Here is a 112,076-nt window from a genome sequence, read left to right as displayed (position 1 = left end):
ACAGTCTGAGCATTTCTAGGTGCACTGGAGAACCCTGGAGGGATCAAGAAACACAGCTCGCATCCCAGCCGGCCATGGAAAGGCTGATTGCTGGAGCAACTTGGTGCGGGCTGGCAGGAGGCTTCAGAGAGATGCACCCCAGCAACTCCACCTGCCTCAGTGGGCATTTACACTGAAAGAAATAAAAGGAGGAACTCAGTTACACAGCTGGAGCTGATTGACTCAGAAACCAGGGAAAAACAGTGAGTATGCCTGATTGCATTGCAGCTGTTTCCAATGAGAACCAGCACCCTGCATGTGGCTTTCCAGTCACAGAAATCGCCTCAGTGGCTGAATCTGTCCCAGCTTTGCTGAGATTCCGAGTCTGTTCCTGCTTTATATTTGTATTTATGTATTTCTGTAGGTGTATGGTCATAGAATCATAGAATAGCCTGGGCTGAAAAGGACCACAATGGTCATCTAGGTTCAACCCACCTGCTATGTACAAGGTCACTAACCAGCCTGGCCTTGAATGCCTCCAGGGACAAGGCATCCACAACCTCCTTGGGCAACCTGTTCAGGGTACAAGTAAGGATATTTATATTTGCTATATATTTTTTTGTTGTTGTTTCATTTTTATTCTTTTTTACACAGCAAGTTTTAGCCATGCATCTAAACCTTGCAACCCTGTGGAGAAACATGTAGCGTGGACCTGGTGTTTGGCTTAGGAAGACCTCCACAGCACACAAAACCCTGCAGTCTGACTTGGCATTAGCTCTGTCTGCAGATAAAATGATGGCAAAGTGACCCTGACAGCTTACTCTTACAGTTCATTATGGTATCTTGACAAATTAGGGCCAGAAGCCTTTGGCTCCAGTAGCAAAAATGTTGAGTCACAACCCAAAGCAGTGATTAAGCACCTGGTGAGAAGGCAGGGCCAACCCAGGGGAGCTCTGGTATATGCAGTGCACCTGGGTGACCATGAGGAGTGGAGCTAGGATCTATCCCTTCTCAGACTTCATTAAGGGTTGGTAGTGGAGGTGAAGGTCTTTGGAGTTGCCTACCCATTGGAGACCTTCCACAGGTAAGCTGTTTGTATTCCTTTGTGACTGCAGCTACTGTATTTGGGCTTGTTTTTGTTTTCTAGTGTTGAGTCATCCTGCTTCTATCACTATTTTCCATTACGTCATGTTACAGATCTGTTCTCTGGTGTTTCACATTCAGCTTGTCCTGCAGAAGGCCTGGGTAGACCCTGTGTCTGTTTGCAGCCTGTGATGTCTTCTCCTCTCACGCTCAAATGGATCTGGGGATTTCTAAGCTGAACCAGTAAACAGTACATTTGGACCCCTGAGGTTGCTGGAAAGTATAATTTTCAGTGAGATATGAGGTGCTAGGGAAGGCCAACAATCTCCTGGAGGCAGCCAATGGCATGGAACATGTAGAGAGCACAGACCTGCAAGTTTGTGACCACATGAAACAAATGTGAATGTTTTATGGCTCTGAAAGAAATCCATTTAGCTACAAATTACATTTTCAGAATAATCTCTCTCCTAGGCTGAGTTTCAGGTGTTGCCAAAGGTGGTTTGGTATCTTAGATCAAAGCGACTTCACCCTGACTTGACACCAAATGTGTTGCTTCCTTTACCCTGGTCAGACCAGGCCTTCTGCCCTCTCCTTTTTCTCTTGCTGGTGTCAGGAGTTACCTGCAAGTAACTGTGATAAGCCTCTCCTTATAAAAGCAGTCTCAGATCATGAAGGATGCCTGGCTTGGCACTAGCCATGAGCAGGAAGTTGGTGGCAATGGATGAAGGAATTACATGGGGAGTGGAGGGTAGCTGTGAGGATAGCCAGCGCTGGTCTCTCCAGCTGCAACAGCTGTTTCCCTGCAGCAGACAATGATAGCACTGTCATGTATTTCTCAGGAGTGATTATAGCTCCTTCAGTCAGTTAATGATGAAGATTGTTTTAATCTTTTCTTCTCAGACAGCCATAATCTAAGTCAGACAAATGGATTCGACCCCACTGTGAAGATGGGTAAGGCCAAGAGTCCGAATGACTCGTGTAATGGCACATGAGGAGCTGGTGGCCTGGAGCAGGACTGCCCTTAGCCCAAGTCCTCGGTCTTCAGCCGAGGGTCAGCTCTGCTGTTACTCTCGCTCTCTGTCTTAAGGTTAACTGCGAGGTTTGGGCTTCAACAGGAGACTCTCTGCAAGAAGCTCAAGCCAAACGGTCCCCACCAGCATGAAATGTGTAAATCTCCTTCCTCTGCTAATTCCGCTTAGAAATGCAAATTGGAAGTAGCTGTCAGGAGGGCTGGAAACAAGAGGTATCGCTGCATGTGTTCCTAATGCTTATCACAGGCGGAATTTGGCTTCTTACAAGGACCAAACGCAGCCTTTTCACATCTCCCTTGAGAGAGAGCTTGCAGCAACCGGAAATGCTTTCGTTCCTTCAGCACTCGCTAACTGGATGAGTTAGCATCCTCCTAACACCTTGTCCTTTTCCAGGATGCTCAGCCTTCTGCTGTTTTCTTAACATACTGAATGAGGGGATTAAATTCTTTAGTATCTCGGTGGCATAAGTGGAAATAAATAGAGAAATGCTTGGCTTCCACCCAGAGAAAGATATTTAAATAGTGGAAAGTATGCGTGTATTTTTGGGGTGGTGTACTTAGGTCTCCACAAATATTTTCAGTTCCTTCCCTGCACTCGTACACAACCATCCCATGCCATTCATCTCATTCTCCCATTCCCCACTTGTAAACTCACTTAGGAAGGGCTGATAGACTTTGGTTTGGCTACTGTGAGATTTCAAGCCTGCTGCCTAATGTTGTGTGAGACAGGATCTCACAGCAGTGAGCTGTGTAAAGAGGAAGGTTTCTGAGGGCTGTAATGCACCATATCATTCAGGGCCAGTTGGATGGGGCCCTGGCAGCCTCATCTAGTGGCTGGCAATCCTGCCTGTGGCAGGGGGTTGGAGCTCAATGACCTTTAAGGTCCCCTCCAACCTATGCTGTTTTATGACTCTTTATGTGCAATTCCCTCTCCATACATATGCTGATGTATACTTTGAGATGGCGTAGAACAGAGAAAGTATATGTAGTCAGTATAATTCATCTAACAGGGACATGATGCATCTAATAGTGACTTAGGGAGTCACCGATGTTAAGAGCTCGTCACTGCGCAGAGAAGCTAGAATTAATGCAAATTTCAGGATAGCTGACAAATTATTGAGTCATACCCAGCATTAAGCTTAATGCTTGTGTAGAATTCTTAATTAGGGAGTGTAATGTGAACTGACACTTCTTTTTCCACATATCTGAGGTTATGTTGTGATAAGCTGCAGAACTGGCCAGCTTTAAGGGCAGTGACAAGGCTGGCATCAGGCTTTCCACCTGAAACAAGCATCTGTTTGATTTTTTACACTCTTAATTCCTTTGCTTCAGTGTTGTGCTGATACTGATGTGAAACATCAATGTCCTGAAAAGAGAACAGGGCCAGAGAGCACAATATAGCAAACAGTGAGAGCGTTGATCTTCAACTGTCCAGTTTAATAGAGTATGTTTGGGAAACCATCTCCGAATCTGAGATTTCCTGTATTCAGGTTACGATTAGCTTCATCTTGATTGAGAAACAAAAAGCTCAGACACTTCTAAAATCTGAAGCATTCATGTCCATGCGCCCTTGAGGGCCATTTCCAACCTTAAAAGCCAGGTTCCAGAACTACTGGACTCAAGTGATATCACTTTAAAAGTGCTTACTCTTTACAGCTTCCTGAGAGTGATGATAAAAGCCAGGTTAAAAAGTAGAAGTTCCAACCACATTTTGCAGGCGTTCTGGCCAAAACTTAAAACGGAGAGCATTTTTATGTGCGCAGCCAAAAGAAGAAACACTCTGCTGTTTTTCTTTGTGAGTCTCAGTACAGCAAAATTCAAATGCCAATAAATTTGCTTCAGAAAACTCTGAGTAGCTGAAAAAGACTGAGTAGAAGCTACGACCCAATGCAGATGCAGGACACGTGGTGCATCCCAGGTATGAAATACAAATGGAAATACAACCAGCCTTTATTTTTTGTGAGGGGTTCCTAAATGACACCGCCAGGCTCACAGCACATTGACACAAGCCATGATGTTTGAGCTGGGGTGCCCCCAGCAGAGTCTGTGTGCTGCTCTGTGCTTCTGAGAGGGGCATTCAGACCTGCGCTGTGGCTCAGCCTGCCAAGCAGGAAATGTATACACATGTGTGAGTGTGTTTGTATCCTTTTGGAGCAGAAATCTGACATTACCGAGCTAAAAAGTGACAGTTACTCATTAAGTAAACAAATAAACAGGTAAAACTGCAGCTGTGTGGCTGCCCCTGGTGGCTTGGCAACAATGAATGGGGTTTTCTGTGCAGCAGCCCCAAGTATTGGGTATCACTGCAGGATTTCTCTGTTCACTTAGTGAATAGCCTTCAGTGAGTGTCCTCATCTTGGGAAAAACCCCAGGACCCTATTAAGTGGTTGAGCCAGCCACAGGCATGGGAAGACTTCCAAAGCAGAAACAGGAATAGCTGCAGGATGGAGCTCAGAGCGTCTGCTGTGCTGTGACTGGAGAGCCGTCAGCTGAGTTGTCAGTGAAGCTGCTTCTCTGGGGCCAGTGAATGGGCTGTGAGTAACCCATGTGCCTTTTGGCGAGTGGGAGAGTGACGTGGAGGGGTTGGGACAGTCCATTTAGCAAGGCCAGTGCCCCTTTGCAAGGACACCAGCCATACTGTTTAGCTGCGGTATCTGCCATAGAGCTGAGATGTAGCTATGCTGCCACCTGTGGCCAGAAGTACCACCTGGGTACAAAAGTACCCCGAGAACAAAGTCCTCAGGGTGAGCAAAGTCTTCACGCTTACTCCTCTCTTTGCACTGAGCTCTGCAGGTCTGTGGTGTGTTGGGGAGGTAGTGAGAAACATCATGTCTATTTAATTTAAAAGCTCCAGCGCACATCACATCTGCAGTACTGCAGTTGTTCTTCTCCAGGCTTTGAGTCTGTTTGGAATCAGGTAGGAGAAGACTGGAGAGGAGCAGCCCTTTGGGTGCCAGCAGTTTCCATTCTCCAGGTCCCTGGTGTAAAATCCAGGCTCTGCTTAAGTCAATGGCCAAAAAAATAACAACAAAAAGAAAACCCACCTCAAAACCTTACATTTAAGAAGAAGCAGAATTTGTTTCCTGAGATTTGCAGGATTTAACTGGCAGCACCTCAGCTCCTGGCACCCAAAGTGCCCCCTTCCCTGGTGGCTTCTTCCACCCTCATCCCCATCAGCAAGACACCAGACTCAATAATGTCAGCTTCAGCCTGTAAAAAGAGATTTATTATCCCACATGGTGCGCCAGCTCCCCAAATCTGTCTTTAAAGGGCTGTGTTTGAAACAGAAGCTGTGCTGCACAGTCACAAGTGGGTGAGTGAGGAGCAAGAGCATCCTGCTGGCAGCCAGGACATGTAGGTAATAGGGGCCTTGCATGCCCTGCTTCAGCCAGCAACCTGGCTGAGAAGGTGTTTCATTTAGAAGCTCTTCCTTGGGATATCTGTGTAGAGATAATCTGTTCATCCCCATCCTGAGGAGTGCCACTTCCACTGCCTCCTGACAGCAGGAGGACCCCAGCATCGCTTGTTCTGACCTCAGCTCGTAACCTTCTTTCCTATGGCTGACGGCCAAGTCATTTCTGTCACTTTGACCTTTGCAAACTTGCTTGGAAAATAATAAAACAGATATCTAGAAGGAGTGAGCAGTTCTGACTTTAAAAATAACAAATTGGCAAGGACGTTCCCTCAGCCACATTTCATTCATTTTTGACAGCTTACTGGGTTTCAAGCTGGCAGTGGTTCTTTCCGATACTAAGTTGAATTTCCAAAGATTAAAAGGCTGAAAGGGTGCCTATGTAATAACATACAAGAGGAAAAAGGTCCTGTAACAAAGAAGTGTCACTGGAAGGGCTGTGTTTTCAGAATCCACTCGCACACATAACATTTTAAGAGCTGTCACCATCAGAGCTCACTTTATGGCCGGTTCCTGAAGGAAGTGGTTGTAAAGATGTGGCATGAAGAGCAGAAAATCCAGGTGCTGAGCAGAGAGCTTTTGAACTTGCAGCAAATGCGTGATGCTTTTTTCTAACCAGAACAACTGCTGTTTGTAACCATCTGAACTTTGAGCTACAAGAAAATGTCTTTGGGGTTCGTCAGGCTGATATCCTGTCTCTAACCACAGCCTGTACCAGACACTTCAAAGGCAGAGAATACAAGAAACTCTGTATTGAAATCATCTGCTGGCAGGGGAAATTTCTTCCCAGCATCAGACGCTTTGTCATTGATTTATCCCCTCAAACGGGGAAGTTTATACACCTCTTTGAAAAAAACAAATCCAACTGAATGCAAGAGCGATGTGAGTTTATTCATTAAGCCCAACAAATTTGTACTTGAGATGCATTTGATTTCTCTGAAATACTATAGCAAACCTTCTACTGTTTGCTCTGGAGATTCCTGTAGTGCTGGACTGGCAGTTTGGGGCTTTTTTCCCAGCCTGTTTTTTTACAGCCCGAAAAATGTGATGATGCTCAGGAGCTGTGGCCCTGTAGCAGCCATGTTGCAGACGATGATGTCTCCTCCAAAGCCTCCTCTTGGCAAGTGTTTCTAATCCCCTTTTATGGGTCCTTTAGGTTATTATTTTTATTTATTATTGGTGAGATGATATTGTGTTCCTATTGTTGTTTGGCTTCTCTGAAGCCTCCTGTGTGTCAGAAGACTAAGAACAGATTTGAGGGTATAATGTGAATAGTGGAAAGGAAACAAGTATGTTGTTTTCTTTACTTCATAGGCTGCTGACATGGAAGTGGGTTCGTACCATTTGTTGTCAGGTAATTTCAAAGGTGGCCATGCTGTAACTGTGAATACGAACTAGGATAAATTGTGTGTCCATGCTGAAGGTGTAAAGTCCATATTTAAGCTCCTGAGTAAGGTGTCCTTGTTCTAAGAGGTGCTGAATGTCTTTGCTTTCCCCTGAAACACATCGGATTTCCTAGATGGTTAGGTGTAAAATACTGTATCTGCTCAGGTCAATGACAAATTTCCTGCTAGCTTCAGTAGCATTTAGCTGCCTCCAGCACAGCCAGCAGACTATTGGAAGCTGTCTTTATAAGGGTCTGGATAATGCAGAGAGCAGAACCAAAATGCCTCCTGTGTTTGTCACAGTTTTGTGTGAAGCTCTGCTGTACATTTTCCCATCTCCAGTGAAGGAATACTAGAAAACTCTTCATCATTAGTTGCCATCACAGTCTATTTTCAGTCACAGCCACAAGGAACACAAGTGGGAGAGCTGCTCTGGGTGAAACAAGGCCTAGCCAGGAGCACAGTTCAACCACGTCACCAAAAGTGGATCTGATGCAGAGGCTCATTGGTTGATGTTCAGATCCTATATTAACCCTTCTGATTTGATTGCTTAGCTGTGTCTAACATGATTCAGATGATCAGCCTCTCTGACCCAGGCTGTAGACAGCTGAAAGGAGTCACAAAGGGTTTTTACAACGTGGGTCCTCAGGATCTGTGCCTCACTGAGTTTAATCACAGCTTGGTTTAAGAAGAGGTACACAAATTCAGCCTTGGCTTGCTTTCTGAAGGAGTTGTATTTGCACAATTAATCTTCTGCTTGTCCTATTCTTGTAATGGTTCTTGAAGCTCGTGGCTGGTGAAAAGCAAACTGAAGTCCTGAAGAAATTAATTTCCTATGGGCTTCATAAAAGTAGGCAGCTGGGCAAAACGAAGAGCTGTTAGTACTGTCATTGAGGCAAAGCAAAGTGTGAGCTCATCCCTGATTAGACACTAGGAAAACAGTGTGGGAAAAGACTTTCTGTGAATGCCCTACCTGTGGATAAGCCCTCAGCTGGCAGTCGTGCCTGACTGGGCATTGGAGATCCACTCCACAGGAGCAGCATTGCTTGTATGCCATATCTCTCTCTTAAACAGCCGGTCATGCTCAGACACATCCTTTGGAAACCAAGCCTTGTTGTTTTCATCGCTTGTAGAATACTTGTTTTAACATACACCAGTGATATCTATGAGGGAAGTGACATGTTTTCCCAATCAGGGCAAAGAAATGTGTCAAGTAATGCCCTGTTTCTTTTTTTTTTTTTTTTCAGTCTGGCTCTAGCAGCTAAAAGGTCTGCTTTACAATGTGTTTATTCTGCTGAGAGCATCGGCTGTATCTCTGCGGTGCTGTAGGTGGGTGATTTGCTGCTTCTTTTTTAGTTGCCAGCTTGAAGTCTGCTTTCACCTTCTGTTTTTCAGTACGACTATCTTTCCATCTATGCAATTAAGTTATTGTAGTTGGAAAGTCAGTGATTACAAGAGATTACCTATGGCTTTTACTTGCATGATGAGAGAGATTCCAGGGCTCCAAATGGCTTATAATGTCTGAGTCTTGCTCATAACAACCCAAAGGGAACGGTTCCACTGACTGTATGTAGGCCAAACTTAATAAATTAACACTCAGCTAATGACACAGCACGTAGAGCCAAATAAATACGATCACGTGTAAAAATAACCACTGGCTACCAAAGCTTTGATCGACTTCAGAAACTTAATAGCACAGAACTGCCGATACTTAGACTTGGGGTTTCCAGGAAGCCACGCTGAGACCAAGAGCAAGAGTGATTTCTGAAGAAATGTGCATCTTTCTCTGTTGATATCCTTGTTCCCTCTGGCTGAAGACTGCAGGCTGGTACTGCTTGAGTTGTCCAGCTGAAGTAGATGGGACTGCTCCCACGTTCTCCTTTGCAAAGCAGAGTCTAGCTAATGGAAACGTTGCTGCTGACTTGGGAAGCTTCAGCCACATGCCTCTTTGCATTGTTCAGGCTCATGTGAACCAAAGTTGGCAGTAAACTGTTAATTGGTGGCTGCCTGAGTGCATGTGTGAGCCCTTGCTTTGCCCATCTGTACAATGAGGGTCCCTTCCTTTTTGACCCTTTTGTCTGGTCTGGTGTGGCTGTAAGAGCTTCCAGGTGGAGACTGTTACCACATTGGTTGCACGTTGTCTACTGGGATGGGGACCCTGGTCCCAGTAGTAAATAACAGCCTTCAACAGCTACTCTCACGTTAATAAAATACAACCGGCAGAGTGATCTGAGTCATCTATCAAATAACCCACAGCTCCACCCGCGTGCGGCTCCTCCATATGAATCCTGAGGTTAATTAAAAAGAGTCTAAGGAATGGTGGGCTCAGGGTGACTTTGGTCAAATGCTGAAGATTGATGTATCCTCACAAGCTCTCTGTGCTGTTCCTCCAGGCTGGGGTTTTGCGTGGTTCCTGGCCAGTCACTGAAAAGCCAAGGCTGAGTTCCTAGCCGCATCGTGTGAGCTGTGCCAAACTGCAGGTTTAAATATTCATTGCATTCTTCACATGCCAAATCATCTAAGTTGGAAAGCAGGAGCCTAAGATTTTGCAAAGCTGCTTTTGCACGTAAAGACCATTAAAAATTCATCAGGACAAGGAAAAAACAACAACATTGCCAGTAGCAGAGAACTTTATGTTGACTTGGCTAATGCTGTGTGGGTCTAAGTTGGATCTAACCCGCATTAATCCACTTAAATGGAAGGGTGAGCCTGATCCAGTAAAAGCAATAAATCCTCTTTAGAGCTGACCAGACTATAGGAGATCGGGGCTGAATTGCAAACAGTTGGCAGGAGGTAACTGGATGGAGCCTGAATTTCCAATGTGCCAGGTAATTTAACCCATGGCGTCCCTCTTCCCCCATCTCTCAGGACTTCATCCCGGTGATGTTGGCCCCAGAGGGATGGTGATAGACAGTGGAGCAGGCAAGCTGGAAAGCTCAGAGCAGCAATCCCATATCACAGGAAGTGGGTAGCAAGGTTGAGAAACAGCTTGAGAAACAGGGGTACAATACAGGGAGGAAAAATGAAGCTCATGTGAGCTCCTGCCTTGCTTGGAGGCAGCCTGCAGATAGCAGGAGAGCCAGGCACCATCATGCTCTGGGTGAGGATCTAACTATGTCCAAGGCTGAACTGGTTCAGGAGTAAGTGGACCTGCATGCCTGGGAACTGGCTGCGGCTACCAGAGAGCAATTTTCTCAAGGCTGACCTAAGGCATAGAACTGAATCCAGACAGGGTGAATATCTCCATTTCCTTGTTCCTCTGAGAAGCTGGGCTTGAATTTGAAAGGCTGTTTAACACTTTGAAGCCACCCACAGTTCTGTCTTTGCCTCCCACACAAACTCCAAGGAACTGACTCATTCCCACCGTATTTTCAGCTGTGCGTAGATCCTGATCTCAGCTGGGAAGATCCCTGTGCGGCCGAGCCAATGAAGCACACATTGTGACTTCAGTTAGCTGGGCTTGAAAGGGTTTCTCTACGCCGACTAACAGTCAACAGTGTCTGAAGGCATCTGGCCTGCTCCAAAGCTGAGTAGGAACCATATTCTTTGGTTAGCTGTGTAATTTATGCCTTGTCTGCTGCGCCCTACTCATGATGCTTCCTTATGTTGACTGTTAAATAGCTGTCTGTGAAAATAAGAGATGCTGTCATCCGCTGTTAAATGGAAAGAAGTCTGCTCCGTGAGCATGCACCCACCTTTCCTCTCCCCCTCCCTGTGGCAAACATGTTGCCTCTCTCTCTGCAGGGACTCTGCTTTGGGTTTTCCAGCACTTTAAGAATGTGAGCATTGCTCTCAGTGATTCTTACCTCCAAATAAAGCAGCAAGCCTTTCTTGCAAGGGGGGAGACCGTGCTGTTCCCCTGCCAATCTGGTGAGTTGAAATGCTCTTTCCAATTTGGACAGAAGTCCCGACATCCCTGGAGTTGTAGCTCACTAATTCTCTCAGTGCTGGGGAAAACAACTCACTTCTTGCTGACATCACACTGCCCTCCTGCTATGTCCTATCCACTGTGAGTCTTTACAGCTTTATGCTATGCCTAAAGAATTACACCCACGTTTTGGCTGGGAAACAGAGACAAATGAAGGCAGCTAGAAGTAGGACATGGGAGACCTGCCTTCCATTTTCCTGTTCTTCTCACCAGGCTCATTTCTGTTGTCTTCCTCCCTGCTGGGTAACAGGTATCTAGCAAATACCTGCTGGGTCACTACCTTGCACCTCTTCCCTGCTTCTCTGCAGAACTATCCGTGGGCTATTTGGACTCTGGACCACTTCTGCGTGCCATGACACCGCAGCACTCTCTTTGCAGATTAATCTTTGAAGATTTTTGAGCATAATCCTGTTCACTATATCGTTACAGAAGATGGGGAGTGTAAACACCCTCTGATGCAAAGGAGGTAGCAATGGACTCAGAGAAGAAGGAGGAGATGTGAAAAGGTACACGCTATTTTCAGCCTGCTGGATTTACCTTCCTTCACTTAACTTGCTGAGTTTTTGCCTCCCTCTGCAAAAATCTGGGGCAAAAGCCTGGCTCCTGTCTGCACTATTGGTTGTCCAGGTCACCATCTGGGAACTGAGCAATGTGAAAGCCTGCTCCTCTATCCTTCTGGCACAGAGATGGCTTCCATCAACCACAGAGAGCTGCTGGCAGCACAGAGCCCTGACCCACTCACAGTGCCCGCTGTGAGCTGGGATGTGAATAAACAACAGCAGAGATAAAGGAGAGGCTGGGCTGAAAGCAACAGCTGTTTCCTATGGACTCATGAGTAAATTCAGACTCCTCTTATTCCTTTTGTCCTTATGCAAAGGAATGGGTGAGAGTGCCTTTCTGGTACAGCAAGGTGGGATTTGTTTGCCCTGAAACATGAGGGAGCAGCTCAGAAGGGTTTAAGAAAGAAAAACATCTCTTTTAATGCGTGTTTATTTCAGGTAGTTCCAAAACTTCGAGCTCTGTTATCTTCCTCCAGCTGTGACTCCAGGAGCAGAATTACACCCTTTGCTTGTGTGTGTCAGTGAGACATGACAGAGAGCAAAGTCCTTGGCCCCAGACAGCCTACACAGAAAGCCTACTTGCTGATTACAAATGAATTCCACTGTAGATCTCTTTGGAAGCCCAATGCAACGTTACATAAGCCATTTGGATTTTTAACACCTATGTTAGTAGCAGGAGCAAAATCTTCTCTATGTAATTAAGCAGAAGTTTTGGTTTGAGCCTTGGGGAGACTGTTATAATGCCTTTCTAAAGCCAGGCTTGAGGGAATGGCTCTGCTCTCTATCCATGGAGCTGTGAGGAGAGCTTAGTGAGGAGACATGGATTTTCCTGGTACTTCCCTTGTGTAAGCTCGTTCTGTTTGTGTGGAAATCAAGTGCCCTTCTTCTACACAGCTATAAAGCCTTTGGGTATTTTCACAGCAAGAGGAAATTCTAACATCATGATCTGAGAACCAGAGAAGCGCAATCTGTCTTAACCCTTTCAGTTACCAGGTTACAGTGTCTGAAAGCCCTTCACCAAATCTCTTCAGCTTCATTTGTTGAGGAAGAGGGTTGTTCTTGTGGGTTTTTTTTCTCTTTTATTTTCTGTTCCCAAAGGGATGATTGTTTTGTGCTCCGCTCCACAAACCATCCTCAAGCTGATGTAACAAGGCCCCAGACTGTCTGCGTGGCCCAGCCACTTCTGTTTACATGTGCAAAAACCTGCAACAAATTTAGATTCCAGATTAGCCTGTCCCAATCCCCAACTGCCTCCCAGCTGCAGAGGGGCGACTACAAACTGCAACCATTTGCTCCTGGCAGCACTGGCATTGTCACTGCACAGACCTTTCCCACCAAAACAAAACCACAACGGCTTGAACTAGTCCCATTTTCATTTTATTTTTTCTTTCTTTTGAAGCAGGTAGTATCTGTCTTGTCTTTGTGTTAGCAGACCCTGGTGCGAGTCCCCTGGTGCCTCTCCCTTGTGGAGGCGAGGCCCTTAGCCTCAGCTGCAATGCAATCCAGCACAGCTGGGCCTGCTGGGCAGCACTTGGGGTCAGGGCAGCCGCAGCTGCACTGAGTTTGATGTTCTCTGGGGCAGCTGTGGGGTGCTTGTGCTGCTAGCACATGAAATACCTTGGGAGAACAGGTCACTTTGGTGCCATTTCTTTGCTGTTTGTAGTGGTGAGTGACAAAATGGAGTCTTGATACTGTGTTTACTGTGTTCAGCTTATCTATCTATGTTATTATTTTTTAATGGGGGAGACAGGATGTAAAATCCATGGGAAAGTGAAATTGAAGGGTATGAAAGCCTTAAGTATTTTACACTTTGCATGTTTAAAATGCTACACTGCTTTAGAACAAAGTCAAATGTATAGAAATAAGGACCTGCTAAGTTTCTGATGATGTTTTAGAATGGGGTTGATATTAAGGTTTAATATTAGCTGGAACTCAAATAGATCCCTTCAACATTTCCTTTTGAATTTTTCGTTTCTATTTTTCACCGAGTCTTGACCATCTCTGCTTTCCTGTGGCTCTTTTTTGTTTATCCTACACCATTTCCTTCCTTCCTTCAAGTCCAGACCCCTTTGCTCCCCTGGGGCTTCCTATGATAGCAAGGCACTAATCATGTACTTCTGCCCCAGAAGTACAGATAGAGGCTTCCTCCCCCTGCTTCCAGTCAAAGGAGGATGTAAGGCATAATGGTAATCTTAAACAACACTGCTATTCATTGTTTGGGAGATCTGGGAAATATCCTTGAATTCAGCTTGCTAAATTAGCTGCTTCTTGAGTAACCCACAGCTGCTGCGTATCTGTCCCATTACATTCGACCAAAAATGCAGCAGTTCTCATTACATACGATATTCTCTCGGCATATGGACCTTCCATTAGTTTATGTCTCTGTGTCGCTCTGTTTCCATGAATGTATACACAGAAACATTTTCTTTTGTACTTAAGGAGGGGAAAAAAAAAAAAACCAATAAAAATCAAACCCAACGATTCTTGAGAACAGATTAAAGGCAGCCACTCGCAATTATTCAGATGGAGGAAAGATGTTGCAGTGCCTCAGAATACAGCCTCTGTCGGGAGCCAATGCTTAGATTAAAACGTTGCTTCTGGCAGTAAAAGTGCAACTACTCGCGGTTTCCAGGCTTCATCCTGCACATGGATGTATCTCCCTTGAAGTTGGCAGGCGTCTTCTTGTGCATGCGGATCCCGGAAGGCAGATGGACCAGCAGTGTAAGGTGATGAGCAGCCATCTATCTGGGGTGCCTGAGGAGGCAGCAGTGTGAGTTTTGGATTTGGTCTTGTGTCTTTTCTCCTTCCCAGTGGTTCAGAGAGGAACTCGGTTTGAAGAAAAATGGATTTTGGGCATTAGTGGACTTATACTCCCTACCCTTTAACAACTTCTCCAGCATGAGAACTCAAACAGACCTTGGGGAGAAAGGCTTTCCTCCCTCCTCCCTCTTGTGCACTTTTTCAGCTTTGTTTGTCCAAGTTAAGCTATGTCCTTGAGGAAAACCCAGACCTCCATCTGTGCTCTGCTCCCCTTCAAACAGCTGCTTCCATTGTGCTGAAAGCCACGATGCATCCATTACTTTAAATAAAATTGCAATGCTGGGACAAGCAAAATAAAGTTTTCCTTAGTTCCCTGGAGCACTGCTGGACACCCTGCCCTGCCCAGGACTTCTTTCCTTCAGGAGTTTGGCTGGGGTTGAGCAGTGGTTGCACTCTACAAGTAGTAAAATAAAAGTGCTTCGTGGCTGCAGGCTGATTGCTGCCACTTCTCACAGACGAGGGGAGGGCAGCCCACAGCTGAAGAGCACCTTCAGGCTGTGCTTGAGCACCTGCTCAGCAGGGAGGGCCAGCAGATACAGTGGTCAGCAGATATGGTGGTCTTGACCCTGTGACCACGATCATTAGGCCATAACCACGTGGCTCAACACTGTCCTTCCACCTACCATGAGCTGTTTTCCTACGCTCCCCCTCTTTCTGCCTCATATTTCTTTTCCTGAGTTGCATTTACTGTACTCTTCTGTCTCTTGCCATGAGCTGTAGGTTTGCTGCTTTAAGTTTGGGGCTCTAGATTTGTCTTTTTCTCCAGGATGTTGCTGGGCTTGATCTTGCCTGCTTCAGGGATGTGATTTCAGTGCTCCCAAGTAAAATTCAAAATGAAAAGTGAGTAATGAACTCTGCTCTGATGCTGACTCTATTTTTGTCCTTTTAGATCTAAACTACAAGCATGCTTTCTCAAACCTTGGAAAAGATATCCACCTGTCTGCAGATTTGGCCTGCATTACTCCTGCATCTGAGCCTCCTGCAAGGTAAGCTCATGCTTAACCTGCGCTTAGGGCCCTGTGCTGCAGGAGGGGAGGGTGATCACTGCTCTCCTGGAGGAGCTGCAGAGCAGCTGGAGGCCTGTGTCTGTGCAAGGACACGCAGTAGGGGAGCTGCTTGTGCTGAGGGGCTGCTTTGTGCTGATGCATGTGAGATGGGGTGCAGGGGATCCCCAGGAACTGCCCAGCCTTGTGCAAACCTGATAGCTGGGAGAGGCTGAGGGTGCTGCTGTGGCCTTTGGATGTCCCGGTGGTGCTTAATCCTGTGATAAGGGGTTGTCTCCTTCCCTTAAGATGAGAGATCCTTCTCACAGAACAGAGGGTTTGGGTTTCCGTTCAGTGGCCTCTAAATTGTTTGTCCAGAGCCCAGCACTGTCTCTTCCTGGAGTCACTTAGACCCATTCCTTTAGAAGTCATCCGTGATTGTGTTAGTATTTGTGCATAAATGAATATTAATGGTGAATGTGGTCTGACTACTGGGCCCATTTCCGCCCACAGCTGTTTTTGTGTGAGACCCGATCCCCAAACATCTTGTGCACACATCTTGCAGCCTGGCTCTGCAGGCGAGCTCGATGGGGAGCGCGTTGCCTTGCTGGTAAGGCCTGTTGTGGTTTCAGCACGGATGGAGCACATAGCTGCTGAGTGCTGTCAGGGTCTCAGCAGCCCCACACTTGCCTTACAGCAGATATTTAGGTACACAAAGAACTAGAGGTTCAACTGGAAAAGAGCTCATGTGCCCAAGATCTCTTAATGTGAGTGAGGCTGCAGCTAAAGTGGAATTTGGAGGGGGAGCTGAATGTTGGGTTTTGCTGCTTCAGCTGGCGATGACGGCCCACCTGCAGCTCAGGGGGCAGTTACAGGTCCAGCTCTCAAACTGGGCACCAAATCAAGTATTGAAACCACTTGTGATGGCACCTCTGTTTTGGGTACGGTTCTGTGCATTTCTGCATTTCTCCTTTTGTGGATTTGTCCCAGAGAGATTGTTGGGACTGCTGTAGGAAGATGGTCTTTGGGTCAGCGGGTTCTGAGACACATACTGCCAACAAACCGTTCTTAATCATGAAGTGAGCATCACCTTATAGATAGTGGATAATAGATTTATTTAAATAGGGAATTCACTGTGTGAGTCATGTGTCCGAACAAATTACTGCTCCTCTTTTTTTGATGTGCAATCCTCACGACCTCTGAGCAGCCTGCAGCAGAAGAGGTGTGCCCTAAGTAAGAAGCTCTAGCCTTTGCAGTGCTATTTACAGGGTCCTTTTCATGAGGGGAGGCCTAATGCAGGATGCACTGCAGGCAGTAGGAAGGTTCTGACTGCCTGAACTCAGTCCCAAATCATTTGCCTGGATCTTGGTTTAAATCACACGATCCAATTACAACTTAATCCCATCAATATGAAATAAATGTTCCCACCTTCGGTAATTTTCTCCGTGTGGAAAGCTGCTCTACAGCACGCAGCCTCGCGCCTGTCAGTGAGTCTGTGTGTTGTGTTCCTGCTGCATGAGGGGAAGGGGAGCAGAGGAAGATGGCTGGTGAAACACACAGCTTGAAAACCCTTCTTTTGGCCCAACATGGGAGCTCTGTAGAGATGCTGTCACGGATCCAAGCAGGCTGGGGTTAAACGGTTTCCTCAGCTTTTCTCCCTAAATCAATTTGAATATTCTTGGCAAGCTCTGTTACTATGCATGGTGGGCAGCTGTGATTCAAGCTGTTTTTTTTTTTCCCCTTTCTACTGTCCCAGTCTTCCTGTCTTGTGCAGATGTGATCCTTTCTCTCTGTCTGCCTAACAGCTAATTATTTTACCAGACCAGCCAATAGTCTGAAGAAAACAGACCGTGCATATTCTTGAAAGCAACAACTGTGTTACAGTGTTGGGGGGATGGGGGAGGGAAAAAAAAACAAGAGCCATTTCCTTCTGCCCCACTCCTTAAGCAAACCTCCCAGAATAGCATGCATGCTGATTTATAAGGGACCCATCTTCCTCCCAAGTTAGTTACCCACCTTTTACAGCAGAAATGTACGCTGTGTATTTGGGGATAGTTGGAGAAAGCCAGCTTGAGTGTACAAGTCATCTCGCTAAGAGCTCTAATCACCAGCAACCTGGAAACGGACGCACCCGTGTTGCTGTGAGAATGTGGCTGGCACACCAGCTGCTCCCCAGAAACAGCCGGGGGTCACTGTGCTCATTGAAATTTCATTCCTGTCTCTTATAGGCAATTATGCCCTTCTGGTTAAGATAATCAGCCTCTGGGTTTAGACAGTACTTCTTCAAAGTGATTGCTCTGTAATAGTCTGTCCCATCCCTGATGTGAGCTGTTGAGCTATAAGGTGCACCACAATCACACAGTTGTGTTTTATGTCCCACAGCTTGCTTTGGGAATGCCTACTAGTTTTGCTGGTGCGAGCAGAGGAATCATTCATTCTCAGCCATCATTTGCTGCTGTGACACAAGGAGAGGTGTGCTGCCTTGCTGAGCTTAACCCCAGGACAATGAGACCTGTCTGCACCCTGCAACAACAAAAAACAGCAGGTCAGTGGGGTTCACTCTGCTCTCAAGAGGCTGGTGTGTTCCTTGTGTCTGGGGACGCTGATTTAAGCTGTGAGTGGTTGGCAATTTCACAAGTAAAGCAATAGTGTGTGCATCCCAAGAGGAAGGAATGAAGGCTCTGAATGAAAGCGAGCACCTCAATGTCAGGTAGAAGCTGCTCAGTACTGTTTGGAAAGTGGACAGGTTGCTGAGTTGCAGTTCCAAAGCTGAGCTGTATTCAAGTAAGCAGCCCACTCCTAAAAGCAAGTTCCTTGCCTCAACAACCCCCTGCAGCATTAAGAGGATCAGTACTCAGAGTGCTGTATCCCCACCTGACTGCCTCATTCGCTTCTCAAGGAACAGAAGAAGTGGAGCAAGAGCCAAAAAAACCCAAACACCCAAGTATTCCTCACTTCTTTGCTACCTTTAAAAATGTGGCACCAATTTAATCAGTTTTTCACCCTCCAGGGCTGTAAGTTCTTGTATAATTAGATGATGGGTAATGATCATACAACATTTTGTTCTCATATAGCACACGGGTTCCATCACTGAGATTGTTTCATAGGTATTTCCAGTTACAGCTCCAGGCTGTCACCCAGCAGTGCTATAGGGAGCCCTGGCCTCTCCCTCCCCTTTTACAAGACGTTCTTACTATCTGCCAGCATTACAGGTGCTTGCATAAATCGCCTCAGCTTTTAGCAGACTTGCCAAAGGGCAGTTTGAAGTAGTGCTGACACACACTACAGTGGGAAAAGGCAAAACTGGAATGTTCCAAGGGAGCTGAGTGGCTGGGCATGCCCCAAAATATCGCTTCTCATGTCTTTAATGCCACCCTTGTCCTTCGTGCTTTGGCAGGAAAGCCAACGTCAAGCTCACACTGTGTGATTCGGAATGGGAATTTATTGGACAACAGTGAAGTTCAGATTTGGAACAGCCCCCAGAAGGGCTGCTCTGCTAACGAAAGCGCCTGATGCAAGTCAGGACTTACAGGATGTACTTGTGTTGAGGTCAGCAACTGACAATTAATTAATTCATTAAAATACTTGGAGAGATTTAAAATGGGCACGCAGCGCAAACATGCATGCGAGAGGATCCTGAAACCACTTCAGCTTTAGGGCAAACAAAAACCAGATGGGAGATGGGTGCGGTGATGTAAAGGTGTAGGCAATGGGCTGGTATCTATCATTATTCCTGCAGCTACAATTTAATTGCTGTACCTCAGTTTTTTTTAAGTTACGAGAAGGAGCACAAGTTCTGCAGTTAGAAGGTGCCCCTCAGCATCATCCTAAAGCTGTTAGAGATGCACGATGTGCTTTATTCATCACCTAGAAGAGAACATGTTTCCCTCGACTTTAGTATCAAGAACTGCTTTCAGAAAAACCCCTTCAAACGAAGATGCAAAGTCTTACACTTCCTCTCCGCCCTGAGCATCTCTTTGCACCAAAAACACCAAAGCAGAACCCTGCACGTGGGCACAAGGAAGGCCCTGCTCCAGCTGTTGGGGATGTGCAGATGTGCGTTATGACCTTGGTTTGTGCACTTAGTTGGGAACAACGGGAGGCAACAACAGGTTAAAGAAAGGTAAGGTACCCGCCTGTGGGATGTTATTTAAAGCCTATCTATCTCAATACTGTAATGAAGCAGAGGTGAGAGGCTACAGTAGCACCTACTCAAAAAAGCAGTATTTTTTTTTTCCCTTGAGCTCTGTGATGGCCACATGACAATGACTTATCCCAAAAGGACAGCGCATAAACTGTAGGGAGGAATTCACTATTGAAAACACTGACAAGCAGACAGTGGCTGAGCTTTCCCCACAAAAGCCGAGCCATGTCAGGCAAACCAAGCCAAAGCAGGGAGAATGGGGAGCGTGTGTTATCATGGCTGCACAGAGGCAAAGCCTGGCTTTCTCCTCACCTACAAATGAAATCAGAATTGTAGGTGGGATCTTTTCTTCCCCTCTCTCTTGAAACCCTGTCTCCAACCTGTATCTAAGATGGCACACAGCTGGCCTAGCCCTCAAGACGGATCCACCCAGAGCCAAACTACACATTGGGTTACTGTATGAAAACCAAAGTCATTGTCTGCTGGAGACACAGTGCCTGGGTAATATCCATACAGAACAGCAGGTACAACGTGCTACGATGTAGAAGCTGAATGAGCTCACTTCAAAGCCAGATAAATGGATTTCTTCCACAACAGAACGCCATTATGTGGCTATCACACATAGCCAGGGTCACTGAAATCAAGCAGGCATATAGCTTGAACTAGGCAAGATTCCTCTCCAAGGCTACATATTAAGTTAATATAAATATATATATACATACTCACACACACATATATATATATACACGTTAATTTAAACTTGGATAGGAGGAGGCAGATGTTGGCTAGGGAATGGAGATGGGGTGCTTTTCTCACTCTGTGACAGCGATCAATAGGAAACATGTTACTCTGTCACATCACATTCCCTCAGCATAAGCAGCTGGTGATAGTTTCATGATGAAAGTTATGTTAGAAAAAAGCCTGACAAAACTGCGATTTCCCAAAGGAAACAAAGCAAACGTCATCTACTTCGAAAAAAAATCTGATTTTATTTTGATATTGCAAAGACCTGTCCATTTAAATAGATGTTTATTTCCATTCATGGTCTCAACCAGCGCTGCGTGTTAACATGCTGTTCAGAGCTGTATAAAAAAGCCATTTGTGTTACATAGGTTTAACATCCTAGAACACTGCGGGAGGGGTTTGAAGCGGCTTAACATTAAAAATAGGATAGTCCCAAAAAAACTTACAACTGATGCAGCATCTTCTAGTCTAATTTGATAGGAGCTGAAGCACATTGCAGATATAACCAAAGTTATTTGGTCTTTAAAAAAAAAACACACAAAACCAAAAAACCATTAAAAGCAGATCACTTTCATATAGTGCTTCAATAGTGAAGCTGTCAGCTGAGAGAACAAGGGAACAAACACACGCTCCTGTGTGCTAACACATACACAGAGAAAAACACCGAGCCCAACTGGAACAACCCCATTCAGCGTGTGGATATCGCATTCATTCTTCTGAATTCAGGACAGCTGTAATTTAATACGCTTTGTCTTTCCTCTCCCCACCCCAAATAAATACATGGTCTTCATGAAATCCTAAGATACCGTATAATCAACTGACATTTCTTTCTAACGGTGCTGTGAAGTTCTCTTGTGAAAGGGCCAAATTCCAAAGCCTTCATTCAAGATGACAGGCACATACCTGACCAAATGATGAAGAGGGGAGAACGTGGCTTAGAAAAGGGGTTTGGGTCCAGGTCTGGATTTGTACAACTGATCAGGTGGCAGATTGTCATTCAAAAAAAAAAAAAAAAAATTAAAAAAAATGTTTTTTAAGTCATTCTTTGGTTTATTTACATGATTCTCAACGCTGTCCAGAAAGCCCAGAGACAGTCACATGAGAAACCAGAACTCTAAAGCAAGCGCAGCATTCTTAAATCTCATGTATTAAATGCTCAGAAGACTAGAGGAATTCAGAACACCCCTTACATTCATGTCCCCAAAAATCTACTAACTGCATGAGTGCATGCATTGAGGCATGGCCGGCATGCCTGCAAATCCATATTGTTCAAGTTAAGAGTAAATATAGCTGCAAAAACCCCACCCACCTATAATTAAATGGTCATTACTAGCAATACTGTAGCATCTGTCTTGTTGTTTAAGAAATGCAGACACGGTCTCTGCCTGTTTGGCTCCCTTGGCCAAAAGGAAGCTGTCTGCTCCATTTAGAAAGAAAGCGACTTTGAAGAATCCAAGGGAGTTTAATATTTCCACGTTCCAGCGGTCAATTATTCATGTAAAGATGTAGACAAATGGCAAGTGTATGAAAGCACATCTCATACGTTCCAAGGTTTGGAAGTCAAAAGCAGGTCTTAGCTTCCTCACGTTTAAATGTTACGGTAGGCTTGGAAAACGAAGGAAGAAGCAATGTAATATTTCCATGAAGAGCAAGTAGAACTAAATCTAACCAGCATTCGTATGTGAGCAGTTTTTGCTATGCTTTGTGTAAGGCAGATTTTATTGTGCTGATAGTTACCGGTTTGCTGGGGGGAAAGAAAATACAGGCAACTCTGCTCAGAGAAGATGGCTGATAATTACTAGTGACAACTGCTAGTTTTCAGTACAACTCAGCTTTAATGTACTTTCTGGAAACAGCATTTTCGTCATTGGTTTTCACTTCCTTCCCCATCCCACCTAAAGTATCCAAAAAATCAGAATGAGTTGCGGATATTTACCAACCAATGTCTCCTCTTTGAATGCTATTTTTAACTAGAACAAACACGGCTCATTCTTTATAACCTACCGCCAGTGGTTGTTTATAAACATCTGCTTGCTGCAATAAACACCGGTCATTGAAATATTCATTCGCAAGAACTACTTGGCACTAGGTTAATATACTTGTAAAGTTTAATACAAGTGCTTCTGATGTACATACAAGCACTTAAAAACATTTTAAAACTTCGTTTGGGGAGTTTTAATATCTTTAATTACAGTTTTCACAAGCATTTCTGAAAGTATTCAATCTCTTTAGAAGTTCAGAGGCTCCTCTCAGCACATCTAAATAAGTTTCTCAACAGTTACAGAACAGCTAACGCGACATTCTTGCTCCCTGTGCTGAGATAACACAGTACCAAAACGTAGCTACAAAAAGAGGCATTTTTGGTCGGACTGACCTCCAGCCATCCCTTAACAGAAAAGCAACACGGCTCAAACCTGTCTCCTCCCTCCAAAGTAAAAAAAAAAAAAAGAAAGACATCTAAGGCCACAAATTTACTTTAGCCAGAATATCCGGTGTTCCCTGGTTTGTGGCAACTGTGTACATGCCCGCTTAGAGAAATACAGTATGGAAGCCCCACCACCTCTAAGGGTTCTAATACATCACCTCAGAAGCCAGTTTTAGGCAGCAGGGCATATAGAACCACGTTACATCGACGAAGTGTGTTAAAGCCATTGCAGCTAGTTGAACCAGTTTCTAACTATGCTTAATCAAAATTCCTTATTGCAGGAAAGGAGAGGGGGAAAAAAAAAAAAGTCTTAATGTAGAGAGAGGCAAAAAGATGCAGAGATAACCACCACAATGACCCAATAGCAAAAGCTCCCGTTTAAAGGTTTTCTTATGCTAAAAAAGGCACACAACCCCTTGTGAACTAGAGACAAAAGCTAGCGGTACTACAGCAATAAACCCAGAAGAAAAAGCCCACCAGAATTACCCAATTGCCTACTGGGAAGGAACAATGAAGTAGACAGGCTGCTCCTGCTCTGTTTTGTTTGCGGGGAAGCGGTCAAATTTAATAGTCTAATTTAGCCACATTAAGAAACATTTAACAAAAGCCACCCCAAGAAACCAGAACAAAACCTGACCTTTGGGTCAAAGGCCACAGACAGGCCTTTCCATAGCATGTAGCTGAGTGAGTTCAGAGATTGGCAATGAAAGAAAAAAAAGCTTTAGACGTGATGGGAACAAGCTTTGGGATTTATCGAACAGTCACACCAAGCTTCTCCAGCACACGCACTCCCTTTTCTTGGTATTCTTGTCGGGTCATCCAGAAGTTGTCTTTGTCTTTCATGATGTCTGCTAGAACCGCGCCACCCAAAAATACCATGTGCTTTCGGCGAGGGGGATCTTCAATTCGGATCTTAAATTTCTGAGGGAAAAAACAACACAACAAAACTGGTACTTGGATTCTCAGAACAAAGACCTCTCAAACGAAACTGTGCTTTCAGCTACAACAAGGAAACACAAGTAGGTTAAGTGTGAGAAACACAACCAAAATGCAATGCTAGCACAGGGCGCTTTGTGTGAGCTTCCAGCTCGCACAAACAAAGTCAAATAACTACTTTGCACTGGAAATTAGAGAGGGCTATTGACACGTCCCCAAAATTATACCTTCCATGTATCCACAAAAAGCCCAGAAGTCAGAATAGAAAATTAAAGATCGTAGTTTTGCGTTTTATGAACACAGAAGAAGAGTTAAATGCTTGCTAAGCTTTGTTGGCTAAAATTATCACAAGTTTACCGGATCACAAAACGCTTTACAATTATACCAAATCTGAGGAGGGCTGATGGAACGGCTTTTAAATTTATACAACCTAACCCAGCTTATCTAATTCATATTCTTCATTATTTGATGCCCAAGCTCCAACTGCAAGAGCAAAAATGAGCACAGTCAAAGCTACATGTGATTCTGTGATTCTATTCTGCGCGACTGAGTCATTCTAAAGAGCTGTAAGAGATCTTCAGAGAATGCTGTACTCAAAGCTGAGGAAGTTCAATTCAGTTCACCATTAGAAACTTCACTCTGAGCAATTTCTCCCATAAATATCTCCTTTTGGAACAGCACGCTGCATTGTTACCAGATAGAAGGCGATGCTGCCTCCATCATGTGTTTGGCTTTTGTCTGCAGGTGAACAAGGAATATTGTTCCACTTGAAGATGTATGAACTCCAACCTTGAACTTTTGAGCATTTCATTTACTATGTAGAGCACGAGCCCAAGTTTTTAAAGACAGAAATAATTTTTGCTCAGTGATGGTTTTCTAAAGCACAAAAACTCACTAGCACCCATCATTCTACATTAGAGTTGTACGCTAACATTTAACTGCATGTTTTATGCTCAAACTAACCCAAGACTTCAGGAATGACTTTCTATCAGCATGACCAGAAGGCAGCTTTATTGCATATGTATGCAAAAGCCAGCACAGGACTGTGAAGAACAGGGATGCACCAAGCTTTTAAGCTGCATGGAGGGTGATTCGCAGCTTCAGTCATTTCTAACTACTTGGTTCCCTCTAGTGGGGATTCAGGATAATAAACCTCCACCCCACACAAATACAGCAGTGACTCAAGAACTTACTGAGAGTTTTTCCACATCTCCTTTCAGAACTCGTTCCAGGTAGAGCTGTTTAAGTTCTCGCTCCAGTCGTGAAGGCAGCCCAGGGTACATAGTGGACCCTCCAGACAACACAATGTGCTTATAGAATTCAGACCTAAGCAAGAGAACAATGTTTTTAGTGTGCTACATAACTTCTAAGACCGACCCCCAGTTCCAGTATGTATCTTCACACAGCTGTGCACATAGTGGTGACTAAAGCAAAAAGATGTTATTCTCTTATAAAGCAGCCTCTGTGCTACAATTCACTGTCAGAGTGCGGCAGTAAGTGTTCTCTTACCTGGTATCAATGTCAGCAGCCTGGATGGTGTTGAACAGCAGTTCAGCCACACCAACCCCCTCCACATTGATTAAGTGAGGCTGGAAGAGCGCCTCTGGTGCCTCAAACCGTTCTCCTCCGACTTTGATAATCCTGCCATCTGGGAGCTAGGGAAGAGAGAGCACCATTCAGCAGGCTGCTTTTAGCCACTTAGATACAGAGAGCAGGAGGAAATGACTTACATTGTTACTTAGTGTTTTAAAGCAGGCAATTGTTGCTTATTGTCGTAACTGCAAGAAGTCAGTAGTACTGAAAGAAGACGCTCATTCTTCAATGGCTACACAATTTACTTACAGAGACCAAGGACCAGATATATTGATACTGAAGTACCAATGCTACCCTGCAAAACAGATCTTAATCTTGATTTTAAAGATGAACTTGTGTCATGTGCTATTACAGCAAGTCTCCTAAGAGCAAGTTTTCCTCTATTCTTACCAGTTACCAGTCGCAAATGTATCACAGCTAAAGGGATGAAGCTGAAATAATCTGACATGCTTTCTGCTTTCTCTACAAGTTTCTGTGCTGTGATATTCAAATTTCAAGCATCCATAGTTACAGAATGAGATTTTCAAGTTTTCCCAGAACCAAGTAATGTGATTCCACAGACTTCTATGTCTGGGAAGTGAGAGACTGCCAAGAAAAACTCACAAGGAATCAAAGCTAAATGCTACCTGATTTTAAACCTAATACGTTTAGGTCAAGAAAACGTGTCTCAAACACTCACCGTGTATGATTCAACTAGTACTGTAGTCTCTAACGCCAGTTTCTGCTCCTGCTCGATGTTGTATCCCACGTAACACAGCTTCTCCTTGATCATGCGAACAGTCTCGAAATCAGCAGAGTGGTTGAACGCGTACCCTCGCAGTAAGAGGAGCTACAGTGAACGGATCAGATGAGCAATGAATGTGAGAAACACTACAGATCTCCTTACCCCCAGTGTGCACAGTCAAAAACTTGTCAAGTTTGCCTGGCTTTTCTAACTGCAAACTCAGTATTAAGTCATATCTGGAACTGTATCCATTATTACAAGAAAAAGGGAAAAAAAAAAAACAGATAAGTTGGAAATTTTCTTTTACCTAAGAATTTCCAGTATGGAAATTATTCCACACTAAAAAAAATGCAAGAATACAGCCTTGCTTTTATTTTACCTATCAAGAAAGCCAAACTTGAGGTTTTATTTCCCAAATACAAAATGAAATCCCTCCCCTTCTTAGACTGCTTCTAGGAAAGCGAGTACAGTCTGAATAATATCAATGCTATCACATGATTCAGATGAGGAAACGTAACACAGAGAGGCTAAAGCAATACAGGGAATGCTGGTGTTCTTGATGTCATTAACATACGGACATTAACATAATCAAGGGGAGGTGTTTAGCAATTTCTTGCTACCAAGGGGTTTTAACTTGAACCAGTGTGCCATCGGCCTCAGCTTCAAAGACACTTTCCAGCTCACCTTTATGAGGTACCTGGTGATATCCCTCCCAGCAATATCTAACCGTCTGGTGAGATGAGGGAGAGAGAAACCTTCATAAACTGGGCAAATATGAGTCACACCATCTCCAGAGTCCACAACAACACCAGTCAACAGACCTAAGAAGACCGGAACGGGGGAGGAAGTACAACTGTTATTAGCACCTCCATGAATAGAGCAGATTGGTTTTATCATTGTAATCATAAGCAAAAATATAAAGCAAGCCTTTAAGACAGATTTGAGCTTGCTTACAGCAGTAATGAAGTAGACCCAAGCCTCATTAATACTGTACTGGAGCTCTACCTCAGTAACACATAAATCAAACATATTTTAAGTTATCTTTGCCTACCTTGAGCATACAAAGTAAGGACAGCCTGAATGGCTACATACACTCCAGAAAACTGGTATGTCTCAAACATAACCTGCAAGATGAAGGCAAAAATTAATGTCCAATAAGGCCATCCTTAAATGAAGTATCATAAATGTTTGAAAATGGTCCTCATGTCATTCTGTATTTTTGCTGATCAAAAACACTTTCCAAGAAATTTCATCGCAAACATTAAAAACTCATTTGCTTTATTGCTTTATGGCAGTAATTAGCACCATCAGTTTAATAGCTTACCTGTCCATTCATGTGAGATGAGTCATCTCAAGGACCTCAAACATTTCACATCCACTCAGCAACAACAACTGAATACTTTCAAGAAACCTATATGCCAATTCCTGCCATTTTACCAAGCCATTTTCTAAAGTGCCCACCGAGTGGGAGGCACATACTTGCAAGGCCAGCCAGCTACTTCATTATTTAAATGTGACTTGGAAACCAAACATTTGTTAAAGCTGTATGTTCTGACTCTAACGAGGTTCAGACTTTTTCTTCTTCCTGTCAGGGTCACCAGTCTTCGTACAACCGGAGACTGTCAAACAGAGCAAACAGACACCTACTCATATTGGTCTAGAACCAGTGCAGCGTCACAGACTGTTCTCTGTTCTCATTTGGGCCTTCTTCCTTCCTTTGAAGTGCAAGAAATGACAAACTTCTAGAATTAGCTTCAGTGCAAACCTTGCTACAATGGAAGGAGTACACCTAGAATGACTCAGTTACTACTTACAGAACAATCATAGAATCACAGAATGGCCTGGGTTGAAAAGGACCACAGTGCTCATCCAGTTTCAACCCCCTGCTATGTGCAGTGCTGCCAACCACCAGACCAGGCTGCCCAGAGCCACATCCTTGAACGCCTCCAGGGAAGGGGCATCCACAACCTCCTTGGGCAACCTGTTCCAGCTCTTATTAAAACATGAAAGGTACTTGCCCATCTCATAGACTAGGCTCCCCTAAGCACTGAAACTAGTTGCAGTGAAGGAATGGTTTAAAAGTAAAGGATGTCCAGTTTATAGGATCTTGTCCTCTTTATAAATACAAAGAAGGCCAAGTAAACAAGTAATGCACAGCAGCTTCCTCCTCCAAATGCTTTACTATGGAAAAAAAAAAAAAATAAAAAAAAATAAAAAATGATGAACTCTGATCACTCCAGCACAAAGTTCTGTTTTTGCTCTTCTACAGCCTCCCAAGCACTTCTGCCACTTCCAGGATTAGAAAGTGATTAAATCCTAAGCACTCCCACAGTTCAAGTAAAAGATATCTAAAGGTCTTAAATATCCTAAAGGAAAAAAAAAATGCTGATGCCTGACAATTTCAAAATTGTGTACTATTTAAAGACCCTCCTCTGTTAGAGGAGCACATTTTTAAGTGGCTGTTCCATATCAAAACCCTGATCCTCGCAAAGTCAAGTTTATTATTCCATAGCTATATTGAGCACATAGCAAAATCCCTGGGAAGACAGATGCCACCTTTCTAAGAACATCTGCAGTGAGCACACAGCATGACAGGAGCTAGAGGAACATAGAGGGGGGTGATGGCGGAGCACCTTGCCATGAGAAGAGCTTGCTTTGGGTTTTTACAACCCCAAATCTGAACTGCAAAAACCTACTGAAGCTCACACATGGACAGCTGGGGTTTGCTGTTCATTCTTTCAAGACATCTACATCTGTTCTCTTTGACTAGGAAAACGCCTCATCGCAGGATGACTGTGTTAAAAAACATAAGATGTAAATGCATCCCAAGAAGATTTTCCTTCTAGTGACAGCTGCTTTTGGATTAGCTGGTGATATTCTAATAGAATCTAAGGAAGAAGAACTAAGAATTGGGATAAGGAGATAAAGAAAACTAGACTGGAACTGGGAGAAGAGTCTGTGCTAGAGTGTATCTCTAACGCTACATGACATGCCATGAAAGTCAAGCTGCTCCTAAGGGTATTTCAGAATGAGAACACAGCAAGCAACTGGAGACAAGTAGCAGCCATTACCTTAAAATGAATAGCAATCTGTGTCTCCTGCATGCTACAAAAGAAACAGCGCTTTGAAAGTATGTATGTTACAATGTACATGTCATGTGAACTGCTGTTACTATGTAGCTGTGCTTGATCGAGAAATGTGGTGAGGAAAGACAATCCATGGAAATAGCATCAAGTACAGCACATGTAATTATCTACTATCTTGACACGGTCCAGGCTTTTCCTTTTGAAATACTATTACTGCAGTGCACCACAAACTATAGAGCCATTTACTACAGGCTTCAGGAAAATATTAATTTGATTCCCTGCTTCATTCTGGTCTAGCCTCCCTGAAAAAGAAGAGTCTGTGTCAAAAATGGAAGACAGACAAGTGTAAATTAAATATTCCCAGTCCTCGTAATGCTATGATCCATTAAAGATATTAATAGAGACAGTGAACTCCTGTTCAGCTCAAGTTTGACTTTATGAAAATGGATTCTGGTTCTCCTTAATCCTCTGAATCGTGGTTAAGTATCTACAGTCTCTGGAGTGGTTTTAAAAAGCACATGGGGCAACACAAATGTTTTCTCATACTTCAGAAGCTATAGGAGGCTTCTCAATTTATAGGATAAAATTACTCAGCACCAGAATAACTAAAACCCAGCCTGGTGCACTTAGCAGGAAAACAGAAACGAGTGCACCATTGTAGACAGCTGGAAAGCAATGCAGCCTCAGCAGGAAACTCAGCCATTCCTACTATATGGAAGCAACCCAGAATAGGCCACTACGTTCATCACACCACAGCTGCCTGATACACAGCAGACAGCATTGCTAATGTCCAGTTACACAGCGCTTAGATAACGGGCCACTAATGTCTATACATGCTAGAAAACTTTCAATTTAAAAACACAACAAAATTGTACAGTTTGATTAATCCTTGAGTTTTTCTGCCTCAGATTTATTTAGCAGGACACTGAAATAAAAGACTACTGCAAAAACACCCACGGTCACATAGCAGAAAGTATTACTATAGCTGTGACAACTAATGGTTCTTAAAGGAAAGTTAGTAGGTCAAGATAAAATTAAGTTCTTATTCCTCCAACCAACTGAATTCAGAGGTAGCTTAGGTTGTCCTGGACAGCACAGGATCCAAGAACCCAGCTTTCCTTCTAAGAAGGCTTTCACTGACAATCCCTGGGGGTGTTAAGCAAAGATCAATGAATTGGTTGTCATCACACCTTTGTCTCAGCTACTTCCAACAACGCTGCTCCATCTGGTCAGCATCAGCTTGTCCACGCATCAGCCTCTTCCAAAATGTTACTGCCTTGCAGAAGTTCAAGTCATTTAAATTAATTAACAATCACCCAATATCTAGTAATCAAAGTATCTTAGATACCTGAAGAAAAATGTGCATTTCTAACCCCGTTTTGTTGGTGAAATGGCTTGAGACACCCAGTCTGCTTCTAACGTTTGGATAAGAGGGACTGTTTGAATTTGACCACAGCAGCCTTTATAACCATGGCTGATGGCACATTTGGCTCAGAAGACAGGAGAACTGCCTTCCCTCAGGCAGCTTCTGGGTATTCCAAGAAAATCCAAGCTTTTTATCCATACTTGAACAACAGCACATCTTAACTCCTACTAGAGGGACGTACCTCCACGATCTTCTCTCTGTTTTTAGTTGGGTTCATGGGAGGTTCTGTAAGCAGTATTTTACAATTTTTTGTGTCAATGTTAAGTTTCTCTGGTCCAAATGTGTAATCCCAGAGGTGCTTCATATCATCCCAGTTCCGAACGATGCCATTCTCCATTGGATAATTAACCTCCAGCATTGAACGTAATTCACTTGCTTCGTCTCCAACCATGAGATCCTGTAAAATGTTAACATAGAAGTATGTTAGTTGTTACAAAGTCCTCTAGAGAACAAAATCCTCAAACAACGACAGCAAGCTGTGCTAACCCACATCTATCTGTGCTTTCAAACAATGCCCACATTTCAGAATTGTTTTTAGGAGCTTAGGAGACAAGTAGAATATACCCCATGTAATATTGAAATTGGACTGTTATCTATCCCAAACCTTCCCCAAAACGATGCTTTTGTAAGGGTAGATGTTTCTCCACTGACACCTCCGAAGTTCTGTCATCAGATTTCAGAAGGCTGAGATACAGAACAGCATGTAAAGATGGTAGGTGGACTGCAGAATATTTTCCCTGCACGCTGCACGATGCCAGGAAAGGAATATAGAGTGGTCCATTAGCAAACAGAACAGTAGCAACAGCAAACAAGTGCTTATGAGTTCCACACTATACCTTAAAAGTACCTGTGGTTTACACATTGCCTATGCCAGTAGGGTGTGAAGAGAAGAGACATCTAAATGTAAAACATACCCTGGTCTGTTCCATGCTGAAAGTCCCAAGCCAAAAACCACGGCAATGCATTCTTACACAAACACAACCAACGAATGCAATTTGTACAACCATTTCCCATTAGTTAAGCAATCTGTTTCTTAGTTAGTTATGCAAACATTGCACATTCAAATTAGTAGCACTGTATCTTCTCCTTTCCCACGTACTTCCCAGAGGAAGTATGCACAATATGACACTGTGTTTGTTCCCTGTTGTATCTTACATTTTCCTATGGAAGCCTTAACTGATCTGCTCACACCTGGCCTCTAAGAACATGTTTCTAGAGTGCTGCTTTCACTCTACTGCTGCCTTCATTTCGCTGCAGAAAATTGTCTGCTCCACACAAAAACATGCCAGCAGTTACCACGGTGCAGAAAACTTTTATAGAGAAGGTTATTCAACCTACAATTCAATGCAAGGGGTAAAAAAAAAAAAAAAGACGGACAGAAATGCAGCATCAAGTCCATCAAAGCCCATTTCAGAAGCAACCTAAAGAGCTGCCAGCAACCAATAAAAATAAAAAGGAAGCTTATTGAAAACAGTTTCATATAATCTGTTCCTCCTCCCTGACAAAGTGCTCCATTTGCTTTCCCTTGTGCAATAGATCACACCTCCACTACCCAGACTGTACAGAAGACAGAAGTCAAGGCTCTACCTTTTTAAAACCAAAGGTAGTTCAGTGGAAGCATAACACAACTCCTCCACATCAGGTTATGCCATCAGAAACCCTCAGCAGTGTATTATTGTGTGCTGCCTTTGGAGGCTTTGTGCTCCTGGACAGGAAGCAGCCCAGGAAAAGCCAGTACTGAAACACACAATCAAGTCACACCAAACTTCTGCGTCCTGTTAACAAAACAAAGCTGAAGGGCAGAAGCATTCATTGTTCTCCAGGGCACACAAACAAACAACACTCATAAGGAAGGCAGCCCATACAGCATCACTGTCGTGACATCCAACGTTCCCATCACTCTGGGACTCAATATTTGCCTAACTGGAAATAGAAACTTTTTTCATGCCCTTGGTCTGTAACGTTATGTAAAGTAATTTCCGCTGCTGGAGATACTGAGCTCACATTGGTCTTCAAGTGCTATTCTTGCACCTTGCAAAACCACAGGTTATGTCATACTTCAACACAATACGTAAAATAGTCTCATCAATTAGTTGCTAGTAAACCAAAGCAATGAAACACATCCAAAGTAAGTATGGATTCAAAGGCAAAATGTAAGGCAAGACAGAACAAGGAATAGCAAAAAACAGCAGAAGAGCTCTAGGTCCCACCAAGCATCAACACTAAACAAGCAGCACGAGGCACCCTCACTTACCATTTTTTTGTTATTCTACTTCAACCGGTCAAAAAAGGTGAAGAAAAGGTAGAAGCAAGAAAGTCAGAAAAAGCCTAAATGAAATTCTCCAGTTATTTAAAGTATGCAGTAGAAATAAGCTGCAAATAGATGCACGCGCGGCTGAAAAATATCCAGGTTAGTGTAGTTAGGGCCAAGTTCACATCCTTGGGATTTTAGCTTAAATGTCCCTATTTAAAGCTACCGCAACAAGTTGCTGGCATGTTGTGTTTGTGCACCTTATGTTGCAAACAAAATCTGTCCCTTTCTAGTAGGGTTCTGTGCATAACTGTTCTGTAACACTGGAATTTCACCCCTAGCAATGTGCTCATCTGAACTAGATGAGACTCTGCAGAAAAGGATTGACTACAGCCAGCTCTGGCTAATGCTACGTTTAGGTTGTTTTAAGTGTTCTGCCTTAAATACTCAAGAATTCAAAGCAATAATGTCAAAGTATTTGTCTATAAGGAGACTTAATTGTTCAGATATCTTGGAACTAAAGTTCTTCACAATAGCAAGGTATGGATGTAGGAAGATAGGAGAATTAAAACAGCTGGGAAGTAACCTGAAGTACAAAGTGCACACATGCAAATGCTGTCTGAAATTATACTATGGTCATTTTCATGACTGCTGAGATTCTTTCTCCTCCAATTAAACCTACATGTAAATTATCAAAAGTCATAAAGGTAACTATCAGCACTACTAAGGCAAGTCTACCTATGGTGTGAATTGCGTCAGAGGAAAAGTATTTGCAATTTGTGGCAGCTGCTTTAGCACAGGCAGTACCAAGGACTGGTCAAAGCAAAGCCCCCTTCCTCATCTCAAACCCAGATGAAGATCAGCTCCACGCCGCCTTTGGCAGAAACTGAGTACAACTGTAAGACATGGACTATGGCTCAAAAGGTCCCTGAGTAATGCCCTAATATCCTGTCTTGATTGGTCACAGGTGCACAACGATCCTGCCTTCCTTTTCTAAGGTTATTCACTCCCAAACTTGCTTCAGAGATCAGCGAATCAGTAAAGACAGCAAAGTGGTGTCTACGTGTCTGGTTTCCAATTTCTGAGGTTGCAACTTGAAGCCAAATGATACCAGTGATACCTGGATTTTGTATCTGTGGCCTGAACTGTGGACTGCAGGTCCAAGAAAACGATGCACCCCCAACTACTGAGGCTGTAGTTCCACAGTCACTCCAGAGCCAGCAGCAGATGTATAAGGAAGGTGGGCACAATCTTCTCCTAGCTTTCTCGTGGCTATCTGCCCCACTGTGCTTAAATGCTTTTATGGCAGTAAGCAAAAAAATAGGAATTAATTCACCTTACTGTGAAATGAGAGTCCAGAAAGAAAACATGGGACAAAGCAGCTTCACATTGGAAACTCAGTAGATGGATGATAACCACTGTTCTGATCAACTGTGTGTTTCAGAACTGCACAGGAACGACAGCTTGTCTGAATACTTCTCAAAAGTTAAACTGATAAATCTTGCCACTTCCCTTACCCAGTTTTAAGCTTACGACATAAGAACCTGCAGTGAATGGATAGAATTAATTTTGGCATAAAACTCAACTGCTGAAATACATTCCAGTCGAGAAATCTGCAAGCAACTCACAAAGGAAAACAACATACACACCTAACAAGACAACCCACTGGATTATCCCACGGGGATATTCCAAGTATCTGTGGCATAGATTTCTTAATGCAATGTTTTCTTAAGGTAAGGAGCTATTACAGGCAGATGCTCTAAAAGAGCTAGGAAGAAATCAGGACACAGTTTACATTCTCTAAATATAATCCATGCTTTGGCGTAAGAGGGGCAATAGAAACAGAATTATAATTTCAGGGGTCTTTTGCATCTCTCTCATAACAATTCCTTGCTGGTACTTCCTATCCTTCTAGTTCAACACTGCCATTTGTAAGGATATTAAACTAAGTTATCAGATAATCATGACACCAGAAGTGGCAGGACAGGCTACGTCAGATCAGTTGGAAAGAAAACACGACTTCATCAATATGATTTCAAGTATAAGACAGAATGGCTTGGGTTGGAAGGGACTGTCAAGATCATCTAGTTTCAACCCCGTGCCACGGGCAGGGTTAGTCAGATAAACCAAGTTCTCCTTGTTACTCCTGGAAGTCTGAAAACAAGGAACAAGGCTGCAAAGATGCATGTATTTTCCCCTTTTATTACGCTACTACTCAGAAGCAACAGGGAAACAACATTGAAAGCCTGTACATGTGAGGTTCTACTCGACCTTCACTGGCTGCAATGAGGGTTTCTACAGTTCTGCATGCACTTCTGCTTCTCCTTCAAGTTCCTGCTTCTGCCTTGCCCTCAAACTAGCTTTCACAATTGTGTTAAGAGGCAGTCAGAATTTACCTGACAAAGAAATTCCACTTTATCAGCTGGATCTGCTCTCTAAAGTGGCTCAGCACGCTACTGCAGCACATTAGGGCCAGCACAAGGTAAGAATGTGTGGCTAGAAGCAAGCCAAGAGGCTGTGACCACAGCAGGGCCAAGACATTTACTAGAGCCTCAACTGCAGAAGCAATTACTAATAACTGAAGCATTACTCTCTAACTACAAAAGAGAGAAATGACAGCCCCCACAAGACTTCTGAAGAAGATTTGGGATCAGTGGCTCCCCCCACCAACCCATGCCCAGAATAACACCAAGAAGTAGTTCAAATACAGCCTCCCCCTCTCTAACTGATGGTCCAGTATCACACATCTATCCACAATAAAATAAAAACAAAGCCAACAGAAACTCAAACACAACCAACCTTAACACATCTCATACAATGTCACAGATGATAAACTGTGATCAGAAAGCAAAGAGTACCAAATAGACCTTGAATTTTCAGAAGCCCTTCAGCATTGTCACATCATCTTGAAATACAGCTTGGTGATAAATACCAACCACTCCTGTTCACTTTCTGCCTTCTAATGTTGACAGCACTTACATATTAGCATTTCAAGTCCCCCTTTTGCCCAGAACTACTTGTGCTCTATCTGCTGTCTCCTCAATTGTAGCTGAAGGCTTCTGTGGAGCTTTGGACCACCCTCTTGATTTCCTTGTAGTACATGACAAGGTAAAATGCAGCATGGAAATTAATCAAGAGATACAGAAATGGCATAAAGAAGAATACAGAAACAAGCATTTGCAAACACTGCGTATGTCAAAAGATGCCCTAAATATTATTATTAATCTGTTAGAAAAGAATAATGTAAAGAATTACCTTGATTTCAATGTTTCCCACTTTAGCAGTTGATCTTATAATAGGTCTTCCAACCAAAGCTGGAAATATGTGCTCCGGAAAATTTGAGCCTGCATAGCCACATTTCACAAACTGAAAAGAAGAAATGATTTGATTAGAGCATGTAGTACTTAGTTTTACCAACAGTCATTTGTTTGGGAGTAAAATGATGTAAAATGAGTTTGCAGTAAAATGTTCAGGACACAAATGAAGTCCCAGTTAGTGGCAGCTCATAGCAAGCAGGACATTCTGAAAGTGTTTGTTCCTCAAATACATACAAAGGGAAGTTCCACAGTGCCAGCTCCAAAGATCCACTATACGTGCTAAGAAAGCATTAAGGACTAACTGAGCACAAAAAACCCCCTGTCTGTGATGATGTACAGCTCTAACATGAAAAGTCACTTTCTGTTGCTCTGCGTTATTCATCTGTGAGGAATGTTTCAAGCTGGTTATGGAAAGGTGCAAGAAACATTCCAGTTCAATTTGGGCTAATAGGAGTGAAGAGGGAATTATGAGCTTTTTTTGTGCCCCTCGTTTCTTTCCCTGGCTCAGAATTTGCTCTCTACAGAGGCAGAGCTGTTCTGAATACCAGAACTACCACGTATAACATTCATGTCACTCATTCTGTTGCAATCTATGTTCTCTGTAAAGGCAACTACTTACCGATTCTTGCTGACATTAGGACAAAGAGTACTGGGGAGTTGCACAGATCTTATCTGTGTATTCAAGAATGCACAGCTGCTACGATAAGCAAAGGGCCACGTTTCTGGATCACCTACCTGGACATGCCAAAATCCCAAATGTTTTACACCACAGGAAACATTTGAGATGTTCTGAAGGACTGAGCAGAGTGTAAGTGAAGGTTTACAGATTCACACACAGACATACAAGAAAACTGAACTAGAAAATGCTGAGCTACAAAGATACTGTTCTAAGTTCTGACTCTCTCAGCTGTAAATGTAACTTTCGGTCCCTAAGTTAAGCCCTAAGGCCTTGACACACCTTGCTGGGTCATTGCACAACAGTAGGATACTGGCAATTCACAGATCTGATAGCTGAGCCATTCACCTCAATCTCACTAATTTTATTTTGCATTGAATAACCCCGTCTCTCCCTTTCAGGTTAGAACCAAGAATCTGTAAGGATGAACTTTTTTTACAAACTCTATGTGGTTAACCAAACAGAAGGGGCAAGTTTTCCATTCCACCTTTCTCCCCTTCAAATCCACCTTGTTTCCCCAGGTCACATGAATCATCAGTGAGCACTGAAGGCAGCCCTGTAGCCAGTATCCCCTGGTGGGAGATGCTGAGTGTCCTCAGGGTACAGCACTGCCCCCACAACCACGGTGAGCACTCAGCTAGGAGGCTGGTGATGAAGCAATGTCAGATTCTAAGGCTGAAGAAGGACACTTGGTCAAACTACCAAGAGATAAGTGATAAGAGATAAATGCACCTAAGCAACAAACACACATCCACGTAACTGAACTGTCTTGGAAGAAGAAACATATGATGCTCATCCCTCTCTTTCAAAAGATCTCTTGAAACATCTGATTGAATGTTATAAGCTAGTTTGGAATATAATCATCTTCTGGAGTCAAATATGAAATACTCAGTGTTCTCTCTACCGTCATGTGAAGCCCTCTATTAAAACTGAAGTACAGCATTGTTGTTGCTCTGCCATCCCTCCTCTGTGCAGCCCTTGGAGCAATGACTTCAGTACAACACTCAGCGCACACCATGGCTCAATGACTTCAGTACAACACTCAGTGCACACCAGGGCTCAAACACCAAAACCAACACTCAATGGATTTATACACCTCTTGGCAAGGAAGCCAAAGTTCACCATCATTCCTTTTTGCAAGTGCCTGCTACACATGCAAAATGCTTTAAGAGCAGCTACTTCATTTGCCTGCCCGTGTGACCATTTTACCATATATAGTTTCTTCTCCATTGCACTGTGGTTTGCACGGGCTCTTTCACTTCCTACTGAGTCATCGAGCAGCAAGAACTTGAACGTATAAGTGTTCTTCCGAACTAAAGAATGAGGAAGCTCCCAGACACCACGTGACAGGCTTTAAAATGAACACAGTCATATTCTTACTGGGGAGCAGTGTTTGATTCCTTCAGTTGATGCAACTCTCAAACAAAACCTCTAAATACTATTAGAGAAATGTTACAGGCCACTCAGTTACTTTCTGCTTGTCCTACAGAACACCCACCTCTCACACTCCTGCAGCCCAGATGCCATTGCCTGCCTCCATTCTGCACTACATGTTGCAAGAACTTCCTTCTAGTCGCCTCTTCCTCAAAGCAGCATCCAGACAAGTTTAAAGTTAAAGCTGCAGCTGAGTTTTCTAGTCTCTGTTTTTAATGTGATATTTCTGGCATATGACTAGAAACTTAATTTTGCACGTTAATTATGACATATCACGGCATATCAGAAATCCTTTTGATATAAAGGAGGTCACACATGAAAACAGTTACCGTGAAAAATCCCATTTTGACAAAGTAGGCCTAATTTGACATATTCAATTCCCAGCTGAAGTTTCAAACACCTTCCGATGCCAAGAACACAATTTTTTTCTGGTTTAATTATCCTAAATTGACCTCCATATTTCAAGCTGACTGATTGAACAGCCGTGTCCTGATACCTCGTTCTTGCACAGAGCTGACTCTGATACCTGCACACATGCACTGTTTGCTCGGAGGGAAATGCAATCTAACCCAGCACAAGCTGAAGTGACACTGGCCCCTCCTCCAGGCCCCCAACAGCAGCACAAAGGCACCTCACCGTGTTACTTACACCCAGCTGGTACAGCAATACAGCGCTGTGTCACCAGCTCCAGCCAAGTGCTGCACAGCTCACTGCTGCACTGCCAGCAGGAGGGCAGCACTGAAGGATGGAGGGGGCTCCTGGGGCATGTGTCTCTTGGGCCAAGCCTGACAAGGAGAGCATTAAGCACTGAGAACGGGGGTGGGGAAAGGAGTGAGGGGTGGAGGGAGGGGGGAAGTCCTTCTTTTTCTTATCCTAATCGATACAGTGGGCAGTGCCCTGCTGACCCTCGGCCCTATTCAAGATCGTTTTCCCTGGTAGGGAGAAACACGAGGAGGCACCGGGGCCGTGAGAGCTGCGCTGTCAGATCCCTGCTCTCCTCACTTCAAACACTTGACAGAACGCTCCGCAATTCAAGAGGCCGGATCCTTAACAACGCCATCCTTTGTCTCAGCCATTCCGTCCTCGGCTTTGAACGGTTTTTTCTTTATTCAAAACGCTTTTTTATAAATATAATATATATATACATATAACTATTTTTCCTCAGGGGGAGGCACACAGCACACACCAGGCTCCGCCGTCTCCGCGCTGCTCTCAGCCGCTTCCTGCCTCCACGTTACGAATCGCGGGGGCAGGAAGGTGGCGGATCGCAGGGGCAGGAAGGTGGCAGCGAGCCCCGGCCACCTCAGCGCCGCCCGCGGCCCATTCATTCCCGGCCGCCTCCCGTTGGCGCAGGCCCCGCCGCTGGGCCGCACAGGGCGCGGCGGGCGGACCGGGCGTGCCGGCAGGAAGCCGAGCCGGGGGAATGGCTTTTCTCCCTCCCACCGACCCGCGGGACTCACCCCGGTGCCGTTGTCGCACACCACCACCTTTCTGCCCAGCGTGTCCATCCCTCCTCCGCCACCGACCGATCGATCGATCGACCGCCTGCCCGCCCGCCGCACCGTCACCTCACGACGCCGCCGCCGGGCCGCGCGCCCGTTCTGCCGCCGGAAGCCGTCAGCGCCCCGTCGCCAGCCAATCGGAGCGGCGCTAGCACCTCCTTCGCCCCGCCGCCAGCCAATCGGAGCGGCGCTAGCGCTCCTTCGCCCCGCCCACCGCCGTTGCCATGAAGGAGCAGCTCCACAGGATGGAGGAGCAGCCCCCAGGGGGAAGGAGCGGCCCCACAGGGCGGTGGGCACGGAACAGGCGGCCCAGTGGGCACAGCACCACTGCCAGGGCTCAGGGACAGCGCTCACAGCCATAGGGGTTGGGTGGTGCTGTGTGGAGCCCGGCCTTGGGGGCAGTGATCGCTGTGTATCCCTTCCAAGTCAGGGTGCTGCAAAGCATTGGGCTGTCTGAATATACAGCAGTTCACCAGCACAGTGGTGGTGGAACCAGCACAGTGGGATGGAGCAGCTTCCTGGTTATTCTGGAGCAGCAGCAGCTGTACCTGGGTATGAACTACACTGTGATACAGATACATTTCGCATTAATACTTTCAGTTTTTCAATATGTGGTGTTTTCATATTCATACAAATGAAGGGCTTATGGTGTTGCTTGGCACGTGTAACAGATACATACAACAGTTGCCTTAAAAGACAGTTCTTTGCCCAGAAACGTTAGTTGATCCATGTATCTGAAGTGACTCATCTTGTTGAACCCACTGTACAAGGCTCAGATTGAGGAGGTACCCTCTGCCTCCTGCTCTACTCTTTGACTTGCCATGTAAGTCTGGATGCATTGCTTAACCTTCCCAGATCTGAGTGTAATGAGCTGGATATGTACCATGCCATATGATGCTTATGCTCGTGGATAAAGCACTTGAGCTCTGTGAATGAGAAGTGTTTCAGTTCTAATCCTCTGTTGATCAGGCAGACAGAATGCTTCCACTGTGTTTCCTTACGTAGCGAGGTGTTCTCCACTCTGAGATAAACTGGCCTTTATTTAGGAGACCTGAAGGGGGAAAAAAAAAACCAACCAAATGATGCATTTGCTATTTTTTTCTGAGCTGAAACATTCAGCAGAACTCAAAAAATATGTTTATTAGTTTAATCGTATCCCATTAATATACATCCCCGCAGATTCTATTACGTAAGCCTTTATCTACCAGGGATTTGGTCTATTAGTTAGGGAAACCCAAGGGATTAATCTGATAGCTGCAGTCAGAAATGACAGTGTAATGAAAGTCACCCAGGAAACAGTGATACTGAAGCCTGTCAATCCCTGCAAAGCAAATGGTTAATTTGCTGCATCTGGCATAATATATAAGGTGACATACTAAAGGGGATGTCTCCTCTCTTAGGCGGACATGATGCATTGACTTGCTGTGGCTTTAGCGAGAGGGCAAGGCTTTGTGTAGAAGGTAAGCAAAGTATGATGACTAAGTGAAAGCTGAAGCTTTTACTGCATCTGTCTTGTATGGAGTTGAATAGGCTCTTAGGAACTTGTCAGTCAGGAGACCTGCCTTCATCCTAATGTGCAGGCGTAGAGACTGTGTGAACAGAGGCAGGAAGCACTCAGAACAGAAAGGGAAAATGGGCTACTGATGCACGCAGAGCTTTGCTTGGTATAGCAGGCAAAGGAGGGTCCAGGAGGAACAGAAGATATCTGTTCTGAGTCTGGTCAGCCTGAGAAAAGTCCTTAACAAGACAAAGTGGAAGCCTTGAGGAGTATAAAAGCACAGGAAATGATGCATTTCCAGTCCCACTTTTGCTTCTTTCTCAGCAGTGGGTGGGTAGGAGTTGCCTGTGCCAGCTCTGTGCAGGCTGGCAGAACTGGGACCAGCCCCTACGTTGTTAAGGTTGCTTCCAGATTTGTTTGTCAGACTGAGAGGAGGACACCCTAAATAAGTGTTGGTCTTAATTCTTTACTCTTAGTTATTCTGTTTTGTTTCCTGCTGAGGCATTTTACCTTTGCCTCTAACTTATTTCACTCTTAGTCAAAATCAAAAGAAAATAGAGATTCGAAGAAAGCCTCCCTTAGAATAGGCTAAACACTGAGTATTAGTCGTTAGATGTATGAAACAGGGGAAGCAGGAAGTTAGAAACGTTCAGGAAGTCAGTATGCATTCAAGTAGTTAATGGCTTAGGGGGCAGATGAGCCCACACCCACCCACTGCATTGCATGACTACATCACCAGCATTCACGGATTCCAACCTTTGATATCTTTAATACCTTTGGTTATCAAACCCAAACTCACTCATATGCCATAAGCGGTGTTGTACTGGGAGCCCATGCAGGTAATTTTGATGCTCAGAGAAGACAACTCATTTCAAACTGTGGCAGGTGAGAGTGCTCAGCAGGCCTGAATTTCTGCAGAGAGAAAGGACTGGATTCTCCTCCCTGTTAGCACCACCCAGTCTGAGTCATGCAAGCTGGAAGCCATAGAGCAGTTGCCAAACTTCCTCACCTAGATCATGCTATCTGGTGTAGGCTACACCGGGATTGCTGAGTGACATGTTTGGATGTATAATTAAAATACATTGAGCACAGGACTGGACTGCTGGGGAGGTAACCAGGTTACTTTGGGGAGGTGCCAGGGCTTCACCATCCCCAGAGCAAAGAATTTCTTCCTAACATTTAACCTAAATCTCCCCTCTTTCTGTTTAAATTCTGTGTAGAATTTCAAATGTGTTTGGCTTCTGCCATTCAAAATAACAGACAAAGTTATATGATAGAATTCAGATGTTGTAAATCGTAATGGATTTTGATCACAGGATATGATGCTACTCGGTCACAGCAGCCCAGATCCCTGTAGGACACATAGTTCCATTGGCTTCACTGGAAGTTAGGGGCCACAGTGAGCTCTGTGGTAGAGAAAATCTGTCTTTTGAGCTGTGGCTCCTTATTTGAAGCACTTTCATTTCTGACAGCCTCAAGTGATGCACTGAAACATGCAGACAAGGTGTCCTGGGCACTGAACACCTCACTCACAGTAAGCCTCTGTGTGCTCCTTAATTCAGTTAATATAGAATACTTCTACATGAATGAGTGGCCGAGGCAAGAGGAGGTCCGAGCGGAAATTTCAGAGTGGAAAGCCCCGTGGAAGCAGGATGTGAGGGCAGACAGGCAGGTGCTCAGTAAATAGTCTGTGTGCTGGGACACTGGGGAGATTAGAAGCTCCTGTATCTTGATTTCCTAGTCAGTGGGATGCAGGAGAACCTACTGTCCTTCTGTTTAGGAATAAGAACTTGGTTAAAGGCATGCAACCTGACTCATATTTCCTCGTGCATCCTCTCAAGGAGAATATCAAGGCCTCAGACTGGATAATGATGCAGAAATGCACACTGACAGTGATCCCAATAGCCAGGCTCGTGGAAAGAAAGTCTCAGATGTGAGTGAAGGATGTGAGGCTGCAGCCTAATTGGTTAGAAGCAAAGAACTCTCAGACATCTGAAGTGTGCAAAGCATAAGGCTGTCCTCTAATTTCTGTTTTGGCAGTTTTCTTGACACTTGAAGGTAAAGTTAATATTAATCACTGGGGTAGGGGGAGGGAAATGCAACCTTTCTCTCTTTGATCTTTCCTCCTTTAATCAACAGTTTCTAAGTGCAATAAGATGGTTCAGATGTCAGCAATGTATTTTTATCTGGCAGTTGTTCCATGCATATCCTAAAATGAAGAGGTGCAACTGTTGGAACACAGCATGGTGATTCTGGAGAAGGAAACCTCCTTTCTGGATTCGCACTGTTCATTGGTCTGACAGCTTTGGACATCCATGGAATTATAACTGTTCCTAAGATGAATCCTGCACATGGCACAGTTGCTCTGCTTCCTGTAACTCACATAAATGTTGGTGAGTAATTATTCTTGAAGAAGCATCCTTTCTGTATGGAGTTAGCCTTGCAAGCAAAAGAACATTAGAAGCAGCACCCAGACCAGGTCAGTAGCCAGCCAGAAGTGAGTAGGGATTGCAGGCAGGAGGTGGCAGCCTCGAGTAGCAGCACACTGCACTCACTCAGACCTGAATACTAACAGGAGCTGGGTGTAAGTAGCTTAGGGTCTTGGTCCTTGCTTTAAGCACTGCGGCTTGAAGATGGAAACCAAACTTTGTCCCTCGTGCCCAGTAATTAAAAATGTCACTACGTTGCAATATAGTTGCAGTGTTGGAGTTGTATGGGTTTTCTTAGAATATTGAATATTTTGTTCAATATCTTCTGAGGGAAGGAGCATAGGGCTCTTTATTTAATCCATCCCATTCTCATCTGGCTTCATTTCTTCTTCTGAGGAAAATTATGTTGCAGACAAGAATAAGTCCCCCGCAAAACACTGTACTGTTTTGTTTGTATGTCTAATTCTCAAGCCCCATCCTGGAAAGCTGATGGTCCTCCATGGCCTGGCTATAGCCCACAAGGAGAATTCTGCCTCTCGTGAGCTACAACGAAGTAATGGTAAATGAACCTGCTTTGATTAAAAACGTCACTGACTGAACTGTTCTAATCAACAAAACCTTGCAATTATCCTCTCACAGCAGAGAGAGGAACTTGATGACATCATTGTTTTTTTCCCTTTGAAAATGCTTAGTTGGAAGAAGACAAAAAAAGATTAAGTGAATCACATGCAACATCCCACTTGGAATCTCTGAATAATCCCAAAGGCTGCCATTCACTGCAGCCATCAAAATGGAAGCCAAAAGAGTTCTGCAGTGTTGCTTTTTGCCCCCTGGGTGGGTGTTCATGGTAGAAAATTTCCTTGTTCATTTTATTGTAAGATCTGTGTATCCCTTGACTGTTTTTTTTTTACTGGAGTCCCACATTGAGAACAACATATTCTGGACCAAATCTTAGTTTACATGTAAACCCTTGCTTTAAAAGTTTACATGTACCAAGTGTTACATCTGACATCCTTCAAATGGGATCCTTTGGTTAAAATGTGTGCACAGATCTGTTCCCCACAGGGAAAATGGTCTACCTGGACAGATTGGAATACATGACTGGGTTTTCTGTAATAGTTTAATCCTTTAGATACAGAAGACATTGTCACGAACGGTTTTGTTTAATCTTTTCATTAAACAAACATATTCCTAAGTTTGCATAAGCAGTCACCCAGCTGTGACTTCCACACAGCCTCAGTAACTGGGAGGGTGTGGTGATTACATTTCCTCAGGGACTTTCCTTCCATCTGACTACCAAAGAGTAATTCATTCCTGAGTTCACATCATTTGTTTGCTCTGTTTCTTCAGCCTTCGCCTGCAGGAGATAAATGGGTGAGGTAACAGTGGTCTTTCTAATGCAAAAGAGTGAGGGATGATTTGTTGAGCCAGATTCCCTAAAGAAAGAAGGCTTGTGTGCACTGATTTTGTCTGGCCCAACACCCAGCACTAGGACATGGAATTCCATTGGCCAATTCACTTCAGTATGAAAAAGAGAAGACTCCAGTTCTCTGCCATCCCAGCAGTTTTATGAAAGGAGATGGCTGGGAGCAAGAGAGAATGGCATTTATTTTTTCCTTTAGAATATAAGCAGTTTTTCAGATATCAAAATGAGTTCTTTGTAGTCAAGATGAGCATCTGTCTTTGTGTGTTTGTTTGTGTTTATTTTTTAAGTGAGGCCACTGAAACTGTGCGAGGATTTGCACACCCTGTTTCATGCAGCTGAGCAGCGCTGTCAGGACTCTCAGCTGAAGGGCTGAGCCTAACAGCTGTCCTGTGTAAGTGCTTGACCAGAACTGTGTAGTTTTCACTCCTTCACAGCCACATTACTGGAACAGGAGAATGTGCCAGAAGATGTTTTACTTTGTGAAAAAGTCTGATAGATTTGAGCCTTATTGGGTCTGCACTGCTGAAGAAATATGCTTTCCTTTTCAAAAGTGTTTGGAATCCTGCAGCTTCATTTCTGTTTCTTGGTTTTCTCAGCATAACAGCAGCAGCAGCATTGGCTTGTACAGAATGGCGACAGAAGTGTTTCAGATCCAGGTGTGCAGTGGAAGAAGGCTTTCCTTGCACAGCTCTGTGGGTCCTTCTAGCTGTTACATACTGACCTGTCACAAAGGGGGTTCTGTAAGTTCTCCCTAATTCATATTAAGCACAATTAGGTAGATTTTATTAAGCAGTTTAAAATCCTGTTCTGACAGTTAGCATCTGGTTTTGCATCACTTGAATTAGCAATACTCCCACTAGCTCTTCTCTTAGCACATCTGAGGAGCGTTAACCCTATCCACTGGCATTACTAGATGTAAAAGAAATCATCTGCGTGTGACCTGAAGCCCTGTTGCCAATGCACAAGCATGTAGTATTGTGGACATGGCTACAAAAGAGAAGATAATTCTGTTTGGAGGGCTTGACTACTCAAGCTCTATGAACGGAAAAAAAAGGGCTGACCCATACAAGCCAGCATCAATGAGCAGAATCACATTTTAAGCCACTTAACCAAGTTGGTTTCTTATACTGAGAAAAAACTGCAGGTAGATAGAAATGGTGTGTTTAAAGTACTACGTCGTCGTTGGGGGCACTAAGGAATCTGTTCCAAGTGTGGAAATAAAGTCTTCACCATGTATGCACTGGAGGTTCTAAGAAGAAGGGATGGTTGGAGTGCAAGGGATAATCTTGAGCTGTGAGCAGCATGAGCAGACATTTAGGGAACCCTAGCTCTCTGTGTGGAAGGAAAACCTAAGGGAAATGAGCAGTACATCTGTGAGCAATAGAATTAGCAAAGCCTGATTTCTGATGGGTTTGTGTCTCATTCTGGGCTCTTTCACATCTAATCCAGTGCAAGATCTGATCCAAGCTTTTTCCCAGGCCTGGATGATCTTTGTGTCTGTCGTCAGACATCGTTTAGTGAACAGGGATTTGGTACATCCTTTCCCATGGCTGGAGGTGCTGTTTGGATCTCTTCTTCCCAGTTGGCTGCCTTTGTCTGCTAAAGTTGCAACAAATTTGTATCTTGAATTCTTTACTTCACTTACAAACTTATTTGAAAAGCACACACTGGATTCAAAAGTTATTTAAAGGGGAAGTGAAAGCAGCAGAATATGCACTCACACACAAAATACAATGGCATAAGCCATACATATACAATGTACAGGAAATCAAAAGAGTTAGAGAAGGCCTCCCTCACTTATGGTGGTTTCCAGCACTGGTGATATCATTTCAGATGAGGGGGAGATGGGGAGGGGGGCAGGTTTGGAATAGGAAGGGTGAATGGAAGCATCATTAAAACCTGCTTTTACTTTGTGACCTTTGAAGTTGTTCCGTACAGAACTGGCGTATAATTCTTCAACACTGTACATGTGTGGTAGGTTCGTTGGTTAATTTTGATCTGTTCTTTTACTTTGCAACTCAGTTATTTATTGGGTGAGAAAATGTATAGTTAAAATCCCAGATTTAGTCTAAACGTAAAGTAATATATATTATCTTTTCTAAGAGGAAGTTGCACTGGTATGTATGGGAAAACAAAATCCAATAAGAAGTCTGTGTATCCAGTATCCTGCCTGTTTGCATTGCCTTAGCCAACGTCAGAATCTGCTCCAGGGATAACAAAGGTAGCAGAGGTGGGGTTCTTTGGAGCTTGTTAAGCCATTTTCCTGTACTGGATGTAATGTTTGTTAGCAGATTAGAACTGAACCTTGGGTATCATAAATGAGCTGGTGATGAGCCAACAGTGTGCCCTTGTGGCCAAGAAGGCCAGTGGTATCCTGGGGTGCATTAAAAAGAACACAGCCAGGCTCTCGTTGATGTGTAGTGATAAAATAAGGAGTAATGGAATAAAACTTGCACACGGGAAGTTCTGTACAAATATGTGGAATAACTTCTTTGTGGTAAGGATGACAGAGCACTGGAACAGGTTGTCCAGGGAGGTTGTAGAGTGTCTTTCTATGGAGATATTCAGTACCTATCTGGACACCAACCTGTGTGACTTACTGTAGGGATCTGCCTTAGCAGGGGGTTGGACTCAATGATCTCTTGAGGTCGGTTCCAATCCCTGTGATGATTCTGTGAGTTTGTGGGGTATGTACAGTAAAGAAGAGCTGTCTTCCAAAGAACTCCAATTCAGTTACAAGTTCTCAAAGGCAAATCCTTACATTTAGCTGAAAGGTATTCTCCTTCCTTTACAGCATATGAAAAAGGCCTGACAGTTTATTTCTGAAGTGAAAGAAGGAAGTATCAGCCTGTACTTCTGCCTTTTTCCATGTAAAAACATTCAACTGATACCAGTGGCTGGATGCTGTACCACAGAGCTGGAAAATACAGGATGACTGAGTCAATAAGAAAAATTCCTTATTCCCAAGTATGAACTCCTTTATGAGGGCTCACATTCTTTAATTTAATAAGTATAAAACATTGTTCCTTATTCCAAAGTTCACCTGCCAGGTTACACTCTTGTAATTCCACTGCTTTATAATTGCAGTTATCTTTCAGTAAGGACCAGAAGTTCTTCTAAATAAAAACAAGCCTGGGAAGAAAAGAGAATATAATTTGAGGCCTCCTTTAAATATCGTGAGGATTAAATGCCCCTTTTCTGCATATAGTAACACTTTTTATAGTGTGTGAATGAGTATTTTGGGGTATTTGTTCTTAGCACTGTGAATGAACCAACTGGTCCTCTTGATTCTGTGAACGGAAGAAGTCTTTTTTTGTGTGTAACCTTGGCAGCGGGCATAAGGATGCTCATGGATGAAGGAAAATGATTATGGAAGCTGGAGACTGGGTGAGGTCTTAGGAGTTGTATCACAACATGTTCATTCTACCTTTAACACTCTTCCTTTGATGCTAAGTATATTAGAAGCATTGTCTGAATCATGGAAAACAAGATTTATTCACAGATCCTGGTGCCGCAGACCACATCCATAGCAGCCACAGTGTTCTTCTTAGCATGCTCAGTGTAAGTCTCAGCATCTCAGATCACTTTTGGCGTTCCTTGTGTCTCCCTGTAGATAGATCAAGCCAAAAGTAAGCTTTACATCACTACAGCAAGCCAAGCAAGGGACTGCCAGCTTAGCAATGCTTTGAACATAATCATATGGGACTTGTAGTGGCAAAGCAGTGCTTAAACAACTCTGACCTTGCTGCATCTCTTTGGGTCATTCAGATGTAATAAAATATACGTGCTGTTGGAGATGGGATTCTGAGCCAGCAGTCTTTCAGTGTGACCAACTATACTGTTCATATGCAGATGCAACAGTTATTTTAGGTAAGTCTGTTCTTCAGTGTAGACATTGGTGAGTCCATTATTATGAAGGAAACAGAATGACAGAACATTTAATTGATTAATTACTCTATATTCAAAACACAGTCAGATCCGGGGGAGGAATTAATTTAGTAAGGAAAAATGATGTACCTTTCAAAAAAGTATAACGAATATTGTCAGTTTAACATAATAAGTGCTGTTCAAGATTATTTCTCAGGTCTCATTGATGAATATCTAAGAAAATCTGAATGTTACAACACACATACAGGACAATTTCTCATTCCATTTGCATTTCTTTCCTCGTCCCCATACTTTTTCTCCTTAAAGTTGCCCAAGCCACACATGTAGGGATTTTTACTCTTCGCTCTCATGCCCTGCAGTATAACCTCATCATTCCAGACCAATATGTGGCAGTCATTTAGCAATACCTCTGCAAAATACTGATGTTAACAAAGTTAGCAAAAAGCTTGTCATTTAACTTCTAGAAGCCAGGCTGAAAATATAGTGCCAATGCAGGGGATATGTGCTTTTTTTGTGGTCAAAATGAATAGACTGAATCACTGAGACAATAAAGATGGAGTCTCATGATGGTATTGTACACCGCTTTGCTTTTCATTTTGAAGGGAACTAGCAAGTAATTGGCAAAATAAAATGAATCACCCCCTGTATTTCAGCCATCTTGTCTCAGCAAATGGTCAGTAGTCAATAAGGAGAAGAAGGAACTTGAGAAAATGATTTGTTCCATTTATCTTAGATATCCATTTCAGGATAGAGCAGCTCATCCCTCAGAAGGAGGAAAGCATTCTGTCTCGTATGTGCAGCTGTCTTGCTTAGATTCTAAATGAATTCTACTCTAACTGGCCTACCTAACCTGTTTTTGCTACTGGAATCAGATGAAAATTCAGTCAGTATTTGCAAATGCAAAGCTCTACAGAATTAGGATTCATCATTCTATATTTTACCCTGCTTCACAGAGAGGCAGAGAAGGTTTTTTTTCACCTACCCGCTGAGAACAAAGTGCTGATTTGGCTCTATGGTTCTTGGAAACTGTCTTTGCTCTGCTATTTCCTGTTATTTTCTCAAGCTGTGTATTTCAGATGTGAATGAGGACCAACCCCGAATCTCTTTTTGCTTGTAGATGCCTTGGACAGATGTAGATGGGTGTTTCATGCCAGAAAAAAAAAAAAAAAAAGGAGTGGAAAATGAAAGCACGGCAGAAAGTTTTCTCAGCTTAGTTGTGAGGATTCACTCCTCACTGTCTATGGTAAACCATGGCAACACCTTCACTATTGCTGACGTTACCTGACTTGCTCTGCAGAGGCTGCACACCAACTCCCATCCCCTGGTAAGACCTTTGGCACTTTGCATGGTTGTTATTTGTTTCATCCTCAGACACACGTTACACTGGCAGACCAAGGCAGCGAGTACTTTCTTTGGTAGCATTGACAGGGGCTTTGAGCATCTCCATTCACAGCTCTTTGCTGCAGCCTGACATTGTGAAGCTGCCTGCGGGCCAGGCACTGCTGCAGGACAAGCAGATACTTCCAAACACCATTCCTGGCAGCAAGAACAGACAATTAAATTTAAAGATGAGCCATTGCCACCATTCATTTGAATGACTGTGGTGCATCAGCATATTGCTTGTGTTTGTTGACACATGTAGTTTATAGAATTTGGTTTGTGTGTGGTGGGAAGAGGAAATACGTCACCGCGGTGATCTGGCTCCTCATCTGTGTTGGTGGCCTTATTTCATACCTTTTTGCATGCTAAATGGAATGAAGTGCTCTCAGAATCTGTAGATGATCTGGCAGGAGCTGAATGAGTATCCTTAAAACCATTTGTACTGTTGTGCTTTCTGTTTTGTGACCCTGGCAGATCAGTGATTGGAAAAGTTGCTCACATGCCATCTCCACCTGCTACTATTGCCGTGCAGCAATAGGTCATTTCCTTCCCAAACATGACTGGCTTCTGATACCAGTGGGAAATTGGCAGCTCTTCTATGAAAGCAGTAGGTTCCAGTTTCTTCTTTTGGCTTTTCACTGAGATAGGAGAGGAGTTGTTATGGTTATGTCCCCAGTGCTCTGAGTTATAGCTTTCTTTCCTACATAACGGCTTTTTCAATCATTAAGTACAATTAGTATATGGAATCATATCTTGTATTGTATAATCCTGTGATCTTTGTTTTTTTTGGTTTTTTTTCCCATTGTTGTGGTCTTAATTCTGAACAAAGCTGCACAGCCTCCAGTGAAAATGTTTCCCTTCTGCCTCATGGCCTTTCTTTCTCATTCCTATAAGAAGAGAGTGCAGAATAAAGTTGCTATCTTGACTTCCATGGTCTGGCTAAAGAAATGACATAGAAGGACTGAGCTGTACCTCTCCTTGTTTCTCTGTCATATCAAAAAGGTGAGGTTTAGGATTGTTCATTACTCTTCTAATTCTCTTCTCCAGGGAAAATGGAAGCTGTAGCAATTCTTCCTTATGATGGTCCTTAAAATCAGCAGATAAGGAACCGCTGTTGTTAAGCAGCAAGCGGGCAGTCCCCCCATCTCCAGCCTCAAGGATCACCTCTGCAGAGAGCTGTGCTGGAGCTGTGCAGCTGTCAGGGAGTGACAGAAGGTGGTGAATTTAGTTTTTACTCTTAACTGCATGAAACAGCTGCGTTGGCTTTGCATGTCATTCAAAGATTTGCTCTCTCTGAAAGTTAGGGTAAGCTGTTTATGGCATAAAATGTGTGTCCTAATAAATGTGCAGTCTTCTTCCTGTCAGCAACTGAAGATGGTGATAGGATCACATGTTGTTGCCCATGCTTTCGTGTAGCCTTGTTAATGAAATAGGTAATCCTGTTTGTCTTAAAATCAAGGCAAACATCTCTCGTGTTCTGTCCATCTGTTCCAGACACTGACAGCACGCTCATTACCATGGTATTGGAACAGTCTGGTACACAAATAGCAATCAGCAGCTATTAGCATAATATTAGTACTAGATCCATAAAGTTAATATTGGCAGAGATAGGAGGTATCGCATGCTGTGAGCTAGTTTCTCAGCAGATGTACTGTGTTCTGCCAGAATGTGATAATATTCTGTATAAAAATCAGTAGAAGGGTACAATTTATAATTATTTCATGCAAGCAGCATAAATTGTCCATATAATACAAGTCAATGACTTCATTTTACATTCAGTAACTAGCAATCTATTGTTGTCTTGTAGTAAAACAACATTCTATAGAAAGCTAAGCATATAAACAGGAGTGGGAGTGAGAACGGCCGTTTGTGAGGGTAGATGGTGATAGGACAAGGGGAAATGGCTTTAAACTGAGACAGGGGTGGTTTAGGTTAGATATTAGGAGCAAGTTTTTCACACAGAGGGTGGTGACGCCCTGGAACAGGTTGCCCAAGGAGGCTGTGGATGCCCCACCCCTGCAGGCATTCAAGGCCAGGCTGGATGTGGCTCTGGGCAGCCTGGTCTGCTGGTTGGTGACCCTGCACATAGCAGGGGGGTTGGAACTGGATGATCATTGTGGTCCTTTTCAACCCAGGCCATTCTGTGATTCTATGATATGATTCTAAGTTCTATTTTTTTTCAACATGCTTTAAATCAAACACTGAAAGCTCCTTTTTTTTCCATCCTCCTACCCCCCAGTCACTGATAACTGATACAGGATGGAATCTTTGCATGCAGGAGGTCACTCATCCCAAATGTCCAGCACATGTGACAAGGTGTACTCAGCATGAGGTCTTCTGGTGCAGTGTTGGAGAGGTGGCAGTCACTGCAGCTCGCCAGGAACTGTCACACTGTGTCTGCAAAGACTCCCAGTGTTGCTTTCTGAAAGGAGTGAAAGTTGCTTTCTGCTTTAAAGGCCCACAGAAAGAACACAGATCTTTCAGATCAACATTTTCAGACCTCAGGCCTCAAACCTTTCAGATTTCAAGGGAAGCAGATTAGCAGATCCCTCCAAAAGATCCTGACCGCCCCGTAAAATGCAGCTGTTCTCTTCCTGTCTTTATACCCCTTCACAAATCTGATTTACACACATTCAGAAGCCTGGCTTCAGACATGTCCTTTTCATCTGGTCACTTTTCCTATGATACAGTATAAGGTTTATTTTGGAGTTGAGCAGCCTCACTTCTTCAGTCTCTGGTATATGAATTGCTACTTAAAAGAAGTGGATTCCTCCCAGGTGGCATATTTTTGCAGATCTGGTTCAATAAATAGCTCGTGTGTGTGTATATATATATACACACATATACATATATATATACACATATGTAAAGCTTTTCTTTCCTTTCTTAGTCAGAATATATTCCTGAGAGACCTATTTTGCAAGCTTGTCTGCTGAGGCTTCTGTAGAGAAGAAAGCAGACGGAGCCTTTTCAGACTGCAGCTTCACAGTTGCTGTGTTGAAAGCATGAACCAAAAGTGAAACCAAGCTATTACAGATCTTACTTTTCATCAACACCTTTTCCTTGCTTTGCTCTTCAGCAAATTCCTGCTGAGCTAACATTTCTGTTAGCATGACAGTGCTCATACATGCGCTGCTGTAATAAGAGGGAGCATCTTTGACCGAGCTGGTTGTGATTGTGTTGAAAGAAGCAGGTTGTCATTGTGTGTCAGTCCTGACTCTTCCACTGAATGTGAAACTTACATGGTCGTGCTGTTGGTTTAGTCTCCAGTCTCCATTTTCACATCAATAGCAGGTTTTTTGAGGTTTTTTTTTTAGCTCACTTACAGAATTCTGCATGTATCATAAACTAATGAGAAATGTAAATGGCTCATTAAGAACAGTGCTGCCAAAGAGCTGTGTATGCACGGAGCCTAGCTGAGATGGACAAGGAAACAAGTAGGAACTGTGCTATAAAAACAGAGGATCACTCCTTGCAGTTCAGCTCTGCCTTCCACACAGCTTTTGGCTCAGCTGTGGGAAGGAGTCTAAAGTACTGGGTGACATTCATACATGTTAGATACAGGGGAGGGCATAGGGCAGGATTTTTATCCTGTTATTCACTTTTATCGATCTCAGTTATTAAGTAAGTGGTGCAAATTAGCATTAACCTTGACTTAAATGTCTAAGAGCTATTTCCCATTAGGCTAATTGTGTATATCCCACTGTGTTTCTTGCAGGGTCTGTGGCTCATGGGTGCATGCCACACTGCCCCTTTGGGATACAGTGCAGTGAGTAGGAAAAGGAATGTGTCTGAGCTTGGCATAACCGCAATAAACATAACGTTACGGCTGGAACTTTCTTGGATTGCTCTTTTCTCTCTCGCTGTCACAGGCCAATATCTCGGTTCTCTGCTGTCAGTTGCTTTGAAGCAATGTTATTGAGAAGGAGGAGTCACTTCTGCTTCAGTTTTGTGCATTTATTGAGACTGAGTAAACTCTAGCTAGAATAATGCTGTAACCACAGCTTACTTTATGTAGCTTTTTTTGCCATGGACATCACTGCCCACTGAAAGAAAGTGAAGATGCATCACCTTCTTTTTTTTCCAAGGTCTTGTTGTATCCATGAACAGAAAGCAGTAGCAAAGTGCTTTATCTGCCCCCCTGGCTGCAGCATGCATTGCAGCAGGACATACTTCCACTGCAGTTCTCCCTTGGTTTCTTAAGATGGGCTGCATCCTCCTCAACAGTCTTTTATGTTTATGACTTGAAGCTTAACACACGTAGCCATTTAATGTTATTATTTTATATTACTTTGCACAATTTTGACTGACACCTCAAGACAGGAGTTGGAGGAGAACCATGGCCTCGTAGATGTGTAGAAGTGGGTGCCTCCCCACGCTGAGTCAGGGGTTGCTACATCTGGCAAGTGTCACATTAGGACAAGGGCTTGCATGAGAAAAGAGCAGGTGCAATGTTTTCAGTTAATGAAGGATCCTGTGATCTCTGATAATGTTAATTACGTCTTGATGGAAAGAGCAATAGTCCAACTGCTCCTTCCGAACTCTACTCTTAGAACTAACAACAGCTAAAAATCAGCTCGGTGGAAGCTGTTGCTGTATCTCTTCCGTGTGGATCTCAGCTGGATGGCCAATAGCAAAACAAGGGTGGCTGTTCTTATTTTCTGTTCAAATGCTATCTCAGATAATAAGTCCGAGTGACTTTCCGACACACTCAACTTTGTGATGCTCCTGATTTAGTGATGATTTTACTACATCTTCTGAACCATTAGCAAGTTTTGTGTGGAATGAATATTAAATGGGACAGTATGGTGCTAGATAGCAGCTGGATCTGAATAACCTCACGTGTTCAAAACGTGACTCGTTTTCTCCACAGTACAAAAAGAATCTCATTAGTTAATGAGTATAGGCAGTGTGTGCAGTGTGTAGGAATTGACTGTGTTTAATCGTTTATTACTTCATCTTTAAATAGCTATAAATAATTTTAGTACCTGATTTTGAATAACATTCTTTCTAATTGTTTTTCACCACTGTTACCAGTGAAATGTAAATATATATATATATTAATCCTTAGCGGTTAATTTATAGCTCCTAAAATTATATATCTGTTCTGTCTCCTTTTGTTTGCTTTTAGGGAGAAACTTGATCTGCCTCATCGGTGCCATTTCCACATTGTGTCTGATCTCAGAAGAAGGACAGCATGGATGAATTTGTGCAACAACCCTACCTGCCATAGAAGATTATATCTGACAAGAAAATCCACTGGTGACTTGTGAGCTACACTGGCCATCCCCCATCCACAGTGGTAAGCAGTCTTTTGAGACCTGCGAGAATCTTTTTGGTACGCCTGGAAATTAGTCTTATTATTTAAGTTTCTAAAGACAGAACATAGAATCCACCTTCTGTGGACTAAAGAATCTGTTCGGTGCTTGATTCTCATCTTGGCTGTTCTACTATAGTGAGCTTTACCACTTGAATTCACTGATTGAAGTTTTAAGCTGAATGAAGCCTCTGTTTGTTTTATTTCTTTTTTTGAAATCTGTTTCCAAAATTCGGAGTATTTTGCAGTTCAAAAACTGTTCTTTGCTTCATCAAAGACTTTATTAAACTGACCTATACCACCCTCCTCACAGGACTGTAGTGTGTGTATCCTTATATGATACAGATAATAGGAATTACAAGATTTGGTCTGAAATAATAGGGTTGATACTTAATCCTCAATCTGAAGGAACTGGAGTAAAGGTTGTCAGTTACAGATCTGTAAGCTACCATTGTCTGTGTGTTAGGATGAAGGCATTTGGTTCTTAACAGACACGGAGCCCAAGCTTTCTCACTGTGTTTCTGTTACATTTGAGGATTAATGCTGAATAACAATGATAACAGATGAAACCCATCTGGTTTTCTGTTGTTTGTTAGTTCAGTTCAGTGTATGACTACTCACAGTTTAGTCTGCCAGCCAAGGAAGGTATGCAATTATCAACAGTACTGATAGGACAACCCTGTTATGTAAGCATATTTTCAGATCTCTCCAAATTCCATAATACTTAACAAAGTAAAACTCTTGAGGTGAAATGCACCTGTTTACAGAATAATTAAGCATCAAGGAGAGGTGTGCTTTAGAGCTTTGGATAGACTAAATGTCTTTGCTGAGTGATCCTTTGCCTTTCAGATGATCTCCATCCTATCGCCCTTTTAGGCACAAAATATAGCAGGATTCATTTAAGAAGTAGAAGCAAGAGAAACACAGAGTTGTAGGGAAGGTTTTTGTGTTTGGAAGACTGTGGGGGCCCAAGCACGGCATGCAATGTGGGTTTTTTTTCGGGGTGTGGGGGGGGAGGATCTCATTAGTGTGGCGCCTTTGAGCTGTAACTTATTTCTCCAGCTGCCTATCCAATCACTGACATGAGCAGGAGTCCAAAACAATCCTGTCTGGAGAGAGGAAAGTGCCTGTGGAGCTGGGCTGAAGTTGTTTGTCCTTTCCTATTGAAGATATGCATAGTGTGGGAGGTGGCTCCTCCTTCCTCCCCGCATCTGTAGCTGCTGTGAAAACTGATAATTCCATGAGACGGTCAACTGCAGTTCCACATGTAGTAACAGAAGCCTGAGATGCTCTCTCCCAACACACAGCTAATGCAAGCAGCTTCACAAACTTGCTTACAGGTGCCCCAAACCAAGTGAAGTGAAACCAGATACTGATGAGTGGGGAGAATGATGGTCCAAAAAGCTGATATTGAAGACAAGAGATGAAGCAGTGGAAGATGAGAGAAAGTACAGACTCTGACTTGATTTGTCATTGTTTGCTAGAAATGTATCTTTTTGTCCACTTCTGGATGCATACAAATGTATAAGAAAATTGCAGCCTGTCAGCCTAACAGGGTGAAGCTCTCCTCCAGAGCCTTGGCATCAAAACCCAATTAATCCACCTTTGGTATTAAATCAATGTCAGTGTTAAATAACATCCGTGCCAAGCAGGGAGATGCTAGTCCTGTTGGATGAATACATGCCAGAGCATTTAGATGATAACTGGTGTGATGAATTAAACTTTTATGCAAATAGATACCTAGGCAAAGAGCACAGTGACCAAATTCCATTGTGCACTACCCTGTTATCTCCACTGGGCTGCAAAACGCATGAGTCAGAGGCAGGAGATAGCCCTTGGCATTATCTGTGAAGAGTACTATGATCCCCACTAAGCAAACCAGTATGGTTTTACTTCTTGATGTTCCTGGGCCCTTTTCAAGCATGCTTTCTAGCAGTACTCTGCCCCAGTGTTTATGTGGCAGTCAGCTGAAGTCCGCATTACTAATAAAGAGTCCATTTCCGGGAAGGGAACCAGGGCTATGTGCAGGGCATGGTGTGCCTCAGGGTCCAACCTCTTGTCACACAGCTGTGGTCCACAGGCTGAGCTGCCATGACAAACACAAGATACAGAACCCATCCTTGGATGGCGCAGAGTCACAGACACTGTACATGTCATCTTGAGCTCTTTCTTCTTTATCTTTTGTGGCACTGAAGATTTGGTTTGAAATAAATACAGTTGAGGCAGAGGATACAACTCAGTTTTCTCCTGGTGTCTCTTACAACCTTATTTTTTCTACGATTATAGCAGGTGCATTTAGTTCCTGCCCTGAGCTGGCTGTGTTCAGCTGCTTCCAGTAGGCCTTGTGCAGCTCAAGCTCCGATGACCAAACGGCTTCCTCCGAGGCAGCTCACGCAATACAAAATGTGGTTATGTCATTTTTGCAGAAGGTTTGGAAATCGAGATCTAAACTGTGCCAACAGTGCAAACTCAAGAACAGCATAAAGAAAGGTATAAAAGTTAATAGGTATCCAATTTAAAATAACCTGCTATTTCAACTCTACATGGCAGTTACACCCCAAACTCCTACGTGCTCACTATAGTACTGAAGCAAAATGAGGCCTGGATTCTGAAGAAAGGAGCCAGAACAAGGTGCTAGGACTCCTTCCAGGAGTTTCCCAGCAGAGATAAATGTCTGCTCTCTTGGGAGAATGCCCCTCTCATCCCACAAATTGCTCTTGACACTTGATCCTACCTGTACCTACTTCGCTTCTGACTGCAACCAGAACCGAGGTGAAACCTCTGGCCCCATTCCCCTCGCTGTAGGATGAAGAAGCACAGGCCATACCAGGCAGAAACAAGAGGTAGGGCTGGCTGGACAGGTGATTCACAGACCAGTAAGTTCCATCACACCATATAGTTACCCATCTCCTTTGAGAAGCAATGTGTGATAGTGGAACAGCTCTTTTGAAAGGTTCCAGAATACTGTTTCCCTCCCCAGTTGTGTTCTGTCATCAGACTACACCTGAGTATGAGTTCATTGACTCCTTCCCTCTCAGTGGCACCCATGGGTCCATCGGCTATAAGCTGATCAAGAATTCACAAGGAGAAGGAGAATGGGCCGACACCACTTCCAATGTGCTGCTAGCACACCTGAAACAGACTGGTTGTATTGTTAGGAAAACACTGGCATCTGAAAAGCACTGCAGAGAGATTAGACACATGGGAGGATTGTGAGCAGTGCAGGAGAGACGAGCTGCTATTGATAAGCCCAAATCAGTGTTTGTTTGTTCCCTAGGACACCCAGTATCAAAACAGCCATTTTGCAGCATCTCAGCTTGCTGCTGTGTATTCGTGGTACCTGACCTTCTCAGTCTGGTTGTTATGCATCTGTTAGCCCGTGACCTTCCCACAACGCAGGGGAGGGAGAAGGAAGAGCAGAGGAAGACAGGTGGAGGAATAATATTATTTTTTATTTTCATTTTACACAAGGTCTAGGGAAAAGGACACTGGCAGAGGCCAAACGATACCTGAAAACTGCTGTGTTAACATGGCAGCTTTGTGGGAAGGCAGTATTTGAGTCAGAGGCCTGGTTCTTCCTACCTCTGGTTCAAGGCAAAGGTAAAAATTGTTTAAAAGCTGGTAGACAGCAGACCTGAAACTGGTCCTTGTTAGAAGTGGATATGCAGCTATAGCTTTCATCCACCATCATTTGTGCTTTGCCTCTTTCCTCTCCCCTCTTACATCTGCCTGCAGCCATCACAGATTGCTCTTTCTCTCCTTCCCACCCTCCAAGCTGTGCACTGTCCCTTTTCCACCCCCATTTCCCAGAGCATCCTCTGACAGCAGATGCCATGGGCACTTTTTGTGGTCTAAGGAGAGAGGTAGGAAATGGGGAAGGCGGGTCCCAGCTTGTCACCCAAGCTGGGACAGCAGTCAGAACCAGCAGAGTTCAACCTCAAAAACAGGAGTTTTACTGAGTCAAATTAGTGACCCAAGTCACACAGGAACAGGGAGGGCGATTACAATTCAAGGCAATCTATACTCATGTCTTTTCCTAGGCTGCTCTGGTAGCACAGTGTAGCTGGAGCCAAAGGAAACTCTGAAGCTGATTTCACCATCAGGATAAAATCAGCCCTACCGGCACAGGCAGAATTCAGCCCTGAAGGTATACGAATAATGTCTCCCCAACCAGCACATGATATCGCTGCTCGTGTTGTGCTCCTTTCAGTAAGAGACAAGGAGGGCCTCTTGGACTATCCAGTGGTTCGTGGTGTTCAGGACATACAGTGATACCCGCTTAATGAAGGAGGTGGAACAGGATACACCGTGACACACAGACAATAAATCATTGCTCCCATCCCAGCTGGGAAGCAAGCAGTGGTCACAGCCTGCTCATCCAGTCCAACAGGTACAGAACTGTGACAGCAGCACATGACCTCAGCCTGCACCTCCCAACAAACACCCTCTAGTTCTGCCTTCCCAGAGCAGATACACAGCCTGCAGTGACAGGTCACCACGCATGTGGTCATACAGATTAAACATGCTTTTCTGAGACACGGAAGCTATGTTTTCTCTGCGATGAAGCAGCATCCCACATTTTATTAACCTGTGTGGGTTAAAGCAAATTGAATTGGCAGCTTTCATAGTTTGCTAGTGCCAGAATTGGTTTGTTCCTGTGTCTGTAGTGCACCGAGTATGGCACAGATCTCTTTCCTATGGCCTGTCTGCATTACTCCTGAGAACAACAGCACAAGGCATTGCGGGTTGATCCTTTGGAAGATACTTTGCCCAGCGCGTTACACAGTGCCCTTTGTAACCAAGGGCCGCCAGATCAGGTGTCGGTGGGGACTGACATTGCCCAGGTGATTACGGGGAGCTGCTGGGACACGCAGGGCTGAGCAGCACCGACGTCAGTTCATTCAGGAGGGGCAGAGCTTCGGTGGGAAGCCCCGTGACATCGCTTCGTCGCCATCCGGCCCCATACACACCCCAACAGCGGCACTCAGGCCCAGCAGGCCGCGCCCCGCCCCATCGCGCCCCGCCCGCCGGCTCGCCCGGCTGCCACGTCTGCCCGCCGCCCCCCCCCGCCCGGCTGCTCCGCGCCCAATGCGCAGCGCCGCGCCGACGGGGCCGAGGGAAGAAAGGCCTGCCCGCGCGCATGCACCGCCGCCTCCGCGGGGGCCGCCGGGAAAGCGAGTCTTCCGCCCCATGCGCGGCCGCCCGCGGGCGCGGGGCGGAGGGCGGGGCGCGGACTCGCTTTCCCGGCGTGCCTCGCGGCCGCCCCCCGGCCATGTAAGCGCCGCTCGGCGAGACGCCGCCCCGTTTCCTGGTTGGGCTCCGGCGGCCATTTTGGGCTGAGGAGCGAGCGCGGAGGCCGCGGAGCGGGCAGGGCGCCGGCGGAGGGGCAGGACGAGCCGAGCGCCGACAGAAGGCGGGAGCCGTTGGACGCCTGCATCCGCGGAGCGCCCGCCTCGGCGGCGGGACGTGCCAGGCCGCGACCGCCACCCCTCACAGCGCGCTCGCCGTCCCTCGGGCCGCGGGCCCCACGGACATGTCCAGCATGAACCCCGAATAGTGAGTGCGGGGCGGCGGGGCGGGCGGGGAATGGCGGAACGCGGCGGGGCGGCTGCGGGCTGCGGGGCCTTCCGGGCGGCGGCCTCCCCGCGGGGCTGGGTGACGGGGCGCGGCCATGGGGCTGAAGGGCGGCGGTGAAACGCTTGGCCATCCCGGGCCCCATCCGGGCCGCTGTGCGCTCACGGCCCGGCTCCGGAGCGCCGCGAGGGGACGCGCTTTGTGAAAGCCGATCCGGGCCGGCGGCTCGGCAGGCGGAGGCCCACCCTTCGCTTAGCTGCGAGTCATGTGTGTGTCACATGGCTCTTGCAAAACACCTCGAGCCTCTGGGTTTTGCAACGCCGGGGCTCGGTAACGAAGCGCTCCGAGGGGCCCGAGCCTTTCCGCAGAGCCCGAGGGCGGCCCGGCTGTTTGGGGGGTTGCTGGAGCTCGCACCGTGTCTGTGCCGTCTCCCCTCTCAGCCGCTGGGAGCGGGGTTGAGCCCCGGGCCGGGGGCTGCCATAGCCTGGCAGCACTGAGAGCGGCTTCTGTGACCCCCCCCATATCCCCATAGGGCCGTCAGGAACGGTCGGCGTAGCTCTGCTCCTTGTTCTTCACATGAAGAATAAGAGGAGAGACTTGGGAAGAGCTAAAAAAACATTTCCAAAACAGCTGGAGTGTTTATAGGGTTCTTTATGTTGGTTTTGCCAGCACTCCGGTTTGGGATGACAAAGCTGCTGTGCCCTCTGCTGTAACCGGAGTGGCTGTGGTGTTGAGCTGCGTGCATTGGATGGCATGGCTGCTTCAGATGACGCTCAACCAACTTATGTCCTTAGAGCTTATTCTTTCTCCCAGTGCTGGCTTGCGTAGCTGTGCCTTTGTGCTCCCGGCACATGGCAGCCTGACTGCGAGCACTCTGTGCTCATTAAATCACCTGAAGAGCGAACAGAAACAGAAGGCGAAGTAATCATCATCTGGTTGGAGATAGTTTGTGAAAACCAAGAGGTACAGCCAGCAACTCAGATTACATCTTGGCAAGGTTACATAACCAGCATGTTGGTGTGGGTTCAGGAAACATGAAAGCAGCAGTGGGATGCAGCCAGTGGGTGAGTGACCAACAAGTGCTGGTTGCCTTTATGGATGTGGAAGCTCCCAAGGACCCACCTGAGTTCATCCTGTGCATGAGCAGATTTTGGAGCCGGAGGCTGCCTGCAGTGTGCGAGGCCAGGCTGTGAGTTGCTGGGGGAAGAAGGAGTTTTTCCCACAGCTTTTGGGCTCTCGAAAGCAGATTGAAAAGGAAAGGCTGTAGTTTAAGATTAACTCGTGATATTAAAGTGTCACTTCCTGACAGGGCCAACTCTGCCGGATAAGAGATGGGAAGAGTGCAGTGAGATTGACAGATATTTGCTTTCCCTGTAGTATATTTTGATCAGTGTTAAACCACAAGTTAAGACTGGTAGGGCTGGCACCTTCTTTATAGTCCATCTGTTACAGGTGCAGGTGTCCATTTGTCATTCTAGCAGTGCCTTGCCTGTAATGTATATATCCTTACCACAGCCCCACACCCTGTTTCCCTGGTATGCCTGGGTTCCATCAGCGGGTCAGGTGAATTTTGTAGTAGAAAAAGACTTGCATTCTTCATTTGGTTTATTTAAAAAGTCACGGGATTAGAAGCACGGTTTCAGAGCTTGTAGGGACTGCGTGCTTCTGAGAGATTCCATGGCATTTCAGTGCTCATGACAGCTCAGTGGGGTGATGAGTGTGCAGCTCCCTCTGTGTGAAGAAGGGCTGGCTGAGATGTCGGTGTGGTGTTTGTGAAGCCACGTTCTCAAAACATCTGTCTGGCCAGTGCTGGGTTGCGTTCCTTTGTGTTCCTCCCCCGCTGTGGTGTTTCAGTAAGCAAAGCGTCAATCTTGACTTCGGTGTCAAGGTCTTGCCAGGTCTGGTGCTTCCTACCTGTTGTGCAAGCTGTGTGCAGCAGCTGCTTGCTGCCAACGCCACAGGGTGAGCAGGTCAGCAGTGCTGGGAGTTCATCAGGCTGAGTGCTATGTCATGTCTGGGTTTCATGCTGGGGAGCTCTAAGGGGAATGAGGAAACGTTTTTGGAATACATTTGCTTCTAGTATTCAGAGGTGTTACCAAATACCTGTGCGGGCTTTTCATCCTGTATGGTGGAATTCAGTGCACGATGATTGAGTGACAGCTCTGGGTTGCTGGGGACATCTGGAGTCACGTGTTTTAACCTTTCCAAACCACAGTGTGCATTGCAGGGTGGCATTGTCTTCTGATTCTGTTGGCTTCCACAAGCAGGGTGTAATCAGTGGCAGTTGTGCCCCTCTTCAGAATTTCTTGGGTGGTAGAACAAAGACAGAAAATTAGAGGCTGCTGTGTCTGTTTGCAACAACCCTGCAGCTGACGTGAGTGATTAAAGCTGATTCCAGCAGCTCCCTGTAGGGGATGGATGTCTACCTTGTCTTGTCTGTCTTGGGATAAAGCCTTCCTGATACTGGGAAAGAAAGGACACTTTCACCTGTGTGAACAACAGCATTGTATGCACGCAGATCCCTCATTCTGTGTGGCTTTGGCCTCATCTGTCCTGAGCTCTTCCTGTCTGTAGCTTGGAGGATCTGTGATAGTGCTACTCCCCACTCGGATGTGACGGTGCTCTTTGGTATCTCATCTGTTGCAAGAGGCAATCAATCAAACTTAGTATTATCCAACCCTTCTGACAAGGAGGATGGAAGAACTTGCCTTGCAATTGCTGTGCATCCTCCTCCAGTGTGCTGTCTTGTATGGGTGCTAAGTATGCCTGCGTGTATACATAATGAGAAATGGCTGAATGGTCAGTGTGAATTTGTGCCACCTCAGAGCGGTGTGGAGAAGCTGTAACCAAGGCTTTCTGTGCTCTGAGAGCCAGCAACCAAACTCCTTGGCCCTGAAAAGCAAAACTCAGTAGCTTCAGAAATGGTTGTTGAGCTTCAGAGCCAACACCAAAATTAACCTGTGTGACTTGGACACATGAGAGCAGTGGAAGCTGTTTATTCCATCAGCTGAGTTCAGTCTGGAAATAGACTTCGGTAAAGCTTTGTAGTTTGTTTTCATTTCTGTAGGATTTAAACTGTTAGAAGCGTAACATCATGCTCTGTGTAGCACTGTTCATTTGGTTCCCAAGGTCTGTACATAGGCACCTCGTGTTTTAAAGACTCCTGAAGCAGCTGTACCTAGAAATGCAGCGTGCAGTTGGATATTATACATGCAGTAACCTTTGTTTTTGAGAGCCCAAGCAGCAAGGTTCCACTTTCAGTTATCCTTGAGTTCACACCGGTCTAAGTTCAGTCATGCTCAGCTGGTGAAAGTAGGGTTATGATACAGTGCCTGTTTTTTGGGGTGGGAGCCACCTGATAAAGGCCACTGCCTTGTACCAGGGCCAGAGCAGAGCTGGAGCTGCTCTGGGTTGCTTCTGAAATAGAGTGAAGTCAGGAAGGCCATAGTGGTAAAGCAATTTTCTTTAAGGCTTTTGGATTCCTGTTGCTTTAATTTAGCAGTAGTGCTCTATAAGCTGAGACAGCCCTTCTTTGCTTCTGGACAGTAAGTGCTTGCATGTGAAATGGAAGACTATAATAGCAGGGTAGAGGTGGCTGCCTTGAGCAGCAGGAGTAGGGGAGGACAGGCCACGTGGTGCCTGGGGGCTGAGGACACCTGCACCTTCCTGATGGCAGCTCCACACTGAGCCTTATCTACACTAGGAATGAATGCTTTTCTCCCAACATTAGCAGCAGTGTTTTAGTGAGAACAGTGGTAATATTCATGTGATACTGTTCTTAAGGAGATTACAAATGTGCTGCAGGCTCTCATACTTTCAAGTGTATTAATTCTTTCCAGAAGTAATAATTTAGTCTTGCAGGAAACTTAAGCTTTGCCAGGAACTTAACAACCAAAATGTTCTGCGAAACTTGAAAGCTAAGGCAGCTGTAGCTTCAGTTTGTGATCATGGGGGAGGAGGAATAGGTTGAACTGCAGGCCAGGTCTGAGAGCTGTGTGCCTTCCCCTCACCCTTCAGCCGATGTCACTCTTCTCTTTTGTTCTCAGGGCAGTAAATCCTTGGTGGTCAGTAAGGAGACTTCAGTACAGGTTGCTTGGGGGTAGATCCTGCCTTAGGTCCGGGTGGAGTGGCAGGCTGGGGAAGCACTGAGGTAGCTGTAAGGCTGGCCATGCAGTTCTGCTGGCTTGCCGTCATCTTAGAGCCCATCATGATGGAATGCCTCATTGCTGTGGCAGCTTCTGTTTTTGGCCCACAAGACATGTGGAACTGCTTCACAAAGGTGAAGCTCACAGATGGGCCTGAGCTTTGTGAGTGGCCTGTCAGTGCTGTCCTGGGCAGTGATCACCAGTGTGAGCCACTGGCACTAATAGTCCCCCTGGTAAGTAGTAGCTCTTGATCTGTCTTGAAGCTGTTGAGATAAGTGGGTTGTGTGTGTGCAATCAGACTTATCTCTCCTGAACTATTTGGGTTAGTAACTGTCATTTTACTGAAACAGTCTTGCTTCGTGTTAGTATGTGACTTGACAGTAGTGAGTTCTGGTGGCCATTAACTGCTAAATATGTTTTAGATGACTGATTCTTGGAATATGTTGAGTGCTTTTTACTTCATTTTGTGTAGGAAACACATTTTCTTTGGAAGATTAGCTATTAGTTGCTATTTACCACTTCTCTCAAGGCTATAGACACAAGCCTAACGTGGGTTAGTCTAACACAGGTTACCTGCTTGCTGCAGGCGGTGGTTCACATCATACCACTGTCATCCTGAGCACAGATGTGTGCTGGTATCACACCTGAACATAAATACATTCCCATTTGGCGATGGCTTTTACTTTCTTTCTGGAAGACCAGTAGAGTATGTGGCCATTCTGCTGTTAAGTCTGCAGCAGAGGGCAAGTGTTCATTTCCTGTTAGCAGGTCGTTAAACTTAATTTAGGTGTACTAGCTGTTAACGGTGTGTATTCAGTTGTTTTCTGCTGAAATTAAGTTTGAGTAATTTAAAATGAGAGAAGAACCGTTTGCTTTTACCAGCTGTTGATGGAGTTGCACAGTGGCATTGGGCCTATGACTTAAAAATGGTGTGGAGAAAGCTTGCTGACCACCAGAACTATGACTTCTGCCATCTGTTGCTGCAGTTGCTCAATCAAAGAGCAAGGCTTGCACTTAACTGGGAAGTGTGGTTTCAGCTTTAGCTAGACCACAAAGGGCTGAAGCAGGGCTCTCCTGCCTTGCTGATAGGTCAGTGTCCTCAGTGCAACTTCCTAGGAAGAAATGCTTCAATCCAAAAATGCTGCATGCAGAACATGCTCCTCACACTTCCCTTCCAAAGCAAATTGACTTGTGAAAGTGTCTGAACTGGGTAAGAGGAGTTTGGAGTCGAAGGTGCCTGTTCTCTAGCAGTGAATTTATTTATCCAGTCAAATATAATATGTTGCTTTAACAAACTTGTCTGTCAGTGGCATTTTTCATTAAGTGCTGTTTTTTCTTCTTGCAGTGACTATTTATTCAAGCTACTTCTGATTGGAGACTCCGGTGTTGGGAAATCTTGCCTTCTACTTAGGTTTGCAGTAAGTGATTGTGCTTAAAATTTATTGAAAAACAAAAAAAATCTGCTGGTTACTTAAGGAGACTTTATCTGCTGTAAGAACTGCTTGAAAGGACTGATGTCTGTTAAGTGGTAATACCAAGCCATAATCAAAGTATTCCAAAGCCCTCCTGTCTTCTGCACTTGTTTCCAGCTGGTATATCCTCAACAAGTAAGGACAGATGTAGAGGATGTGCAGTTAAGTTTGATTGTCACACTTTCACATGAGGGAGAATATCCTAATAGTCGGTTTCAATACTATAGCAGATGATGGTGGCAGTTCTTACCCAAACAGCTGCCCTGGTAGGAGCCTGCTGTGCTGCATGTTACCTGCAGGAAGTGGTGGTGTGCCGTGCACCAGCAGCATCACACAGGTGGAAACTATCAGGGCAAACCATGCTGCTTTTGTAGGACAGGGTAATGTGTAAAGCAGCATGAACACTTGATGTAACCTTCTCTGCTCCTAGAGCTGGAGTTGGTGGATTGGAAATGACACGAGGGCTGGAGAGTACTCCCACATCAGTCTAGCCTGTTCTTCCTGCAGATGCTTTCGAATACATTTTGTTTCCATGTGAATTGTCCAAATTTCATTTTTGGTAACCAGCTTGAGTTTGTGCTCACTTACATGATGTTTCTTTAAGTAGCTTTTTCCTGTGGAAATTTGACTTCCTAGCTGAGGTTTTTTTTTTTTAACTTGATATATGGAGTCATTGCAGCATTCACTTACACGTGCTCCTGCTGTAGGTTAAGCAGCAGCAAGCTTTTCGAGCATGTCTTTCTGAGTGTTGAAATGTTAAGGACATAAATGTCGCATTCTGAAAGGTTTAATGCTTTATTTCTACATTCTGCTCCTTCAGACAGTTGTATTAGCTGAGGTATTTTCCATTCACAATGCAAGGAAATCCCATGCTTTTGTGCCAGCTGCTGGTTATATAGGGCCTTTTGTGGCATATTTTACCCCATCCTGCTGGTGCTTCAGGGACGTAAGCTCCTTTATGCCAGTAGGCTCATGGTCACTAGAACGTAGCAGTGAGCCCAAGGTTCCTGTGCTCCCTAAGGCCAGCTGGAAGCTCAGAGCAGCTGTGCGTGCTGTTAAACCAGTGCTGCCATTGGCTTCCTGTGTTTACTCAGACTGCAGCAGGGGACTTCAACATGGGAGCCTGAGCTGTAACTCTAAACTGCCTTAGCAACCAAAGGATCTGAAATTCAGATGAGTGTGACTGAGGCAAAGCCTTTACCTTCTTGGAGATAGCTGCTGTGTAACAGATAAAGAAATCTCCAAGGAAGATAAAAATTTGAGGCATTTTAATGACCATCATAGTTATTCTGAGTAGCTCCTCAGTTTGCCAACTTGAACAAAGGCTGTCTTTTAAGCTATGGTTTGAGAGGGCATAATGTAGTGGTTTTCAAAATGAGTTTTACTGACTAGATGTGGCACACAAATCTTGTTTTATGCCATGCTTTATACTATTGATAAATTTCTGAAGAGTAAATATTGATTGAAGAGGTGCAGGTAACCATTGGACTTTGTAATGGATGGTCAGACCACTTTTTGCTGGAGAGCTAAGTAGCTTTGTTTGCATGGTGTTTGTCTGTTGCATAATTATGTAGGTGACTGCAGAAGGGCAGCTGGCTTGACTTCTGTTCACTTTTTCCTAGGATGACACGTACACAGAAAGTTACATCAGCACAATTGGTGTGGACTTCAAAATCAGAACTATAGAACTAGATGGGAAAACAATCAAGCTTCAGATAGTAAGTAGTATCTCTCAACTCCTGGCTATCTCAGTCTGTTAAAACATGGTTACCTTCGTGATTACCAGTACTTATATTTGATTATATTTTAATGATTAAAATGGTGTCTTCCCTGTACCCAGAGGATAGGCAATTGTTACGGGACTTTCCATTGCCTGTTTCTGAAGAAGGATGCTGATAAAGCCTGCTGGCCCAAAGGGGGAAATGAGCTGTTATTTTTCTCTTCCTCTGGGAAGAAAAGAAAGCTGAAGTGTTAGAAGGCACTGTGGGCAATGAGCTGGGTGGGGGGTAGGATCCTGTACTGGTGTGTTCTCATCAAAACCGTGCTCATTCTGCAGTAGTTAGCAAGGATTTGCACAAGGACATCACGCTACTTCCCCAGATGCCCAGTTTCTCAGCAGCTGTTAACAGCTGTCTGCACTGTTTAGTGCTGGAAGTGTGTTCTCATGCATCTGAAAGGAGAAGGTGACACAAATGCTTGTTAATTGACTTGTCTGACTTAGCATTGGCTGCCTTGTGGTTGTTTGGCCTTTCCCTTAGAGGAAGCAGGGAAGAGGCTTGGCAGCTTTTTCCTCTAATCTTGAAGCACTCCAGAACAGTGACTTGTGTAATGAAATCTAATATCTGTACAAGGTCACACAATCCCTGTCAGCCATTGCTTCCAGCTCAAGCAGAGGCACACAGGATGGGAAGGCAGTGACTCAGGGATTTCAGGTTGTGTTGTGGAGCAGCAGTCCAGTTCACGGCCAGAAACTTCTGTGGTTGAGTCTGCAGACCTCCGGAGCCAGGAATGCTGTCACGACTGAAATCTGTCTCTGAGTCTGGCTATTTTTAATATGTGCTCAGCTGTGCTCATGATGTGACCCAGGGCACAGTGGTGTTTGGGTGAGTGCTGTTCCTGCCCTGGCAGGGGAAGAAGTCAAGAACCACAGTCCTTCCTTAGCAAAGGCGGTGTTGCCTTTGCAGCTCCTGTACCATGGAAGCTGAAGGGATTGGTAATGTTAAAAGATGCCCACACCTGTCTAATATTATCAGGTTTTAAAGCCCTGGCTTGTATGTTTGTTCGCCTCACCACTGCACTGTAGCTTCTGTTGAGGTCCAAATGATGTGAAATGTTTTCTTCATTGAGATATTTTTAGTGCACTTGTCCAAAAACCAAACAGACTGGTAGTTCTAGAAAAGCACCTACTGAAGTGTGCTTCTCAGTTAAAACATTGATCATCTTCAATCCTGTTTGTTTCTGTCTCTGTAGTTGTGTCTTGGCTATGCCTGCAGCTGGGTGGCTGCTCAGCCAAGCTGCATTTCCACAAGGTTGTGTAACACTGGTACAGCTACAGTGCAGTAACTGGTCCTGTTTGTCTTGCAGTGGGACACAGCGGGACAGGAGAGGTTTCGAACTATCACTTCCAGTTACTATAGAGGAGCTCATGGCATCATAGTTGTGTATGATGTTACAGATCAGGTAAGGGGTGAATCTGTGCATGGTGTTTTCCCACATGGACTGCACTAGGCTGGTATGTGAATAAATGCAATTTGATGCTTTTTGCACTGTCCAGGATTTTAACAACTTGGCCTTTTGTAAGTATACAAGTGGCATGTTCTTCTGACTGTGTTAATGTTCATCAAGCTGAATGTGTGTTAGTGTCTGGTTCAGGGCTTAACATGGAAATAAAAGGAGCTCTGGGATATGTGGCTGTAAAGCAGTGGTACGCTGGGCTTAAGCTAAGATCTGCTGGGCAGGTAACTGTGTTGTGTGGATATTTCTCAGCCTGCCTTTGGCAGCAGGAGCTTTGAGTTACTGATGAAGTTGCTGAAAGATGTACTTGAATGTACTTGAACTTTGGACTGCACTGAAGACTGGAATTTGAAACAGTGTGTGCAGCATACAACTGAGCCAGTGTTTTCTGTGCATCTCTGAAGATTACTGGTGCTGTTGTGCTGCCTGAAGGGCTCTTTGGAAGCATTGAGCATCCTGAGCTAATAGGAAAGGAGCAGTTGGGTTTAGTACTAACCTGAACATCATTTCAGTGTGGCAGTTCTGTATTTCTGGAGTCAAAGACTGTTCCATTTTCTCCACGACAATGTGGTTTGCACCTTGTAGCTAGTGCTCTTAATACCTGGGTTGGTTATGCTCTCAGCTGTATGCCTCTTCTCTCTGCTAGAGGAAGAGGAGGAGTCCCTGATGGTGTATGTTGGCCATTCAGCAGGGAAATACAAAGGGGTGGAGGGGGAAATGCAGCAGTGGAGGAAGGGTGATTGTGCAGGGCTTGGAGCAATGAATTCTAGAGTTTCTAGATCCGGTGTTGACTTCCTTGTCCTGAGATAATCAGGGGAGTGCCAAGTTGTGGATAAATACAGCAGCATTATTGTTCTGTCCCTTGTGGTTGTGATGTGGATGTTAAGTATGCTCATCTTCATCTTTTTTCCAGTTATTACCAAGTAGTGCTGGCCTGTGCTCGCGGTGAGGGCTCTTGCTTACAGTTCTCTTGTCTCCTAGGAGTCTTTCAATAATGTAAAACAGTGGCTGCAGGAGATAGACCGTTATGCCAGTGAAAACGTCAACAAGTTGTTGGTGGGGAACAAATGTGATCTGACCACAAAGAAAGTAGTAGACTATACAACAGCAAAGGTATGTTGATAATATACTTGCGTGGCTGAGCACTGCCCTGGGTGTTGCAAATGCAGCTGAGTAGTGTCTGCAAGCACCTCGGTACCAAGATGGCAGCGTGCCATGAGCACAGGGAGCTTAGGTGCACAGCAGGCTGGGGCTTGGGAGTGGGGTTGTGGTCTGGAAGCTTTTAGCTCATTTGCTGGGAAGCAAGGTGAGGTATGAATCTGTACATGAGCTCACTGTGCACTGTTTCTCGATTTGCAGGAATTTGCAGATTCTCTTGGAATTCCCTTTTTGGAAACCAGCGCAAAGAACGCCACAAATGTAGAACAGTCTTTCATGACCATGGCTGCTGAGATTAAAAAACGAATGGGTCCTGGAGCGACTGCTGGTGGTGCAGAGAAGTCTAATGTTAAAATTCAGAGCACTCCAGTCAAGCAGTCTAGCGGAGGTTGCTGCTAAAACTTGCCTCCCCCCCTTTTGTCTCACAACAATGAATTTGCAATCTGAACCCAAGTAAAAAAAAAACCAACCATAAAACAAAAAACAAAACAAAAAAAAATATTGCCTGAATTGTACTGTATGTAGCTGCACTACAACAGATTCTTACCGTCTCCACAAAGGTCAGAGATTGTAAATGGTCAATACTGACTTTTTTTATTCCCTTGACTCAAGACAGCTAACTTCATTTTCAGAACTGTTTTAAACCTTTTGTGTGCTGGTTTATAAACGTGTAATCCTTGTTGCTTTTCCTGATACCAGACTGTTTTCCTGTGGTTGGTTAGGATGTATTTTTGTTTCGATGTTTCTCTTGGCATGTTTAGATGTCAGGTTTAGTCTTCTGAAGATGAAGTTTAGCCATTTTGTATCAAACAGCACAACAGTGTCTGTCGGTTTCCATGCATAAAATTTAGTAAGCTGTATGTAAGACCTGATTTGCTAGTTCCTTCTTGTAGAATTCTAAATGGAAAAGATCACACACTATCTCTGATTAATAGTTTCTTCATACTCTCTGCATATAATTTGTGGCTGCGGAATATTGTAATTTGTTGCACAATATGTAACAAACCTGAAGAAATGTTTAATAAATATTGTACTTATTGGAAGTAATATCCAACTGTATGGTGATAAATATTGTCTTAATTTGTATTGGCTAAAGGGGAGATCAGGCTTGCGTTGTGCACAAAACATATCTTGGTGCAGCCATGGCTCTCAGACCTTGTAGTCGAGCAGAGACCTTCCCTGCAACAATTAGTGCTGTGCCCCAATTAGCCTGAGCAGTGGTGGTGCTGAAGGTGCACACGCTGTAGCAGGAACAGCCTGGTGTTGGTGGAGGTATTGCGCACTCTGAATGTACCGCAGCTCCCTGACTTAGTCTCAGAACTTATTTCTCAAGGATTCCACGTAGGGCATCTGTCTGCTGTGTGTGAGGGGAGAGGAGCAGTGTTTCCCTAACATGAGTGACTTCAGCATAACCTTGAGGCGGTGTAACTTTCTACCAGTATATTGTGTCTTTTCTATATACTGTTAATTCCATCCTCTTTAATTAATACTCTTCTTCATGCAGCAGCATAGTTTCTCTTCTGTTATGTGTAGAGGCAGCAGGAGGATGCAGAGGGGACGGGGCAGCCCCACCCCAGGCTGTCGCTCCAGTTATTTCACCCAATGTGGAACTAACCAGCAGCTGGGAGGTTTGGCAGCGTGTGATTCGTTGTACAGAGCTAATCAAGTCATTAGTGCCTGATGTCTAGCTAAAAGCCACAGGGAAGCTAGCCTATAACACTTCCTATACATGTACAATTGTTCAGCTTTATCTAAACTCAAAACGTTCGGCCTATTCTGTAAATAGTCTCATGTTTGAAAGACCATGTAACATTCCCCTAGTAGTAAATACACCTTGTGGTAGTAAGAATATAGCCTAGGTATGTTGTGAGGTATAAACTAAAACTGGTGCAAATATCCTCTGATCATTTTTTTGGGGGGGGGGGAGGGGAAGGATGGAACTTTGGCTAACAGCTTTCTTCAACATAGTTGCATCAATCAACAGGCAATTGTAATACATAAAGTATTGTCATGGTTAAGTTGAACTCTTCCACTTGAGTCCTTCACAATAAAGTGATGTGCTTTCTATTAGAGATGTGCTTGTTGGTATAATTCATTATAATGTAAGTGGCTCCTCCTTGAGGGCAGGAGCCATGGGGGTAGTGATCAGGAAGTGACCCAGAAGGTGTACTGAGGGCAAAACATCTTCCCTTCAGAGAACTGCACAAATGAACTTAAATGTTGAGATGCCTGCTACATGATATCCAAAACAATGTTAATATATACAGTAATAAAAGCATTGCAAAACCAACTTGGGCTACACCAGTTGTTTGGCGGTTTTTTGTTGTTTTATTGATTATGTTTAAGTCATGACTTAACGTGGTGGCACTGTTCAGTGGCCAGGTGGAGGGTAGAACAGGTTTAACAGCTCCCTGCTGAACTCGGCTCTCGCTTATGAGCTCCAGTATTGGCTCCTTGCATCTGTGCATAACAAAACAGCTCAGTGGGAGCTGATGGGTGACTATAAAGAAGGGTTGGCTCCCAAGAACCAGAAGGAGCTGCCAGTGTTGGCTTCCAGCACCTAGTTTTGAAGGGCACAAACACAAGCTGAGAACGCTGCTATTAGAATCACACAGCTTTACTTGGGTGTGAGTTGCACTGCACACTGTGGATCACTCAGTCCAAAAGACGCGCTCCTGACACGTGGAACGGAGCACTGTAATAAAAGAGAAAGCTACATTCCAATAAGAGAAGAAAAGGAGGCAGAGAGCTGTATGTTCCTCACTGCCGGAGCTCCGCAGCTTAGCGATACCAGGAGCCGAACAGCAGCTGTACAGCTTGTCCTTCTGCAGCTACAGTCAAAACCGAACCGAATGGGCCCACGTTGGCCAATACAGCGATGGTGTCCATGCAGAGCTGTCAGCGCTGCTGCTCTGCTCAGCCCTCCTGAGCCTGGCTAACAAAGCTCGGCACCTGCAATGAAACAGAAAGCTTCATCTTGGCCACCGGCTGCAACCCAAACCAAACCAACCCCACGCTGTGCCTCCATCAATCGCCTCCATATACACTCTCGAGAGCATGCAGTGTGCCTTTAAGAATTAGAGCAAAAAAGCTTTGTATTGCAGCGTTACCCCTCTTCTAAAGCAATATTTATTTCCCCTTCGCCACTTGAATAAGGGTTCGATGTTCCCTCCCCCTTACCCTGCTCACCCACTGGGCTTCTGGTGCCTGAGCTGCCGCTTGCTGTGCACTGCTGCCGCCCTCCCCCTGCACGGGACCCACAGCAGCCAGGACCGACTGGTACAGGCGCTCTGCGTGGTTCTCCAGCTCCTCAGACTGCTTCTCGATCAATCCCAGCGTGTCCTTTAAGGCTGGAAAACAGAAGTCGTGAATGGAGTTATTAACGTGGCCGCTGGGAGGGGCTGTAAGAACAAAGAGCTCCACCTGCCCCACACAGACTTCTGAAGGAAACAGACTGTCAGATCTCACCCAGCAAGTCCATGTCTGCCCCTTCCAAACTGCAATGCAATGTTACAAAGGTGGCAGGATATGACATAGGAGGCTGCAGAGTAAGACTGGAAGTACAGAAATAGGGGCTCCCAAAAGAACCCTCTGTGCAAAGCACAAAAGTCGACCATTAAAACCCCTTTGGTGGCTGCAGATGAAGGCTTTTTGGCCACAGACATGCACATATCCATCAGCCATGCAGGCAGCAAGCACCGTGATAGATGGCACGGCACAGAGCAGGGTCAAGGCACGGGGCAGCCAGATACACCTCTACATCAGTCCTTTCCTTACAGCCGCCTCCATTCTCACAGCAACAGCAACCTGCCCACCAGCTGCCAAGGATCTTGGGGGGGCAGCTGTACCCACATGCAGCAGCTCCTGCTCACCTGGCGAACTGGAGGCCATGCAGTCGAGCAGAGCAGCTCCACGCTGCAGCACGCTCTCGGTCAGGCTCCGGTGGTCAGCTATATCCTTCCTGAACTCCTGGGGGGAGAAGGGGAGCTCTACTTAGCAGCGTGTTGGGCAGCACCCACCCCAGCACGGCCGTGTGCACCAGGCCATACCCACCAGGTAACGGTGCAGCGCTGCCCTCACGCTGGCAGCATCGGGCATGGGGGGCACCCAGCCATCCGCCGTGTCCGCCACATCATACAGCCAACAGATGAGCTCCTCCAGCTGGTGGCAAAACACCTGCGTAACAAATCACAGCTGCAGCTCTGACAGCTCCCTGCCCTCCTCCTCACAGTGACCCAGATCCATGGAGTTCATCTGCAGCTGCTCCTCCCCAAGGGATCTCGTTCCATTGAGTACCTTCATTTATCTTTAAAGTGTCTCAGTGAGGGATTATTTCTGTAGGATGATTTCTGTAAAGCCCAGGGGCCTCTGCTCCCTCCAAAGCCTCCAGCCCTGCTCAGGAGTTGGGCTCTGTCTGAGAGCTGTGCTGCTGCCCCGGGTACAGAGAGCTCCCCAGGCAGACCCGTATGCCCCAGGTACGGCCCTCATACATCCCAGGCAAGGCCATGTTACAGCCCCAGGTAAGGCCTTGTTACCACTGGTTTGCAGAACAGCTGCCCCGACTTCCCAGCCCTACCAAGAAGTTGTGAACTCAGACCACCACCAGGGATAACCCAGAGAGCAGAAATGGTGTGAGGACGCAGAACTCCCCACTGCCAGAGGTTCTTGCTCTGAAGAAAATTACCTGCCCTGCTGAACGACAAGGTAACAGGTATAGCACAAGAAGGGACGTGGCCTCAAGTTGCACCAGGGGAGGGTCAGGTTTGCTATGAGGTGTTTCCAACAGTAATGATCCTATATTTCTACACTGTATGCAAAACCTCCCCACAAGATGCTTCAGCCCCTGGTCTCAGCCTACCTTAACGCACTGGGCGAGGGACTCGTTCCACTGTCCGCTCTCTGTGCGTGTCCCCTGCAGCACAGCCCTGCTGCTGGCAGGGAGATGGGGTCTGTGCAAGGGGTCTCTGTTGATTCTGCTGCTCGGCTGAGCACTGTCCCAACCATAGGGGTGACATAGCCCAGCACTGCCTCCAATTCTCTCTCTTTGGTCCCTGCTTCCCACTTCTCCAACAGGAGCCCATTCAGATGAGAAGGTCTCCAACCGATCACTGCGAGGCGGAGGGTCCCTTATAGTTAAGGAAAGATCAGATAAAATCTGAGACAACGTTTCCAGCTCCCGGAGCCGAGGAGGCAGCGAAAGGAATTCTTCATCAGCGTCCCACTCCCTTCTCAAGGGGAGTACTCGTGTTGTAGGCAGAAACCTCTCAGTGCTTCTCACCTTTCCTTTGTGACTGCTAAAGGGATTCCTGGTACACCAGCTTCCCCCATCCGCATCAGGGCAATCAAATGAACTCAGCCCCGCTAACCCGGATAATGTTAAACCCTTAGCAGAACCTCCAGCAGGACCTGCTGTGCCAGCGGAGGAAGAGCTCCTTGCCAAGGATGCTTTTGCAATGGGAGAAGGTTCATAGTGAGAGGCAGCTCCTGCACCGCCTGCTTGTCCAGCCACCGGGGTGGAGTATCTCCTGACAGAGGCCACAACCCCATGATGCTGATTTTCTCTCCTTCCCTGATCCTGCCAACTTAGACCATAGATGCTGGTCGATCTGAAAGTGCCCTCTGGAGACAGAGAAAAGCTGTCCAGATCTACTCCCGAGTCGTGGAAGAAAGGCTCCAGCGCCTTCCCAAGCTTGTACTTTGGCTTCAGCGGGTACGTATAGTCCAGCAAGTCCTCGTACTCCTTATTGGGGTTCCAGTGGGGGGACTGACGGTCCGGGGATGGGGGCAATGAATCAGGTATGGCGCACGCCCAGTAATCAGCCTGATAGGAGGACATCTTCCTGACGTGCTCCATGGTAGCACAGTCCTGCAGCAGGGGGCTGAGGGCCTTGCGTGCCCGTGGTGTCCTACCTCCTGTTGCCCTACCTCCTGTTGTCCTGCCTCCTGTTGTCCTGCCTCCCGTCACACCTGGCTGGCGGCACAGCTCCCAGGTGGCTGCAGAAGGTGTGTCCAGGCTGGCTGGTGAGCTGTGGGACGGCCTCCCTTCCTGCTGCTCAGAGATGCTGTTTTCCTCTAAAGAGAGAGTGGAGAAGCTCGATCTGGAGTGGCTCCGCGTGGGGCTCTTGGGGCTTGGCTGGGTTTGCTGAGGCAAAGATTCTGGTGGGGAGGAGGATGGGGACCAAGGTGCCTGGCTCCAGTGCCTGGAAGCGATGTGACGGATAGCAGCAGTGCTGCTTTCCTCTGTAGAGTCCTGCAGGGACCCAGGGAGGGAAAAAAAGAAAGAGGCTTAAGGTGAATCTAATTCACGTGCTTGCTCAGTTTACAGCCCCGGCCATGTTACAAACCTCCCACACTGCCAGGAAATCCCTGTAAAAAGAACCAGGAGAAACACTTCTGGTGCTCAGGGAACAGTACATAATACTCGTGCTTTGTGCCCAGACAGAAAGGCCCTTTGTGCAGCCAGGCTACCGAGATAAAAGCCCAGCCCCAGCTCCGTCCCAAAAGGAGGCACGGACATGAGCTCTGTTCCAGCAGTGCGCCTGCACGCCAGGCCTCAGCGGGGCTTGTTTTTAAGGAAAGGCATCTGGAGGACTTGGAAAGCTGCGTGAGTCACTTGGCAGCCAGAGGCACTTACTTAAGGAGCTCCATTTTGAGCAGCTTCCAGCTCCACGGACAGCAACACAGGAACCAAGGCAACAGTGAAAGCTCCCCAGGACAGACGCTCCTTCCCACCCCACAGGCCCCCATCTCACCAGGACGCATTGGCAATACATGGGTCAGCACACCCCTCTCACCTGCTGCTGTTCCAGGAAGGACCAGTGGCCAAGGTAACAAGATGAATCGCCACTGCAGTCGGCTCCGTAGGTCAGCGGCCGTCTCTTCAAGCAGTCTGTTTTCATTCCAGGCAAGCTGGGTACGGGTGCTGTAACATCAGTGGCCAAACCACCATGTCCACTCACTGCCAGGCTCTCTGTGCTGTTCTGGGCAGCTTTGGCTTCTTCTGCACCCGAAAGCTGCTGCACATCGCTGACCAGCTCCAGGTGGTCCGTCTGTCTGTCCATGCAGTCCCACCTTCCGTAGCATTTGGCCTTCTGGCTCAGCGAGGCTTCAGAGAGCGACTTTGCCACATCCAGGGCCATCAGCATAGAGCAGCTTCTGAGTGATGCTGCTGAGTTCCAGTCTGTCTGAAATACACAACAAAAGATGTTCTCCACCTCCCCTCACCTCCAAGCAAAGTGAAAAAGCTGGGTGTGCTTTATAGCAAAGCCAGCAGTATGCCCAGGGGGCCAAGTAAAACCAAGGGCTTCTATCAGCACAGGCTGCCCAGGGAGCAGGTGGGGTCACCATCCCTGGAGGTGTTTAAGAACCGTGCACAGGTGGCACTGAGGGACATGGTAGGGATGGGGGGGGGTTGAGCTTGGTGAGCTTGGAGGTCTTTTCCAACCTTAATGATTCTATGATTAATCACACCTGGGCATCAAAGTGAGCAGTATGTAGGAAAATTAGAGGGAGAGGTGGATGCCCCTGTTCATTGCAGTGGAGTAGCTGGACTAGATGGCCTTCATAGGTCCCTTCCAACTCCAAGGATTCCAAGATTCTATGACTTCCCAGGAGCTGACACTGAAATAGTGGCAGACTTTCACTGCTCACTAATGAGTTCAGCTGGGTCCGAGCAGATTCAGGAAGATCATAACTTCAGGCAGCAACACTCCTCCCTCCGGGGAAACCCGTGGCAGTGAACAAGGAGGTGCTTTGGAAGCACAGAGGCCCGGCCGGGGGGGGAGGCTTTGTGTTTCCACCCCCCTTCAGGCTGGGAACACGATCGCTGCTGTGGCTGTGAGGCAGCTAAATTCAGCACGGCAGTGACTGGCTCTTCCTGGACCTACTTAACCCTCTGCTGTTTGCCCCTTGGGTGACAAGGGCCGGACCCCGAGGGGCAGCGCTGTGCCCAGACGGCCACACCTGTCGGCTTTGTGGGATCGCAGGTCAGGCCGAATGCCAGAAGGTCAGACCCGACCTACGGGTGATTTAAAGGCCCAGCCTATCCACTCAGATCAACGTGTTCGCAGCGGGGAGGAGTGACACGGGTGGCTGGGTTCCTTCCTCCACCCCCAGGTGACCTCACGTGCACAAGCAAACCACCAGGCGACAAATCCGACGGTACAACGCCTTCCATTCCGGACCCCGTCTCAGCCCCCACGTGCTCGCCGTGCCTTCCCCATGCCGTCATCGAGCATCCGCCCTCCCCCCGCACAGGCTTCAATGACCGCCTTCCCAGCCCCCCGCAGCCCCTCATTGCAGCACTTCCCCTTCCCCACACTTCCTTCCGCGCACCGAGCGCCTCGTAGCACGGCGGGGCTCAGCCCTAAGGAAGCGGGGAGGCACAGGACCGGCACTCAGCGGCACCCAGCTCCGCTCCCGGCACCTTCGGCCGCCCCAAGCCCAGCTCCGCTCCCAGCACCTATCCCGTTTGCCCTGCAGTTCTCTCGCCGTTCCCGCAGTCATCCCCGCGGTTACTCTGCTCGGCTCCCCCCGGAAAACCCGCACAACCCTTCAGCCCCTCCCTGTCCGGCCCGCACGTACCGAGTAGCGGCTCCTTACGCAGCCCTGCCCCGCAGCCACGCTGCTCTCGGTGCTTCGCATCCAATGGGAGCGCTGCGTGCCGCTCGGCCTGGCCCTCCCCCGGCGGGTGGGGGATTCAGCCCAGGAAAGAGATCAGATAGAAATTGCACTTCTCCTTTCTGGCCACACGATGTTCCCATCGCACCACCAACAAACACCCCGGCCTGATTGCACAGCCACAAAGGCAGGTGATCCCAGTCGGCATCCTCCTCCAAAGCAGTGAGCCGCATTAATGCAGATCACAGCTCACGGAGCTCCCACGGGGCACAGCGTACTCGTATGTCCATTTGAATGCTCCTAATGGGAAGACAGAAGAGATTTGATTTTCAATAATCCAACTTCAGTCTATGTGTCTGTAAGATAACCTGACTCTCAAAACAGCGATCCCATGCAACCCAAGCAATCCACCTGATAGCAGAACAACATGGTTTTGTCTTTCAGTTAACTGACTTACAAAGTACTTCCCTACCTGTGTCTACCTGAAATGTAGAAGCATAGATGTGCCCAGACCGGCAGACAGTACCATGCAACACTTCATCTCTCTTGTTTGATGTCAATAACAATATCTAGCAAGCTCTAATGATGTCTAGATTGAGTCAACAGAGACTTGGCCTGGTGCTTGACACAGTTCTCATTAGAGATAAGGCCATCAACCCACACCTTCCCACAGGTCTGGTAAAGCACGGTGTCTCTCGGATGCTGTGGCACCGTAGGTCTGGCAGCACTTACCTCAGTAAACCTGCTCGTTTCAGGCAGCAGCCATCTCTGTGTCCAAAGCTGATGCTGGAACCAAGGTGCAAGAGCACTTCTCTGGTAGCAAATGGTCCCATGTTCCTCCACGTATCACCTGACAGCATCAGCAGGGTTCAACATGAATCACAGGACTTTAGGGCCACCCCAGGGCAGCTACAATCCCAGGTGATCACCAAACAAAAGCCGAAACATGAATTCTATTTGGGGGTGATTTTTATTTCGGATTGAGAAGCTACACAAAGAAAGAACAAATGAACATGTCCACAACAGAAGGGAAAAAGAGAGAGAGCTCCCTGTTTTCTCACCCTTCCTAATGCAACAAACAGGCTCAGCCTGAGCCACAGGGCTGCTTTCTCCCCAGGCAGACAGGGAGGACTTTACACCAAAGAGCAGCGTGCTATGCAGTAAACATCTGGAATAGGAATCCACCCCAGGGTCACAGAGCCCCAGCCACAGCAATATGGTCCTTTTTTGCATATATATGCACGCACCTCTGGTCTTTGTAGACATTAAACAAGCTGATAGAGAGTCACACAGATCAGACCCATCATTTTAAAGCAGGAACAGTTACAGAAGTTCACAAGCATCAACACAGCCACATGGCAGTAAGGATTCATTCAATGGAGTGGTTACTCTCAGTGCTTTCAGCACCAGGTTTTATCTGAAGGTAGGTACCTTTGTATCAGTAATACTGCGTTGTACTGGAGCAGCAGATGGCAGTGAATTTCAGAGTTCATCCGTGTGTCACTTTGATTAATCAACCAAATGGCTCAGCATATAAAAATACAAGAATCCTCCCCCCTAGTTAGAGTGATTTATGCTCTGGTAGAAATAAAAGCACATACACATAAGAGCATCAGAGGCAGGACTGCTGACAGAAAACTTAGAGGAGAAAGAAAGAAACTCACTTTCCCTGTCTCCGTTTCACACCACGTCATCCTTGTTCTCCCTCCTGTCTGCAGGGATAACGGAGTCTCTTGCCTTTGGTGCATAGTTATATTGAAAAGCCAAACAAGGCACCTTGAAGGGTAGTAAGGCAGATCGTGTATCTCTGCAGCAGGAGACGCCTTGTGTCTTAAGGGTGGTGCTGCTGGCCCTGAATCCAGAGGACTCATCAGAATTGTTACCCTCACTGAGAGCGAGTGAGCCAGTCATAAAATTGTCTTCATCCCCCCCATAAAAGGAGGTGAAATGGTCTGTGTCCTCAGTCCCATTTTGTGGCATCCCATTGGGTTCCTAAAGAGCTACAACGCATACCACAGTTAATACTTGGGGTACTTCAGTGGTTAAGTACAATTATTTCTGTGGGAGCACCAGGGGATTCAAGCACATGGAAATGGTTTCCTTCAGAAAAGACTCCTTTCTGCAATGCGTAACAGAAATCAAGCTGTACTGACATAGCCTACACAGTTTAAACGCAGCGCTCAGATGTGACAACAGGGAGCTATGAAATCCAAATAAGGCTCTTAATCACTTTTCATCTGACTTACAATATTTAATGGCAACTGTCACAGTGTATTGCCCAACGTTTGGAAAACGTTTAAGACCATTTGCCTTATCCTTTTTCCTGCTCCCTGAAACTGAAGCAGCAAGCGAACATGGCTTTTGCTGATGTGCCCATCTAGATAACAAAGTCTTCTTTGTCCTCACAGAATAATGGCTATCCGTGGAGCATACACTGAGCTACACTGCAAGGAGGAATGTGGGTCAGATCCTGATCCAGAGTTCCACTGCTTATTTCTCTGTGCTCGTGGCCAGCAGCCAAGAGCAGCTTATCAGAGCCCCATGCTGCTGCTTACTTGTTGCTCAGTGACAGCACTTCAGCAACACCTGCACTTGATCTCTGCCTCTCCTTGTAACCACTGGCCAGTTAGCAGGTGGGGATTTGCATCGTCTCTAATCCATGCAGGACAAGTGCCTGCAGTCTTTTTGATGATATCCGTATCAAAACACCATGGGAAAGATGCTTCCTTCAAAGCCATAGCTGCTTTATCCATGTATTAGCCTATCCTGTCTGATCTGCCTGCCATTCTCATTTTCCTCGTACTGCCACCAAGATGACTTGTTTTATTAGTTGAAAAGCTCCTCCACTGAAACTAGGAAGAAACTAAACTAATAAGGCTCCCTGTTGAAGTATAGAATCCACAGTGATGTCTGTCATTTTACCTACCCCTGGACTTTTATGCCATCCCAAAAGCAGAGCAACTGAGTGACATCAGCTCCCACTTTTCTCCCTGCAAATGCACACACTGGACCTCTGGTCACCCAGTCATCCATGCCAGCACAATGTAACTCTGACTTAATGATGAATACTTCAATTACTTGATTCCTTTCAGGTTTCAATAAGTTCATTATTATCCAAGATTTAGTGCTCTGTGTCTTAAGAGTGCTTTACAAACACTGTGGCTCACTACCCTCCACATTATTGTCTGTGAGAGTGGTACCTGTAAAGCTGGGAATAACAGGACTACTGAGAATATTCTAACAGTAGCCTTGTGCTGGCACACATGGCACACACCTTCACTGCTCACTAGAGCTGATCAGGCCTTGACAGCCACATCTCACAGCACAGAGCAAGCACCTTTCTCACAGTGACAGATGCTGCTCAGCACTCTCAAAGCAACTCTTTAAGTTACCAGGTCTCACAAATCCTTGGTGAGCTAAGGGCAAAGTACATTCCTGAGGATCAGCTGAAACTCAAAACTATGTCCACTGATGCATCAACGTATAAAAACATCTTAGAGCACTGCAGGAAATGCAAGGAGGTGAGTCAGTAACTGATAAATTACAGTGAGGAAATTCAGTCCCAGAGAAGAAAGACGAGATGGTCCCAAACAGTCAAAGACACTTCACTGAAATAGAGAAGGTAAAAAAGAAATACGGTCTGAGACGAAATGGGACCGGGCATGGCCAAGGTTTACAAAGCCCTTCTTTTCCATATTCCTGTAATTTTCTCCCCAGATGCAATCACAGTGTTAGAGGATAAGACACAAGCTGTTTGTAGCCTACTTTCTCAAGACGAAGAGGTTTTTCTGACCACAGTCTGCTGTGTATGCATATCCACCAATAATGACTAATAACACTAGAATTTTCTTTCCCGGTCCCATTCCACCAGCACAGCACAAAGGTCTCTATGACGGTAACCAACATTACACAGAAAAAGATGCCTCCAGTAGTCCCCTTGCATTGAGAGAATGTGACTGGAGCTCCTCTGATGAGAAACAGCTATCAAGAAGGAAAAACAACACCTGGACCCAAGTCATACACCCAACAGAAATCAAAAAGTGAAACGACTGCCAATTGCAGCACGAAGGGTAATGGCAGCCCATTATCTCCAGGGGATGTGGATACTATAAGGAAAATACCAGAAGGGATTAAAAGGATCTGTGTTTTCCAAAAGAAAGACTGAAGCCAAAACAAGAAAACCAGTGTTACTTAGATCGAATTTATCTCCTCCTGAAATCAAAAGCAACTGACTAAATATTTCCATTGTACAGTTGAGTTGGGAGAGCTCAAACATACACCCAGTCAACAGATGTTGGAGTTCAGTACCATACTGGCACCAGATGCACAGAATGCCAGGGTAAGCACAGAGCACGTGTTACTAGCTGTACCTGTACTGCTGCTCAGCACCTTCTTGGTCAACCCACAGCCTCTTTTTACAAGGCTGTAGTTGAATCTGAATAATCTGTAATCTGAAGTCGAGCAGAGAGCCATAGAAGACATGGCATGGCTATCAAATGCAACGGTAACATAATAGAAAAATAAGAAATGTAATTTCTGACACAGACGATACAAACAAGAGCAATAAGATATTGTGTAAAGCAGTCACTACCCTGCATTTGTGCTTCCACGGACTGTGGGATCCCTCTCACTGCATGCAAACAACAAAAGAATTGGCACCTTTCTAAGTCTAAAGTAGAGCTTTTTGTAACCTTAAAGATTTGTGGCAGGTTAAAAAGACTAGCCCTGAATACTCAATGGCTCATATAGACGCTATGGCACCTGTTTCCTGAAGGAGTGTTAAAATTCCTTTGTGAAATTCCAGCTATGGGAATGCTTGACCTTAGGCCCAAATGCTCTGACAAGCCTTACATGGGACTACACGCTCACGCTGATGCAAAACATGGCAATCCACTAACAGGGACTGGGAGAGCCATTCTTAAGAAGACATGTTTACTTTTTGCATTGCTAGTGAAAAACACTACGACAAGTTTGAGATAACTGACCTCAATTTAACCATTTGCTAGGATCTACCATCAAAAAGAACATCCCACAGCCTACAGCATGCTGCTGAAGGGCCAAGGTACAATCAATTGGCAGCCCCACAGGGAAGGGATATCAGCTGAGCAGTGGCCAGGCAGTGCCTGTGAGGAAGCCCAGCCTTTGGACATACCCTTTATGAGTACTTTTATCTGTTGGCAACATCATCTTTGGGGTGAAAAATCAAAACTGAGAAACATTCTCTTCTCAAATCTTGCCGTGACTCTTCACTCGGGTGCTTCCTGCTCTCATGTCCTCAACTGAACTGCATGTGTCATGTCAAGGGAGTGCATCAAAAGAGCTAAATGTCTGATGGGAAATGATAATCCAACTACAGAACCCAGCCCGCAGGGAACAGTTGTGATTTTCAGTTCTCCCCAGATATCCACGTACCGTTTTAAAACCACAGTATCTGGCGTTCTGGTGCAGTCAAAGTTTTCCATGAAACACTAAATATTTGTTTTAAAAAAGAGGGTTGATGAGAACCCTGATTTATTTATTTACTTATTTTTAAACCTCCAACATATTTTCTTTTCCCAAAATACCTTTAATCTGAGGATTCTCATTGCCAGCTACAAAGCCTGCTTCTGGCTTCCTGAGTTGAAAGGAGTTGGGATGACTCTAATGGGAGGAAATGCGAAGTTTCAGCAGATCTCAACCTGCTAAAACTAAAATACTAAATAACAGGCAGAGGGCAGCCCTAAAGAACAGCATCTGCCTCCTTCCATTTTTAAAACATGATGAGGAACAATCAAATTTTGTGGACATGATTATAAATAAACTGGTTAAAAAGAAACTCCACCTGCAGTTTTGTGGTGGGCTGACCAACCCTCGCCTACTTTGTTAGCGCAGGGTTGCTGCACATAATTGAACAGCCAGTAATAACACACTCACTGTGTTGTCCCTCAGACAGATGTTGGCCACAACTTGTTCTGGAGCACCTTTTAGCAAAATCTGTGGAGTCCCTTTAGCAGGAAAGATGCTTTGCAAATGAAGGCTGCTGCTGCTGCTATAGAATTGGAGCTGCCTCTTCCTAGTGCCATTACCAGAAACATCAGCAACCGAATATCTTTTCATGATAGCTTCCTCTGAAGCAACAGGGGTGAAAAACAAGGGGAGACTTATCAGTAGTGTATACCAAAGCAAAGTGTAAATATATGTTGCTGAGTTAACAGTGTGGAGGACTGACCATATTGCACTCACCTTTTTAAAGTAGCCAAGGGAAAGTGCCACAAAGTCAGGGCAAATCTTAGCATATATGCACAGCCATCACTTTGAAACTACCTGCTGACCAAAATGCCAAGAGAAATCAACAGGAGTTTTGCAATGATTGCTGGACTTCGATCAAGTCTGGGGGTGCAAATTCAAAAAACATGTGGTAGAGGAAAAAGGTGGAGTCAGAATCCAGAAGCATCTGGATCAGCCCCAAACAAAGGTTACCATCTGCCATTAAGCACTACCTATCGCCCAGCACCACCTAGAATTAAATGTAAACTGCTGCCAAAAGGATGTTCATAGCAGGACCAAATTCCTAGCAGGAATGGGTGCACAGCTGTCCCAATACTCAGAGATCACTGAACTACCTCAGGTTAGAAATTCACCTCCTTTTTTCCCCTTTCAAGCTAACAGACTTGCCTGTTGTCAGTTCCCATGTGTGTGTTCACATTTTTTCCCCTCCCTGTACAATTTTGCTTGAAAAAGGGGTATGACTTCATTTGTTTGGACTGACCCATTACACAAACATAAGCAGGACATGGCGTGCTAGCAAACGTGCATGTGTGTTTTCATGAAGGGAACTGACTTCTTGATGTTGTCACAGACAAACTTCTTTTAAAGCTATTTATACTGGACCAGACTCCACATATTTTATTTTTTTTTAGCCCCAGAGGAATTACTTTAACAAAATTTGTGTTTCCTCTGGATTTTTTCCTCTCAACAGCTTGCTAAGAGGGGAGGAGAAAGCCAACCCTTGATCTGCACAAATATCTCCTTTGTCTGGTCCCAGAGTTTGGGAATTACTCACCAAAAGGCAAGAAAGCTGCAATGCAGAACAGGACTGGAACAAGATTAAGAACTCCCTGTGACTTATTCACATATGACACTAAAAAAAATAAAACCAAAACCCACACCCTACTACCCAGGTTATGTTTGATGTTTTTAAGTGATCAGAGAACAGGAGAGGAAGGGGAATGGGAGAAAAATGTTGCTTCATATTGTGTGTGTAATTGTCAGTAAGAGCTTCGAGTGCAGGAACTAAACTTAAGAAACATTCTCCCCCACTGTGGAGTTTCTGAACTGTATCTCCATTCAAACAGCAGTAATTAGCTTACTAATTTCTCGCTACCGTAAGCACGTACTGGGTTGGCTGCTTCCCCATGTCCAACCCATATAAGCCTTTACTAACAGATCTCTTGTAAAACCAGAAGTTCCAATTGGCATTGCTTTCACCTACATGTATATGTGTGTACGTGCAACACATACTTACACGTATACATATGAATTATCAAAATACTTTTACAAAGTGTGTGTTCTTTCTCCCCAGCCCACCTCCCTCCCTTCCCCAAGCCAGCAAATTTCAAAACAGACTGGAACTGAAAATTTTCAAGAGCTGCCCAGCTCTTGCTAGCACTGCAAACGTCTAGGTGCATTAACAAGTCCCTGTTCCACCTCTAAGACGTGTTTGACCAACAGCTTCTAGTTCACAATACTGATTCCTTGGAGTCAGGGTCTGCTGTACTGGTTGTGTTGGAGACTTGTTTTTTGTGGGTTACCAAAGGCGACGTTTCCTCTTCAGACTTGCTGTTAGCAACTGCTTCTACGTTGACTTCTTTTAGCTCCTGCTCCTTTTCTCTCTTTTCTTTTTCATTCAGGTAATTGAGGATACCTGCTCCTAGGGCATCCCCTTCCACATTTACAACCGTGGTAGTTCGGTCCCTGGTTAACATTAAAAACAAAAAAACAAAGTGGCCTTTTAGTTTAAGAGAGTTACAACACAATAAGTGAAGCCAAATTCTTCCCTGCAGTTCCACCAATACTAATTCATAGCACTCAACTCTTATTATTATTTTTAACTAGTACCTTAACTATTTAAAGGTGTCCTTCCAAAAGCAGAGAATGGCTGTATTCCCTGGGTTTCTCGCTACAAGCATCTGATCCTGTCTTTAGTCCTACAGTGCAATACTAGTGTGCTTCAGGGTTGAACAGAGGAGGGTTATGACTCAAAGAACAATTTCTCCAAGTGCCTCTTGAGAGAGAGTGCCTGAAAGCAGTGTATGCTTTTAAATGATCACATCAAGCTTAATTCACCACTATTTAAAGTGCAGGTATGTTGAATGCTCGGAGAAGCCCTTCCTTTGATTTTTTTTCCAGTATTCTACAAACTTAGAGACTACAGACAGATAGGCTTGTTGGAGAAGAACCAGGAGCCCCTTTTCCACAGAGCACCTTTAAGCAATAAGAAATCATCTGCCTGTTGCATTTACTCTCATCATGTACTAGTGGCTGGGTCCCCAGTACTCAAAGCAAGGCTAGGCTTTTCTAGGCTTTCCTTAGTCTGATTTAGGTGGTAAGAAGGTAAATTTAGGCTTTAATGAGGACATAACTAAAATGCCCTGCTCTGACACTTGTGCTGTTATAGTTCAAACAACAGCTGGCAACTGCTTCTGATGAAGGTTGCTTCACACATCTGTTTTCCATCACTATTCAGGCTCAGTTTTCCTTTTCTCCCTTCCTTCTTCGTATCCAACTAATTTCCAGCAATATTTTGAACAAATTTAACAATCCTCTGGAGGGAACTGAAACCAGAAAGAACTGTTTCAATAAAGGCTCAGCTAAAAATACTGAACAGGGATTTTAGCACACCAACTGCTTAACTGAGTAGGGTCCATCTTATTCATCATTCTCCATCACCTGTCATGAGTTTCCCATCTTGCAGACAGCCACACCTAGTAGGTTTTATTTTATACCACACTTTGACTACCCTGAATCGTGTTTCCAGCTGAACATACCATGTAGCAGCACATGCATGTGGTCTAAAGTACTTACACAATCCAGTCCACTGCTAGAATCAGGGACAGATCGTTGGTTGGAAGTCCAATGGCCTCCAAGATAATAGCGATGGTGAGGACTCCTCCAGCTGGAACCCCAGCTGCACCCACACTGGATGCAGTTGCTGTGACACTGTGAATCAATATTGTTTCTGGTTAGTATGAGCCCTGCAGCACTTCTCTTCCACATTTACATCACACATTTCCCCACTTCAGGAACTGTAAACAAACTCTACAGCAAGGGGCGCACAGATCATTTGCTTCCCAGGCAAACCCTTTCCTGCCTGCTGAGGCACAGTAATGGATACAGAGTACAGTTGCTCAGCAGGAATCCACAGCAGCTACCAAGGTAACAGCTCTGTCTTTAATAACATGATTGCCCTTTCAGAACGGGAAAAAACAAAATAAAAAACCCCAAATTATTTCTTGCTATGTTAATACCACATCCATTTCCAGGTCATGCATTGGTTCAAAGATGCTGAATACATGTTTTCTTCTCTCCCCAAATGTATAAATGTGAACCGTGCCATGCACAGAGGACAGAGTACCCCAGACTAGCTTCACAGCAGGGAGAAGCACAACCCCACTTCAAAGCAAGGGCTCTGCTAAAGCTCTGCCCAAGGCATGAAAGCCTGTGTGCTGAGCAGGACTGATGTGCTTTAAGATCTAGTCTCGAAAGTCCACATATGCTGTCCACAGATGCACACTAATAGCACTGTCCCTTCTTTGTGTCTCACCTACATTCAAACAGCCCCTCAAGCAGTGCACAAGCAATGGACACGAATCACACACCTTAATGTGTGAAGATGTCTGCAACTGTTTTTTCCTTGGGCTATCACTGGATAATTCTCAGGCTTATGTAAACTCAATACACTATGAGTACATGAAAAGCTAATTTGGCCATCTGTAAAGAAAATAATGTTGCAGCCCTGCCTTAAATAGACAAACAATACACCAAGAAATGTAGTAAGGAAGGAAATAAAACCTGGGCGGGGAACGTAGAAAATGTGAGAAGGTATATGGTTGATAGAGACCACGACTTGTTGGCACAGTGCGGGATTAAAACTCCTCATAAGATCCTCAGTGGACTTTGGGCAGTGAATCAAAGGGGATTGACGTATCACTGGACCTGGAAAGATGTTCCAGGCATAGAGAGGAGAGAGTCCCAGAGAAAGAAGCAGGACTAAGGAAGTGCAGAGCATTATGGGGGAAAGCACAATGATCAGAAGGGGGATAGTCATGGGTCTGACCTGGGAAACCAGTGATGACGTGGTAGTAAGGGCAGAGAGGTGTGCAGGAACAGAATCTCAGTCTGAAACTGATACAAAAGGGAGCTGGCAGGAGGACCTTTAGGACATCCAGAGGGAAGTTTCCTGGGTAGTGCAATGTGCCACAATTACCCAGCTTAATGGCAAGTGGAGTGGGAGGAGATCCTTAAATAAGGAGAGGAATTTGATGTGAGGAACAGCTTTAAACAGTTCAAAGTCTGTTTCATAATTTAGGTACTCCTCCCAGGTTCCACCTTTTATTAAATAGAGATTCTGGTAAACCTTATAAAGCCTGAAAGACTCCATTCTTTAATCACCCTATAATTATGCTTCATAACAGTTTGCAAGCTTTAAGTCAGAGACGTGGAATGCAAACTGCTAGCTATTAACAGGGAGACCACAGGCTTTAATGCATCTGGGGGCCAGAAGGATGTGGTTACAATAACAAGCAACTTACAGAATGGTGAAGATTTGCCCAGCATTGAGGTCGACGTTGTTCAGCTGAGCAATAAACACAGCTGCCATGCACTGAAAAATAGCAGCTCCGTCCATGTTCACAGTTGCACCAATAGGAAGGATAAACCTGCTGATCCTGTTGTCGACTCCATTGTTTTCCTCAATACACTTCATCATCGATGGGAGAGTGGCTGAGCTAGAAAAACAGAGCAAGGAAGAAGTCAAACACAAAGCAGCAGGGGTGCTGAGTGGCAAGTTGCTGTCTCATGACTCTCATGCCTCTAACATGCTGCACAACAGCGTGTCAAGATGGTGATGCCACTTTGTAGTCCCTCTCTCTAACGATAGCGATGTCCCTCCCTGCTGGTCTTCGAGCAGCAGTATTCAACGATCTCCTTGTAAACAGAAAAAGCTTGTAAGGACTCTAATCTCCAAGATGCAAGAACTCACGACCTAACAGTACGCAGCGTAACACAGCTGTGGAACGATAAGCTCTCAAAACACAAAAAACACAGCAATAAATGCAAATATAAATACAGCTTTTGCAACAGTAATCTCTTGGTGTTGCACTATTACCTTCTCAAATGGACAGGCACTGCTGGATTTATTTCCTGCATTATAAATTGCATGGCTTCCTTCACAAACCCTCTCCTACTTCATGTTGAACTCTGCTCCTGTGGAAAGTCAAGCGTCTGCTCCTTTTGGAAATGACTCAAAATGTTTTTAAATATTCTTTTATATATTTGTGATCTTTGGTCCAGAGTTAGCCTCTTGGGGAAAGGCTGAATGGCATGCTTGATAATTTGGCAGTCTTTGTTTATAACAAATAAAAGCTGATAAGGCCAGATCTTTGAAATCAAGAATGCTAAGTCACTTTACGCTAGCAAAAAAAACCTGCTTTGCTCCCACAAAATCAGGCTAAAGTTGTTCCAGATTCTGCTGAACTCGGATAACTAAACTTCTCAGGACAAAGTCCCTCGCTATTGACACCTCGCTTTACTTAAAACTGAAAGCTCCAAAGATCTTCTTATGACAAATGCTTTCACCTTTTCCTTCCCGAATTTCAAATTTAGCATCATGCTACACATTACCAATACCTTAAGGAACTGTTTTCAACACCTAATTAGAAGTGTTTTCCATGTAGCAGGCTGCTGAGAGCAGTGAGACTCCCTATGCTCAGAAGCCTCTTTTTGCAATTTCAGGACTATTATTTTCACCTAAAACTAAACACGTTCTGGCACTAAGGTATAAGCAGTTCACAATGATAATTACAATGCATATCCCCAGATGTGTATATTCCCCAAAGAAACACAGAAACCCACCTGGAGCAAGTGGCAAAAGCAGTGGCAAATGGAGTGATAAGTCCTAAGAGAAAACGATACGGATTTTGACGCGTGGATGCAAAATAAATGAGTGGCAGAATGATCCCTCCATGGATGAAGTGGCCCAGAATAGAGGCGAAGATGTATTTTCCCAGACTGGTCACCAGAAGCACAATATCCTCCATTTCCACAATCTTGCTCCCAACAAGGAACATAATACCAATAGGTACATACCTGCAAAAACAAATATGATCTGTCATTAAGTGTAAAGAAAAAAAAACCTTGAAAAACATGTTCTCCTTTCTAGAGATAACACTAAAGAATATGCCACTCCTACTGAGGGTCAGCACCTACTACACACTCAGATTATACAAGTTTGGAAGGCTTGTTTACTTAGTGAAAGGCAAGCGGTCAAACTGAAAAACAATCTCCCAGACACTCTAAGGGACATCTGGGAAAAAGAAGCAAGGAAACCACGCAAGAGGTAGAAGTGCTGGATGAAACTACTGGAACAAGACACTCTGGTGGTCTTTTAGTGCACTGCAGAGGAAGGGTGTCAAAGACCCAAAATTAAGGTCGCTATTGAAGGGAATGCAGATGTCAGAAAAGAAAAAGCAGTATGTGGCTGGAGCAAAGAAAGGAGTGGAAGAGTGGGGTATTATGCAGTCTGTGATCACCAGCAGAAGTACAAAGTTAGGTCACTAAAACTGTGAGCATACTGGCTACCAATACATTTTGTGCAGGAAAGAAAAAGCTATGCTTATAATAGTGAGCCATACTGCAGAGCTCAGCTAAAGGCTGCTGAAGCACTTGACAAAGAAAGCAAGTAACTTGGCTATTTGCAAGACTAAGCCCAATGACCAGGCTTCCAGTGCCTGCCTCAAGTCAACAGCCACGTATGCACCTTTCCACCTCTCCTATCTAGAAATGTCTTAGGACATCAGCATTTGTTTGACATTTCCTTTGTCAGAAATGCTTGGAACTGCTCCAGGGGGAAGGGCCACATTTGCCACAGCCACACCTCTGTCCCAGCAGTGCAGCTGGGAACTGCCCTTGCATATGCAGCACAACAGCTACTAAGCCAACTATGGAAATCACTCCAGCTCCAACCTCATTTCCTTCAAAGCCATACTTAGAAAGTCTGTGTCTGAGCCGAGTTCAACTACTACTTCCTAGCCTGCCTCTACCTCAGCAGGTCTGTAACTCCTCTGTTCTGCACCTCACTGTGTCCCAGATCAATGTGAGCATCCTTGCCCTGGCTTCCACTGTGTCCCAGATCAATGTGAGCATCCTTGCCCTGGCTTCCACTGAGCCCCAGTCCTGCACAAGCTCCATAAGCATTAACACTAAACTTGGACCTGTGGGTAGACCCTATCTTTGAAAAGGGAGGCTGAAGAAGAAGATGACAGTTAAGACCAAAGTGTTGCTAAGGATAAGAAAGGCTGTTGAATGGGACTACAAAAGAGCACAATCAGCTTCGCCTCTTGGTGGTATGATTTTATCAATCCCAAAGGATCTTTTGGGAAGTACATGCAGCTTGACATATTTTGGATCAATATTAGAAAGACACAAGAGCTTTGAGGATAGAAAGAGTAGTAAGGGCTATGGTGCACTACAGCGTTGAGAGGAAGCTGCGGTCCCAGTAATCCACAAAGCAAAGGATTACACATCAACTGATAGGCTTGAAGTGTTAGCACTGTAATCAGCTGAATACAGTTATCAGAATTCACTGTCCGAGGAATTACATTTAAGAGTAAGAGACATATACTACGTTCAGACTACAATTTTCTCAGACTCTTAGGACTGCAAATAACACAGATCTGGCTGTGCAAAATCAGTTTGTTTGTTTTTTTCCTCAAAACATTCCTGCTTCTTTCTCAGGGGGAGGAAAATTGCTGGAATAAAATAAAATAAAATAAATTAAACAGTCTTAGTAAAGACTTACTCTTGGAAGTGAGAAAGAGAGAAGCATCCTTAGAGAAGCACAAGCAAGAAACAAGCAGTTGGTTGCTAGTATCTCTTGTCCCTGCTTCATCCAGAAGAGCAAACAAAATCTTAGAACAGGAACAGAGACTTAAAGACCCAGAGGTAACGATGATGGACACTCAATATTCAGCATTACTGTTTCAGTAGGATGGAGACCAATGTGAGGCTGCTTCCCTTTCTATGCAAAGAGACTTAGATTCTCAGTCAGTCTGTGATCCAAGTGGACACATGGCACTCTGTACTGTTGCATTAGGCAGAGATCTTCTCAAACTACTTAACAGTGAGTGGGGCTATCTTCTGATCTCATTGGGCATGTTTTGGGTCAGTACAAGAAACCATCTGACCAACAGAAAAATTAAGGCATGAACCTACAAGTACAGTCTGGCACCACATTTTGCACATCTGCAGATGCACTCCAATCACACACATCCCTGGCTTTTACAGGGCTACGTTCCTCCCTTGCTCACACCTCATTTACTCACCAAAACCCCACGTCTTTAGGCACACAATGGCAGCTAGCCACAGGCTTATGTTGTTTTGAAACAAAATGTCTTCTTTGCTCTAATTAATAAAAATGGAGTTCAGGACAGAATTTTTAGTAGCTATCTGATACTTAGGCTAGGCATGATTATTTAATTACAGGTCAGAAACAAGTAGAAAATACCCTACAGAGCAACAGCATAACCTCTGCTGTTGTGGTAGTGAGGGATCTGATATGAAAAGGCTGGAGAGATGGATAAACTGTGAGATTCCTGAATTAAGCATAACTGATGTACATGCACTCACCACATAATCCAGGTAACCAAGACCATAGTTGCCTCGTTTAATGAATTAAAGAAGCGAATGAGATCTTCTCCTTCCCTGCCAAGCTTTTTCAGTGCCACTCCTAAAACCAGAGCAAAGAGCACCAATCCCAGGATATTCATCCCTTCAATCTCAGTACCAACGGGGATCTGTAGAGGCAAAATAAGGCTTGTTAGGTGTGAGACTGGCACAAACCCCAACAAAAGGGCCACTTTGTTTTGTTTCTGTGAGCTGACCCAAAATCAACATGCAGAACCTATTTCGGGAAGGACAGCATTTTACCCGAGACAGCTCTGCTCTGCAGAACGAAAATGCATTACACAGTTGAAGGGAACAAAACAAGATCTGGATTTAGCCCTAGTACAAACTTCCCTGGTTCCAGCTGGCATGGATTTACTGAAGAAGAAAAGGGCCTGCCACAACCTTCCCTTATACTCTAATACAATGCATGTGTTCTCAGCAAGGCAAATAGGAAACCTCACACTTTGCTCAGGACAAGTTCCACTCCAGATGTGAAACAATACAGGTACCAGTCACACACATAGAGGGTAAAAGTGGGACAATGGTTAAAAGACTGAAACTTTCTTTAGTTTCCCTATGATAGTAGGTCTGTGAGATACTATGGGTGCAGGTGGCAGGTATTGGCTGTGCTGACTTCCTAGCTCTGCTTATTCCAGTTGTCATTTGTTGCAGACACTATGATATTCTACTGCATGAACAGATGGTACCCGAGAGCTGCTTTCAGTGGTCTATTCAAGGGAATAAACAAAGAGAATCCACCTATCTGTAAAATTTAGCCTACTCGAGTCTGCTCTGCTGCTCCTCACAGCCTGCTTCTTAAGGACTGGGACTCGTTTGGCAAAGCAGTATCTTGCGAACTGAGCAAGCGTTCTCATGGCTTCATAAAAATATAATAGCTTTGACAAATACTCTTTTCCCCCAGCTTGGCAGTACAAACTCTACCTGTCAATGTTTTGTTGTATTTGGAAGGGTTCCTAAAACAGGAGGCTTATGGACAAGCTTTGGTACTGTAGTTAAAATAGACACCAACTCAGCACTAGGAATGAAGACCACATTCTCTGCTAAAAGCTTAAAATGAACACTGAGTAAAGAACTCAGGACACTGATCTGCTATAGATAAGAGTAACGTGCCTGAGATTATTCTTTCCCTGGAAATATAATGCTGAACTCAACTGTCTCTAAGCAACAGGTGGAAACAAGGAACTGCACAGAAAGGAATAAAACATAAGTTAAACACAAAAACATACCAGTGTGAGGGTTAAACAGCTGCTGAGTGGGCATCATGGGGATGGGTTAGGGTCAGATATAACCACCTTAGTGGTCTTTTCCAACCTTACTGGTTCTATATCAGGCTCACTTGATATAAGGCTAATAAAACCCCAGCCAGAAATAAAACGCCACCATAGCAAGTCCAAATTTTTTCTGCCTCAAAAAAAAAAATAAAAAAAATGTTTTTACAAAAGAAAAAAAACACCAAATGGTCTTTTTGCTTTGGTTCCCATTGAGAAGTTTAAAGAAAATAATCAGTATCCAACCGTGCTAAGGAACACAAACACAATGTTTCTGTTGAAAGTGCCAGGTATCCTGACCTGGATGTTACTGGAGCGGGGAACTTCATAACACCACTTACACCAACAAACGTTTTGCAAAGCGTCTCTGCCCTCTAAATTCCTTCTGCTGGAGAACTGCTCTTCTCAGCTCATTAAATGCAGCAGCATGAGCCTGGAACCTAGCAACCCACCACCATTTGGGCTTCTCAAAGCTCTGGTCTCAGGAACAAGGCTAAATAGCAACTGAATCTGCAAGAGGATCAGGCAGCTTCCCACCAGCTGTGTAGGGCATACAGGGACACAGAGTAGGACTGAGCTATAGCTCCATGTGCCCAGCTTGGAACACCATTTCCCTCATTAGAGCAGTTCAGAGCTCTTCCGGCTCATTCAGTTCCCACAAGTATCGGTCGCTTGGCCTTCTTCAGAGCCAAAGGCTTGCCAAATTTTGCCTCAGGAAGCTAGAAGAGGGCGAGGAATAGTAGAATCTCCAGTCAGATACAGGCAGGACATGTGGTTTCTCACCTTTCAGCTTACCATTCACAGTGGCCTACCGTGCATAAACTGGCCAACCCATCTCAAACTCCCTCACCTCATCACTCTCCAAAATGAGAACACAGAGATTACTCCTCTCTTGTCCTCAGAGATGTCTCTCTCCATCCAGCACTGCCATCTTTGCTACTGCTTTTCTCCAGGCTCTCACACTTATGAGTCCTTTAAGCCAATTTCTTGCAATCTGGGGACCAAGGAGTTCTTGATGACAAGAGAAAGAACTCTGGTTCACTTTATCCACTGTCATTGTGTCCAAGCTACCTTCAGGTTGTGCTGTCGCTTTCTTCTTCTTGAGCCAATTTCTTTGAAACACATAGTACTTCCCACCACCTGCCATAATTTTCAGGAGCAATCTACTGTATTCAGGGAATTTCATCTCCTTGCAGCAAAATATGGAAGAAGTCCAGCAGTAAATCCTGAGCAGAAGATCCTCTCAATCCCAGCTTCTAAAACTGGCAGATGCTGAACAGCCTTTTTGTACTCTAACAGAAGAGTCCATCACCCCAAAGGAGCTGCCAAACCAAGCAGCATAGTGGACATCAAACAAAAACAGCTTTAATGAGAGCTTTGTTGCTGGGTAAACTATAGAACACGCTATTGTTTGCTTGAAATTATGTGTCCTGGTAGAAAGATTGACAGACCTCTTCTGATCCTTGAATCCCTCTGAAGAGTTGATTGTTTTTTAGATCTTAAAACAAAATGCACATTAAGGAAACAACTGCTGACACTGAACTAACCCAGGAATAGGTGGCTGAAAAGATAATGCAGCCATGTGATGTGAGGAAGAAGAGCAACCAGTAGTTTGTGTACTACTGCCACAGGAGGAACTCAGTGTCTCTCACGGCCTCCCGGTGAGAGGATGTAGCCATAAAAGCTAGGTAAACATGAGGGAGCATGTGAAAAAACAAAAAGAATGTGGCTTAGCAGACATCTACGTGCCCTTCTACTCATATCATCAGCAACAGAAGGCAGTGCCTATTAGACAGAAAAAAAAGAAAAATCAATAGAAAACTTCGTTAAGTATTGTTGGTATGGAAAAGGGTAAACATTTCCCCTCTTTGATCAAATACTCTGCTGATGAAAGAAAACATTAGATAGGAACACCATCTCACTTCTCTGCAACGCAAAATCTACGGCTATGATAGTTAAACTATGTATTAGCCAAGAACCATCCTCTTCCCTTCCAAACTTAATTCTCCTCTATCCATAAATAACACAGTCAGAGCAGTACTGAAGCTAACAGAACTGAGATACTGCTTCTTTTTCTTCCCTGGAGACAGAAATTGAAGTTCAGATCTGGTTCCGCTCCAAGAACTGAAAAAAGTTCTGGAAAAGTAATAGGGGAAATGACATTTACATCATAACCACAGGTGGACACCTGTGGGAAAGTCACAACATCATTTGCAGTATTGCATCAAACTAGTCAGGTAAATGAAAAAATGAAAGAAACTGGAAAACAAACAAACAAAAAAAAAACCTTGCATTTTATTAAATTGCCAAAAAATTCGTTCTTATCTCTTGAGCAAAAATTACAACTTTCCAAAGCATTTAACAAATGCTCAACAGCTGAGCCTGTGCCCAATGGATATGGCTGGCCCCAGTCTGTGCGCGGTTGGCAAGAGCACAACTTCTGCCTAATCTTCAGTTGACGTTGAAGATGAACAGGAGTCTTATTCACCTTTCCTTTGCTCCAGCTTAAACGAACAATAACTCCACTCTGTAAGCAACCACACTTGGCCTAAGTGCATGTTGTTACAGCCTTTCATGTCAGAATTGGCTTTAGCAGCACAAGGCTGCATGGGCATGTACTGCCTGAGGGTTTAATGGCATGAGAAGAGAAAGTGTGCTTTTGGGGTCACATGGCTGCTCTGCAGTCATTCCCACATACCCGTGGCAGAGGGGGTGTGTGTAGATCTGGGTTAATATGATTTTACAGGCATGGGCAGAACCTGGACAGATGCAGCTGCCTTTTTCCCCACTGAGACTGCTCACCATGCAGTAATAGGCTTATAAGCAAGGACTGATTTTCCCCTGCACAGCTCTTGTTGTGCCATCAAAGTCACCTACCACCCTGGCTGCGGAGATGGGAGAAGTTCAGACCATGAACTGAAAGCAGAGTTTGGAAACAAACTGCTCTGCATTGCCTGCTCACACACCATGTGTGGAGAGAAGGTAACGAGGCCAGCACATCCTGCACCAACAGACTGGCTCCAGAGTCCCACTGGATGTGCATAGATTGCCTTTTACATAGACTGACAGAACTAGAGAGCAAGCCCCATCTGAACCCCTACATGACAAATACAAACACTACAGAGGACATTCCCTACAGACTTATAAATCATAATAAAAATAAAGCAGTATATCTGGTGTCTCACACAGTCAGAGTGAACTAAGAGATATAAAATAGCCTTCAAAGCCATTTCCTGTCACAGCTGTCTTCCCAAGACCCTACATAAGCCTGTTTGGAGTGAGGTGAAACACTGCAGGCAAGATGCTGGGTCAGTTTTGTAGCACTCTGTCTGTAAAGTGAATGTAATTATTACTGGATCTATAATATATTGGCTCTGGCCAATAACAAAGATGCTTTATGGCCCTGTGCTGCAGGAAAGATTCCACTAACAGACCACTGCAAGACCTGTGAGCTGCATACAGAATACAGTCCTCACTGCCTCAGCAACACCTGTCCTGTCCATTCAGTGTAATTTTCACCACACTGCAATAGCAGCCTACTTGGGATGTTCTGTCTAAAACTCGTATCCCTTCAGGCCACTTGTTACTAATTAAAAATAACACACACCAAGAGAAAATTCTCAACTTACCTTGCCTTTAATGAAAATAAAAAGGTCATTTTCTGCAAATTGTTAAGGGAGGGTAAGGTGTAAAGGTGAGGTGACATTCAGTCAGCCTAATTGCTACTTAATTTCGAGGCTAAAGAAAGTTATTATGAAATTCTAGGCAGAGGGACTAATCAATACTGAGATCAAGCAAGGCTGAATCTCATTTTCAGGCTACATGGCCTAAAAACCAGGTTCTAAGCACCAGCTCAGTCCAGTCCAACTGTCTTATCCATCACTGTTTCCCTGTGCAACTGCAGGTAACTCATCTGATTTGTGGGTGTGTCTCAGTTCCAGACAAGTAAAAGATTATGAGGTAGTAAATTGTTATGGCTAAAAACCACTAAGAAGTGACCTTACCTTTTCCAGAGTGACATTTCCAGAGGTAGTGTTTCTGAGCACTATCTTATACTCTGTTGCATACTGCAAGAAAAAAAACAAACAACAGCTCAGTGTTTGTCGATCAGATTATTACATGACTGCATCACCTACATTTCACATAAAGGAGGTTACTATCAGGAACTTCTGCTGGAGATCATACCATGGAAAAAATGAACCTGCTTTGTTCAAGAAAGGAGAGTGATGGCATATAAAGCTCCTTCACTGGGTGGGGACAGAGAAGTGCCCTGTGACACTTCTCTGTGAACTCCCAGGTTTGGGAGCAGACAAGGGGTTCCCCTTTCCTCTACCCTGTTCTTGCTCATGCATCGTGCTGTTGCATTGCCTCCTGTGGAAGGCAAGTGGTGTTTGCACTATTCCACTATTAGAAATGGTGAGAGAGACACTAAAACACAGCCATGTACAGCTCTGCCAGCAAGCCACGGCACAGTGTAAGCTACTGGGTGCAAAGCAGAGAGTTGCCATCATTGCCCCAAGCAGAGCTCAAAGTGGAACAGCCTACAGAACATTTCTGGTGGAGCTACAAAATGCAGGCCATGAATATGCCTCTTTTTGAGGAGCATTGTTCAAAATCACCCCACTCACTATGGAATTGCTATGTATTACTACATCAGGTGCTTCTAACAGTCCCAGCCATCAGATGTAGTATGACTTTTGATATTTTCTACACCATATTTATATGATTTTTGTTTGGTTTGGCTTTTTAACAGCAAAAGTCACTTGGTCTGCCTGCAGTGTACCTCAACACATCCAAAATTCACACACATTATTCCTTACCGTTCGGAAAGCTGCAGCTACAAGATTTGCAGGAAACAGGTTTCTGTAAAACACAAACAAGAGAATGAAATGTTTTTTCAGAGAGCTTCTAAAATGAATTCCTTGAGGTGCTTTACTCTCAGAAAACTCCTTTTGCAAAGAGAAACACAGTGGCATTGGTGAGGTATGGATTGCAGAAGACAGTCTGGCAGCGTGGAGCTCGTCACTTCCCCAACAGCATGAGATCTCCACATTTCCTCTTGCTCATACAAGAAGTCCCTGCTCGTCTGCAAACCCCATTTAGGTTGGAAATCGGAGCTAATCAGACACCGTGCTATTTAAACACATCAGCTACCCAACCTGGCTTAGCCACACCAGCTGCAGCAACAGCTTATGGCCTATAGGGTCAGGCAGATTTTTAACAGTACTCGCATGATTATCATTTGCCCACAGCATGACCACAAAGGACAATCCAATCAGCACAATTCAACTAAGAGAACAGCGTAAGCCCTCAACACAACAAGGTCAGCCTCCCTGAGCACCAAGCCAAAGCAGAACAGGGGCCAGAGCCTTCTGCAAGCACTCAAGCAGTTAAATGGCATGGATGGAAGCAGTGGCAGCTCAGATGGAAAGCTGCAACATCTGAATTCAGCAGTGCCATCATACAAACACAAATGGAGCATCAGGTCTGTGCAGAGGACAGTGTGCAAGCTGACAAATGCTTACACTGGGTGCAATGTGGACAGAAAAAAATGATTAACTGGGGCATGTAAGGAAAATGTTGCTGGCTTCTTGTATTTTATAGTTCAGCAGTTCTTTCTACTGCTACGCTTCCTTTCTCCCCCTGCAGTGGGTAAAGAGCATGTGTTCCCCTGGCCAAACAGCATCTTGTTTTGCTGGTTCAGAAAGCAAAATGGGAAGGGAAGCAATCAGAATACTGCTGTTCAGCTTTTTTCTTTGAGAACAATCTGGCTTTTGAAGGAGCAAAGATGACCAAAAAAATAAGAGATGGGAAAACTAGCAGAAATCAAATTACTTTCTTAAAATCAGCATTTCCATCCCAACAAAACAAAACCACAAGAAGCAACCCCAAAGCCTAAACAATATGCTGCACCAGTGCTTCCATACGGCCGAGGAACCAAAAAGCCCACAATTTACACTGCATGCCAGGCATGGGCCCCAGTAATTAAACACTGACTAAGCAGCAAGCATATACTTATGGCACACACTGAGTGATGCCAGCAACCCTGCTACATGAAGGCAAGGGGCAGGTTCTTGCTTCTTCCAACATGGAGCAGCATACAATGCTACACAAACATGAGTATATCACTGTCACTCTGCCTTATCCTTGGAGCATTGCTCACTGCACTTGTTTCTGAGAACTGAAATAAGCATTTCTGACAGTTGATCAAGCTGTACATTTGGACTTTGGTTCAGCGGCCCAGGAGGACCCAAAGTCTCCCTTGCATTGTGTGTTCTGTCCAGCCCAGGTTTTAAGCATGCCTGACTTCTAATTTGACATGTAAAGAAACAGTTTGCTCCTCTTTGTTTCAAACCCTGAAGTTTAACAAAGAAGGTGCTCCAGGTCATAAAAAGCAATCATCAAATAAACAGCTTATCACAGAGGCACAAGTCCTGCACAGACTATGCTCATCACTCACTAAGATCATTTAGTGTGCAAATTAAATTAAGCCTTAATTACGGGTGAGTCAGACCACAGGTTTTCAGCTTCATTGCCCAAGACAGGTTTGTTCAAGAACACCACCCCAGTGCCTAAAAACAGAGGCCAAGATGCCACGGGCTTCACCTGCCTGGGCTCGTCTGTGCCCACAGGCTTCACCAAGTGTGTGCAGCCAAGGACCGCAGGAAACCAGACTTCTGTCCCTGTAGTCAGCAGCCACAGGTGAGCTTGAGGAGTCTCATGGGGAAGTGCAAACACCCTCCTGGTCAGGTGAACCAGCAAGCAGATAGGGTGTGTAACTGTGCATGCACATTAAAAACGGGTATCTGCCAGTCAGTGTTCTTGCACAGACCAAATCTTCAGGTTTCACGCTTTGGATGTGGAGTTTAAGCAATCAGCATGGTTCTACCACGAGATTGCTGACTACTGCTGCTTGTTTCTCACAGTCCTGCCACCACAGTGCCCCGTGCTATAAAACATGGTCAGCTCTCCAAAGCAGACTTGTGCTATTGCAAGAGCACACCCACATAGCAACCCTGAGTCTGTGTGATAAGGAACCTTGCACAGGGTCTGTGATCAGGCAGCCCAGGGCTATGACACAAATAGTGCAGCAGAATGATGCAATGTAGCAAGACTTGACATCATGGCAGCGTGCACCAATGCTCTACCCACCCCCTGCAGACACCCAACAGCCTTCATAGCCTAATGCTGAAGTACATGATAGAGGGAGACTGCACACCTCTTTCTGAGCTGCAGACAGCCACAAAGAGAGACAGACCACCAGACAGCTGTCATACAAAACAGCTGCATCCTGGGGCTGGAGCAGCAGCTGGGCTGAACAACGAGATCTCCATGTACCTGCACACTGCCCAGTACAGGAAAGCACCATCTCAAATCCACTTAAAATAGGAACCACATACAACAGTACCAGCTGCAGCTGGGGTTTGCATATTTTGTTTGGCTACTGTAAAGAGCAGCATATAAACGCTAAAGACAGATACATTTTGCCATGCTAGAGCTCTTACAGAGGGGAAATGGGGTGATCGCTCTTCAACAAAGCGCAATATATCCCAAATGTGCAAGTGCAGCTTCCATCCTTACCAACTTTGATGTTACAATTAAATTCCTCTCTTCCTTACCTTGTGGCTGGCACAGGAATTCTTTTGTTGCATGTATAAGGGATTATTATTAACCACTGTTTCTAAATGTTTTTTTTGCTAGAGCTCTGCAAACAGCTTTGCTCTGGAAGCAAAACCATGAAGGAAAATCCAGGCAAGCAGAACAAAACCCTACAATAACACCCATTCCTCTTCTATTGCTTCTTACACAAAGGTTCCACTTTTAAGGCCAAAAGTCTTCTGTCAGAAAACATTTTTCTGATGAAGTCTGGACTAAATGAGGTGAATATGAGGAAAATATTCTGAGCCGCTTTATCTCCTGTTTTTCAACGAAATCTTCTTAGTGCCCACAGACAGTAAGTTCACTGCCATCTGAAAATCTGCCAGAACACATCACAGCTTGGACTGCTCTGCTAAGTGGCTTTCTTAGTGGCTTCCTTTTTCCTTCTTTCTCAGGATTTTCATTCACTACCACATGATTTATTTCTTTCTCGTCTGCTTTATTATAATACCTTTGTGGATGTACTTCACTTGTCCTGGGCATATACATTATTTTTGAGTACATGCCACTGCTTTAACTCAAAGAAACTTGAGAGTGTTACTCGCTTACAGCAGCTTTTTGATACTTCTCTGCCCTAAGGGCGCAGTCTGTAACTACTTTGCCTGGGTGATAAAGCATGACTGGGACAAGTCAGTAGTAAAAGGCAACTACCAAAGAACTAAAGAAAGGAGTAGAGAAGATCGGAAGCTTCCTACAAATAATATTCGATAAATACACAGGGTAGGCACACAAACAAAAAAGCCAAGTGTGTGCTATATACAGAACTGAGTCAGCAATCCCTACACTTTGAGTGAGGAACCAGGCTCAGAAAATAGCAGAAGCAAAGGCAGACAGTGACATTCACTATTTCTCCTTTTTCTGAGAGCACCCCTGAGTTTCAGCCATCCAGCTACAGTACTGTGGTCAGTGTGTCTCTGTAACTGGAGCTGCTCCCAGCCACTGCTTAATTCTAGTTATCACTACAAAGGTGACATCTCCCCCTCCTTTCCTAACAGTATAGTTTTGCTCTGTTTCCAGAGCAGGACTTCAGAGCATACTCTGCGACTGCCTTCACAGATGCTGCTTTGGGTGAGTCACTGACAAACCATGATTCGAAGCAGCAAGTGCTACTGGAGTGACTGGTGTCTGAACAAGAGCCCAACTTCCCTGTAGTCTATCCTGGCCCTCAGCTCTGCAGCCCAGCCAGCAAAACACAGCCTCTGCTTTTCCTTGCGCTCAAGTTCCTGTTTGCCTTCCCTCTGGCTCTGACGGCACTAGGAGGTAATCCATAGGCTCGCTCACAGCGTTGTGGGTACTCCCTTTGGCAGCCCAGCTGGTAACCTCTGGCAGGGAGACAGAAAGGGCAAGAAGGAGCAATAAAAGGAGCAATAAAAAGGAAATGCTGCATACTCATCCCTCATCCTGAGGAACACTGACTTACTGCAGGAGGCACACATCTGGACCTCCGTGTACCTATAAAAAGCAAATGATGCTACACCCATCCTGCTCACAATGTTACCGCTAGGGTCAGGTTAAAAACAAAAACAGAATTCCCAAACCAAAGCCAATCCCATGGTTTCAAAACATACTTTCATCCCAAAAGGAACGGCACCGTCTGAGACCTTTTCTTCCACTGAAAGTGTTGTAAAATAGTCTGTTGAAACGTTCCTTTTTGATGAGTGAGACTTTGTATAAAGTTACATCAAAACATTGACTTCACTAAGATGAAATGCCAGGCTCATCCACTGGAAATTTGGACAGAATCAGAAGCTCCTCCAAAACTGTTCAATTTCATTGAATCAGCAAATAAAAATTGAAGCCAAAGCAAAACTCTGACCCTATTTAAACACACAGTCTTGACAAGTGCCCATCAGAAGTGTGGACAAATCAATACAGATTCTTGCAAAATATTTGCTCTTGCTTGTTCCACAGCCCTCTGATAAAGCGCGATGTGTTAGCTGGTGACTGGTGGTGTGCCCTAGCCAGTACCTCAGCAGCAGCCAAGTATCCAAATGACCTCCAGACATAGTTGTGACAGTGGAAAGCAATGGCTTTGGTTGCTCATTATTGAACTTCCTGAAAGCAGAAAGCATCTGCATCCCGAAAAGGACAACCTGTGTCACCTCTACAGAAGCCAAGGTAACTCTCTGACCCACAGCTGTGACTTAGTCCAGCTTAGCGTGTTTTCAGTGTGGCTGTGGGACTCAGATTGCCCACCTGTGCCTTCCTTCTGTCTTTTATCTGAAAGGATCCAAGCAGTGAAGGTTCAAAGGACACAGGGAGCCTCTGACACAACCGAAAATAGTTTCCTTGCACCTGATAAGAAATTTGAGGAACAAAAGCCAAACAGAAAAGCAAAGAGCAGGGTGCTGCACGATCCACGTGTGCAGACAGCAATGTTTCTGCCCTGCAGAGCTGAGGTGCCCTTAATTGAAGACAAGGCTTCAAGAACCGAGATCAGCACTCAAACCAAACTACCCACGTTTTTCAAAAACAGTTAGGTTAAAAAGAAAAAAAGAAAAAGGAAAAAAAAAAAAAAAAAAAGAAAAAAGAAAGCAGGAATTTAAAGGGAGAGGTTGGTATTATTTCCAGAAGACACATAGCTCATTCCATCCCCAGATCCATAGAGATTTGTGTTAAGACAGAAGCTTTAGAGCTGATGACACAGTGATGGCTCTCTATCCCTAAAGCTCCAAGAGAAAGCTGAATTCAAAGGTCACCATGCATGCACTGGGGGAAGGCCCATGGCCCTTTGCTTTTCAGAGGAAATCACTCAACAACCTGAACACTTTACCCAAGTCTCATCACTTTGAGTGTTCCTTTGGGGCACCACTGCACCTCCAGCAGAACACTTCTCAGCCCTCCATCTGCATTTACAGACCAGAACAAGAAGCAAATTGACAACACCCAGAGGGTCACTGGAGCATCACTGTCCCATTTCCCACCCTTCTCTGTGCAGGATGGCAAAAGAGCCACCAGTTACAGCAGCTGTATCAGGATACACCAGGGACAGCCACCACCACAGTCACCTTTGTCCCAGCTGTCATCGTTGCTCTGACTCCTTTTGCCATTTTCATTCACATGCCTACACTGCTTATCTGCTCCAGGTCAGCTCTGCAGCAGGCCACCTGCTCGCATTGTCCTGCTATCACTTCTTAGCGTGGTCAGTCAAGAATCATAAGACTCAGCTGTAAGGGAGGTAGGGTATGGATATGAAATACAGTGTTGCCAATAGGTGACTGGATGGGTCCGTGGATCTTCTCTATGGGGTGAAAAGGACATAAGCTTGGATTTCTGCATACAGACTTTTTTCTTCTTTAGAAAGACTTTCTACCCTCGTCGTCACATCGGTTTACACAGATGCACCACTGAGTCTCTCAGTTGAAAGAGCAAAGCTTCAAAGCAAAAAAAAAAAACACCATTTAGTTTGGCTCTCTGCTGAGCACAACCCTGCCCACCGGGCTGGCACACCGCAGATGCCTTACACTCCTAACACTGCCACCTCCAAAGCCATCCATCTCCCCACACCCCCGACTGAGTCGCAGGAACCGACCCCGGGGGACAGAGCGCTGCAGCCGGCAAGCGGCGAGGGAGGAGCAGGAAGGAAGTGGTGGGGAGGGGGGGTGTCCCCCGCGGCAGCGTGCAACACCGCCGGCTCTGTCATCATCCTCGCAGGGCAGGAGGCGGCCCTACCTGACGAGGTCGAGGAAGGAGTCCACCGTCTTCTTGCTGGTGGCCGGCACCGAGCCCGGCAGCCCCAGGCCGGGCGCGTTGAGGGCGGAGGCGCCGGCTCCGGGTCGGATGATGAAGCCGAGAGCGACGGCGAGGCCGGAGGCCAGAAGCGTGGTGCCTAGGAAGTAGGCGACGGCGATGCCGCCCAGGCGGCCGAGCGAGCGCGTGTCCAGGCTGGCGGCCCCGGACACCAGGCTGCAGACCACCAGCGGCAGGATGACCATGCGCAGCATGCGCAGCAGCAGCTCCCCGGGGAAGGCCAGGTAGGCCACCTGCGCCGGGCCGAGCTCCGCGCCGCGCACCGCGGCCCCCAGCGCCACGCCGGCCACCACCCCAGACACGGTGAGCAGCACCAGCGCGTTGCGCCGCAGGAAGCCCCGGCAGCCCCGCAGCCGCCCTCCGCCGCTCGCCGCCGCGCCCTCGGCGTGTCCGTTGCCCGCTTTCTCCCCGCCGTCCCCCTTCTCCACGCTGTCCGCCGTCTCCATGCTGCCGGCCGCTTCTTCGTGTGCGTCCCGCTAGCCGCCCACCCCCTACTGCCCGGCCCCACCTGCCCGCTCGCAGCCAGGCCCGGCCTCCGAGGGCGGCGCTCGGGCGGGGGGCGGTGCGGTGAGGCGGGGGGCGGGAGGAGCTCGATGGGGCTCTTTAGTGTCGCATGTCCCCTCGGTGTCCCAGGGCTCACGCTGGTCGCTCTGTCTCTACCCGCAGCGTGGACGTTGTTTCAGTGAATTTCCCCAACACCAGCAAAGCGCAGCCGAGCAGAAAACACGCTGTGAAAATAACCGGCCGCTCATCTGCTTTTCGAGTAGACCGGACTAATTAAACAGGCTGACAGAGCCGTAATCCCTATTTAATGAGTCTTTTCTGCTTTTCAGCCTCGCGGATAGACCTGAAGATCCTTATTGGGATCTGTCATCACAACCGAGTCCAGCACCGCACCAAACCCTGTGTGACTTACCCAAAAGACCATTGAAAATCGTCTTTGTGTGCCCTGCTCCTTGCTGCTTTGTAAAGCCCGGTGGAAAAAAAGCAACATGGTGCTGCTCTTTGCCTTCAGCTGAGGCAAAAAGAATGTTCTGTTGGCTTTCATAATGCCCACGATTAATAATATTCACTGATTATCTGAATAATACTCATTTTTATTATCAAACTGAAAAGCTGGAGGAGAAATTCGCAGAAGTGTAAGCAGGAAGAACATATGAAATGGGAAAACCCATCTGTTGTAGCACACGGTAAGAGACAAGTACAAGAGTTAAGAGGGCCTTTTCTATGTTGTGAATCCATAGCAGGATGCTGCTCTCCTACAGGGGAGTTTTGTGATCTTGTGTTGGCTCTGCTCAGAGCAGTGCTGGGAGAACCTACAGACAACATGTAAGAGCATGTACTCACCCCAAAATCTTAGATTCTCTATGTTTTTTAACCTATCCTATGGCTAGTTGGTCACAGGCAACCTTTTGGGAAGAACAACTCACCCTAGAGATGCATGTGTTAATCTTCCTGCTCATGACATGATGAGAGTTCAGGTTATCAGTAGCTTCTCTTTTTTTTCGTCTTCATTTTCTTTCTGAACAATTGTGCTGCTTCTCTTCACATTTCTTCAGGTGACAAGACTTTAGCCAGGCAGAAAACAAGACAGCATTTGATCCTCCCAACATATGAACCAACATCATCTCTCCCCACAAGGAAAAACAAACCAAAGAAGTTCCAGGCAGAACTAACAGCATTTCTGCTTTCTTGTGAGAGTTCATGGATGGCTGCAGCGATTTATTCAGTAGTTAAGTGCTGACCGATCTGATTTGTCATGTTTTCATTTCAGCACTTGTAGGTATTGGTAGTTTTCCAGTGAATGAGTTTGCATGGGTCCAGTGTCCACCCTCCCTGGTGCTTCTAAGTTAGGATTTCTGACTTCCCATATTGGGACTAGGAGAATTTTTTTGGCCTTGGAAAGCTTTCACCTGCACCAGGCCAGAGCCCTTCCTCCTGTAAGCATCAGAGGGATCGTAAGTAGGCAAAAACAAATAGGCAAACAAGCAGTTCATTCTAAGCAAAACCAAATTTCCTTTGCTATGAGTGAGGAGAGCCAACATAGTTTTCAACACTGGCCCAGGAGTGAAGTCCTGCTGTTCTTTAGTCAGTTTCTGCCTGATAACATTTTTTGATGATGATTATTTCAAATCCCAGCCTCACTAGAGGGAACAAACAAAAACCCAGCGGCTGCAGGAGAATCAACTCCTCCTCTTCCATTTTTTAGCTCCAAGCAAGCAGGGAACAGGATTTATTTTGAACCCTTTCCCTCAAAAATAAATAAATAAATAAATAAATAAATAAATAAAATCCTCCCTTGATAAGGAAGTTGGTACAGAAACTCCCTGATAAAAGATTTCCAGTTCCTTTTTCTTCCTTCTCATCCACTCCCAGTATTAATGTTCCCCACAGTCTCTCTGCACATCAGTGGGATGGACATTTAGGATGGGATTTATGTGATCTAGAAGTTCGATTCCTACACCAGGCAAATCTTGCTTTTTCCACTGTTAACTGTCCCTTCTGAAAGAGGCAGATGAGATACAGTTTCCATGGAGGTATCTGAGTACAGACAAGTCCTAGAAGATGAGCTTAGGATTCCTCCTTAGGATATTTTTTGCCAGCCCCTCACAACTGACATCAATACTGTAGACTTTTTTTTCTCCCCTCTGTACATTCATCCCTCCTTACACACCCAACATGAGCTTTTTCCATGGATTTACTATATATTATCTATCTGTCTTGCATATGTTAGGTGTTATCACGTGCTACCACAAAGCACGCACATACTGCACCACAAGTAACAGATCCTTTTGAGAGAGCAAAGTACACAGAGTGAAGAAGTGGTTACTAGACCCTTAGGGCTTCATGTCCTTTGATGGTGACAGAAGGCCTGGTGGATATACTTCTTCCATCTCATAGAGTTACATCAATATATTCCAAATCGTTTGCAGAAAAAATCTTCAGTGGCATTGGTTTTAGAGGGTGGAGAAGCCTGTAAGAAACTGAGGAGAAAGCTTCATGGAGGAGAAACTTCTCCATACCTGAGGAAGGCTGATAGAAAGTCTGAAAGAATTTTCTTTGCTAGAAGAGGAAGCAAATGAAAGATGAGGAAGAGTTGTTTGCAGCATCTTGAGCCTTGTGGTTGCTACATGCCTCCTTGGCACCCCACGGCCACCCTTGGGCCATGTTTCCTACAATGCAGTGTGCCAGCTGTGTGCAAAGAACACTAATCCACTAATCGTGCCACCTCCGCTTCCTTCTTTTCTCCTGCAGGAAGGTATCTCCCTCCGTGTATGGCCAGCAAGATTGTTGGCAGCCCTCAGATCTTTCCTGGGTAGGAGAAATCTTTAGCTGCACAGATGTGGCTGCTGTTTAACCTCTGCCCTTCTGGGACCTAACAGAAACATGTCTCCATGGGATTAGAACTGTGTCATCAGTTCAGTCCCTGAGACTGCTTTGATTTGAAGTAGTTTGAAGACCAATGCCTCGAAGTCATGGTGGGCGGAGGAAGGAGGGAGATGAAAGGGAAGAGGGCAGGAAGGAGTTGCTGGTATATTTTTGTTTTTTGATTGAAGCTTGAATATAGGTGCCCTGAAACATCCCAGCTGAGATGTTCTGGGCAGTTCGCAGTGTCCCAAGGGGCCATGTAACAGAGCAGCCTTTTTCTTAGAAGCACGCATTAAAAGCATGTGGGAGAGAGTATGTTGTCCACGAGTCCTCAGTAGAGCTGTTACGGCTGGCTGAGGCAGGAAGGCCTTGAGCACTGCCTTGATATGCAGACTTCAGCTTGGCAAGAAGACATTGTTGAGCCAGGGCTGCTGAGCAATTTATAGTCCACCTCTTGGTTATGCCAGGTCCTGAGACTGCTCCTCAGATCCCTCTGCATATAGGTTAGGTTGCTGCCTACCAACTGAGATAACCCAGTCCCAGATGTAAGCCTATCCATCACATACGGATTCACTGTCTTCCCAGGCTGGGTAAGATCTCAGACCTGATAGAAAATATTCTGTGTGGGAAAAGAAACGGGCTTTTGTGAGTCCATCTTCCAATAGCGGGGGCAGGCAGAGAATTGTGCACACACTGCTTACTTGCCTAAACTCCAACAAAGCATAAACTCTGCAGATAGGGGTGGTTGAGCTAGGGTAAATATTTAACTTTATTTTCCAAAGGCACATGCAGCTTTACCAACAAGAAGATGAAAAGTATAGAATAGCACCCTCACATGTACATGACCTTATTTATTACAAGACTTCTTTTGAATGGTCTGGAAATAAAGAAGTATTGAACCAGGAGTAAACTTAATACTGGGTGTGCTGCTCACTTTTTCAATATCAGAACGGTGTGGAGGCCAAGTATGATGTCACACAGTGTATGAACATGAAGAGAAGCAAATCTATACATGCTGAAAAAGAAAGGCCTCAACTCATCATAACAGCTGTAGGGTCTCCATTAGGCTGTTCCTTAAGGAGAAGAGCAGGAAGAAAAAGAGAAGAATAAGTGCAGATGTGCAGGCCTTGGCCTTGTGGTATCCTGTCATAGCAGGAGACATTGCCTCCAGCTGATGGGGAAAAGCAGGGTCGGGATTTTCAAAACAAGTGGGGCTGATCTGTAAACAAACTGGCTGACTTCCTCTCAGGGGAAGATTTGCTACCAGAGAAGAAAGGGAAAAGAACAGCAGTATGCATTCAGCAAGTGGAAACACAACTGAATGAAGAACGTGTGAGCGGTGAAAGCAGAAGTGCTGCTGCTCCTTCCTGCAATGGCTGGTAGGAGGCTGCTATTGGGCAGCTGAGGCTTTGCCCAGTGTGCAGCATTAAGGCACAAGCAGAGCATGCCTTGGTTTACATTAGCTGCAAGGAATATGTTATAAAAAGCTGCATTACAGGAAGAAAAAGG

General features: G+C 45.3%; 4 protein-coding genes and 3 long non-coding RNA genes across 17 annotated transcripts; 3 read left to right on the top strand and 4 right to left on the bottom strand.

Annotated features, from left to right (window-relative positions):
- Positions 1-15,086: 15,086 nt before the first annotated feature.
- On the top strand, positions 15,087-20,740 carry LOC116653139 (uncharacterized). The gene is made up of 2 exons (XR_004306531.2): positions 15,087-15,183; positions 17,563-20,740. It is a non-coding gene; the product is annotated as an uncharacterized LOC116653139 (long non-coding RNA).
- ACTR2 (actin related protein 2) lies at positions 20,291-39,542 on the bottom strand. The gene is made up of 9 exons (XM_015856538.3): positions 39,397-39,542; positions 35,765-35,875; positions 30,440-30,655; positions 26,798-26,870; positions 26,431-26,567; positions 25,702-25,851; positions 24,939-25,084; positions 24,623-24,755; positions 20,291-23,414 (listed from the first exon to the last, which is right to left on the bottom strand). The coding sequence occupies exons 1-9, from the start codon at positions 39,442-39,444 to the stop codon at positions 23,244-23,246; spliced, it is 1,185 nt and encodes a 394-aa protein (XP_015712024.1). The 5' UTR covers positions 39,445-39,542; the 3' UTR covers positions 20,291-23,243.
- Positions 39,543-43,129: 3,587 nt separating this feature from the next.
- LOC116653140 (uncharacterized) lies at positions 43,130-55,686 on the top strand. Of its 2 annotated transcripts, XR_014944331.1 has the most exons (4): positions 49,797-50,003; positions 50,534-50,666; positions 51,107-51,274; positions 55,191-55,686. It is a non-coding gene; the product is annotated as an uncharacterized LOC116653140 (long non-coding RNA). The 2 variants fall into 2 exon arrangements; XR_014944332.1 differs by lacking the exons at positions 49,797-50,003; positions 50,534-50,666; positions 51,107-51,274 and adding an exon at positions 43,130-43,329.
- A 5,004-nt stretch (positions 55,687-60,690) lies between these two features.
- Positions 60,691-71,605, top strand: RAB1A (RAB1A, member RAS oncogene family). The gene is given in 7 exon segments (XM_015856533.2): positions 60,691-60,932; positions 66,441-66,513; positions 68,190-68,285; positions 69,652-69,747; positions 70,783-70,914; positions 71,161-71,344; positions 71,347-71,605. Coding segments are annotated over 7 exon segments (651 nt in total). The 5' UTR covers positions 60,691-60,909; the 3' UTR covers positions 71,394-71,605.
- LOC107310679 (uncharacterized) lies at positions 61,587-62,173 on the bottom strand. The gene is made up of 2 exons (XR_001553678.3): positions 62,073-62,173; positions 61,587-61,842 (listed from the first exon to the last, which is right to left on the bottom strand). It is a non-coding gene; the product is annotated as an uncharacterized LOC107310679 (long non-coding RNA).
- Positions 71,606-73,558: 1,953 nt separating the features above from the next.
- On the bottom strand, positions 73,559-79,593 carry CEP68 (centrosomal protein 68). Of its 10 annotated transcripts, none has more exons than XM_015856527.3 (7): positions 79,543-79,593; positions 77,754-78,143; positions 75,818-77,209; positions 75,013-75,135; positions 74,832-74,928; positions 74,140-74,309; positions 73,559-73,911 (listed from the first exon to the last, which is right to left on the bottom strand). In XM_015856527.3, exons 2-7 carry the CDS (start codon positions 78,102-78,104, stop codon positions 73,876-73,878), a joined length of 2,169 nt encoding a protein of 722 aa, XP_015712013.2. In that variant the 5' UTR covers positions 78,105-78,143; positions 79,543-79,593; the 3' UTR covers positions 73,559-73,875. The 10 variants fall into 10 exon arrangements, with proteins under 10 accessions (XP_015712013.2, XP_015712014.2, XP_085398518.1 ...); XM_015856528.3 differs by having other exon boundaries at positions 74,149-74,309; XM_085542392.1 differs by having other exon boundaries at positions 77,754-78,139.
- A 936-nt stretch (positions 79,594-80,529) lies between these two features.
- Positions 80,530-107,744, bottom strand: SLC1A4 (solute carrier family 1 member 4). Its single transcript, XM_015856532.3, has 8 exons — positions 107,121-107,744; positions 100,610-100,652; positions 99,794-99,856; positions 94,462-94,628; positions 91,690-91,923; positions 90,369-90,563; positions 88,642-88,776; positions 80,530-87,531 (listed from the first exon to the last, which is right to left on the bottom strand). Exons 1-8 carry the CDS (start codon positions 107,642-107,644, stop codon positions 87,297-87,299), a joined length of 1,596 nt encoding a protein of 531 aa, XP_015712018.2. The 5' UTR covers positions 107,645-107,744; the 3' UTR covers positions 80,530-87,296.
- Positions 107,745-112,076: the final 4,332 nt, after the last annotated feature.

Source organism: Coturnix japonica, chromosome 3 (genome assembly GCF_054131305.1).
Source record: "Coturnix japonica strain WE chromosome 3, WE-NBRP24, whole genome shotgun sequence".
NCBI classification, from domain to species: Eukaryota; Metazoa; Chordata; class Aves; order Galliformes; family Phasianidae; genus Coturnix; species Coturnix japonica.
The sequence above is the reverse complement of the archived record's forward strand: the minus strand, read 5'-3'. Positions and strand labels throughout refer to the sequence as shown.

What these genes read in the sequence shown, in the direction of transcription:
- ACTR2 (XM_015856538.3), bottom strand. Translation starts at nt 39,444, where the DNA reads ATGGACACGCTGGGCAGAAAGGTGGTGGTGTGCGACAACGGCACCGGG. An exon ending in ACAGAGAGAAGATCGTGGAG is followed by an intron (nt 26,871 to 30,439) that starts GTACGTCCCTCT and finishes TTCATCTTGCAG; the next exon opens with GTTATGTTTGAGACATACCA. An exon ending in CCTTACTTTGTATGCTCAAG is followed by an intron (nt 26,568 to 26,797) that starts GTAGGCAAAGAT and finishes CGGTCTTCTTAG; the next exon opens with GTCTGTTGACTGGTGTTGTT.
- SLC1A4 (XM_015856532.3), bottom strand. Translation starts at nt 107,644, where the DNA reads ATGGAGACGGCGGACAGCGTGGAGAAGGGGGACGGCGGGGAGAAAGCG. An exon ending in TAGCTGCAGCTTTCCGAACG is followed by an intron (nt 99,857 to 100,609) that starts GTAAGGAATAAT and finishes TTTTTCTTGCAG; the next exon opens with TATGCAACAGAGTATAAGAT. An exon ending in GCTTTTGCCACTTGCTCCAG is followed by an intron (nt 90,564 to 91,689) that starts GTGGGTTTCTGT and finishes CTGTTTTTCTAG; the next exon opens with CTCAGCCACTCTCCCATCGA.
- CEP68 (XM_085542389.1), bottom strand. Translation starts at nt 79,464, where the DNA reads ATGACTGCGGGAACGGCGAGAGAACTGCAGGGCAAACGGGATAGGTGC. An exon ending in CCTTCCTGGAACAGCAGCAG is followed by an intron (nt 77,210 to 77,753) that starts GTGAGAGGGGTG and finishes GGGTCCCTGCAG; the next exon opens with GACTCTACAGAGGAAAGCAG. An exon ending in CCCTCGCCCAGTGCGTTAAG is followed by an intron (nt 75,136 to 75,817) that starts GTAGGCTGAGAC and finishes TTTGTTACGCAG; the next exon opens with GTGTTTTGCCACCAGCTGGA.